Below are 105,186 nucleotides of genomic sequence, written 5' to 3' on the forward strand. Positions count from 1 at the left end.
GACCCCGCGGCGCCGCCTCGCCTCGCCGCCCGCCCGCCCTCCGACGCTTGGGGCTCCGCGCGGCGCCCACGTGACGCGAGCCGGCTCCCCACCCCCCACCCCGCCACGGCCCAGCACCCCGGCCCCGGCCCTCGGCACCGGGGATGCGGGATGCGGCCGGGCGCTGCGGGCCGCGTGGCCCAGCCAGCGACCAAAATGGCTGTTCGCGGCGCGCCCGGCGTCCGCCCTCGCCCACCCGCCCCGCCGGCCCCCGGCGCCCCGCGCACCCACAGCGGGCGTCTCGGAGCCCGCGGCCCGACGGCCCGACCCCTCCCCGCGGGAGCGCCCCGAGACCGCAGCGTGCGGGCCGCCGCCCCGGCCCCCCGGCCCCCGGGCCCCGCCGCCGCCGCCGCCCCGGCCCCCCGGCCCCCCGGTCCCCGGGCCGCGCCGGGCCGCTCGTACCTGGTCTGGCGCGGGCGGCGGCGCGGGCGGCGGAGCGGGCGGCGGAGCGAGGATGGAGCGGGCGGCGGAGGGGAGGCCGGGCCGCTGCCGTCTCTCTGGCTCCCTCTAGGCCGGCGCGACTCTATTTAACCGCGGCCGTCCCCGCGCGGACACGCCACATGGGCTGACAGCTTGGCTGCGCCGCCCAGGCCAATGAGCGTCGGGGCTGCGCCCCGGGACCCGGCGCGCCGCCGCCGATGGGGTGATGCCGCGCGCCGCCGAGCCGCTGGGACCCCGCGCGGGGGCGCGCAGCCGCGGGGAGCCGGGCGCTCGGGGGGCGCCGGGAGGGGCGCCTCGGCACCCGCCCCCACCCCCCCGCCCCCGGCTTCCGAGCCCCGCCCCGCGGGCCCCCGCGCGGAACCTCCGGAGGCGCACGCGCACGCGCCGGGACCCGAGCCCCGCGGCCGCCCCCCGCCCCCTCCCGGGGCCGCCCCCCGCCCCCTCCCGGGGCCGCCCCCCGCCCCCTCCCGGGGCCGCGGGGCCACGTGTGCGCGCCGCGCGGGGGAAGCTGGACAGGGATGTGCTTGGGTGCCACTCGGGGACCACGCTGGGGGCACGCAGGGGGACCGGCCGGACCCCCGGGAACACCGACCGAGCGGCCCGCGCTCTGGCCGCGCGGAACGGGGCTGGCGTGGGGCGGCGGGGGCGGGGCTCGCTCCGCCGCCGCGGCCAATCGGGGGCCGGGGGCGTGCGCACCGGCCCAATGGCGGCGCGCGAGTGGGCGTTGCTAGGCGATAGGGTGATGGGCCGGGCGGCGCGGCGGTCGTTGACCCCTGCCGAGGGCGCCCTGGGCGGGGTCACTGCCGGTCACCGCAGCGCGGCGCGGCGGGCCTCCCCAGTCCCGCGGGCCGGCGCGCGCGCCCCACGGCTCCCGGAGCCCGCGGGTGGGGCGTGCCACGGACACCGCTAGGCGTGGTTCGAACAAAGGCGCCCCGCTGGGCAGAGGCACTCGCGCGCGCACGTGGCCGCTTGCACCCGCGGGCGCGCACACGCCCGGCTGGAGGCTCCAGCCCTGCGTCTCCGCGCACTCCCCAGCTCACGTGCTTGTACAACTTACAGAAAGACCTAGGCTTCCAGACCAAAAGGAAACCCACCGCCTGTCTAGGGGACAGCTGACACTCCAAGAGGGCTGCCTCCCTCCCTAGTGGCCACACCCTACAGGACCCAGGCGCCGTATGGGCCCCCCAGCAGGTCCTTTGTGAGGCTATGCAGCTCGTGTCGGGCCCCAGGAGGGCCAGTGCCCAGCTTCCTCTCCACCGCCTCATTGTCTTGAAATCAATGCTGCGCTCCTCGGCGGTCCCTCCAGCTTTGCTTCCGGGAGTGCAGGGACTGTGCAGCAGGCCACTGGCCAGGGACGCTCAGGGACAGCACAGAACGGGACTGGCGGGGTGACACCAGTAGCCGCAGCTTCACTTGGCCACATGCCCCTGGATGCCCCATAGTGCTCACCAGCCCGATGAGGTCCTCGTGGTCCCTCCACGCCCTGATGCTTCCATCGTCCCTTTGCGTCTTGTCACTGGGGAGCTTCTAACTCCTGACAGTGGAAGGAAGCGCAGGCCAGGAAAAGATGGGAGAGTGCCCTGAGGTCCAACAGGCAAATTAATGTCCTGAACAACCTTCCCATGGGTTTTTCTTTCTCTTCCAAATTAAAAATTTTTCAGCTACCTTGTACCCTAGGCCAGGAGTCACTGGACCATGGTGCATCACACTCCCAACCTTGGGTGACTTGAACGGTCCCAGGCTCATTTCTTGCTGGTCAGTGGGGCTCTGCTCACTGCAGCCTGCAAGGGGCCAGATAATGGGGGCCCACCCCAGGCTGGGCCAACCTGAGATGGAGGGCCTGGGTTGGTACCTTCAAGGGAGGGCTCGGAGACTGGCTCATGGGCTCTTTTTTTTTTTTTTAAGATTTTATTTATTTACTTGACAGACAGAGATCACAAGTAGGCAGAGAGACAGGCAGAGAGAGGGGGAAGCAGGCTCCCCGCTGAGCAGAGAGCCCGATGTGGGGCTCGATCCCAGGACCCTGAGATCATGACCTGAGCCGAAGGCAGAGGCTTTAACCCACTGAGCCACCCAGGCACCCCGCTCATGGGCTCTTAAGTGCCTCTTCGGAAAGTCACAATGCATCTCCGCTCAGGTTTTCAGCTTAAGGAAGTCACACAGCCACGCCTCACTTCTAAGGACACACCAGAAACGGCAGAGCCCGCACCACCCCCCTCGGCAAGTCTTCCTCCAGGTTGCTTCCTGGCACAGCGGGGGGGGCCCCCCCCGCATGGCCTCTGCAGCTCCTGGAAGCACAGTGGGCCCAGGCCGAGTATTATCCTGTGGCAAGGACGTCCCCAGGCCCGTGTGCCGTCACATGGAGCTCAAGGGTGCGCGGGATGGGGCAGGAGCCATTGCAGACCACTGGAGCCTGGTCTGTGGTCTCTTGGCCCGACATCAGGGCGACGCGTGAGCTGCAGCACCACCCGTTCATGGTCTCTCCCTGCGATGTGCTTCCACAAGCGCCCCTGCACCTGGGAGCCAGGTGGGGAGAGCACGTCGTGCACATTCTACATGAGGTCAACGGAAGCCACAAAGGTGGCACGATGTGTGCCGGTCAGCCTTCCCCCAGCACTCTCCCATCCTCCCAGAGAAGCCGTCTGCCCGGTTCCGTGGGAGCCGCTGCCCAGAAAGGGAAAGCCTGCACGCGCAGAGAGCTCAGGCTGCTTGAGGGCACGACCGCACTCTGCCTCAGGCGTGGACAGACTGTCTCTGTTAGTGAGCGCTGCCGCGGGCACGGAATGGCCTGGCTCTGCCAACCAGGTGTGGACACCAGAGGAGCCAGAGGCTGAGGGCTCTGGGGGAGCACAGCAGGAAATTGGGGTCGTTCCCTGCAGAGCAAGTCCGCAAGTGCCAAGCATGTGTGGTTACAGTGTGTGAGACGTTTCTCAGGTAGGGAAGTGTGGGTGTGGTTTTGTGGTACTTGGAGCAAGGGGTTCAGTGTCCAGCCCCAGGCATCAGGCTGTTGGGAATGCCTCACTTCTGTCCTACGTGGGGAGCGGACGTAGAAGGCTCCAGACTGACCTGCTGTGTTGGCCTCACGGGGCCAAAGAGGTCTGGAAGTGCCACCCCCACATCACCAGGGGCCAGATGCCAGCAGCTAGGCCGTCCCTTCTTCCAGGAGGTCCCCACGCATGGCAGCACCCTGTGGGGAGATGCCTGTTTTGTGGACGGATATTCTGCTCCCAGTGTCCCCCAGCACCGCAGCAGGCTTACCAGCCACGCTGCCCTCCTGGCTTCCTCTCCCAGGTGAGGACTGCAGGGCTGAGCACGAGCATGGGAGGCACAGGCTTTTATGGCTCTGGGTCGGTCAATGGGGCCTCTGCTCCGGGGCCGTGGGCACACTCACACTCTCCTCGTGCACATGTGGGCACTCACACACACCCCCCACCCCGATGCGGGATGAAAGCACGGGCCCCACGTGCCAACACGGGACGGGAGGCTGGACGGCGGTTGCCATGAGGAAGGCCCGAGAAGTCAGTCCTTCAAATTGTAGTTACGGATCTTAGGGGGCTGCTGGCAGCCTTTAAGTTTTGAAGGGGGAGCTCTGGCGGGTCTGGCGGGGAGGGCCTTTGCCCGAGCTTCCATCTTCATCCCTTCGACGGTAAAGGCTGCCCGTGTCGCCACAGAGCTCGCGGCCGGGTGTCCACGGCTGTCGGCTGCTGGTTGCACAGTGCACTCTGCAGAAGGACAGCAAGAGAAAAGCCTGTCACAGCACGAAGGGAGGAAGGGGCAGGAAGCCTGGGCTCCCCGAGGACGAGCTAAGCGGCTGTGCCTCTCGCCCGCACAACCCAGAAACCCCATGCCTTGGCCCTCAGAGTAGAGCCCGTCAGGCCAGAGGTCCTCCCTGGGGGACGAGCTCCGCGGCTGCAGCTGTGCCTCGGGGGCCCGGCTCGGGGCGGATCTCTGGGACACACACGCCTGGGCCTGCTCCTCCACTGGGCGCTCTGGACACACCATCTCCTACTGTGACCATTTTGTAATGGGTCCCCCGGGCGGGTGCTGAGTTAATGGTTGACCCAAGGCAGGTCTCAGGCCGTCCCCAGCTGTCAGCCACCTTCTGCCTGCTGGCTGTGCTTGCCAGCCCCTCCAGCTGCCCAGCAGCCCTGATGTGTGCGTTCAGGCACAGGCCGAGGACCCAGGAGCCTGGCCCACGTGCCGCACGCGTGGGCCCACACTCAGGGGCAGCCTTTCCGTAGTGGCCACCGCGGCGTCTCTGGACTCGGGCACAGTAGGGGGCTTCCAGTTTCCAAGCTTCTCTCTACTTGGCAAGTTTTTAGAACTAGGACTATATTTCTTTTGTAAACAAAACAAAAAAGATGGTGGTGGGAAGCAGCTACAGCTGGAAAGTTCCCAGAGAGGTCAGAGTGGCTCTCCCTTGTGGGCTGGCCCAGCAGGGAGGGCCGGGGTCCCTGAAGTACCCCAGGAGGGTCCCGGCAGATGGGAAAGCTATCCCAGAGAGCACACGTGGGGCAAGGTGGGGCCCGGCACCAGCATCTCACACACGAGACACACGGGTGACACACACACCACACGTCTCGGAGCCAACTCCCCAGGGCCTGGACCCCACAGGGCAGTGTGCGGCACAGGTGGGGGACACCGTGTGGTGGCGACCCACCCGGGTGAGGTCTGAGAGCAGGCCGAGGGGACAGGAAAAGGCCTGTGCTCTGGAAAGCACACACAGGTGAGGCACACTGTGGGCTTGCTGGTAGTGTCCCCAGTGCTGGGAGGTGGAGGTCTGCCATGTGTACCCAGGTCCCTCGCCCTCACCTTGGGCCTCTTCTGTCCTCTCAAGTACCTGGAACTGGTCTGTTCCCTACAGGCTCCCTGGGGTCACACAGCCTTAGGCCCCCTTCCTGGGGCCAGGCCCCGTTCTCCTCCTAGTGCCTGGGCTCCAAGCACCGGGATCCTGGAGTGGGGCAAGGTTGGTCCCTGGATGTCCCTGTTCCTCTCTGCTTCCCGAGGCCATGGCTGTCTCCCTCATGGAGGAAAGGCCCGTGCCTTTGCTTCTCCAACTGCAGACCAGTTCCTTCCCCTGCACACGCCCACTCTCATCGGCCCCATCCCGACAGCTGATAATATCTGGGCCCGTCCTGGGCGCCTGGGGGGCTCAGTTGGTTGGGCGACTGCCTTCCGCTCAGGTCATGATCCTGGAGTCACAGGATCGAATCCCGCATCGGGCTCCCTGCTTGGTGGGGGGTCTGCTTCTCCGTCTGACCTGCCCTCTTCTCATGCTCTCTCTCAAATAAATAAATAAATAAATAAAATAAAAAAAATCTAGGCCCACCCTCTGCTCCAAAGGCAGTGGCCAGCGGGGAGGGGCAGAGTTGGGACCCTGACCCTACAATGTGAGGGACCAGCCCTTGCAGGGGTTCCACGGGCCTGGCCTGAGCTCCCCCTCGCCATCCACTGCCACTGGGGTTGGAGAGGCGGGGGGGAAAGTGGCGCTCTGGGAGGAGGAAGAGCCCAGGCCCCGAGGCCTTGTGCTTGGGGGGCCCGTGACGCGGACAGTGGGAACAAGGCCTCTGAAAGAAAACGGCGGAGGCAGCCATGTAGTCTTGGGGGTCTTTGTCACGCCCCTTCCCGCAGAGCCCTCCCTGAGGCGGCGAGGAGGCAGCCAGTTGCCCCAGGTGTGAAGCTGTTTGCCCTGTGGCCACAGCCCGAGACACGCCCTCCTCGCTCAGGCTGGTTTGTGGCAGGGGAGCCCCCTCCGCTCTGCCCTTCCCGGCCGCCCCTGCAGAGCCCAGCCGGGACCGCTCTGTCTGCACTGGGGCCTGCCTTGCCGGCTGCCGGTCCGGCCCCCCCCGGGCCCGGGGCCTCACAGCTAAGAACGTGAAAGCAGAAGCCTGTGTCTGTGCCGGCTCCCAGGGCTCTGGGAGTGCTCCGAGCTTCCCGGCTGCCTGGAGCTGCTGCTCAGCCCTCTCCTGACTTGGGGAGGCTGGCTGCTCTCCAGCCTGACTCTCCAGAGCCTTCCTTGGGGCCACGGGGGCAGCTCAGCTCTCAAGTCCTTGTTGCGGCCTTGGACACGAGGGACAAGGCCTCCTCAGGCTCACGGCAGCCTTGGCTGGTGTAGGCAGCCCTCCTGGCTCCCCTCCTTCCATCCTGGGTGCTGATAGGCCCTGCTTCCACTGAAGCCTCCCTCCTGCTTCTGTGGGAGCCCCTCATGCCGCAGGGTCCAGCCCTTCTCAAATGGATGAATTGTACCCCCACCTCGCCGTGCCCCTCATCCCAACCCCCGCAACTTTCCCTGTAAGCAGGCTCCATGCCCAGTGTGGAGCCCAACATGGGGCTTGAACTCATGGCCCCGAGGTCAAGACCTGAGCGATCAGGAGTCGGATGCGAAACCGACTGAGCCCCCAGACGCCCCCCAGCCCTCCTTTTGATACATTGTTATGAATTAGATCAGGTCAAACTCCCCAGAAGCTTCCAGGGCTTCCTACCATGGTGGGATGGAGCCCAGGCCTTCAGTAGACAATGCATCATGAGGGGTGGCCTCTCTCCTAAGCCCATGCCCCGAGTCTCCAGAAGCTGCCAGCTACTTCCCAGAGCCCCGAGTCTGCCCGGAGTGACCCTGCAGGGAGCTCCTGTCTGCCCTCGGTACAGAGGCTCTGGGTGGACACTCCTGGGCACGGCTGTACTCAGCAGGGGGAAGGCAGTGCATAGGAAACCCCAGATCCTTCAGGGCCCGTCAGGCTGCCCCTGGCCTGGGGCTGGAACCCTCTTGTTAATCACACTGGCATGCCTGCTCTGCCCCCTCCTCCCTGAGGTTAATACCCAATGCCAACCCTTAATCACTCCTTCCTACTATCATTTTCGGGGTGCCCCTCCCTAGATCTGAGTTTGCCCAGGCCTGTCTGCTGATGCCTCCCAGTGTGGCCCAGTGTGGTTCCTGTCCTGCGTCTCAGGAAGCGCCGCTGGGCAGCAGGGAGCATCCTGGGGCCCCAGGGAAGGGAATTTAGGGGACATACCCTGTGAAAGCAGCTAGCCCTCCCCTTGTCGGGGGCTGATTTGTCCGAGGCGGGCAGGCAGAACCCGGAGAGCGGCCCAGCCCTCCACATGGCCTCTGTTCCTTCTCTGGGCCCTGAGGCTGGGCAGCACAGGAAAGAGGAGCTGACAGAGGCCAGAGGTGGGGCGGGCGGGCCGCAGAGGTGTGGGTGCAGGGGTGGGGGTGGGGCCGGGACAGTGAGGACTGCAGGTCCGGGAAGGAGCAGAGAGTGATGGCCAGTCCATCAGCCCCGCAGACGCGGTGGCGGGAAGAAGTGCCTGGGCCCCAGAAGGGAAAGCGTGCAGTGGACAAGCCGGGGGTGCGGCCTGTCTGAATAGGACATCGGGACCCTGGGCCGAGGGCCTGGGGAGCATTCAGAGAGCCGTCCTGTGAGGCACAGGGAGCAGAGGGGGAGGGGTGGGCTCGCACCTGCCTCCTTTCCACAGATCTAAGCCCAAAAGCTGGCTAAACGGGGTGAGATTCACGAAGGACTAGTGTCCACACGGGACCATGGCGGGCACACCGCGGTCACAGCCGGCAGGCTCCCTGCCACCCGTGCTGGGGCCGTCCGGCCTCGTGCCCCCGGCCACACGCCGCAGTGAGCTGCTCTCTGCCCCTCTTGGCGGAGGCTGCTGCAGGGGACTGAGGTAATGCTCTCCTTTTTCTCGAAAACGTGGCCCCTTGAGAGGGCTGCCGCTGGCCACATGCCCACAAGCTGCCCACCTTGCTCAAGGCGCTGAGCCACTCTGGCCAGAGGCCTCCCCACACCAGACCCCAAAATGGCTCTCTGGAGGCCCGGTGAGGGCTGCATCCGGGCTGCTCTCGGGAGCCCCAGAAGCAGCGGCAAACGGACAGAACGCCCACAGGCCAACCGCCGAGGTGCCGGCGGAGTAGGGGTCCCCGCGCAGGCTCCCCTGGGTCCGGGGCCTGGCGGTCAGGCTCTGGGCCGTGGCGTGCGGCTCCGGTGCGGCTCCCTGTCTGGCCGCAGCTGCGTGGGAAGCAGCAAGGCCCGTGGTGGCTTCCCGGGGCGCTTCCCTCCGGAAGGGCTGGCCACGAGAGGACACGCGTCCTGTGTGCCGAGTCCTGACGCCGAGCCAGCAGGGCTCAGGGCACAGCTTTCTGCACGCATTCCTGTCTCATCCCCGCGCCGCGGTGTCCCCGTTCCCCTTCACCGCCCCCGACCCTCTCCAGGAGACCCAGGGGACGGTGGTTAACTTGGCTCCAAAGGGGGGTGGGCGCGATAGGCATCGATGTCCCCCTCCTCAGGAGGCCAAGCCAAACTGCACGGAGACGTGGGCCTCAGGGCCTGAACCACAGTGCCACGGCCGTGCTCCCGACTCAGCCTGGAAAGGGGCCCGGCCACCCTTGGGGGCTGGACTCCAGCTGAAAGGGGGCCTCGGCTGCCCGCAGGGTCCAGAGCGTCTCTCCGCCTCGTGCCCCAGCTCAGGAGGCTTCACGAAGCCCAGAAACCGACCTGACGGAGCCCCTGGCTGCCCCACGGGCCGCGCGGCCCACCTCCTCCCTGGCCTGACAGAATGTCAGCTAGGACACGTCGGCCTGCCTAGAAGGTCCTCCACCCACAGGAAGCCAGGGGCCGTGAGTGCGGCCCAGCTTCCAGCCCAGCGGCCCGTGGGCGGCTCTGCGAGGGCCCGGGTGGCGGGGGCGGGTGGAGGCACCACGGACAGGCCAGAAGACGGTAGGGCTGCGGGGATGGCAGACGGCGCTGGGCCCGCTGGGGGTGCCCAGCCCGGGGTCTCGGGCTCCCCGGCGATCCCTGCCCACGGTGGCCTGGAGACGGGGCCGCCTCAGTTCCGGCGCACTGGCTGCTCCCTGCACTGTCTGGCAGAGGCCCAGCCCTCAGGAGCCAGGTCTGCCCTCCTGCCTCTGAGGGCTGCAGTGCCGCTGGGGACGCTCAGGACAGACGCTTCCAGAAAAGGCTCCTGTACAGAAAGGGGGGGGCTGGCTCTAGGGCCTGTGGTCCCCACGTGGACACCAAGGCAGGGTCACTGTGCATGTCAGAGATAAAAGTTCACATCAGAAAATGCAACCGGGGGGGCACCTGGTGACGCAGTTGGCGGAGCCTCTGACTCTTGGTTTCAGCTCACTTTGTGGTCTCAGGGTCCTGGGATGGAGCCCTACATCGGGCTCCCTGCCGGGTGAGAAGCCTGCTTCTCCCTCCCTCTCTCCCCCTGCTTGTGTTCCCTCTCTCCCTGTTTCTCCCTGTCAAATAAATAGATAAAATATTTAAAAAAAAAAAAAGGAGAAAGAAAAAGAATTTATCTCAGTAATGCGAGGCCAGCTTCTTCTCAGAAAATCTACACATATTTACCACATCAATAAGTGAAAACGGAAAATGCAGAAAAAACTGATAAAGCTTAATACCTATTTGTGATGAAAACTCTCAATAAATCTGGGTTATAAAAGGAACTTTTAATTTGATGGAGGGTATATTTTTAGAACACAGCAATCATAAATATTTGGCAGAAAAACCAGCCTCATTGCCTTCAGGTTTGTGAGTGGATGAGATGCCCACCGTCCTGTGGCTGTAGGGTCCAGCCAACTCTACAAGGAAAGAGCGAGAAATCAGGAGTAGAAGGCTTGGAGGGGAAGGCGACAGTCGCCCTCTGAAAACGACCCCCTGATGTACTTAGGGAAGACGACTGCTGGCGTGGGTGCCGATGAGGAAGCCAACCCGGGACTCTGGGGAACTTCCCTCTAGAACAGCAACCGCCTGGGGGAGAGGATAAAATGTCAGAAGTAGGGAAATTGTGAACAGGACGGCCGCCTGCTTTGTGAGTGCATGGGTCCTCGTTACACAGTCGGAGGCTGGCGGGGGGCTGCGTGGTGGCCCTTCCCTAGGAGAGGTGAGTGAGTGTGACAGATCTGCAGCCTTCTCCAGATGTAAAATGACCCCATGAGACAAGAAGGCGGATGTCTCACCTGAAGCCGATGGAAACCCTGCCATTATACTTCAGGTGAGAGCGAGCGAAAAAACGCAAGTAAGTTTGTTCTATACCCGGTTTAAAGTCTTTTAAAGGGTAATGTCTTCACCTTTGCCGACCCGCAGGGGCTCCTGGGGCCCTTCCAAGAAGCCCGGGGGCCCCGCTGGGAGGACACAGGCTATGGTAATGACCTCCCCCAGGAGCTCCTAAATTCCACAGCGCAGAATAATTAAGAGAGCTGAGCAAATTGATAAGAATTACCAGGATCGGGCACCTGGGTGGCTCAGCGGGTTAAAGCCTCTGCCTTCGGCTCAGGTCATGATCCCAGGATCCTGGGTTCGAGCCCCACATCGGGCTCTCTGCTCGGCAGGGAGCCTGCTTCTCCCTCTCTCTCTGCCTGCCTCTCTGCCTACTTGTGATCTTTCTCTATCAAATAAATAAAATCTTTAAAAAAAAAAAAAGAATTACCAGGATCCTCGGAGGTCCCGCAGCGACCTGGAAGGGATGCAGGCGGTGTCTTCCTGACAGCAGGAGAGAGACCGAGCGCACGGAGCGGAACAGGGACGCCCACCAGGAGCCGTCACTGGATCGTCGCGGCTCCTTGCTGAGAAAATCGCTTCTATCCAGTTACAACTTACGGGCAATAAAATGCACCCATTGTTTTTTTAAAGATTTTATTTATTTATTTACAGAGAGCATGAGAGGAGAGAGGTCAGTGGGAGAAGCAGACTCCCCGTGGAGCTGGGAGCCCGATGCGGGAATCAGTCCCGGGACTCCAGGATCAGGACCTGAGCCGAAGGCAGTCGCCCAACTGAGCCACCCAGGCGCCCAATGCACCCATTTCTAACCATACATCTCAATGGCTTTTAGAAAACGTACGCCTTGATGCGTTTGGAACGTTGATCCCCTGCAGCCCCAAGCCAGCCCTGCCTTCTGCCACCACTGATCACACAGTCTCTTCTAGAGTTTCACGTCAATGGAACACAAGACACTAGGCACTTTCTGAAGTCTGGTTCTCCCAGAAACCGAAGAAATGTTTCCTGAGAACATTCCTGTTCTTATGAATGACCCGAGCTCCTTTACTTGCGGGTTAGTGTTCTGTTCTGCTCTGGGGGAGTGCGTGCCTCGTCCCCTACCTAGGCTCGAAGCAGCTATAAACATTCATGCTAAACTCTTCGGGTGCATCTTTTTTTTTTTTTTTTTTTTTTTTTTACTTATTTATCGGAGAGAGAGAGAGCGCACGGAGGGAGCAGCAGAGGGAGAGGGACAGGCAGACTGTGTGGAGCATGGCGGGGCCTGATGTAGGGCTCCATCCCAGCACCCCAAGACCGTGACGTGAGCCCAGATCAAGAGCCGACCGGGTCTAACCACCGACCCCCAGGTGGCCCTGCGTGGACGTTTCCCTTTCTCCTGCACAGTAGCCTTGAAACCAGAGGGCTGAGTTGTGCAGTGAGTACACGTTTAACTGAAGAAATTGCCGAACCGCTTCCCAAAGCAGCGGCGCCACATCACCCCCACCCCACCCCGGCCGCCGTGTGCGCACGCGTTCCCGCGGCTCCACTCCCGCCCGACCAACACGGTCTCGGTCGCGGAAGCGGGGGGCTGTCCCTGTTCTTCAGGTCTGCAGTGCCCTCGTGACATCACCCTCGAGCATCCGTCGTGCGCTTATTCTCCATTTAATGATCTTCTTTTGTAAAGAGTCTTTCCAAGTATTTTGGCTATTTTCTGTTGTGTGCATTTGTGTCTCATTCTTGACTTGGGAAGTTCCTTGTACGTTCTGGGTGCAAGTCCTCGACACGCCGTCCCAGCCTGTGGCTTACTTTCTCACGTCTTCACCGCGTCACTGGGAAAGCGGACTCTGCGTTGCCCACGGAGTCCAATCCATCAGTTTGTTTTTTTTTTTAATATTTTATTTATTTGAGACAGCCAGAGAGAGATCATAAGCAGAGAGGCAGGCAGAGAGCTGGGGGAGGGGGGTGAAGCAGGCTCCCCACTGAGCAGAGAGCCCGATGCAGGGCCCTGAGACCATGACCTGAGCTGAAGGCAGAGGCTTAACCCACTGAGCCACCCAGGCGCCCCTCATTGTTCCCCACTTTTATCTTTACTATTTTCTCCTACTATAAACCTAAACTTTGAATTTAGTTTGTTCCTATTTTTCTAAGATTTTATTTTTTTTTTAATTTTAGAGATGGGGTGGGGCACTCCGGTGGCTCAGTAGGTGGAGCCTCTGCCTTCAACTCAGGTCTTGACCTCAGGGTCCCGGGATGGAGCCCTGCATCAGGTTCCCTGCTCAGCGGGGAGCCTGCTTCTCCCTCTTCCTCTCCCTCTGCCACTACCCCTGCTTGTGCTCTCTCATTCTCTCTCTCTGTTAAATAAATAAATAAAATCTTTAAAAAAAGAGAGAGAGAGAAATGAGGAAGGGGCAGAGGGAGAGGGAGAGAGAAAATCTCAAGCACACAGTGTGGAGTCTGATATGGGGCTCAACCTCACCACCCCGAGATCATGACCTGAGCTGAAATCAAGAGTCGGTCGCTTTAACCAACAGAGCCACCCAGGGGCCCCTTATTTGTCTAGCTTTTTGAGGTGGGTCAGGTGGATGACTGAATTTAGAACAGTGTTTTTCTCTCATTTAAGTATTTGGACGCTTAAGTTTCCAAGTACTACTTTGTGATTTCTTCTTTAACCCATGAGCATTTTTTGTTGTTGTTATTTTCTGAGATACTTCTCTGTTCTTGATTTCCAATATAATATGTTTGCAGCCAGCAAATAACAGTACGTATGATTACCATCTTCTCAAATTTACCAAGACCAGTTTGATGGCCAACATGTGGTCTACCTTGTCAAATGTCCCATGTGCATCTGAAAAGAATGTGTGTTTGCTTCAGGTTACAGAGCCGCACACACGCCTGTCCGGCCGAGCTAGCTGACTGAGCTGCTGAAACCCTCTGACCCGCTGACTTCTCTGTCTCCTTGTTCTGCTGGTCACTGACAGAGAAATCCGCAAGGCCCCAAGTACAATGACGGATCCCTCTACATTTCCTTCCATTTCTGAGAGGGTTTTTTAAAAAAGATTTTATTTATTTATTTTAGAGAGAGAGAGAGCACAAGTCGGGGGGAAGGGCAGAGGGAGACGAGAGAGAATCTCAAGCGGACTCCGTGCCGAATGCAAAGCCTGACGTGGGGCTTGATCTCACGACCCCAAGATCACGACTTGAGCTGCATCAAGAGTTGGATGCTCAACTGACTGAGCCCCCCAGGTGGCCCTTCTTCTGAGAGTCGATAAACTCCATGCGTTTACCACGCTGGCATTAGGAGCATACACACTTGGGAAGGTTGTGTCCTCCTGATTAACTGACTTCTATGCCGTCACGAAATGTACCTCGTAATCTTAGTACTCCTCGTTGGGAAGTCCACCCTGCTGGACGTTAGGTAGCCGTCCAGCCTCCCTTGTCTCTGTCTCTGCACGTACAAGCGGGCTTCGTGTAGACAGCACACAGTCGAGACTAGCTTTCTGCTCCCAGTCGGCTTTGTAATGCAATATTTAGACCATTATGTTTAATATAATTGTCAACATGATTGGTTTTAATGTTTTAAATGTATCTTCTTGCTAAATTGCACTGCTGATTGTTTTCAGTCCTGTCGGTCCTTGTTCTTCTCTCCCTCTGTCTGAGGCTGCTCTTGGGTTGATGTTTTCACTCCATTTTGTCTATACTGCACTACTGGCTGTTCTTTGTCATTGGTTTTTAATGGCCGTTCTGTGGTTTACGACGTGCACTTTTAACTTACCTCATTCTGCTGTGACACGCTGCTGCACAATGTCACCTCCAGGAGCCTTGCAAGAGCGTGCTTCCCCTTCCCTGTCCCACCATGCCTGCCATCTCGTCACCGGTAGCATCTCGTCACCTTGTGACAGGTAGCACACACCTCTGACTTCCACATGTCTCACAAGCCCCATAAGACACTGTTAATACGTGCATTTTAAACAGTCAGTGAGCATTTGAAGAAAAATGTAAGCCTGTCCTCTTCATTTACCTGCAGACCCGCCATGTCTGCCTCTCCGGATTATTCTCTGTTGACCCCCGTTTCCATCCAGCATCATTTTCTTTCAGTCCGAAGAGCATCCTCTAACATTTCGTGTAGTGGGGGGTCAGTTGGTAGTGAATTCTGTCAGATTTGTTTATCTGTGAAAGCTTTTATTTTGCCTTAATTTTTGGAGGATATTTTTGCTAGATACAGAATTCCATTTTGACGGCTTTTCTTTCAGTATTTTAAACCCGATGAGCCTTTGTCTTCTGGCTTGCACAGTTTCTGAAGAGAAGTCTGCCATAATTATTTGTTCATCTCTATGTACTGTGTCCTTTGTTTTTCCTTTGACTGCTTTTTAGATTTTCTTCATCACTGATTTTCAGAAACTCAGCTGCAGTACTCCCTGGGTGGCACACATGTGTTTAGCCAGCTGCTGGGGTAGTTGAACCCAGATCTGTGAGAGAAGAGTTTGCATCAAATTTAGGGGGGAATCTGTTGTTTTTTTTTTTTTTTTTACAGAGAGTGAGCATGCAAGTGGGACAATCTCCAGCAGACTCTGTGCTCAGCGTGGAGCCTGATATGGGGCTCAATCTCATGACACCGAGATCATGACCCGAGCTGAAATCCAAGAGTCAGACGCTCAACCAACTGAGCCACCCAGGTGACCCTAGTCATTATTGCTTGAAATCGTTTGTCTCTTCCTTGTTCTCTCCCCTTCTGTTAGACTGATGGACTCTGGAAAGAGGCCGAGGCTTTTTCTCTCTTTGCGTCTCATTTAGGACAGATTCTCTTGCGATGACTTGGAACTTTCTGTTCTTCCTTCTACCATCTTTATTCTTGGGTTAATCCCATCTAGTGAGCTTTCCTTATCAAATATTATGGTTTCCACCTACAGAAGTTTTGTTTAGAACTTTTCATATTCTCGGTTCTTCTCATCATGTGAATGTTTTCCTTTAAGTATTTGAATGCAGTCGTTCCAGTTCTTTTTAATACCTTTGTCTGCTCAGTTATTTCTGGGTCTCTTCCGACCGGTGGATTTTCCTCTTGCATGTGGATCACATTGCCCGCTTCTTCACATGTCCTGTACGTTTTGATCGGGTGTTAGGCATTGTAACATTTCCTTGAAAAAATTTTTTTAGAGTGTTGGTTTTATTTTGGTGGGCATTTACGTTCCTTGACTGGTCATTTAGAAGATTTTTAACTTTTCTAGTCTAAGTCTACGTGGGGCTTCGCTCCAGAGGTCCCTAGGCCTACTGCTGATGTGTGACTTCTCTCGGTCTCCACTAAAGGGAGGTGACGACGGAGACTCATCCCTTGGACTGAGTATCTCCCTGCTCTGACAGCTCTGGAAATGGTTTGGCTTACAAGTTGTCTGTCTTTCCTTCCTCTTTTCGTATAGATAGCTATGTTACACGTCTATGGGCTAGTACGCAGGGAGGACTCAAAAAAATGCCTCTACAGGTTTCTGGAGCTCTCTTCTGTGTAGTATCCTCCTTTCTAGACTGTCCTGCGACTGCCAGCCCCCTCTGCCTTCCCAAACTCCAATTCCCATTTTTGCAACTCAGTAAGGCTGCTGAGTTCTGTTTGGCCTCCCTCGCTGTGTCTTCAGCCCAGAAATTGCCTTCAGGCAGAAAGTCAGGGGGATTCTGGAATTCACCTCATTTGTTTTCCTTTTTTCAAGGACCATGATCCTGCGCTGACTACTGCCTGATGCCTGAAAACAGCTGTTTCATATATTTTGTCCAACTTCCTAGCTGTTTACGGAGAGACATTAAAGTCTAGTCCATAGGATAGCCAGAAGACAAAGAGGGCATTAGCCATGCTGCGGCCCCAGAACACATGCTGCTGAAGAGTAAGCCGATTTGGCTATTTATTAAAGTATTTACTTTGGCATAGAAGTTCTTTCTACATAAACTTTCCCCCAAGTGGCATAACTGTTTCATCAAAACTCTTTCAAGAGAAGAGCTAACAAAGATCTACTTGACTGCCGCTTCTCGAAAAGTTTACAGGACACTCTGCACTTCTTAAAATGTCTCAGGTTGTAATCATTAGCCCAGGCAGGAAGCCGGTGCTGCTCGCCCAGCTCAGGACCCGGAGCTGCTCCCTCCTCTGACCAGAGCACTGGTTCTGGGATTTCTTTTGTTGTGATCACAACAGTGCCGATAGGTAGCGCACAGCAACCCGTAACAATTTCACTGGTGTGCCAGGTACTCCCATCCAGTCCTGCCTGAGAGTGGGAACAGGCGGAGCCAAGAGGGTGAAGGGTACTGGGCAGCAAGGGGGAAGACCCCTTGCCCCCTGGGGTCCCACGACCTAATAGTCAAAGTGCCGAAGAAGCTTCCTGGCTCTCAGGGCCAGCCCTTGCCCCCACGTGGCTCACGAGGTCTCTCTGTGGCAGTGGCCAGCGAGAACGCGTGCTGAGCCCGCCAGCGGGAGGTACTCCACCCATCAGCAGCTCATGCTCCCAAAGCCCGGCCAATGAGCCCTGACTGGGAATTGCCTCACAACACATTTCTGGTGCAAAGGCCAGCCCCCCTGGCTCTAGCTGGCCTCCTTTCCTGTGGCTTATGCTGCTGGTCTCTGAGTCGGGTCTCATAAGGTTCTCCTAGGTCTATCTGTCTCACAGATGCTCACATTCCAGTAAGGCTCTCAGACCCAAGGGGAGGTCCCTGGTTAGTGCCCAGGTATGAGGACTACACAGGAAGAAGAGACTGTATTGTTCCAGGTGCATTTACAATAGAATCACAAGACATTCTTTCAGGTCACCTAACCTGTGTCATTCTAACCTGCCTTATCACAAATCCGTATCACAAGCGGCCGTCACTCAAAACCAGTGCTGGGCCACATGAGAAAGAACCAGTGCTGGGTTTCATGAGAAAAACAAGAGCATCTCTGGGGAAGCCAGATGGTAATACCCTTGGTCTTAAGCAGACGTGGACGGGGTAACTCTAAGGTCCCATGTTCACTGTATGTTTTTATGACCTCAGACCAGGGCTGGGCTCGCAGAGCCACAGCTGAAGGAAGGTGCCTTCAGAGGAAGGTCCAGACCCTGCTCCTGAGCCGACGCAGCCTTCAGGGAGGGCACAGGACAGTCTCCACTCAAGAACACAGACACCAAGAAGGGGACAGATAAGATGAAGTCCTGGGGGCCCACTCAGCCCTTGTCAGAGGCAGGTGACATGCTGCAGGATGGACATAGGGACAAGCCCAGGAGGGCCTGGTGTGTTTGCCCTGTGATAACAAGCGGAAACATACCGGACTCTCCAGTAGAGAAGCCCAGTTTCCCAGCAGTCACCAGATTCCCCGGCTGGGAAGGAACCTTGCCAGAGGCTGGGCCTCGTGTGCGTGCGGTCCTGGCACAGCCCCCAGCCAGGGGGCCACACAGCATGAGGCGGGGCCGGCCCGGCTCAGGGGAGTGTGTACCTCACAAACCAGCGGTAGTTCGGCCCACACATTGTTCTGATTTTTTAAATTAGTTGCCAATACTCAAAAATGAAAACATGCTATATAAAAACAAGATTTCCTCAGCCCTGGTCTGAGGCCATTTTTCTCTTGAAAAATGGGATGATCTGGCGCGTTGCACCATCTGCCATTGAGGGTCAACCGCGGGACGGTGTCACGGGCTCGCTAGAGCCAGCCACCAGCCCGCCGCCACTGCCACCCGGAGGACCGCCCGGTGGTTAGCGCGGCCCCCTGAGGCCTGCACGCAGCCATCCATGCCTGGCGTCCACGGGCACTGTGGCGTGGTCTCTCCTCAGCCGGTGGGCTCAGGGTCCGGTGGGCTCAGGGTCCAGAGAGCAGCGGCTTGGACTCTGGTCCTGATCCCCTGACCGGGAGCTGGGAGACCTTAGGGGGTGACTTAGTGTCTGTGGGCCCAGGTCTGCTCACCCGAAGGCAGAGCCCCGGCCTCTGAGCTCCGGGAGCTGCTGAGAAAGGGACCCACTGCTGAGAGGCCTCCATGCGCGCTCGGGCTGCAAACACGAGGCGGCTAGCTCTGTTTTTCCGCGGATCCTCGGATCACTGGTGAGGAACCGCCTGGCAACGCGCTTATCTGATTGAGATGTCATCTCTGTAGAGAGCTCTGTTTGGAAACATTCTTACCACACAGCATTTAAAAATAATTTCGGATTAGAAGCCAGTTAGTAGCACCATGCATATAGCCTTTTCTTAACCTTTTATGCAACCTTTTTAGAGAGAAAAATGTTTAATTTCAGGAAACACTACTGTAATCTTCAAAAGAACAATAATTGAAAGAAAAGAAAATGACACCCACATTATATCCTTTGAAAGTTGTAACCCTTCTACCCCTCCTCATTTTGATCCCCCAGGAGATCCCCTTGGAGGCAGCAAGGGAGGGAGGGTGAGGGTCTCCATGCAGGGGAGCACTGGGTGCACAGAGAGACCTTTTCAGACCCCACACGAGAGCTCCCCCCCCACCAGCTACCATGGTGCAGCTCCAGCAGGACCCACCTGGAGTGGGCGGGGCCTCCCAGGCAGAGCCCGCCTCTGACTCTAGAGGAGGTGACCCCACAGCCACATTCCTCAGGTGCCCCTGGGCCATTATCTGTCTGACCTCTGGGACAGCCTTGGCCCTTCCCCCAGCCACCTGCCCTTGCTCCAGTCAGGCCTATCGCCTCTGGAGCTCCAGGAGTGCAGGGAGGACCAGGACTTGGACCCTCTGGCTAGGAGCTCCCTGGCCTTGGGCAGGCACTCAGAGTCCTGGGCCTTTGTTTCCTCACTTGAAAATGGGACAGCACTGGTCCTGCCGACGGTTTCCTCACGAACAGCCGCTGACCCCGTTCAGGTTACATTCATTTGTAAAAACAGATCTCTAGCCACCACCTTCCCAGAGCAGGGTCAGAGTCCCCTCCTTCTGGGTTCTGACTTTCACAGCTCACAACGAACATGCATTTTCTTACTCTGCGAGCTTCCGCAGTCACTTTTAGACACGGTGTGAAACCTAATGACCACAGCACCTGAAAGACAGCCTGCCTCACCCATAGTTTAAACCTGCAGATTAAAACCAATAATGAAATGTACTTTTCATCATCACATTGGCAAAATAGAAAATGCTTAATAAAAATCCAGAAGTGCTGGGGGCGCCTGGCTGGCACAGACCGTGAAGTCGCTCACTCTGGGTTTTGGCTCAGGCCCTGATCTTGGGGTCAAGTCCCACAAGGGGCTCTGTGCTCAGCTCCGTCTGCCTGAGATTCTCTCTCTCTCCCTCTCTCAAATAAATAAAACCTTAAAAAAAAAAAAAATCCACCATTATGGGAGTTAGGAAACACACTCGTACGCCCTGCAGCCATGAACACAAGCTGGGCCAACTTCCTGAGGGTGATTTGGAAATAGCTCCACAGAACTCAAACCACTCACACCTTTGACCCAGTGATTCAACTTGGAGATACCATCCTGACAACAGACTCCCACAGCCCCACACATACACAGTAGCACGGTCTTAGGAGAGAAGACCACAGGCCATTGAAACGTGCATGAATACAAAGCACTTAAAGCCTGTATTCAGCAGCGGATCACTGAACTACTGGGAGGTGTTAGCTCTGTTTGTCTGTACCAATACAGAGAGAGATGGCAAATGGGGGTTTAAAAAGCAAGCTGTCTGCTGCTGTATACGACTAAAAAGAAAAGGGGAGGCACGCACATTTGTAAATATTTGCTTCTGTGGCCACAGAGAGCAGGGCACACCTGAAGAGGAGCAGGGGACACCTGGAGAGGAGCAGGGGACTGGACAGTTGTGGTCTGGGGGACAGAGATGGGACTGGAGGCAGGCAGGGGACTGGTAGGGAGGGAGGGGGGAGAAGGGGACTAACTTCTCGCGGAAAACCCTCTGCACCATTTAAATTTATTTCTCAGCCATAAGGAAGTAGGTGTCCACCATAACTGGCTGAGGTCTGGAGCCCCCTTTGCCCCAGTGGGCGTTCTGCTTCCTGAGTGTCCACACACGTGGAAGGGACACTTGGGAGGCTGACTGCCCCAACCATCCCTGGGACGGACACACCAACCCAACGCTTCCCGGAAGTCCCAGGGCCCCGGCCTGCCCCTCCGAGCTGGGTCAGGCTTCCCAAGGCAGGTGCTGAGTTGCCAGTGGGGCCCGACAGCTGTGCTTTTCTGCTGCGGCCCTGGCTGAGTGCTACTGTCCTGCTCAACTGGGATGAATTACTCGTATGTGAACTTTGTCATCTTGCTTAAGAAAATCTCTCTCCAGTTAGATCATTTTTGAAGTGAAAAAGGGATTATTTTAGACATTTGTGATTTTTAAATCACATCTCAGGTTAACCTTCTGGTCTTTTGTGAAACCTCAGTTCCATTTCTGTATATCTTCAGGTTTGATTTTAAGTCATTTAAGTGTGCGGCCGGCACTGCTGGTGGAGGGCAGTCCCTTCTGCTCGGACTGGCCATTCCGGGCTGGCCTCTAGAAGGCCTGGTTCTTTCCCTGTGCGACCTCTTCCTCTTGAAAACACACTCATTTAGCTTCAAGGAAAACTAGCAACCAGCCGCTTCAAGGTGGAGAAAACAGCTTTATGAGATGTAGTACTTCCTCCCAGGAAGAGTCCACTGTCAAAACCTACTTTGTCGACAATGCTGGGCACTTGCTCTAATCATAGGCTCTTCCCGGGAATCCAGATCCCTGGGCTGCAGACTAAGGGCCTCCCTGGGTTCCATTCTTTCCAGTTATCTCCCTGCTCAACTTGATTGAGCACCGATTGTGTACCGGCTCACGCTGACCACGGGGTGTGCGTGTGTGTGTGTGTGTGTGTGTGTGTGAAGGATCAAGGCCGATGCCCCCAGCCCAGGTGCATGTAGCCCCAGCATGGGGGCTGGTGCTGGTAACCACCGCTAGCAGGGCTTGCAGGGAGGCAGGCAGGCACTTGCAAAGGAAGGTGGGGAGGAGGTGTCCACCAACGCAGGCCGGGGGGGCGGGGTGCCGAGGTTGCAGTCCCTAGGCCCTGCAGTGGGGTGAGAGGAGAGAGGGTAGGAAGGAGGTGTGGGTCGGGGTTGTCGGAAGTGGGGCTGGGCGGAGGGCTGGGATGGAGGGTCCTACCCTTCAGACAGGATGGAGGAGCGAGTGGCGCCCTGAGGCCCTGGACCCCAGGCAACTGTCTGGGCACAGGGGGTCGGGCTGGGGCTCAGGCCCCAGCCTCACATGGGGGTGCAGCAGGGATGGCCAGGCCTGCTGGGGGCAGGATGGGGGTGGCTCTGGTCCCGCCTAGAAACCAAGGAGCGTGTGTGTCCTTCCAGTGTAAGAACCACGTGCCCCCTGAGATATACCGTGAACTAAAGGTAATTCTTCACGTTTGAATGCAGATGTCCCACACCATCAAACTACTCACCACTCTGACTGCTCACGATTGCTACTCACCCTGCACTGAAAATGGGCAAGCGCGGAACTGCTTCCCCCAGTTTCTAGAATGGAGCCCCCAGCCTGCTTGTCTGGGGTCCGACTTCCAGCTTTCTACTCGACCATCAGTGCTTGGGGACACACGTTTCCCCTCCAGCAGAGTTCCTGTCTGCCTAAGACTGTCTTTGAGGAATCCAGTGAGGTCTTCAAAAGTACTCTTACACGACGTCGAGAATCATACAGGCAACTCGGTTATGCGTACTCGATACTCCGGTGTAAAGCTCTGTGGCTCATTAGACATCTAAACCTCATTAATTTCAACCTATTCCTCCCACCTCAGTTTTTCAAAGGGCAAACCAAAAGCCTACACTGAAATGTGTCTGCCTTTTCATTACGAAGCCCTGCTCACCAAGGACAACAGCAACCCACCCTCCCCTGCACAGACCGTGTTGAAGGCTCCTCCACACCAGCGTTCCCCAGCTTTCCCGCTGAGGACCCCAACACAGCTACTGGCTGCTGTCCTCAGGGTTTGAGAGAATGCCCTGATGAGGTGGAAGAGGGGTCGTCAGGAGCTCTGGAGAAGCATTTCCATTTGCGTTGAAGAGAAAGAGAAGCACAGCCAACCCCGTCATGGTCGGGGCTGCTGCAGCCCTTCTGGACCACCAGGAGGAGGGAGAAGCCCGGAGGAGCCGGCCCCAGGCTCACCTGCCTCTGGACCTAACGTGCAAATTGAGGGACTCCCCTGTGTGGGTCAGTGTGTTGGTCCCACCGCTGTGCCAGGCACGCCACGGGTCAGCAACGTGATCGAGCGCCCGCCACCCAGGCTGCCCCTGTCCTGGCTCCAGTGAGCACATGTAAGTTTCTGGGGGTGCCATGATGAGATAAAGTGTTTTAAGTCACTCCCATGACGCTGTCCCGTGACCTGTGCACAAGCATGGCAGGCTGCTGGGGGCGGGGCTGCACTCTTCCCCACGCAGGAGGGTCTCTGCTCTCACCTGTGGCAGCCCTGCTCACCACAGGTCTGACGCTGCTGGGCCGTCCCCTTCTACCTGCTTCCCGACTTGTCCAACAACCGTTTCACAACTGGGTTCTGCAAGCCTCCCATAGCCGTCTCCTCTCTGAGCCGTGGCTCTGGGTCACACTTAAATACAAGCAAGAAAGGAGATCTGACCGGAGCCTCCTTTCCCACCAGCAGACCTGCTCCCAGGACAGCTCTCCAGCGGTCTCTGGCACCTCTGCTGTCAGAGCTCAGACAGCTTCTGTTCTGGACTCTCCCGTGGGTGTTTGTGTAGCCTGGCCTCAGGCGGAGAGGGCAGATGGGCCTGCAGCCCACCCCCAAGTCCGCCTTGCCCTGGTGTGGGGTAGGGGATGGGGAGACAGGGGACCCACAGCTGTCGGCTGTGCCAGGAGAGACAAAGCCTCACACCTGCCCTTGGGGCCTTGTATCTTCTGCCGGGCCCCATGAAGCAGTGGCCCGTGCCCCGTCAGCTGAGTGCGCAGTTCCGGCCGCCCCTAACGCCCTTGCCTCTGTCCTGTCATCGAGAGAGGCCTGTCCCGTCCACCCCCAGCCCCGCATGGCCTCCGGCCCTCCTCTCCTGAGTCTGCCTCCCCTGCGAGACCTACCTGCCCCCCCCACCTCTGTGGCCTGCACACAGACAGGCTTCCTCCAGCGTGGTCCTCTCACAGGGCACGGCTCCGGGACAACTCCTCCACCCCGTCCTGGCCTCCAGCCACTCCCCCCGGGAAGCCTGGCATGACCCCACCACCGGCCCCCGCAGACCAGCCGTGACCCTGCAGTGACCTCCACCTCACCACAGTACGAGCTGCCTGACCTCCCCTGTCCTCCCCGCCACACGACCCACGCCCCCCGGTGACCACTCTCGCCGTCTTTAAGACCTTCCGTTGCAAAAGATGCCCAAATTTCACCAAGCACACATACATGTGTGGTTTCAAGAACAGAAATAAAATGTCCTAATGCATAAAGCAGACACTGGGGCGCCTGGCCGAGCCCCTGCTGGGGCGCTCAGCCCTTCATCTCCAGACGGAGAGTTCGACATCCGTGCTGGGTGCTGGGATTACTTAAAAAAAAAAGAAGAAGAAGAAGAAAGCAAACGGCTGTGCGCTGAGCTTACACAATACTGCTGCCCCGTTTTCCTAAGTAATGTTCGACTGGCGCGGCCACGGGCCTCACGGCCCATCGTCTGTGGCCCTCACAGAAAAGTCAGCCACCTGCTACTTCGGGTCCTTTTGTTTTCAGTGAGGGACAGGGGCGGGGGGCCGAGCTGCTCAGCTCTCATGTCTGTAAAGTCTTCGTTTCGCCCGGGGTTGGCGAAGGACGCGTCCCCTGGTGGGGGTTCCGGCCACAGCACGTGCGGATGGCCCAGGTGAGGCGTCGCCAGGCACCTGTGTCAGCTGCGAGCGGGTGGTGGCCGCCGCCGCCCCCACGTCCCCACGCTCCCGCGCTGTCCGGACACACCCCGTGCCCGGCTTTGCAGTCACTCACGCTGGGGTTTGCGAGGCTGCCCGGTGGCGGGGGGGACGAGGGCCGCGCGGCTTCGGCGGATCTTCCCGGGGCACCTTTGGCCCAGACTTGTTCTTCGGAGGCTCTGGCCGGCAGGTGTCACGTCACACCTGCTTACGCTGTCCTCGTGGCTCCTGACCCGCTTTCTTTCTCTTTCTCTTCCCATCGCTTTGTCTCAGAGTAATTTCTTCATATATGTCTGTGTCACCGACCTGTTCAACCCACCCGCCAAGATTTTACTTTGAATAATTACGTTTTTCTTTTCTTAAAGTTCCTGTTTGTTCTTTTCTTAAGCTTGCTTGGTCTTTCTTTATAATTCTTTGGTTCCTGAACGTGCTTTCTTGTGAGTCTCTTACTTGTTTGAATCTATGACACTCAGCCGGTCAGACCTTGTGTCTTCCAGGTTCGTGGAAGGTCTGCTCTGCCTGTCTCATTCCCGGTGCCTTGACCCCTGCGTGTGGGATCCCATTCTCAGCTGGAATCTGATTTGTGGGAATGCTTATGGCCCGGGACAAAGGGGGTCCCCTAAAGTAGCCTGTCTCCACTGCCACCCGGTCCTTGGGGGCTCCACCGGTTCAGAATCCTGAGAACTAAAATCCTCAGGCCACCCAGGCCTTGTAACTGGGAGCAACTCACATGAGAGCCACTCTCTCATGGTGACAAGTTGGAGGTGACAACCCTGCTGCCAGTGTCTGGGCGAGGGCCCTGGCCCCGCTCTGGGCAGGCGGGACACGGAGCTGTTTCTGACTCACCTTCCCACTGAGGGTGAGGAAGACCCTTCCCAGTCTCTGTCCTTGAGCCAGGATCGCCTGTCACACCCCCACCCGGGATGGGCGCTGAGTTTTGTCACTTGCTTTCTGAACACCGTGAGGCTACGACACCCAGTGCCAAGTTTGCCCAGTCTGACAAGGGCCCTGGGGTCGAAGCTGCTGGTGGCAATCAGCCCGCAGTCAGGGCCCCTCCTTCACGGGATCTCTGGCTTTAAGAATTCTTCACCTTCTTGCCACGTATGGGTGCCTTCAAGCATGACTGCGGCATGTTTTAAGAGCACACTCTGGGCTACGTATTTTGTTGTATGTAGGCTCCAGCCAACGTGGCGCTTGAACTCATGACCCCGCGACCAACAGTCGGCAGGGTCCACCTACGGAGCTGGCCAGGCGCCCTGACTGTGGCATTTCCTTCGGCAGGTTTGTGGGGCCGTGTGCAGAGGCAGTGTGAGTCCAGGCCTCTGCTGGGGCGCTGGGACACGGGGCTGAGCTTTGCGCTGAACTAGAGTGACTCAGACGCGAGGCAGAGGGAACACTCTCCTCGAATAAGGCCTGAGAAAGCTTCCCATTAAAACTCTCCTTTAAAATTCTTCTGGAAGAAGAAAAACATATCCAAAGGCTACTATGAGAGATTTGCAAAGTATGTAAGGATAAACCTAAACAAATTTAGTCAAATTTGGGCGCCTAGCTGGCTCAGTCAGTTAAGCATGTGGGTTCGGCTCAGGTCATGATCCTGGAGTCCCGGGATCGAGTCCCACATCGGGCTCCCTGCTCAGCGGGAAGTCTGCTTCTCCCGCTGACCTCTCTCCTCTCATGCTCTCTCTCTCTCATTCTCTCTGTCCCTCTCAAGTAAATGAATAAAATCTTTCAAAAAATAAAAATAAAAAAATAAAAGAAAGAACAAGAAGCACATGATACTCTCAATAGATGCTGAAAAAGCATTTGACAAAGTTCAGCATCCCTTCCTGATCCAAACTCTTCACAGTGTGGGGATAGAGGGCACATACCTCAATTCATCAAAGCCACCTATGAAAAACCGATAGCGAATATCATTCTCAATGGAGAAAAACTGAGAGCGTTTTCTCTAAGGTCAGGAACACGGCAGGGATGTCCACTATCGCCACTGCTATTCAACATCGTACTAGAAGTCCTAGCCTCAGAAATCAGACAACAAAAAGAAATTAAAGGCATCCAAATTGGCAAAGAAGAAGTCAAACTTTAGCTCTTTGAAGAAGATATGATACTCTATGTGGAAAACCCAAAAAACTCCACCCCCAAATTGCGAGAACTCATACAAGAATTCAGTAAAGGGTCAGGGTATAAAATCAATGCACAGAAATCAGTTCCATTTCTATACACCAACAGCAAGACAGAAGAAAGAGAAATTAAGGAGTCAATCCCATTTACATCTGTACCCAAAACTGTAAGATGCCCAGGAACAAACCTAACCAAAGACACAAAGAAGCTATACCCTGAAAACTACAGATCAATCATGAAAGAAACGGAGAAAGATACAAAGAAATGGAAAAACGTTCCATGCTCACGGGTTGGAAGAAGAAATATTGTGAAAATGTCTATGCTACCTAAAGCAATCTACACGTTTAATGCATTCCCTACCAAAACACCATCAACTTTTTCACAGAGCTGGAACAAATAATCCTAAAATTTATGTGGAACTGGAATAGACCCTGAATAGCCACAGGAATGTTGAAAAAGAAAACCAATGCTGGCGGCATCACAACTGCAGACTTTAAGCTTTGTTACAAAGCTGTTATCATCAAGACAGCCTGGTCCTGGGGCGCCTGGGTGGCTCAGTGGGTTAAAGCCTCTGCCTTCGGCTCAGGTCATGTCCTCAGGGTCCTGGGATCGAGCCCCGCATCGGACTCTCTGCTCAGCGGGGAGCCTGCTTCCTCCTCTCCCTGCCTGCCTTTCTGCCTGCTTGTGATCTCTCTCTCCTTCAAATAAATAAATAAAATCTTAAGAAAAAAAAAAAAAGACAGCCTGTTACTGGCACAAAAACACAGATCAATGGACAAAATAGAAAACCCAGATATGGACCCTCACCCCTATAGTCAACTAATCTTCGACAAAGCAGGAAAGAATGTCCAATGGAAAAAAGTCTCTTCAACAGATGGTGTTGGGAAAACTGGACAGCCACATGCAGAAGAATGAAACTGGACCATTTCCTTACACCACACATGAAAACAGACTCAAATGGATGAAGGACCTCAGTGTGAGACAGGAAGCCGTCCAGATCTAGAGGAGAACACAGGCGCGACCTCCGTGACCTTGGCAGCAGTAGCTTCCTGCTACACGTGTCCCCAAAGGCAGGGGAAGCAAGGGTGAAAGTGAACTCCTGGGACTTCATCAAGATCAAACACTTCTGCACAGCAAAGGAAACAGTGGACAAAACCAAAAGACAACCAACAGAATGGGAGAAGATAATCGCAAAAGTCTTATCAGATAAAGGGCTAGTATCCAAAATCTATAAAGAACTTATCAAACTCAACACCCAAAGAACAAATAATCCAACCAAGAAATGGGCAGAAGACATGAACAGACATTTCTGCAAAGAAGACATCCAGATGGCCAACAGACACATGAAAAAGTGCTCCACCTCACTCGGCATCAGGGAAATACAGATGAAAACCACAATGAGATCCCACCTCACGCCAGTCAGAATGGCTAAAATTAACACGTCAGGAAACGACAGATGCTGGCGAGGATGCGTAGAGAGGGGAGCCTCCTGCACCGTTGGTGGGAACGCAAGCTGGGGCGGCCACTCTGGAAAGCAGCATGGAGGTTCCTCAGAAAGTTGAAAATAGAGCTGCCCTACGACCCAGCAATCGCACTACTGGGTATTTACCCCAAAGATACAGATGCAGGGATCCGAAGGGGCACCTGCACCCCAATGTTCATAGCAGCCACGTCCACAGCAGCCGAACTATGGGGAGAGCCCAGATGTCCATCGACAGGTGAATGGATACAGAAGATGTGGTGTATATACACAACGGAACATATGTAGCCATCAGAAAACGAAATCTTGCTATTTGCAATGATATGGACAGAACTAGAGGGTGTTATGCTGAGCGAAGTCAGTCAGTCAGAGAAAGACAGTTATCATATGATCTTACTGATACGAAGAATTTGAGAAACAAGACAGAGCAGCAAAGGGGAAGGGAAGGAAAAACAAAACAAGACAAAATTGGGGGAGACAAACTGTAAGAGACCCTTAGCCACAGGAAACAGACCGAGGGTGGCTGGAGGGCCGGGGCTGGGGGGCCGGGGGCACTGGGTGACGGGCACTGAGGAGGACACGGGATGCGATGAGCACCGGGAGTTGTGAGCAACCGACGCGTCACTGACCTTAGTCCCTGAAACTAACAGTTCACTGTGTGTTAATTAATTGAATTTAAAAATGAAAATGTTTAAAAAAAATTTTTTTTAAAGTCAAATAAGAACCTGGGGGGTGTTGGGGTGGTGAGATCTGTAATTCATGTTTTAGAAAAGGCCTAATTTCCATCATAAAAGATGAGCTCCCACAAATCAGTAAGACAAAGACAGCAAACTCCATGTACAAAGGGGCAGGGACCTGAAGGCGAGGAGAAGAAGTGAGGACTCGGGAAGGGCCACCACCTCCCAACCCCAGCGGCTGCAGACACTGCCAGAGCCCCGCTGGACGGCGGCTTCCGGAACCGACAAAGCACGGCCCCGCCCCGCGGGCTGCAAGGCCCTTCACTTTAACACGACACGTGTGACAAAAGATTGGAAATAACCCACAAAGTCCACAGCAAGGACAACGGTCACACAGGTTGAGGCACATCGACCCAACGGAGCGTGCTGTGTGGGGCCAGAGCCAGAGCGGGGACGCTCTGTGCACACGGATCCCCGAGGGGCTCCGCACAGGCTGCCCTCCCTCTGCCTTCTTGCCACAAGGGGGGCGGCACGCAGCTCCCCGAGAGGTGGGCCCTCTAGGTGAATCCTTTGGACATCGAGAGCACCAGGCGGGACTAGGGCAAGGACAGAGCGGTGCTCGCGAGGCCCACTGGCACAGAGAGTGCCGGTCTCCCAGGTGGATGCAACAGCTCCCCGGGGAGGGGACCCCCGCGGATGGGCCCAGGGGTGACGTGGCCGGAGCGCCTGCACAGGAGCCCGCACAGGCAGAAAGAATGCCATGTGTCTGTCTGCGTGTCAGCCTGATAGTGGTCATCCAGCCCCGCCAGGCAGCAGCGGGGACAGCACATCTCACCTCTGTTCTGACCTCCGGCCAGACGGTCGTGGCTCAAGTTCTGCCTTCCTGCTTCTCTCTGAGACCCTGAGAGCAGGGTCCCCAGTGGGGACTGAAATTCCCTTCGAGCTGGAAGGACTGAGCCAGCGGGATGCCCGTGACTGATCCCATGACAGGGACTGACCTGGCCGTCACGGCCGCCTGCCCGCACTCATGGACCTTTGTCCCATGTGGTCCCTACGTAAACTGGGACGTGTTTCCTGCACTTGGAGGGTTCTAAACGCTGGTCCGCTGGCCTCCCAGGAACGGTGTCCCTGAAATAATCTTTCTCATGTCACCGCTGCCGTCTCTCTGCCTGTGGCTTCTGTCAGCGGCCAGGGGCCAAGCCTGGCCTGTTGAGGACCCTGGAGCCCTGCCCCAGCCTACCTGGTGCCAAGTCGTCCTGGGACGTGAGGCCAGAGGGGCTGGATCCCAGGTCCAGTAACTTCCACGTGTCCTGGAGGGGACTGCTGGCCACCAAGGAGGAGCTCCCAGCCGGGCACCTACTCTCCGTGGGGCATTCGTGAGCAGGGCGCGGCTTTGGGGACCGGTTTTCTTTGTGCCAACTGCATCTGCAAGTCGCCGCAGACATTCGGTGCTGCTGCAAGGGAAGTAAACAAAGACAGAATGACCCCAGAGCCGGCTCTCCCTGCCCCTGGAGTCAGCGACAAGACTGTTGGCCAGGCTGGGCAGAGGCTTCAGGGACTGTCGCGCAGAGGCCCTGGGGACAGGCCCATGCTCCCAAGCCCACTGGCTGGCCAGTGCGGGACCACTGGGATTCCTACGGACCCTGGAAGGACAAAGCAGTCTGGTCTCCATGGAACGATGCCCCAGAGCCCACCTCTCTGGCTGCGCCAAGGCCCCCCCAGCATCCGTGCCACCCACCCCCCCGCGCCCCGGGTGCGCCCCTCTGCGGAGGCATGAGAGCCAACTCCCTCCATCCTAAGAGGACCGTCTGGGGTGGCCACAGCAGCAGCCCCCTGCTAGGACCCCAGGCGCTCTGCTGCCCGCAGCTGGTTCCCGTGCTGAGACGGGGTGTGGTGTCCCCAGCACCTGTGGCCCAGCGTACCTGCCCTGACCTTGTCACTGCTCCCGCGGCCTGGCCCTGCGGAGGCTGGCTTCTCCCGGCTGTCTGGGCCCGGCGGGGCTGCACCCTCCCTGAGCGCTCAGAGACACGGGTGTTGCTGGTGTTCTCAGAGCCCTGCCGTGGAAATGCAAACAGAAGGAATCCGGTGTCGGTGACAGCTGATGGGCTGTGTTACCAAGGCCTCCCCCGAGATGAGGAAGGACTCCCTGTGTCAGGGACTCGCTCAGGTCAGTGGCAGCTGGGAAAGGAGGGGCATGGTCACGTCCACCTGCCAGGATGAACAGCGTCCCCAAGTACCCCTTCCGGCCTTCAGGAGACCAAGCGCCCCGACATCACACAGACCGCTTTCCCGCGGCCTGACCCCTGTGCCCCTCAGTCTGCTGGCAGGGCCCTCCCACCCTCCGCCCACCGAGCCGTCGAGGGGAACTGTAAGGAGTCTTAGGAGGCACTGAACAGAAACCTGGAAGAAAACGGAGGAATTAAAAGGAGCCGCACTAGGGCAGATGCTGAGCAGCGGGCCACTCGTGCGGGAGCCGGCCAGACCCCCAGCCTCTTCCCGGAGCCCCGGAGGACATTCAGGCCCACAGCGCCGCTCTTCTCTGCTCTAGTGGGATTAATATTTGAATTGGACTGAGTAATGCATGCGCGTCTTTGGTTTTAACGAGCCGGCTCTGATGATGAACGGGCTTTTCGTGTTTGTTGAGCGACTCCCTGGGCTTCTTCCTCCGTGGTTTCTTTTCTTTTTCTAAACATTTATTGAGAGAAAGTGAGAGTGAGCACGGGTGGGGGGGGCAGAGGCAGAGAGAGAGAATCTCACCCCCCACTGAGTAGGGAACCCGACACGACACTACACGACACGGGGCTCGATCCTGGGACCTGAGGTCACGACCTGAGCCGTGATTGAGAGTCAGACACTTAACCGACGGCGCCTCATAGGCGCCCTTCTTCCGTGGTTTCCGATCATATCCGCTGCTTATTTATCTACTGGTTCAGAGAGTGGGCCTCAGGGAGTCGTCCTCTCCCAAGTTGTAAGAAAGGAGTCATCTCACTGGGGTAGTGCAGACGTGAATTCTGTGGTCTGGAGGGGTTAATAGAGTGTAAGACGGTACTTAATGTACCAGAAGGAAGTGGAGGTCCAGGGAGCAACGTGCACGTTTTACTGTGACAGAGAACAGGCATATCTATGCGACACCTTGGGAGATTTTCTTCCAACATGAGTTTAGAATTTTAATCGATGCAGGTTGGAAAGTCACGAACTGCTGGTACTTCAGTGCTTCATAGCAAGTCCCACAAGCGGTGAAGGGTCCCCCAGGACAGGGGGCCGTGCGGGGGATGGGGTCCTCTGGTGGAAGTAGCCATGGTCTTTGGCCCCTTTTCTGTGGCCGGCCCTGCCCAGGTTCTCAGGCCGGCGTCGCCTCGTCGGGCAGACCACTGCCGTTGTGCAGGCCTCTCCTGCAGACCCATTTCGGGCACTGTCCACGCTGTCCCTGCCATTCGTGCTGTCCCTGCTGTCCCGTGACTGAGACGTTGCCCTTTGCCAAGGACTTGTGTCGCGGCCCAGTGGAAGGCCCCCGACCCCCAGCCCCGTGAGGTGTGTGCCTGACGGACGTGTTGGATGGGCAGCTCGGGTCTCGCCAAGCCCAAGCCACTGTTTGCCTCCCCCCGGCCCAGCAGCCGGGTTCCTGCCTGCTCTCACATTCCAAAGCCATCCCACAGCGAACCCTGACTTCAGCTGTCTCCAGATGTGACACTTCTCCCGGCTGGCCGCCCAGCCCTCGTGCCCGGGCCCCCAGGTCAACGTAGAACCTGAACACAGCTACCTTGCTCGGGCCACCTTGGGGCTCACGCCAGCCCACGGTGGAACGGGCCATCTGTCTCCCAGCTGCTACTTCACTGCCAAGGAACGGAAAAGGCAAAGCCACACACTGGAGACTACCTTGGTAGAGCACGGGCAGGTAAGGTTAGTCTCAAGACTTTAGGAAACTCCCCTATCCTTCCAGGAAACCGAACGTTGGCAAATGACACACTACACACAGCGCCAAGACACGTGCTTGCTACCGCCATCAGCTCACGACAGGCAGGAGCTCCTCGTCGTGCGGAACGGCTTGTGAGGAGCGGACACTGAAGGCAGCAACGCCTGGCCTGCACACACAGGTGGCTGGCACGCCGGAGGCCGTGACCTCTGTGGAAGGACAGTGGCATCCCGCCAGCCGGGCCCCAGGTCGTGGTCATCGGGCTAGAGTCAGAAGCATGAGCAGATGGAACGCAGCATCTGTTCTGGGTAAGAACTCAGTAGAGCAGTAGGAGAAAGAACTTCTAACTGACGAAGGGTCTGTCTGAGGTCGAGCTGCATGAAATTGCTGATATTTAACCACTTTTGACTCACAGAGACGGCCATTTCGTAGGATTCAACTTAATACCCAAGTCAATAGCAAACTTTCTACGTGAATGTAAAATGCAAAAAGCATTTGGGGCGCCTCGCGGGCCCAGCTGGTGGAACACATGACTCTTCATCTCGGGACGGAGTTTGAGCCCCACGTTGCATGTAGAGATTGATTAAAAAAATAAAATTGTTACCAAAAAAAAAAAAAATGCAAAAGAGCATTCCATAAAACAGGACAAAGGTGCGGATGGCCCTATTCCCTGTGATGCATGGGAATCCCGGACAGCAGCATGAGACAGGACTGCGAGGGGGGGGAGCCACACCCTCACCACAGATGCTCTCCATCCGCACAGAGAACCCAGGAAAACGGCTGCCACACGTGTTAGCGCCGATCCGTTCTGCAGAGTTGCCAGATACAAAACATTTCATAAAAGCCAACTATGGGGGCACCTGAGTGGCTCAGTGGGTTGAGCATCTGCCTTTGGCTCAGGTCATGATCTCAGTGTCCTGGGTTCGAGTCCTGCATTGGGCTCTCTGCTCAGCCGGGAGCCTGCTTCTCCCGTGCTTGTGCGCTCTCGCTCTCTCTCTCCCTCTCTGACAAATAAATAAAAACTCTTTAAAAAAAAAAAAAAGCCAACTCTGCTCCTAAGCACCCGCAATAGCTAGAAAAGGTTAGTTTAAAGAGAGCCTCGAGACGAACAAACGGGTACAGTCATCACACAGAATGCCTCCCGGAGGGAAGAAGGGAGCATTCCAGCCGCGGGAAGACGTGAGGCAGCTCACGTGCGCGTTCCCTGGAGAAAGAAGGCCACGGAGCGCAGGATCCCAACCCCAGGACGTTCTGGAAACAGCAGAGCTGGGGGCAGCAGGATCAGTGGGTACCAAGGACAGAGCTGGGACGGGGGAAGGATGAGCAGAGCACAGAGAATTGTCGGACGGCGAGACTGCTCCGTAGGAGACCGCGATGGTGGACACACGTCATTACACACGTGTGCAAACCCACAGAACGCACAGCGGCGAGAGCGAGCCGTGACGTACGCCACGGGCTCCGCGTGACGATGGCGTGTCCGCGCGGGCTCGTCAGCTGTGACAGACACACCATCTGTGGGACGCTGACATGTGTGTGCCAGAGCACTTGCGTAACAATGTTTACAGCAAAAAACACCCTGACTGTCCCCTGAGAGAAGAACGGATGAGCCACTGTTGTATTTACTCAACAAAAAGAACGTATACAGACCAGTATGTAGACCTGGGCTTGGCAAGCCACACCTGGCAGAGGCCAAATCCCCACCTTTGTCCAGCCCATGAGCTAAAAATAGTTTTTATGTTTTTAAATAGTTGAAAAAAATCTGTTTCATGACAGGAAGATTACATGAAAACAAACTTTCAGAGTCTATTGGGCTCTCGTGGGGCGCACCGAGGCCCGTCTTCTCACGTACCACCTGCACCACAGCTGGTCTAGCAACAAAGTCGTGCACATGTTCATGTATCTATGTGTGTCATCCAACCACCCATCCGTCCGTCCATCGTCCATCCACCCACCCATCACCTATCCATCTATCTAAAATGTAGGGGAGGCAGAGAGAGGGAAGAAAGAGAATGGCATAGCAAATGTAGTGATCAGTTAACAACTAACTGGTAAGTCTAGGTGAAGAGTATAGTGCTATTTTTGCAACTCTGTGTAAATTTGAAATTATTTCAAAATAAAAAATGAATTTGAAAAAGACATAAGCAAGAGTTTAAATGTTTAACAGATGATTAAAGAAAAATCCATTCAAAACCAGTGAGAAAGGGGCGGCTGGGTGCCTCAGTGGGTTAAGCCTCTTCCTTCGGCTCAGGTCATGATCTCAGGGTCCTGGGATCGAGCCCCGCATCGGGCTCTCTGCACAGTGGGGAGCCTGCTTCCTCCTCTCTCTCTGCCTGCCTCTCTGCCTACTTGTGATCTCTCTCTTTCTCTGTTGAATAAATAAATAAAATCTTGAAAAAAAAAAAACCAGTGAGAAAAAGGATAATTACTTAAGGGCACTATGACAGTGAAACAGAAAAGCTAGAAAAAATGGGTAGATATTTACCTAAACTTGAAACAGAGAAAAAACACAGTGAAATAAATCGTGAAAGTAGACTGACAAGGGTTCACCATATTAAAAAAAGTTACCGGTGGATTAAGAAAACAAAGAAAGGATAAGGCAGGTAACTCTGGGAAAAGTTATAATGGACAAGTAGCAGTTCCTTCACTGATAAGGAACTCAAGAGAACTAACAAGTACAAACACAATAGAACAATTAGCAAAGCATGTGTATAAATAACCCACAAAAGAGGAAATGTATATGGCCAATAAATAGATTACAGGCTTTAATACCACCAAAGAAACAAGAAAATTCTAAAAGATGAAATTTTTTTAACTCACCATATTGGTAAAGATTTGAAAAATAGGGGACGCCTGGGGGGCTCAGTCAGTTGGGCGTCTGCCTTCCGCTCAGGTCATGGTCCTAAGGTCCTGGGGTCGAGCCCCGTGTCCGGCTCCCTGCCCAGTGGGGCGCCTGTTTCTCCCTCTGCCTCTGGGTGTGTGTGTGCGCTCACTGTTCTCTCAAATAAATAAATAAAATCTTTAAAAAAAAGGAAAAATAATGCCCAGATGGGTAAGGCTACGGTAAAACATACATATGATGTAATTGGTAATTTTATGTTTGCTATTTACTTAGGTCATTTTAAAATCAGCAGGAGTGGTGCCTGAGTGGCTCGGCTGGTTAAGTGTCCGACTTCTGGTCTCAACTCTTGGGTTCAGCTCGGGTCACGATCTCAGAGTTGGGAGACAGCCCCACGGCGGCTCTGCGTTCAGCAGGGAGTCTGCCAGAGATTCCCTCTCCCCCTCCCTCGGCCCCTTCTCTAAAATAAATAAACAAGTATTTAAAACGGAAACAGGAGGAGACGCACTGAGATGTTACTGGTAGCGACACTTGGGTGTGAACATCAGAGGCCTTTGCAGCTGTGCTCACTGGGTTTTCCATGTCAGTAATGAAATTCCACGCTCAGGTGACCCGTAAACAGGTACTAAAGGGACACTTCTTAGATAAAGGAGGATTACCTGAGCTGCAAAACGGGGCTGCAGTTGTCCCAAAGGGGCCTCGCAGCTGACGCTCCGGTTCTGGACCTCGGCGCCGGGCAGGGGGTGATGAGGTGCTTCCCCTAGAAACAAGGGGAGGAGAAGGATTTGCTTCTTTTTGGTGTTTTTGTTTGGTTGCTTGGTTTTCATGGAAGCCCTATGTGGGCCTTGAACTCACCACCCTGAGGTCAGGACCTCGTGCTCCAGCGACCGAGACGAGGCGCCCACGGGGTTTGCTCTCCGAGTGTCCGTCACTCTGGCCCCCCCGTGGCCGCACAAGCACTCGGCGGGCGCGGCTCGGCCGGCCCCGCTCCGGGCACGTCTGTCTGGCGGGGTGCGGGTGGGGCGGCCGGGAGCCGGGCGGCCGCGGGTCAGGGGCCGGGGACACCCTGGAGACGCGCGAGGAGCCTCCGCGGCGCGTCCGGACCTGGCAGGGTTCCCGGCGGCCGGCGCGCGGCGTGCGGGCTCGGGCGCCTCCGGGTCTCGGAATCCAGGCCCGGCGCGTGGCGGGGCCGACTGCCGCCGGGGGAGCGCTCGCAGCGAGCGTGCGGGGGCGCCGGCGAGGCCGCGGGCGACCTGGAACGACGCTGCGGGGTGCGGGGTGCGCGGCCAAAGCAGAATCGCCGACGGCCGACGGGACGCCCGCGCTGGGACCCCCAGTGCTCGGTGCGCATCTGTCCGGGACACAAAAGGACGCGGGGCCGGGTGTGGAAATGAGTTTCCTTCCTCCGTCCGCGCCGCGGGGCTGGGGACCAGCAGCAAGAGGCCGCCGCGGCTGCGGAGAAGTTCTGCTTTGACCAAAGAGAACAGCGCGCGCAGGGAGGCTCGACGGGGCGGCCGCGGGCTGCGCGGACAAGGTCAGGGCGCCCCACGGTCGGCTCGGCAGCGGCGGGCCCGAGCTCGCGGGCCCGCGCCCTCCCCTCCGTCCTCTCGCCCGCGGCGTCACCGCACAGCGGAGGAAGGTCCCTCCGAGGGACGCGGGCGCAGACCTCCGTCGCGGCGCGCGCTGTCGCCGCCGTTTCGCCGCCGGGAGCCTCTCGCCGCGCGTCGTGGGCAGACGTCGCCACCGGCGGGAGCGGCCGCCAACACCGGCGGGTGCGTGCGGTTTGCTCCCGTCCGCGGCTTCAGGCGCCCGCGGGGGTCACGGGCCGCCCCGCCCCGCTCCGAGGCAGGATCTCCGGGGCTCCCGTCGGGAAGCACGTGGACTCCTCGGACCAGAACCGAACTCACGCGGGCCCAGAGTTCGGCCCTGGGGACGCGTGTACACGGTCGCAGGCTCGGCCCCACCCGCTCCCGCCCTCCGCGGCCGCGTCTGACCCCTGGGCGGCCTCTGCTCCGACACCCGAAGGGCAGCGCTCCTAAGCGGCCTCGTGTCTCCCCGGGCCTTCCGGACGCCGACGCTCGGGCCAGAGCCGGCGGCGCGTCCCCGGGAGCGGCAGGGAGCCGCGGCCGGGCGGGTCAGGGCGCGGCGCGAGTCGGGGACGACGCCGGAGGCCGCGGACCCGGCTGGGGGACGACCCTCCGCAGTCGCGCTCTCCGAGGCCTCGTGGGACGGTGGCCCTGCCCAGCCGCAGCCTCCAGCTGCCAGTGGAGCGGCTCCCGCTCGGACAAGGTCCGACGAGCTGGGTCCGTCTCACTGCAGCCGGGCGGCGCGGGGGGTGGGGGGCCTCAGGTCCCGCCCGGGGTCCCTCCCCCGCGGGGAGCTGCTGTCCCCGCTGCCCCCGCTGCCCGCCCGCTCTGCCTCGCGCACATCCAAGCTTTAGCAGCAAGTGACACCGGCGTCGCGGCCGGGTCCCAGGCAGAGCAGCGGGCAGCGCGCCCTCCGCTCCTGCCCAGCTCGAACCGCCCCTGGGCCTTTTCGGGGCAAAGGACGAGACCGTCACCAAGTGCACTGACGGGGGAACCGCCCTGGAGGTGGCATGTGAGCCGGCTGACTGTGACCCGCTGCGCGGCCGGGAAGGTTTCGGGCCACGTCTCGCTGACCGTCCCCTCCTCACGGTAACTCGGTAACTCGACGCGCTCAACCCTCGAAGGACTGACGCGCGACAGCTTTTGCCCTAGCAGTGTCTGGGATCATCTGAAATTTTTGGGTCTTTGGTTTATGGCCATGTGACAACGGAAAGCTGATTTTAAACCAAAACTTCCAGTTTGTAGGAAAACAATAGCCCTCTATGTCTTAAAAAAAAACTTGCTAAGGAGTGTTTGAAAACTGTCTACAGGTTCCAATTCAGCCTATTTTCTGGGTACTCCATGAATTTAATCTTGAACACCCACTGTCAGCATTGGAGTCTGCGACATTCATAATAGCATCTTCCAGAATAAACATCTGCAACTGAATTCAGTGGCAACGATTCAAATTAGTCTCAAATTAGGTAGACTAGATATTTATGTTCTACCTTGTATCAGTTAGTGGCCCACTGATTCTCATAAGAATAATATTGGTTTTATTGATGCTGGTTTAGAATTGTAGCTGTTCTTTGTTTCTTTCAGGTTGAAAAGCATAATAAGTTCAAAGGTTTTCGTTTGGTGTTGTCTTAATTTTTTTTATTTTAAAGATTTTATTTATTTATCTATTTGACAGAGAGAGAGAGAGAACACAAGCAGGAGGAGGGTCAGACAGAGAGGGAGAAGCAGGCCTCCCACAGAGCAGGGAGCCCGATGTGGGGCTCGATCCTGGGACTCCGGGATCATGACCTGAGCCAAAGGCAGATGCTTAACGACTGAGTCCCCCCCAGGCGCCCCAGTCTCCATCTGTAATTCAGTTTCTTTATTCCGGATAAATCTGTGTACCAGCTTTTCCTTGGAACTGGCTATAACATCTGACTGGTCCCCTCACTATCTAGTGAACAGAAGCAAACCCTAAACCTTTGCCCATTTTCATAGCTATTTGAGCCATATTTTACCTTTCTGGAAACGACCCTTTTAAACACCTGATTAAAAATACCGACAAGTGTTACTGGACATCAGAAAGGACGGCGCACAGTGTGAAGCAGGCTGAGCCGCACCTCTGCGGGCACTTCACACCAAGTGGCAGCGCAGGAAGAAGGGAAGGGGAACCAGCAGAAACGCAGGAGCCGCACCAAGATTTCAATACAAAATCATGGATCTTGGCAGTTCAAGTGGACAAACACACATAAATTTAGAAAAAAATGTAAGTATGTATGATAAGACTGCTTAACAGAACAGATTCAAAAGTAAAACTCAACACATGTTTAAAAATAACTAAAAAATTCTAAAACTCTCCTACTCAGGTGAACTAGAAAACCCAGTGCATAACGGCAGACTGTCTGGAAGCTATAATCGCACCAACAATCCTGCCCCTCCAGATCCCCAAGGCCCAGCCACAGCAGCCCTCAGATGCAGACGCGATCACTAAACAAGAATAAGGTAACTGTTAAAGAAATCGGGGAAAGATAAAAAACCAATGAAAGAAATGAACAAACACAATATGTAACCTCCTTATAAAGATACAGGAATCCATCCACTGGCTCCCAGCATTTCCTTTGGGGAACCCCAGGGAGGCAGGAGAGGAGGGGGGAGGGAGGGATGGAGGGAGGGAGGGGCTTCCAGCAGGTCTGATGAGATCTCCAGAAGAGGTCAGAAACAAACCAGACGAAGAGTCTTTAAAGAAACGATGGCTGAGAATTTCAAAGAATGGGAAGGACAACCAACCAAGATCTCGTAAGTCTTAAGTTTTAAGATTTTAAGATAAGTCTTAAGATTTCAGAAAACCAACCAATTCCTGAGCAGGTAAAACTAAGGCAAACTGATCTAGTCCAGACACCAGCCAGTAACACAGGAGAAAGGCAGCCAGAGAGAAAAGGGAGGCCCTCCCCAAGGACAGGGCTCTGACTGAGGGCCAATTTCTCTGAGGACACTGGGACTTTTGCTTTAAAAAAGGCTGTAAGAAAATGCCAGGTTCTTGTTCCAGCCAAACCATCATTCTAGAAAGTGGTCACGGTACAATCATTTTTGACAAGCATGTGCGCTGCCCCTGTGCCACGGTCACGTGGGAGACACTGGCGTCCAAGAGCCAGCCCGGCACGAGTCTCAGTCAGGCAGGACACACAACATGACTGAAAACCACTGCTTCCACAGGGGGATAGTGTTACAACAGGATTTTAGATGCATGTGTAATAATGAATAATAAACACGAATAGTGATTTTAGTATTCATACACACATGCCTAGTGAGTAGTGGTGGGTTAGCAGGCTAACTAAAGCTAGGTCCCTAATCTGTTTTTTTTGTTTTTTTACCAAATAATTTTTTTCTTAAGATTTTATTTGAGAGTGAGAGAGCATGATGCGGAGGGAGGGGCAGAGGGAGAGGCAGGCTCCCAGATGAGCAGGGAGCCCAGTGCGGGTCTCGATCCGGGACCCTGGCCGATGCTTCACCGACTAAGCCACCCAGACGCCCCCCGCCAGTCATTTCTTCATGAACAAAAACTTCATCAGGAAAATGACACGATAAGGAGACATGAAAGGCTCTGTGCTCCCTGATTCCAACTGTGCGACCCCGGGAGAAAGGCAGAACAGAGACAGTGAAAGGGTCAGTGGCCCCCAGGGAGGGGAGGGACACGCAGGCAGAGCACAGAGGGTTTCTGTAAAATTCCTCTGCACGATGCCACCCACAGTCCTGTGGCGGGTATGTGTGGTGACACGCCTGTCCCAACCTGTATGATGTCCAGCACCAAGAGGACCCCAGATGTCAGCGTGGACTCGGGTGCCGATGGCATGTCAGGAGGTTCATGGCCTGCGACCACGGAGGCCCTGTGGTGGGATGCTGACTGCGGGAGGCAGTTCTGAACCTAAAACTGCTCTGAAACGCCGAGTCTTCGCAGCAGTGCTAGATGCTGAGACCCTCGGAAAGAACCTCTGGAGGCCTCACCCAAGATCCAAAGGGTGTGGGCGGCGGGGGTTTCCGGGAGCAGCAGGGTTGGCAGGACGGCGGGAGGGGACAGGCCCCACGGCGGGTGCTGTGCCTGTCTCCGCCTCAGCGGTGAGGGGTGAGCCCTCAGGACGGCCGCCCCACGGCCGTGGGCCCCCCTACACCAGGCTGCTGGAGCGGGCGAGGGCCAATGCAGCCTGACCACAGGCCCACACGCCGTCGGCAAAGCCCCAGGCCTGCCTGACCGGGAGCCTGACCCCGGGTGGGACGGGCACGTGGGGTGAAGTCTGGGCAGCCAGAGCTGAGGCCAGAGAAGGGGCTGGGGCGCCCGCTCCCTGTGAGGATGGGGGGCCCTCCCCAGAAGCAGCTGGGGGCGGATGCACCCTGGGGCGGGTGCCGGGCGGGGCTGGGCCCGCTGAGGGGGCTGAGAAGCACCTGGAAACACATCCAGACGGACGGAGCCTCCTGGCGCCACCTCGGCTGGGCCGTCTGGCGTTATTCGTTGTCAGATGATGATAAGATATTTGTGTCACAGTTGGGTTATAAGGCGGATGTATTCACGAACCAGATAAATGGTCTTTGTGGAAAAAAAAGGCAGACAGACCAGTCTTGCCAAAAGCCTTTGCATCGGGTCTAAGCACTTCCACGGAGAGTAGAAATCCCACCACCAGCACGCTTCTGGGGGAAGATGGCCTTCCGCAAAGGGAACAGATGAAGAGTGTGTGGTGTATTTGCAAACTGCAGATATCAAGGAAGTCTGGGAGAGAACTCCCTAAATCTCATTCACGATTTTCCTCTGCAAACCACCGACTGAAATTGCTACGTGTCCCCGCGGCCCCCCGCGTCCGCACAGTCACACACATGCGTGTGCACGCCCCTTCAGCATGTCTGCTACGTGTCCCCACGGCGCCCCCGCCTGTGCACAGTCACACACGCACGTGCGCGCCCCTTTGGCGTGTCTGCTATGCAAACACACTAGTGTGCAAGCTTCCTTCGCGGACTGCTGCGTCCACGTTGTGTGTGCACAGGAGGGTCCACAGGCCAGAGGTCCACACACTGTTGCGGGCTCAGGAGAAAATGATACAGAAAATGAGAGTAAGAGTTAGGGGCTGTGGTGGTCACCTGGAACTGCTACCTTTTTCCTGTGGCTGCTGAAGTACCATCCATAATGGACTGGGATTTAATGGGGAAAAACAGCTCTGACAGGTCTGAGGCCAAGCGGAGGCAGCCCCCTCTGGACTCCAGTGCCCAAGCACAAACGTTTGGGCCGGTCCTGATGACTTTCTCATGGTAACAAAATGCTGCTAAGAACAGCCTTGAGGGGCGCCTGGGGGGCTCAGTTGGTCCAGCCGCTGCCTTCAGCTCAGGTCATGATCCCAGGGTCCTGGGATGGAGTCCCGCATGTGGTTCCTTGCTCAGCGGGAAGCCTGCTTCTCCCTCTCCTGCTCCCCCTGCTTGTCTCTCTCTCTCTCTCTGACAAATAAATAAAATCTTTAAAAAATAAAAACAACCACCTTGAACATACATCTATTCCACATCAGTGGACAATCTTTTAGGTCAGTATCTAAGAGAAGCATTGCTGATTCAAAGGGTACCGACATTGTAAAACTTGACAGGGAGAGCCAAACTGCTTTCGCCAGCGTCCCTGCTCTCCTCCACACTGCGGGCGACTTCTCCTGCTGAGATTCAAACTCAATACTGACTTAATTGGCCTCTGTAGGCTCCTGAGGAGGCTGCGTGTTTCCCGCACCCTCATGGGCCCTGTGGATTTCTCCCGGGCCCCACACATGATCTGGACACACCTGCTGCAGTGTCGATCCCCTCCACCTGCCGGCGCGTCATGAACACTTCCCCCAGCCTGCCATTTCTCTTCATCCTTGTTTACAATGTCTTTTCCTTAGAGACTTTAAAAATGTAACATCCTGGGGCGCCTGGGTGGCTCAGTGGGTTAAAGCCTCTGCCTTCAGCTCAGGTCATAATCCCAGGTCCTGGGATCGAGCCCCGCATTGGGCTCTCTGCTCAGCCGGAAGCCTGCTTCTCCCTCTCTCTCTGCCTGCTTCTCTGCCTACTTGTGATCTCTATCAAATAAATAAATAAAATCTTAAAAAAATATATAACATCCTGTTTGCTGATCTTTGACTTCCACTGCCTGGGGGTGTTTTAATTTTGAACCTTATTTAGGGAAGCCTTTCTCTATGCTTGGGGTTGTTGCAAAGATGAACTGAGGTAATGTGTGCACAGCTGATGGGGGAAAGGCAGTTTGGACTGACTCCCAAACCACTGCTCATATGAAGGTCTTAGAAAATGAGGAGAGATAGCCACCGTGGGAGACAGTGCTATGGGCCACTATGTTCCACTCACGTTACCGGCTGCAGACTACGAATAGTTTCCTGGAATGGAAGTGACTAAAAGTGATCCAACAAGAGGCAGAAAATCCACACAAACAAATCACTGTAGAAAAAAATGAGACAACAGTAAAAGTCTGCCATTAACGAAGTCACCAAGTATGGAAAATTCTTTGGCTGAGGTCTGCCCAACCTTCAGAGGAGGCTGCAAACGTGGTCATAGGGATCCGTAGCTTTCTCTGACACCGTGAGGCAGGAAGTGTGCAGGCCTGACAAGAAAGGCAGTGACTTTAGCCAGATTTGAGGCCCAGAGATGCAGAAACTGCAGAGGGCAGGAGGCATCTGCATGTAGCAGCAGCTCCTCAGCTGGATGGAAGGACGACAGACGGACAGACGGATGAACAGGTGGGTGGATGGGTGGGTTTGTGGATGGATAAACAGATGTGTGGGGCCGCGTATGTATGTGTGTATGGATGGACAGGTGGGTGGGTAGGTGGATGGTGGATGGTGGATGGATGGGGGATGGGTGGGTGGGTGGGTGGGTAGATGAGGGGGGGGTGGTGGATGGATGGGGGTGGGGGGGGGGGGGGTGGTGGATGGATGGGGGATGGATGGGTGGGTGTTGAGTGACTCACTGAAGTACTTGGCCATAAGGCCAGGCTGGCTACAAGTGACCACAATGAGGAGGAAAGACAAGTTCATTAAATGTCGGAGCAGAAGGAGAGAGAGGCATGGTTCCAATCAGAGAAAAGTTCTCGGGCCTTGGGGCCATCAGAGAGGGCACCCTGCCGGTGGTATAGCACGGCAAGGAGGCCGAGGTCAAGAGCAGCAACATTCAGATGTGGAAGGTGTTGCTGGTTTGAGGACAGGAGAACAGAATGGAGATCTGGAGAATGGAGAAGAAACAGAGCCACAAATGCCAAAGCTGCTGGGGTCACCGACTGAATGACAGATGTGAGGGAGGAGGGTAAGGGCAGATGGCACAGCCTTCCAAAGAAACAAGGTTTTTAGTGAACTTGGCAGAAGATGGTCTAGAAGTGTGTCTGACAAACAAGCAATCAGCCTTCCTCTTCGGCTGGTGACCTGGCAGGGGACGGGGACGGCTTTCACTGAGCAGGTATCGAGGCACACTGCCAGTCCTTGTCAGGGCTGTGGGCGAACGACACCGCGGCCACTGCTGTGCGTGCTGCCAACAGCTGGGGGTCCACCAAGCCGTCCCCCTTACTCTTCCTTCTTCCAGAGGTGGGATCTTAGAAGGACAAAGCCTCTGAAACAGCCTCTCCTCCATTACCCTACATGGCAGAGTGGATAGCCCGCTGGGGTCTCCAAGAGCAATCTGAGCTAACTTTACCCATTAGGTCTGGTTTGCTCCACCCCTTGGGTCCCTGGGCCCACAGCAGACCCTCAGCAAGACAGCCGAACACACGCGTCCAATGCAGATTTCCTCAGTGATCGGCACCCTCCCTCCCATAGACACGGCACGCCCTGCCGCTCCGCGAAGTTCTCCCGCGTTCCACTTCCCACTCACTGGATAATTCTACTGGTCATATTCAGGCCAAAACACTAACATAACGAGAACTACTATTATTATCCACGTAGCTGAGCCATGGGAAGTCCTGAGGGTGAAGCACAAGGCCTGGCCTCCCCCTCCCTTCCCTTGTGTTGGGTTGTTAGGGATTAGGACGCGCCCAGGGAAGCTAAGACCATAGTTGACAGAGGAAGCATTTTTTTGCTGATACTTCCTTTGTGGTGCCCTGGGCTTTACTTCTAAAGCTGAGCGGTTGGTGGGTCTGCAGCCCTCCAGCCTCCCCTCCGCTTCTAGACAATGGACAGGAGAGAGGGAATGGCCTGTCTCCCATTGACCGTGGGTGGAACCCCAAGTCCCTCATCTCTGATCATCACACAATCTCAAGGCTCTTGCTGGAAAAGCACAGAGAGGCAGAAGCCATGTAAGGCGAGGGGGTACAGTGTGAGGAACGGGGTGCCACAGGGCAGCGAGGACTGCTGGTGAACATGGTCTGAGAGTGGCGTGGCCAGGGGCTTGCTCTTGGTGCTGAGAGTGTTCGCTCTGGGCAAGGCTACTCCCGGCTGGCTGCACTGACGACCATGCAGCCGTCCCGTGAAGCACATCAGCTGGCCCACCAACACTGCTGCCTCTGGTCCTCTGGCAACAGGGGACCTTGGCTTTGTTCTGGGAGCTGGGTGCCTGCTCTCCACGCATGACTCTACGCCAACCCTTCCAAGGACCCGCTGGGAGGAAGGTGCAGCTCAGCTAAATCGGGACCTTTTCCCTTCCATCTCTCCCCGCAGGGAACGACAGTGTGACTACTTCTCATCAATTGGGAATCTATTATTTCCTTCTTGGCTTATCAAGAGAGGGTGTCCTGTAAGTTCCTGGCTTGTGGAGTGTGATTATAAACGACCGCTGCTGCAGTGAACCCGTGCTGACCACAGCACTGGCAGAGACGCGTCAGTCTGAGCGCCGCCTGCACGCAGCAAATGAAGCCCTGGGCTTCTGCGTCCTCGGTGGCAGCCGGGGCCAGGGCTGTAGGGCTGGACGAGGACATGCCTCTTTCTAGTCTGGCTGTCTTTCTTCGGAGCCAGGGCCCTGAGACACCTCGGGGCAGCTGGGCAGCCACTGCCGGCGGTCTCAGGCCGCGTCCCAGTGGACCCATGGCGGCCATCAGCGACAAGTCCGGGCAGGGGCAGCTGAGAGCACGGTGGCTGTGGCTGCCCCCCCCCACAATGCAGCCCAGAAAGGCCACGGCTGTCCACACAGTATTGTCCCACAGATGCTGCCCGAGGCTCGGGTTCATGGACAAATGCCCCCCCCGCCCCGCCGCCACAGGATGAAGCTCTGCTCTGTGCCTGTGACCCCTGACCCTGGCTTCCCTCCACAAGAGCAGCCACTGTTCTCCCTCCCGCCTGCCAGGGAAGTCAGGCCAGATGCCCCCACAGGGCAACACAGCTTCTCTCCTCCCTCCTCTCAGGCCCCTCCCCTACCCCTTCTAGGGGAGTAGCCCACAAGAAAGGCCTTCTGGGAGGGCCCCCGTCCCCCCGGCCCCCACTGCCTGGCAGCGCAGGCCACGGCGCCCAAACTCACCCAGGGCACGATGGCCGAGCTCTGCACGGAGCCTGTTCCCCATCTCCAGGAGCTGTTCTTTCTCCAGGCAGAGGCGGAGGATTTTTCGGGTGGCCTCCTTTAGTTTCCTCTGGAGTCGGGGCACAGACAAGGCCTGTGGGGGCTGTGGCCCCTGGTCCTCAGTCGCTCTGGGTCTTTGGTCTGTGGGGCTCTGGGAACAAAGCCGCAGGCAGACGGCCCGTAAGACGAGCTGCCCAGGGGGAGAGGCATGAGTGGGTGGGGGGCAGAGCCTGCACCACCGGGGGACAGAGGGATAAGGAGCAGTGGGCTCTGCCAGCAAGACGGGGACCTCACATCACGGATAACTCCTCTACAGTGGGGTGAATGAAGGCCACGAGCCCCTGGGCCAGGCCTACGTCTGGTCCCCTGCAGCCCCCACCAAGCCTGTGTCTTTCTAGCGAGGACGGCGAGGAACCGGCTGGAACCCATGTCGAGTCTCTGAGGGGTCCCAGGGATGCATGAGGGCTGCCTGTCTGACTGGGTCCCCTGCGGGACACCAGGTTACGGGCTGGGTACACAGGTCACAGGTACCGGGTCACATGGTGCAGAAGGGGCTGGCAGAGGCCGGACAGAGCCTGGGGCCGGTGCCTGCCTTCCCCATTTCTCTCGTGCCTGGACTGTGCAGCAGGGTCCCTGTGCCGGGCCACCACACAGTCCCCGGACGGACACCACTCACCGGGACGGTGTTTGGAACGAGGCAGCCGTGGGGAGGAAGAGAAAGGAGAAGACAAATGCATGTGTGCCGGACAGAGGCCCAGGAAAAGCCAGCCTCCAGGGCCCCAAGGGACGCAGGTGGCCTCTTTCGCTGCCCATGAAAAGCTGCCCTGGTCCATCTTGGCCACACAAGCTGCAGCCAGAATAGGAACCGGCCCAGAGTCCCTGGAACAGACCAGCACGTTCTGTCCTGGCCCCATTTCCTGGTGCGCCTTCCCAGGGCTGGTAGACGCCCGCACACGTGGTGGCCACTGTCCTCCAGGTGGCTGGAGCCGTGTGGCTCACATGGGCGCCTCTAACACAGGCTGCAGGCCAGCCGGGCAGGAGGACGGGAGGGGAGGCAGCAGAGGAGAGTGGGAGATGGCTCTGCGCCCACACCCTGACCCCTGACAGAGCGCGGGCCCGCCTGTGCTCTCCTGAGGACCCGGGATGTGACTAGGATCTTCGGGTCCATGGAGGGGCTGGGACAGAGCTCAGGAGGGAGGAGAGAGGCGAGTGGGGACACGATGTTGGGAGTCTCCGGTGCCACTTTAAGTGAGGAACGATACTGAGCACCCCAAAACACGGGAGACAGGCAAGAGAAAGCTCGCTTTTGAGAGCTGACCCAGCTCACCAGGCAGCCCCCCACGCTGGCCCCGTCAGCCCTCGCCTGCTCAGGGGCTGCTCCCAGAATCCTGGCCAGGGGAAGGGGTCCTCGTGAGGGAGGGGTCCGCTCCCAAGGGCGGTGGTAACTGCGCTCCACAGAGGCTGACGGCAGAACATGCCCCAACGTGGGGGCGCAGAGGGGGCCTGCCAGGGCTGCAGCGGCTCTCGTGGGGACATCAGGGATCCCTGTCCTTCTGCAGGTTCCAGGGTGCAGGCACAACCGGTGAACACTGCCCCCCAGTGGAGCCGGAGTGTCCCTCCCGCTGTGCTCAAGGGACAGGGAGGAGCTGTGGACAGGACGAGGGGAGAACCGCAGATCTCAGTCAATCCTCCGGGCTGGGAGGTCACTGGGGACACGACAGACGCTGGTCCGGCAGTGGCCTCTGCTGCCCACTGGGAAGGGGCTCTGAGTCCCGCATGGGCCCCTTTTCTGGGCTGGGCGGTGGGGGACCGGCCTCCACCTGGGGGAACGCCAGACTCGCATGGGAGCGCCAGGATGGTGCCACCGTACACCAGTCCCTCTGCCTCACGGCCACCAGCCCCACGTGCCATGCACGCTTCCTCCTGAGCCGCGGACGGGAAGCTGGAGACATCGTGCTCGTTGACACCTCAGTGCCTCAGTCCGTACTTCCGAACACGGATCTTCTCTTGGTGACCACAGTCACGCAAACCAGAAATCCACGACAGACACAACACTATGACCCAGCTCACAGGCCACACGCATACCTCGCCCACTGTGCAATCGTGTCCTACAGGTACAGCGGAGGACCCCACAGGACATCTGCCTCCCACGTCCCTGCAGGCTCCGATGGGCACACGCTCCGCGGCGCGGGCCCGTTTTATCACATCCCTCGCGGCTGGAGTCGGCAGTGAGGCCGTGAACCCCGCTCCCCGGCGCGGCTGGCTTGGAAGCCCAGGACGTCTTTCTGGCCCAGCATCCGTGCGAGGAGCATGTACCTCAGTGGAGCGGTGTCCGCAGGCTGCACCCTGGGAAGCTGCTCTCTTCCCAACCCTGAGCCGCCCCCCTGCTCCGTGGGAGACACTGAGTCCCAGCCCTGTTCCTCCTCCGTGAGTCAGGATGGCTTCTGGGCGCATGGGCCTGCCATGTCTGCAGACACGGTTCTGGCCAGGGACCAGCCCTCCTCCTTCCTCCCTCTCCCGGTCGGCGTGGGCCCGGGAGTCCCACTGCTCGTGTGGCCGGTGCCTGGGGCCCTTCGGTGCCCGTGTCCTTCTGTCCTGTCTCCATATGTCCACGGGGGAGCCAAGCACCCTGCTTCCTCTCAGCAGAGCAAGAAATGCAGAAACTTGTGTCTCAGCACTGGTGACGTTCAAGGATCCCGGGCCGCCAAGGTGCTGGCCTTCCTGCGGTCAGCCTGGATCGGGCATAGTGACCTGCCACTGGATTTCCTGTGCCTCAGGTCCCCCCCAGGTCACAGTTGCTTCAGCTCCAGCCCATCCGTCACAGAATTAAACATCTTGATTTCAAATCCTGCCGATGCACCTGATTCCCTCTTGCCAGGCGAGCGGGATCTGTGAGCCAGGCTGGGAAGAGAACCCCTGGTGCCACCGACCGCCAGGCTGGGCACGGGTAGCACCTGGAATGAACGCTGGGAACGGGGTGAGGCAGACATGCTGCCCGCCTCCCTGTGACTCAGTGGTCCCACGGCCTCGAGCTCAGGACAGCGGGAGTCCTGGTGCAGGGCCGGGGCTCTGGCTCTCCAGGCCGCGTCCACTTAAGGGCGGTGCAGGCAATTCTGGGTCCCGCCTCCCGGTGACCCCTGAAGGCCTCCCCTCTGCGGCCGTCCTTGACCCATCCATCCGTCTGTCCGTCCCAGGGCCTGTCTGGACCCTCTTGCTGTTCCTGAGCCAGAGAGGAGTGGGCGTCCCCTCCCCTCCGGTCCTTCGGGGCCGGCCGTCGTCCTAGAGCCGGGTCCCCCTTGTGCCGCTCAGCTCCGCCTTCCACACCTGCTGCCAGAGTGCTCCCCATGCCGCCCAGATGCCACGGTACAGTCGCAGCTGCAGGTCGCCACGGGGAACTCAAGTCACGGCAGGTCACCATGAGTAACGCAGGTCACTGTAAGTCACCATGAGTAACCCAGGTCACTGCAGGTCACCACAGGTAACGCAGGTCACTGTAAGTCACCATGAGTAACCCAGGTCACTGCAGGTCACCACAGGTAATTCACCACAGGTAGCACAGGTCACTGCATGTCGCCACAGGTAACGCAGGTCACTGTAGGTGCCACAGGTCACCAAAGATAATCACAGGTGGCCCAGGTCACCACAGGTAACCGACAGAGTAAGAAGCGCACCCTTGACAGCATTTCCATCACAGGCGTCGGTAAGAAGAGAAGCGGCCCGTGCGTCAGATCCGTGGGGACGGCAGCTGTGGACTCTCTGCACAGCTCAGAACCATGGCTTGGACCAGCCGTGGAGCCTGCTGGACACCAGGTGCGGAGGGCCAGGGCCAGGACGGGAGCCCCACTGTCACGAGTGCAGAGGCGGCGGCTCAAACCCTCTGAAAACCCGCACAAGGGTCCTCTCGAAGGAGAAGCCCAATTCTGCATTCAGTTCGAGGGCCCTCCTAGCAGGAGGACTCCCTTTTAAAGGAAACAGAACAGCCTCTTCATACGTGTGGTTTTCCCATGCTGGACTTATTATTATTACTTTTTAAGATTTATTTCTTTATTTTGGGGGGAGGGGCAGAGAGAGAGACTCTCAGGCAGAGGCCCACTGAGCGCAGAGCCTGACGCGGGGCTCCATGTCACGACTGTGAAACTGTGACCTGAGCTGACACCAAGGGTCAGACGCTTCACTGACTGGGCCACACAGTGACGCGGACTTCAAGGGGCAGGGTCCTAGGGCCTGGAGGCCACGGACCAGGCCTGCCCAGGAAAGCCAGCCGCGGGGGAAGCCCGGGACGGCTCCACAGACGGCCACGCGGGGACTTCTGCAGCAGGCCCCGGAGAGGACCACAGCAGTGGTGGGAGTGATCAGCACAGGGCACCTACCTCCCTCCCGAGGGCCACCTCGTCCAAGGTGGGCAACAGCGGCCTGTTCCCGAGGTGCTCCTCAAGCTCAAACACCTGCTTCCGCAGCTCCGAGACCTGCTGGCACCCCTGGTCCACCTCACGGGGAAGCTCGTGCGGGACGGTGTCCACGTCCAGGGGTCGCTGCAGCACCTGGGAGGCCATTTTAGGGGCAATGTTAGGCCGGAGGGCGGGGGGTGGGGAGGGCAGGCGCACTCATCCGTGCTGCAGAACGGTGACAAAGGACGCGCCTGTCAGGCTCCCGCTTTTGGCTTGATGCAGCTGTTCTGCACGCAGCGCATTCACCACAGGTAGCACAGGTCACTGCATGTCGCCACAGGTAACGCAGGTCACTGTAGGTGCCACAGGTCACCAAAGATAATCACAGGTGGCCCAGGTCACCACAGGTAACCGACAGAGTAAGAAGCGCACCCTTGACAGCATTTCCATCACAGGCGTCGGTAAGAAGAGAAGCGGCCCGTGCGTCAGATCCGTGGGGACGGCAGCTGTGGACTCTCTGCACAGCTCAGAACCATGGCTTGGACCAGCCGTGGAGCCTGCTGGACACCAGGTGCGGAGGGCCAGGGCCAGGACGGGAGCCCCACTGTCACGAGTGCAGAGGCGGCGGCTCAAACCCTCTGAAAACCCGCACAAGGGTCCTCTCGAAGGAGAAGCCCAATTCTGCATTCAGTTCGAGGGCCCTCCTAGCAGGAGGACTCCCTTTTAAAGGAAACAGAACAGCCTCTTCATACGTGTGGTTTTCCCATGCTGGACTTATTATTATTACTTTTTAAGATTTATTTCTTTATTTTGGGGGGGAGGGGCAGAGAGAGAGACTCTCAGGCAGAGGCCCACTGAGCGCAGAGCCTGACGCGGGGCTCCATGTCACGACTGTGAAACTGTGACCTGAGCTGACACCAAGGGTCAGACGCTTCACTGACTGGGCCACACAGTGACGCGGACTTCAAGGGGCAGGGTCCTAGGGCCTGGAGGCCACGGACCAGGCCTGCCCAGGAAAGCCAGCCGCGGGGGAAGCCCGGGACGGCTCCACAGACGGCCACGCGGGGACTTCTGCAGCAGGCCCCGGAGAGGACCACAGCAGTGGTGGGAGTGATCAGCACAGGGCACCTACCTCCCTCCCGAGGGCCACCTCGTCCAAGGTGGGCAACAGCGGCCTGTTCCCGAGGTGCTCCTCAAGCTCAAACACCTGCTTCCGCAGCTCCGAGACCTGCTGGCACCCCTGGTCCACCTCACGGGGAAGCTCGTGCGGGACGGTGTCCACGTCCAGGGGTCGCTGCAGCACCTGGGAGGCCATTTTAGGGGCAATGTTAGGCCGGAGGGCGGGGGGTGGGGAGGGCAGGCGCACTCATCCGTGCTGCAGAACGGTGACAAAGGACGCGCCTGTCAGGCTCCCGCTTTTGGCTTGATGCAGCTGTTCTGCACGCAGCGCACCCCGCCCGCCCCTGCAGCATGCCCTGCAGGGCCTGTGGCAGGGCCTGCACTGGACCCAAGGCTGTCCGGGGAGCATCCAGGCCTGAAGCCCACTGCTCCGGAGCCCAGTTCCGGCGGAAACCAGCAAGTGTAGAAAACACTGGTGACCAGGAGGGGGCAATCCAGGGCTTGGGACGGGAGCTGGAGCGGTGGGAGGGGCGAGGCGGCGGCTTCGGAGGAGCTCACTGACAAGCCAGAGAGAGCCCGAGCTCGGAAGGCAGAGGGTGGAGGAGGACGGAGGGTCAGGAGGGCAAGTCCCAGGGGCAGGGGGCCTTGGTCGTGCAGGGTCGGCCGTGAGATCCCCAGAGCAGGCCCCAGGCCAGAGCTCCAGGGCCACCCCTCACTCTGGACATCTGCCTCCTGCTGATGGAAGGAAGGAAAGAGGAGGCAACAGAATGAAAGGTGCCCCTCTAGACTCACTTCCATTTTATTCCCAGGAAGAGGAAATATGTTCCTTTTCCAGGAAGTCCTACAGTGAATCGCTGGTGAATATTTTATTCTTTGAATTTGTCACATACACACCAAAAAGGTGACCACTTGCTCAAGAGATACTGTTAAATAACAAACAAAAACACATCTTGAGGCGAACATTTCTCCCCGTGATAGTCATAGCAGCTATGGTCATCAAGAGACAATTAAGAGCTTGTACTTAAATGTTCACTTCCCGTTTGTAAAGCGCGTGCGTGATGTCCCCGCGGCGGGCAGACTGGGAAGCAGCAAGGCTGAGTGCCCTGAGCCTTCCCCCGCGCCGCGAGCAGACAGGAGCCGCGAGCTCCCCTCCGTCCCGCCCGGCAGCACAAGGCGGCAGCCACCCCCTCCAGCGGCCAGGAGGCTCGGACACGCCGCGCCCAGCGGCCAGTTCTGTTTCATGGAAGACGCAGGGCACACAGGGCAGTGGGATTTGTGTTATTTATGGACTTAAAAGGACATGTGAGAACTTCTTGTTTCCTCGTGAAGAACATTTCTGTGCAAAAGGCAACAGGACGGGATGACACCAAAATTACAAGCAGTTAAAAAAAAAATAGGCAAAACAGGGACGCCTGGGTGGCTCAGACATTGAGCGTCCGCCTTCAGCTCAGTCATGGTCCCAGGGCCCTGGGATCGAGCCCCGTGTCGAGCTCCCTGCTCCACGGGGAGTCTGCTTCTCTCTCCCTCAGCCTGCTGCTCCCCGGGCTTGTGCTCTCTCTCTCTGTCTCTCTCTCTCTCTCAAAAAAGGAATAAAATCTTTTAAAAAATAAACAAAAAAATTTTAAAAATATAAATAAACTGGAAATCATAAAAACTAAAAACATTTGTGCTTTGAAGCACATTATCAAGAAAGTGAAAAGAGGAGCCTTAGCATGGGAGAAAAACTCTGCAAACTGTGCATCTGATAAAGGACTAATATCCAGATTACGTAAAGAACTCTTAGAACCCAACAACAGAGAGACAAACAATGCAGCTACAAATGGCAGAGGATCGGAATTGACACTTTCTCAAAGAAGACACACGAACGGCCAGTGAGCGCACGAGAGAATGTGCCACACGGTTCGCCGTTGGGGCAGACGCAAACCACAGCCATGGCAGCCGCCGCATCGCACCCACTGCACTGGCCACAGTTAAAAAAGAAACTAGGTCACGTGGGTCAGGACGTGGGCTGTGGGGATCCTCACGCACGGCTGGGGGGACGGAAAACGGGGCAGTCGCATGAGCAAACGGCTGGGTGGTTCTTCGGAGAGTGAACCGCAGACTCACCACATGACCCAGCACGCCCGCTCCCGCATGTGTGCCCAGAGCCACAGCGAGCAGGGACGGGCATTGAGGTCCGGAGCCCACGTTCGCAGCAGCATTATTCACAGTTGCCAAGAGGAGGGGACACCCGAGTGTCCATCGGAACCCACACATGTGGGGAACACAACGGGCTATTCCTCAGGTCTCCGAAGGTGCCAAGGATGACGGACGGACCTTGAGGACATGGCGCTGAGGGAAACGAGCGGGTCGGCAAACGGCAGCCGCTGTAGGACCCCGGTCCCGGGAGAGGCACCCAGCCCGCCGGCAGGACGCAGGTCCCCAGTGCAGCCCTGCCATCTCGTGCCCGGCGGAGGGGTCCCAGGGGAGGGGTGTGGGGCTGGTGCTGAAGGGGGACGGTTTCTGTTCAGGTGATGGAAAAGTTCTGGGACTAACAGACAGCGGTGACACAGTGTTGCCAACGGACTTAATGTCGCTGAACATACGCTTGAAAATTATAAGCTTCATGTTTGTATATTTTACCACAATGAAAAAACACTACAAAAGAGAAATGGTGAATTTGCAGCAATAAAGCGTGGGTTGTGACCCAGGCCGCACGTGTAATGGGGAGAGCGCGCGCCCTGAGAAGCAGCGGGCATCGGCCCAGGGCTTGACTGTGGTCCGACCCCGCACAGGCTGCTGAGGCGTGTGGACACGCTCCCACCACGCCCCGCGCCCAGACCAGCCCCGGAGTGTCATGAGCACACGGCCGGCATCATGCTCTGGGCCGCAGCCGCCCAGAGCGGCGGAGACGGCAGGCCCTGTGCTGCGGCACGGCGGCCCCTGCTCCAGACTCACTTCCCAGGCCTTCCCGGGTGCCGTCACATGACCCCACATGACCCCACAATAACCCCTTCTTGGAGGGAAACTGAGGCGCGAAGAGGTCAAGGGGTCCAGCCAGGAGAGCTGCCCGGCCCACGTGTCAAGGGGAAGCCATACCTTCTGCCTGTGTCGGGCCACCAGGCGGTTCACGACACGTGCCCTGTTTCGGAGCCTCCCGAGCGCTAGCCCAACGGGGGCACCTTTGGCCGGCACAGCTCCTCCTGCAGAAAGAGGGAGTCTGTCAGGCTCAGGTCTCCTGAAGCCCCGGAGAAGGTTCCAGTCAGCTGCCCTATCTGGGGAGTCGAGCCTGTGCTGTCCAGGGCAGAGGGCCCTGCTTCCCTGCCCTCCCCGAGGGATGTCCGCTGATCCTGCATGTCCACCGGGAGGTCTAGTTCTAGAGCTGAGTGGAAGGGCCAGGTCCCCACCAGCACTGAGGGCCATGGGGCATGAAATCTCATCCTCGTGCCAAGAAAGCAGCATCTCTGCGGGAAGACAGTGCAGCCTTGCCGTCTGGTCCCGGGGGAGGCCGGTCAGTACCAGCTGCCCCCTCACTTGGGCATTAGGGAAACATTCCTAAACCATAGGTCAAGGAAGGAATCAGTACAGGTTAGAAGTTATTTTGACCTGAATTATCATTAATAAACCGCTTATCCAAACTTCCGTAAAACAGGGCAGCCTGCTGGCTCAGGCAATGGAGCGAGTGGCTCCTGATCCTGGGCTCATGAGTCTGAGCCCCACGCTGGGGGTAGAGATTACTTAAAAATAAATACTTTTTTAAAAAAATTAAGGGGCGCTTGGGTGGCTCAGTCACTTGAGCGTCCAACTCCTGATCTACGCTCAGGTCATGATCTCAGGGTCATGAGCTCGAGTCCTGCTTTGGGCTCTGAGCTGAGCGCGGAGCCGGCTTCTCTCCCTCTGCCCCTCCCCATGTTTGTGTGCACATGTGTGCTCACTCTCAAATGACTCAAGAAATCTTTTAAGAAATTAAGTAAACGTGGGGACCCGGGTGGCTCAGTGGGTTGGGCCTCTGCCTTCGGCTTAGGTCATGATCTCAGGGTCCTGGGATCGAGCCCCGTATTGGACTCTCTGCTCGGCGGGGGCCCTGTTTCCCCCCCCCCACCGCCTGCTTGTGATCTCTCTCTTTCTGTCAAATAAATAAATAAAAAAAAAAAAAAGAAATTTAGTAAACGGGGTACCTGGGTGGCTCAGTCATTAAGCATCTGCCTTCAGCTCAGTCATGATCCCAGGGTCCTGGGATTGAGGGGCTCCCTGCTCAGTAGGGAGCCTGCTTCTCCTCCTGCTTCTCCTTCTGCTCTTGTGCTCTCTCCCTCTCTCTCTCTCAAATAAGTAAGTTAAAAATAAAATAAAATTCATAGGACGATACTATGAGTAATTTTTGAAAATTCAGATGAAATGGACAATTTCCTAGTAAAATATAATATCAAAAAGTGACACAAAAAAGAAAACGTGGATCATCCTTTACTGTGAGAAAGAGTGAATTAATACTTTAAAGCCTTCTCACGAGGAAAATCCTAAACCCAAAAGGGCTCAGAATTGAATTCTATTAGCTGGCTCACGAAAAATTAACATAAGTCTAACACAAAGTTTTTCAGAAAACAGAGAAATAGGGAACATCTCCCAACACATCTGAGGCCAGACTTGTGGTCCTAAAACTTGACAATGGGCATCATGAGAAAGAAAGGGTACAGGCCAAAGCCCCTCACAAACATAAACGTACTAATTCTTGGGAACACATCAGTAAAAGAGTGAATCACGTGTGGAGATTATCCCACAGACGTAAAGCTGGTGTTAACATTCAGAAGCCAAGCGCGCTTGCTGCTCCCAACAAGACGGCGCGTGTGTGCCCATCCCTCTCCTTCGGCGCAGCTCAAGCCTCAAGCGACTGTGAGGGGAGGCCCAGCAGACGGGGGCCAGGGGCTCCGGGGACACTCCGCGCTGGGCTCCATGTCTTTTTTCTTCCTGTATTTCCTGGCTTTGATCCTGAAGCAGCCACAACCCAGAAAGGCCAGGGAGCTTAGACCAAGAAAGGCCAGGCCTGCTCCCTGCAGTGGAAGGGCCTGGAAAGAAAGGCAGAGGCTCCCGTGCACCAGCCATGTGGACCCTCCCGGGAAGAGCATGTGGTGAGGGTTCAGGGGGGTGGGGCAGAGAAAGGAATTCCTTAACTCTGTGCACTAAGTCCCTGCGGGGGCCCCCGTGGAAACCAGGCAGTGTGGATACAGCCAATGTGTTGCGAGCTGAGCTCTGCAAGGCGGGGAAAGCGCCAGGACTAGTGGCCTCGGGCAGAGCGGGACAGCATCATCGCAAAGGCTCTGGTGACCAAGCGGCCTTTCAGATGCAGCCCGAGAGACAGGCTAGGACATGGATGTGCGTCGTGCCCCGGCAAGAGCAGAAGAGGGGTCAGGCTTTCAGAGCACCTGCTTGGTACACGCCTGTCATAGTCCAGGGCCACTCATCGCACCGACAACCAGGACAATCCCAACTGACGGGACAGATGTCAGAACCACGTGGAACAGGGAATCAGTACACAGAGTTAAGGGATTCCACCACGAGGAACAGGGAACAAGGGATTTAAAACAAGCTGATACACTCTTAAAACAATGGAAAAAAAGTTTCAGCAGAGGAATAAAAGAGAAAGAAAAACCAGATGCAATCTTAGAACTGACACCGAAATAAAAGTGCCCCCAAAGGGCTCCAGAGCAGCTCGGAGGGGACCCCGGGCCTGCGAGCTGGAAGATAGACAGAGAAATCACCCATCTGAGACACAGAGGAAACAGATGGACAAAAGTCCCAGAGCCACAGGGACCTGCGGGAGAACAAGCCGGCGCTTCTGTCATCAGATCCCGAAGGGAAAAGAGCAGGGAGTAGAGGAACATGTGCCCAAGTCACGGTTGAAAACCCCCCCAACCTGGCAAAGACAAGAACCTCCGGATTCAGCGCCAAACGGGCCAGCCTAGACACACCACCATCGGTTTCCACCCCGAGCGACAGACGCGGCATGGGGCTGGTCGGGGACGGGGCTCAGAGGGCCGGGCCCTCTCGGCGGGACGCGGCACCACGGCTGTGAGGGCTGGGAGCTCCTCCTCTCACGCCAGCAGGAAACTCCCTTCTCAGACGACGGGAAGCCAGAAGACTCAGCAGCAGCAGACCTGGATGACATGGAACCTGGAACATGGGCCTCAGGAGGGACACGTGCCAAGGGCATGAACCTCCCAGTCCGCACGAACCTCCCAGCCTCTGGCTTTCCTCCCGAGTGTTTCAGGTCACACGGGACAGCTCCAAGCAGGGCCGAGAACACTGCCTGCCGTGGCTCCCCACGTGGGAGAGGTGGGTTTTGTGCTGCGGGGCCTGACCTCCGCCTTCCGCTGGAGGCTGTGCCGCAGGGACGGGAGCTGGCCGTGGTCCTGCAGCCACGGACCCGAGCTGCGCGGGTGACCCATGAGCAAAAGTCACCAAGGGACAGAGAGCAGGAAGGAAGCCGCTGCTCACGCCCCACACTAGGGCCAGGGTGGCCGGTGGACACGTGTCGGTCAGAGACGTCGGCAATGTAGGCTTCAGAAACTGACCCACCTGTGTGCTGCCTGCGAGAGTTGCCTCGAGTGGGGGAGAGGCAGGTCAGAAGGGGAAAGGGACCTGAAGACGTGACAAGCAGACGCTCACCAGGGGGAGGCCGGGCTAGTGACCAACAGCACACGGAACGGACCCCGGGGCAGGGAGAAAGGACCATTCCAGGACCACCGAAGGGTCTGATCCCATCACAACCACGGCAATCCTACACGTCCAATGACAAGGCTTCAAAACACACTAAGGAAAATTGACAGAATCACGGTAAAAAACGAAGATCAGCCTTACAACAGGAAGAGAAAGGAACTTCCTTGCTCTGACCCTGTTCCCCTCAAATCCTTACAAAATATTTAGGAGAAATGCTGAAAATTTTTCTTTGGGATCAGGAAGAAAGCCAGCTGTTATCAACATCATACTGGGGATGCCAGCCAGGAAAAGCAATATAAGAAAAAGAAATAAAAGAGACCAGCTCTGGGGAGCCAGCCAGCTCCCGAGCGGAGACTGGACGACCTGGAGGAAGAGCCCTGCTCCCTCCCTTCTCCTCCCGTAAACCCTCGAGCTGCCTGGCCTGCGTCCATCCCCCTAGTCCCCCCAGGTGGGCCCTGCACCAGGCCAGCACCCCAGCCCGGCTGGTGTGAGAGCAGGGGTGGGGCAGGGAGGCGCCCATACAGAGTGGTGAACGGGAGCAAACACCTAGAGAATGGCCTGACCCGGGGACTCCTGGGGGTCAGGACAGGGGACCTGCAGTCTGTGGTCACTCCTGACCTGTGCATTTGCATTTTGTGACTTTCCGTAGGGTTTATATTTCAATTAAAACAAAGGCAGTGTTACTGGGGCAGAGCGTGCGACAGGACGGGACAAGGACTCTTACCGGGGACATCAGCCGAGGTGTGGACGCTGGGTTGAAAGTCAGTGTAAGAGGAGGACGTCTTTGAAGGATCGAACATGTCTTCTAGTTGTTCTTCCAAGGCTTTAAATTTATGCTTTAGATTTCGTATTTCTGTTTCAAGGACCGTAACGTGATCTGCCCCAAAAGACCCAGGAAACACACAGACACGCACATTTACACGTCCCTCCACCATCGCCAAAGCAGAGGCCCACTCAGGCTGGTGCTGTCTGTCTCCCAGTGCACCCCCACAATGGCCCCCAGCCTGGGTGCTCACTGAGGAGGGCCCCACAGCCCAGCAGACCCTCAGCGTCCCTGCCATGAGCCTTCATGCGCGGTAGCACAGCGTGTCCCGCCACTGGTGGAGCTGTGCCCTCCGCTCACAGCCACTCCTGGGCTTTCTAACACACGTGGGGCACAGCCCACCTTGGCTACAGCACAGGATGCCCTGAGGAGAGGCCTGGTGCCCTCAGCCCTGACGCCTGCCCCTCGAACACGGTGCCCAACCAGCTCCCTGTGCCAGCGGAGTCCCGGCTATAAGTGCCAAGTACACAGCCTTCACCTTCCTCTTCCCCTTTCCCAATGAAACGTCGTTATCGCACACAGAAGCACTGACGGAAGATGCTCTCGTCAGCGGAAACGCTGCTGTCGTTCTCGGACGTCCTACTCTAAAGCGGACGGTTGTTTGTAAGACTCCGAGTGCAGCCCATCTTGGACCCAGTGGAGACCCGTGTCCCCTGCCCTCCCCTCCCCTCTCCTCCTGCTGCCCTCGTGCTTGCTCACCAGGCGCCTCAGCTGCTGCCTCTGGGCTTGGACGGGGCTGCTCTGTGTCGGAGGCCCGAACCCCCGACGGGGCAGGAGGAGGAACGTGGTCACTCAGAGTCTCCATTTCTTTCCTCATCTCCGCGATGGCCCTTCGTAAGCTTCTGTTCTGCTCCTGGAGCCTCTGCACCTCATTGGACGGAAAACTTGCCCTTGTTTCCTCTTCCCGATGCCCGAGGAGCACCTGGCACAAGGGGCAGAGAACACTTACAGCAGCCGAAGGAACCGCGGCTCGTGCCGTCCAGGCCGCTGCGGGCCCCCGCCTCCTGCCGCGGCTGCACTCCCGGCCGTGGGGACCCTCCGCCTCAGCGGACGGTGCGGACCCTCCAGTCGTCGCAACAACGGGACTGCTGCTGGCCAAAGGCAGTTTTTCCCGACAAGTCTGGGGACTCCTTCTTCTCAGTCCCAAAGCTGCCCTGTACCCGCTGGGCGACCGGCGTGGAAAAACCAGCCAGAGCGTGCCTGCGAGGAGGCAGACGGCGCGGGGCCGTCGCCCGCTGCAAAGGCTGCTCGCGGGTGTGGGACGGTGCTTCGCCGTACAGGACAGTCTGGCGGCTCCTCAAAGGGGCACACGCGGAGCTGCCACCCGACCCGCGACTCCCCAAAGACACACGTCCACCCAACACCTCGTGCGTGTGTGTTCACGGCGCTTCTCCCAGGAGCTGAACGTGCCAACACGATTGTCCCCCGGGGGATGGAGTGACAAAGAACGTGACACAATGAAGCAGCACCAGCCACAAAAGGGAACGAGGCCCTGACACACGCCGGCACAGGCCGAACCGCGAGGACGCGGCTGTGCCCACGACCACGCTCCAGGGCTAAAGGAAAACAGGCCCAGAGCAGGAAGAGAAACGGACGATGACTCGAGAAGGACCGAACGGCATCTGCAGAGATGAGAAACACACTGTTTGAAATAAGAAATTCCCCGAGAGGACGACGGGAGCGCAGCCCGGACGCGGCAGGAGGACGGACCGGTGAGCACGAGCACACGGCCGCCCACGGCTTGCCCGGTCCTGCGGCACGCGGCCGCCCGAGCGAAGGAGAGCTACTGCCAAGTGCACGGCCGGGCGGCCTTAGGACAGCAGGTGTGAACGCTCAGCAGCCGCGGGGAAGAGAAGGGCCACAACCATTTACATCGTGAACCGAAGAATCACAGTGACGGAGACACGCATGTCACAGAGGTAGAAAAAGGACTCAAGGTTATACGGCACAACCTGACCTCTGTGAAAATGACACGCGCACGGTGACACGTACAAGACCCGCAGGAGAGGCAACGGAGCATCGCAGCGCAGTGCCTGGAAGGTCCCAGCAGGGGGACTCCATGTCCTCGGCCACCGTGCCGCCCGGCCCCGGCCGATGCCCTGCCAAGAGGACGCATCACACAGACGAAGGAACAGATGCTCGAGTTAGTGAGGTCCGACCCAGCCACCGCACTGTCTCCATGTGGCCCCCACGTGCTCAACCTGCCCCCGCGCCAGGCTCTGGCCACTCATTCATTTCCCACAAAAGCATCAGGGAAGCTGCAAGGGCCAGTCTGCTCCAGGCCAAACGGGAGCCGCGCGAGGTTGGAGCTGGGCCCGTCTGCTTCCGGAGGCCAGCCCGGCGCACCGACATCACTGCACACTTGCTGTGGCCGCACATCACCGCTTCCAGAAGGAAGCTCTTTTCCTACTGAACACAGACCCCAGCTTCCCCTCCCAGTCACAGCCCCGTTGGCTCCGCTCCACACCAGCTCTGCCTTCTGGCCCCGACTCCCCTGCCCCACTCCTCGCCGTGGACCCAGCAGACAGGAAGGGTGGCCCGTTTCCCTGCAAACCCCCAACCTCCCTGTCCCGTGCCCGTCGGAACATCTCCCACAAAACCTCACAGCTGCTCCTGCAGACCCCACAGGAGAATGGGGGACCTGCCGCCAGCCTGGCCCTGCCCAGAGGCTCTATCTGCCGCCTCCAGGGCCGGGACCACCCTCGCAGGGTCTTGGCTTCCTCGTCTGTAGGACGGAATGGTAGCCCAGGCTGCTCCGGGAGCCCCAATCTCGTCTGTGACTTGGCATGGCACAGGCTGTGTGTTCCCCTGTACCCTGTACTGGGATGGCCCGCACGGTGGAGCCCAGGACCGTCCCCGCTGGGGGACTGATGTGGTTCCTGCTCAGGCTCCGTGCCCGTTCACTTGGTACCAGTGGAAGACGCCGCCACACCCCAAGATGCAGCCCCTCGGCTCAGCAGGGATGGCGCCGGCTCGCCTCCCTCTCCACCGCCTGCCGACACACCCCCCTGCTGCTCCCACCCCGTGTTTGCCGTGGCCTCCCCTGCTCTAGTCAGGCGGTCACACTGTGAACCTGCTAACGTCACGACGCCCCAAAGCAGGCAGTCCCACAGCAGACCGGCCGCGTCTGCCAGACATGCTCACAGCATCCTCCCACCCCCAGGCCTGGCTCTAAGCACACACCTCCGACCACGGGGCACGCCGGCTTGTGCCTGCAGACGGCCTTGTGGTGTGGCCCGCTATGCCCACTCGCTTGGCTCCAGGCCCCCTGCACGGACTCAGAGACGTGCGCGTTCAGGGACCGGAGTGGAGTGTTTTCTCAGCGTGGCTGGAGGGACACGAGCAACTTCGTGTGGCTTTCAGGTCAGCTCGCAGACGCTCCGCTTCCCACCTGCTTCAGACACTAACCACAGGGGAAGCGCCGGCCCCGGAGGGCACAGCCAGAGGCTGCGGGGGCCGCCATCCCCTCTGCAACAAGCGTGAACCCCCGCCAGCGAGGACGGGCCCCCAGCAGCCTGGCTGACGGGGATGCCGGGGCGAGCCGGCCCGCAGCTGCGGCGCTCGTGCCTGTGCGCAGCCCCCACCAGGCTGATGTCAGACGGTAGGGAAGAGGCTGCGTTGCTGGAAAGACCCGCTACCTGAACAGCTGGGTGAGTGACTTTTCCTAGAGGGACAGAGGTCAGAGTCCTGACACACGGGCCCTGGAAGCAGGAGGTCAGTGTCCAACAGACCCCCTGGCTCTGCCCTGGAAGCCGCCTCCCCTGCTGGCTTCCCACAGGGGCCTTGTGGGGAGACACGCGGTGGGCTGGGGCTTCCCGTGTGGCTGGCTGTGGGTGATGTGCCTCAGGCTGGAAGCAGACGCTCCCTCGGGGACTCTGGCTGGAACCCTTCCCGCCTCCTCCAGCCTCTAGCGAGGACCCGCCCTCCTCGGCATCCCTCGGTCTGGGGCCACGTCACTCCCGTGTCTGCCTCCGTCCGCACCTGGCCTTCTCCCTGCGTCCCTGCCTTCTACATGCTGTGCTTTTCATAAAGACGCCGGTCACACTGGATCAGGACCCACCCTGCTCCGAGTGACCTCCTCTGAGCTGGTCACATCCACCAAGACCCTATTTCCAAGTAAGGTCACACCCTGAAGAGCTGGCCGTTCGGACCGGAACCTGTCCCTTCGGGGCCAGCATTCAGCCCACGGGCCTCTCACGGTCGCTGTCAGGCTCTGGGCGGCTATCCGTCAGCGAGGACATCTTTGTGCAGAGGACACGGCCACGGCTCTATGTCGGTGTCTCAGACACCATGTGTGGAGACACGTGCCTCTGGGATAAATTCTAGGCCCTTAGTTCAGTCCTTCCTGAGAGCCACAGGCTTTAGTTCCAAGAGGGCCGCTGGCTGCCCCCGGGGCTCTCCTTCCGGTCGTGGGATGGCAAACCACATCCTCCAAGGCCAGCACCAACGCTGACGACACTACCGGGACAGGAAGCATTCCTCACAGCTTTCCAAGCGAGGAAGCGACCCGGCTCTGCGGCCAGTAATATAGCCGTATCACAGAGGGACACTGGTGCGTGTCCCTGCCACCCGCCGGGCCCTCCCTGTGAGCCTTCCTGCTGCCTTGCACAGCCAAAGTTGAAGGAGCCCCCACGCTCATGGACCATGTCCTCCTTGAGGCTGTCCAGACAGGCGCCAGGTCAGTGTCCTCGGTGCTGACGATTCTCATGAACGACCAAGAGAAGGTCATCAATTGTCAGCTCTGGATCTGAGCTGGGACGTAAAACTCCTGACGGAAGCAGCGGAGGTCCTGGGTTGCACACACAGGCTGGGACAAGTTAGGAACGTGTACATGTGTTTTAGTGAGCTCTACACCCAACGTGTAGACGGGGCTCAAACTCACGACCCCAAGATCAAAAGTTACATGCTTTACAGACTGAGTGTGCCGGGCGCCCCAAATTACAAATATCTTAACACTGCTTAGGAGCTGACCTATGGACACGTGGCCACGGCGTCGTCTTGGAGGAAACCTTGCCCACCTGGGTCCCTATGACGAGCCAGGAGTCTGAGCAGCTGCTGCCTTTGGGGTGGGGACGGGGACCAACGGGAAGGAGCATGGGGACCTTTCCGGCGTGACGGAAATGCTCTGTTTCTTGTTGAAGGGCTGGGTCCCACGGGCACATTCACGGCAAACACACTGACCTGTGTGCACTGAAGATCTGTGTGCTTCACCGTGTGTCACACAGGAGCCATTCACAGGCCTGGGGAGTCTTCTGCCTGCCCCTCCTGCTCTCGCTCCCCCGGCCTCACGCTGCCCCTGCCCCTCTGGCCGCGGACCTCGGAGCCCAGCCCGCTCCTTCCAAAGTGTTCCAAAGGGTCCCCGCGTCTTGGGCCACAGCACTGGCCTCAGCATCGGAGGACCCAAGGGCCAGGACACCAAGTCCTTGGGCAGGCCTGGTGCAGGGAGGTACCCAGGCCATCCCTGCAGATGGGATCACGGCACACAGCGACCCCCCACGACAGCTCCACAGAGAAGGCCATGGCAGCAACGTTAACACTACCCGTCTGTATGGCAGAATGTTGGAATGTGGGGTTTTTTGAGATTTCGAGAACTAAAGATGTGCAGCAGTGTCTGGGCGCAGGGTCCCCTCAGCTCCTTCAGGCGCCAGGTTGGCCTCATGGCACCGACAGACACTGGCTGAGAAGACCGACCTCCCGCTGGGGTCTGTGTGGCCCTATTCTCCCACGGCCACCACTGAGGGAAGGCTCAAGGAGCAGGCTGCTGTGTTCCTGGGAGGGCTCCGGGAGGACGGCGGTGGCACTGACCTGCACCTCCTTCTCGGGAAGGAGGCCGCGTGTCCTCAAAGCCTGCACGGCCTGGTCTCTCTCCAGCGTCAAGGCCTTGAGCACCCCCTCCTGGTCACGCAGTGTCCGCTCCGTCTCCTGGAGCTTGGCAGCCGCCTGGGGAGACATGTGGGACTCAGGGCCTGCTGGGAGGGTGACAAGACAGCAGCCGACTCTCACGTCCTCCCCCGGGGAGCAGACAGCAGGCGCACGGGCGAGCAGCCCCCGGGCCCAGGACCACGCGGCGCACGGCCGGCTGAGGGCCGCCCCAGACTCAGGTGTGGCCCTCCCAGCACACAGGAGCCAGGGACCCTCCCCGCACCAGTGACGGGCACAGCTCGCACAGTAAGAGCCAAGAGGCCCTCAAAGGCTGTGGCAGGACAGGGACGCCTTCGGCTGCTCTAATCATCGTTACACGGCACGCTGCTTGGTGACGCTCGGCATCTCCCAATCCCAACGACAATGTGGAGACAGCCCAGAGCCCTCGTCCAGGAGCCACAGGGCGCTCCCAGGCCCTCCCAGCGCACGACGACACCCGACAAGCCCAGGAACGCAGACCTGATCCCGCGCCTCGCTCAGGGCCCGAATCAGGTCCTCGGCCTTGCAGTAGTGGTCCCTCTCCACGGCGTCACAGCGCTGCCGCCAGTCCAGCTCCAGCTGCGCCTTCTCGCGCTCCAGGCCCCGCTCCCTCTCCTCGGCTGTGGACAGCTGCTGCTTGTACCTCAGGGACAGGACAAGCACGGAGGTTAGTGTCTTGCACATGAAGCAAAGGTGGCAGGCGGGGGTAGGGCGCCACACACTGCGGTCGGGCCCCCTCCAGGCTGGCCCATTCCCAGCCACTTGCGGACACACAGCCTGCCAGGGGTGGGGGCGCACAGCCGGGAGGGGTCCCTGCAGCGTGGACACGGAGGGCAGGCTTGGGTTCAGACAGGAGCAGCCAGCGAGGACCCCAGCTCTGAGGAGGCACCACGAAGACCAAACGCAAGAAACACAAGAACCCGTCTGGAAGAAGAGGAGAAAGAAAGCCGACACACTTGGGGGCAAGAAGGAGGAGTGGTTCCAGCAGAGAAATGTGAGAAGGTTTCCGAGTGACCACCGGAGAGCTTGGAGCCGCCGGGACAGAGAGAGCCTCCAGGGCTCAGAGGGCCGACGCCCATCTCAGAGCAGGTCCAGGGAGATCAGATCCGAGCAAGCAAAGGAGAAAACCCAGCGCAACCCGGGGAGACACATGCCCTCGGACGAGACGGGCTCGCCAAGCACTCATCCGGGGAGCCTTATGGAGGCGCACGCATAGACGCCGCGCACAGCGCTGGCCCAGGATAAAAAGCCTCAGGGGAGACAGAGTGTGTGCCAGACGGGTCCCAGGCCTCTCGTCGGCCGCGTGGGGGCAACGCATGGTGGTGGCTCTGGACGGCCTCCCCCCAAGGGTGGCCGGGGTATGCACGATGGGATGGGCGTGCCCCTGACCAGATGAGGCCACGCAAGGCCCCGCCTTGCCCACAGGAGGGAGTTCCCCACCACCCGAGAAGCCACAGTGTCAGGCCCTGCAGACACCTCTGGGGCTCATGGCCACTGGGAAGGCCCCCCACCAGCCTGAAGGGGCCTGGAAGGAAGGGGCGGCCTGGCTGATGTTGTGGCCCCAGCCTCATGAGACCCTGTGCTGGGGACACAGCTGAGCCGAGCCAGACTCCTGACCACAGACACAGAGACAGTAAGTGGGTGTTGTTCATGCCACTAAGTTAGCAGTGATTTGTTCCAGAGCAACAATAAAGTAACACACGACGGGTTCCAAATCCGGCGGAAGGGGCTCCTGGGTCACTCAGTCAGGTGTCTGCCCTCGGCTCAGGTCATGATCCCAGGGTCCTGGGATCGAGCCCCAAGTCAGGCTCCCTGCTCAGCGGGGACCCTGCTTCTCCCTCTGCCACGACTCCCCCTGCTTGTGCCCTTGCTGTCTCTCTCTGTCAAACACATAAATAAAATATTTTTAAAAACCCAGGGGAAAGCAATTTGGAATTTGGGATTCTAAACCCAGCAAAATCAGCACTGACACAAGAAGGCAGAGATGGGACATCCTCAGACACAAAAGCTCAGAGCAGCGGGACAGGGCTTCGCAAACGTGGTGAAAGCCCACTTGTTTATTTCTTTAGAAGATTTATTTATTTTTGAGAGAGAGAAACACAAGCCGGTGAAGGGGCAGAGGGAGAGAGAGAATCTCAGCAGACTCCCCGCTGAGCACAGGGCCTGATGTGGGGCTGGATCCCATGACCCTGAGATCACCACCTGAGCGGAAACCAAGAGTCGGACGCTCAACCGACTGAGCCCCAGGGGCCACCGGGTTGTTTGTTTTTAAATGTGCACTGACGGCCGTAGCTCTGTAGAATGGCAGGAAACGCCACAGTGCTGTCCCGTCACCACGAAGTCCCGGAATGCCTGTGCTCCCTGCACGCGGGTCCCGTGGGGCAGGAGGAGACACAGAACGTGTTCTCTGTCCACAGCAGAAGTGAATTAAAACCAGTAACAGAAAGATATCTGGAAATCTCACAATGACGGGAAACCCAGCAACACATTTCTCAACAGCCGCTGACCGAGGAAGAATCACAAGGAAAATTACGAAGTATTTTTAACTGAATCATACCAAAATTGGTGGACGGCAGCGAAGTAGTGTTCAGAAGGACACGCCCAGCACGAAATGCTTACGTTTCTCAGACAGGCAGAGCCAAGGCCCCGCCGTCGTCAGCCGTGAAAAGAACGTCCAACGAGCGCCAAGCGAAGCAGAAGGGGTAAAGCTGAGAGGGTAAGAGCCCAGAGAACGGCGCGGAAGCTCTCTGAAAAGATCCGTAGAATCGACAGATCTCCAGCGAGACTGACCCAGAACAGCAGAGACGGCAGCGACCGGCTGTGCGCACAGCGGGGAGACAAACCCCAGGAGCGATCCCGGGCCCAGGAAGCCAGCAACGACACGGGCAAACCCCCCAAAAGACTCAAAGTCGCAAACTGACACAGAAACACAGAAAACCTGCTGCAAGCCCGCGGAGAAGCCGGAGGCGAGGTGCCCCCAGATGGCACGTGGAGGGGGGGAGGCTGTGGGGCTGGGGTGCGAGGAGGGGGTGCCAGCCGGCCAGGGCCAGGTCTCAGGTCTCTGCTGCGGGGGCAGCAGAGCAGGCACATGCCGGTCAAGACTCACCGACCGTACGGTGGAAACAAGTGCGTCTCATTACATCTCAGTGACTCAAGAAAGCAAGTGTGCTCTTGGCTCAAGCATTCACTCCACCTGGTGACAGCAGCAGCCGCCCCGGAGACCAGAAGCAGCGACTGTCCCCACAGGACCGAGCAGCAGGAACACTGCCGTGTGCCTGCGACAGACCCAAGCCCACTCCCACGGCAGGGCCTTCTCTGGCCACCCTCCGTCACCCCATCCCCTCGCCCCCCTCTCACGACCCGACGTTCCTCTTCTTCCTGTTTCCTGTCTTTCTCCCTCAGTGGGCTATGAGGCCAGGGCCTGGATTCGGTTCCCTTTTGTACCCCTAGTGCCAGAATGGCACCGGGCCCAAAGGAGGCACGCAGTGGGAAGACCCCTTGGGGAAGCTGTGGGGACAGTCACCTTCCAATGTCCTGCTGACATCTGGCCAGATGTGCCTTGAGTTCCACTGCCTCTGCCTGCAGTGACTGAATCTGGAGGTCCTTGGAGATCATCTCCTTGGACAGCTCAGCGATCTGGGCATCCCAGCCGGATCTTAGAGCCAACATGTCTTCCCGAAGTCTGCACAAAGAAGGGAGGCCGCATGAATGCAGGTGTGGCGCTCGCTCGAGCTTTCTTTTCCACGGTGCCCCCAACGCGCATACCCCCGCACGTGCACGCCGCCCTCGAGGAAGCCTGCACACCAGCATCTCCCCGTCAGGGTGGGGCCTTCTTCACCCAGACGAGGAAACGGTCCTACCCGAGCAGAAGCACCCCCCCCCCCATCCCGCCGACCCAGCTGCCCGCTGAACTCCTACGACACGCTAAGTCCACATCAGCCGTGCAGGGCACACGTGAGCCACGGGGTGGTGTCGCTGGGCTCACCTGTGCCACGCCTCGCACAGCCCTCTAGGTCGGGACACACGTTTGCAAGTTCAACAGTGACATGAGCTTGTACAGAAACCCCTCCTCCACCTGGCAGAATTCCCAAAACTTGGATAATATCCCCAGAATAAAAACCCTAGAGAAGACACCTAGAGCTGCTGCCCAGGGAAGTGCTGACGGCACTGGAGGCCCCTGGGGTTCACTCCGTCTGCAGCCCAGTCATCAAGGAAGAGGCACTGGGCCACCCCCTCCGGAGGAAAGCAAGCCTGGGGGGCAAGCGTCCAGTCTCGGAGGCCTGCTTGCCTGAGGCGTCACAGGCGTCTCAGAGGACGAGGAAGATCCGTCAACACAGAGTTCCAGCTTGACTCTTAGCCACCGGAAAAAGACCATTTTTCTTCATATGCTTTCAACAAATTATTTCTAGTACGATGCATACAAACTCACCCTGACCTTGTACCTGCTCTAATGTCAGGAAGGGCTACACAAGCGGGGCGCCTGGGTGGCTCAGTGGGTTGAGACTCTGCCTTCGGCTCAGGTCATAGTCTCAGGGTCCTGGGATCGAGCCCCGCATCGGGCTCTCTGCTCAGCGGGGAGCTGCTTCCTCCTCTCCCTCTGCCTGCCTCTCTGCCTGCTTGTGATCTCTGTCTCAAACAAAAAAATAAAACCTTAAAAACAATAAAATAAAATAAAATAAAATAAAGGAAGGGCTGCATGAAGTTGGAAGCTTCAGTACACACCCAGGTAAGACGGCACACAGGCACAGGAGCTGGTCTGAAGTGAGATGTAGCTTCAAAATTTAGCGCCCCAAAATGCAAAATATCTCCATATTCATTTTTTTCAGGCAAAAATTACTAGTTCTTATTCTGATTACTTGTTATTGATGCAACATGTGATTGGGTTAAACAGTCCCCTCTCTTTTTGTGTCGTAACTGTGGACACTGCAAAGTGGCCCCACCCGTGGGGCCAGTCATGACTATGTTGCAGGTGATACGGTGACGGAGAACACAGGCGGGCTCTCACAAAGCTTCTCGGGGCCACGGCCGCTCTACTGTGGCACTCACGACCCACTGCCCTCAGGAAAATTATCACAAATACGCCCAAAGAAATAGATCAAAATATGGGGTGTTTTTGTCACTGGTTTTCAAACAACATATGTCTCAGTAGGAGAAGACACAGACTGTCCCGGGCACGGTGGCCCCAGGCAGCACCCAGGTCCCAGGCCACTCGGAGCACCAGTGAGGAACACAAGGACAGACACGTCAAAAGGTAAGAGCAGGTGGAAGGAGGCCGGCCCCGGGCCTCAGGTGAGGAAGTGCTGTAGATGCTGCTGGCAGCCGCGAGAAGGACCCACACAGAGCCTCGCAGCCCGTGCGCCCATCAGACTGTCACTTCTGCGTCTCCAACTGCTGCTCCTTGTGTTGAACAGGTCGAACACCACCGTGCGTCCAATCTAAGGAAAGCTTCCTGAAGGAGCGCCAGCTTCCTGGTGCTGCACGGTTGTAAGAACCATCTTACCCTGACAGAGACGTAACAGGGCAGAGCACCCTCCCTAGAACGCAGCCCGGCTCATTCCCCAAACGGATAGGAAAAGCCAGTTGCTAGGCATGGTGAACACTGGCCAATGGCCGATTTAGCTGGCTTGATCAGACAGTTTCTGTAAACACGGCTTCTCCAAGTATCGCCTCCTCACTGGTGGCCGGGAGACGAGTCCGATCCCCAGTTCTGTTCCCAGAGGTTCTACGCGCCGCCTGCGTGTACACCGTGTGCAGGGCAGAAAGCACATCCGCTTACAGCCATGCCAGGCTGAGACGCTGGGAAGAAAATTCCGGTTAAGAAGATACCAGTGGAGGGGCACCTGGGTGGCTCAGTGGGTTAAAGGCTCTGCCTTCGGCTCAGGTCATGATCCCGGGGTCCTGGGATTGAGCCCCGCATCGGGCTCTCTGCTCAGCAGGGAGCCTGCTTCCTCCTCTCTCTCTGCCTGCCTCTCTGCCTGCTTGTGATCTCTGTCTGTCAAATAAATAAGTAAAATCTTTAAGAAGAAGAAGAAGAAACCAGTGGACTACTACGCAGCCATCAACCCCCCCGAAATCCTGCCTTTTGCAAAGACACAGATGGAACTAGAGGCTGTTAAGCTGAGCGAAGTCAGTCAGTCAGAGAAAGACAGTTATCATATGATCTTACTGATACGAGGAATTTGAGAAACAAGACAGAGCAGCAAAGTGGAAAGGAAGGAAAAACAAAATAAGACGAAATCAGGGGGAGACAAACTGTAAGAGACCCTTAGCCACAGGAAACAGACCGAGGGTGGCTGGGGGTTTGGGGGCACTGGGTGACGGGCACTAAGGAGGACACAGGATGTGATGAGCACCAGGTGTTATGAACAACCGACGCGTCACTGACCTCTGTCCCTGAAACTAATAGTTCACTCTGTTAATTAATTGAATTTAAATAGAAAAATAAAGTTAAAAAAAAAAGAAACCAGTTGATGGAGAAATTGGAATCCTTGTGCTAAACAGTGCATTCGCTGTGAAAACCAGTCTGGCAGCTCCTCAAAAAGTTAACCATAGGGGTACCCGGGGGGGTTCTGTCAGTTGAACCTCTGCCTTCGGCTCAGATCCTGGTCTCAGGGTCCTGGGATCGAGCCCCACATCGGGGTCCCTGCTCAGCGGACAGCCTGCTTCTCCCTCTGCCTCTGCTCCTCCTGCTTTACTCTCACGGTCTTGGACAAATAAATAAAATCTTAAAAAAAAGTCAAACGCAGATTTACCATACGATCCAGCAATCCACCTTCCAGGTGTTCCCCCCCCGCACCCCCACGCTCGTGGCAACACTGTTCACAACAGCCACGAGGTGGAAGCAACCCAAGTGTCCACGGACAGATGAATGGGTACGGACAGTGTGGTCCAGCCAGGCAGCCAGGGAAAGGAAGGATGCCCTGTCACCTGCCCCAGCACCGGTGGACCCAGGAGGTGCGACAGCCAGTGGAATATGCCAGTCGCCACAGGACAGACACTGCAGGATCCAACCCAGACGAGGGACCGAGAATCATCAACGTCCTGGAGACACAGCGTGGACGGTGGGTCCCAGGAGGTGGGGGAGGGGAACGGGAAGGGACATTTGGTGGCCGTACAATGCAGCCAACCGTGCACTTTAAATGGCCAAGATGGTAAATGTCACACGATGCACATTGTACCACAATCGCATACGTCCGCACACATGTACACATGGCGCGGCCTGAAGACGAGACGAGGAGAAGGCGGCCGAAGGAGAAGGACCAGAGACCGAACCCTCCCGGGCCGCGGCGGGCGCCATCAGCCACCGGGCCCTCCCGCGCGCGCTCACCTGTCCAGGGCGGCGTCCTTCTCCCTCAGCGCGTCCCCCTGCCTCCACTCGGCCCGGCGCAGCTGCAGCTCGAGGGCCTCACAGCGGGCCTGCACCTCCCGGGCCCGGGCCTCCAGGGCCTGCAGCTGCTCCGCGTGGGCGCCCTTCACAGCCACCAGCGCCGCGTCCCTCTCCCTGGCCAGACGGTCCAGCTCGTCGTGCCTGGAACACAGGCAGGTGTCACAGCGGCGCATGGCCCCGCTCAGTCCCCAGACCACACATGCCTCTCCTGTGCTCAGGGGCTGCTGTCCTGGGACCTGAGCCGTGGCGCGTCCCGCCCGGCCACCGCGGCAGTGGCCACTGGAGTGCGCGCTGGCACTGCTCAGGCAAACGCTGGCTGAAGGGCTCTTAGAGGCCGGGTCCCTGGGCAACTCTGGAGCTGACGCCCCCAGAAGACAGACGGCAGCGACAGGGGCTCTGGTCAAGCAGTGCCACCAATGCCCCCACCAGCTTTCCTACTGACCCTGAAAGCAGAGCGCAGCTCAGCAGCCGTCTGTCACCCAGAACCCTAAGGCTGTCCCTGTGACTGGGGACCGCAGGACACTGGCTGCTTTTCTTTTTTTTTTTCAAGATTTTATTCATTTATTACAGACAGAGATAATGCAAGCACAGGGGAGCTGGAGAGGGAGAAGCAGGTTCTCCACTGAGCAGGGAGCCTGGCGTGAGGCTCGATCCCAGGACCCCGGTCTCATGACCTGAGCCGAAGGCAGACGCTTAACGACTGAGCCCCCCAGGCGCCCCTTCCATTAGCATTTTTCAGTGAGATGGTGAAGCCTTATTCAACGAGGTCACGTTAACATACTTCTCACTCTAGTTACAATCAGGCTTCACCTTACCCATGTTGCGATCTGCTCCGTGTTTTCTACCCTCCGTCAGCAAACACATGAACGCGCGCTGGCGTCCAGCAGCACAGGCCTTTCCCTCGTGGAACCGGGAGACGTCCCATCGCGACGGCTGGGGAAGGAGCAGACTCACTTTCGAGCTGCACTGCGCGGCCGCTATTCAGTGGCCGACACAGACGCCGGGCTGGGAAGCTGCCCTCCGTCACTGGGGTCCACTGGTGCCACGCGCGTCACTGCACCGTCGCACAGCGCGGTCCGACGCGAAGCATCTGGATGCGCTCTAACGTGTCACGTGTATTAGCACCAAACTGTCCTAACCTAGAGCACTTGGGTACGTTTTACAAGGTGTGCTCTGTGATTCCCAGTGTTTTGACAATTCCTCTCCAAACATGTGCAGACCCGGGGGGCCCGAGATGGAGTGAGAGGCTCTCACAGAGCGCCCTGAGTGGCTAACCGTCTCCCAGCGAGGACGGGCTCTCCCGCACAACCTCCTCAACACTGTCCCTAAACGGAAACTGAATCCAAGATCCCGAGGTTTTAGGGAGAAATGGTAAAGCTTGTGACAAAATTAAAAGCATCTTACTGTATACACATCATGCTAGCAAATGTGTTCTCTGAGTCACAACCTTCCAGTTTCCCCGCTTCTCAGGACGAGGGGTTCCCAAGCTAAGTAGAAGGGCACCAGGTGTACGTAGTTACAGAGTAAGTCTCAGAAAAGCCTCTGATGCAAACTTCAGGAAACAGCGAACATGACTGATCTGCCGACGGAGCCAGGCACCAGCAGCTCTCTGCTCTCACCAGCGGCCAGCAGACATGTGACCTAGTCACGCTGGGGGGCAAGGCCAGCAGGTGGCTCCTGGCACAGAACTGGAAGGTGTTCAAAGCCCAGGGGATGCTGCCAGAGAGTCCCCCAGCTGTGACGAGGTGGGCAGCCACACTCAGGGGCTTGCAAACTGATGTGGGGACCCTCTCCCTTCCGTCGGGGGAGCATTCCTAAGGAGACTTACACTTAATCACTGAATTTTATAGTGTGGTATATTGTTTTGTAAAGTATGTGCAAATAATTATCAGAATACCTTCACTTAGAAACCTTTTAGAGGGGGCGCCTAGGTGGCTCAGTGGGTTAAAGCCTCTGCCTTTGGCTCGGGTCATGATCCCAGGGTTCTGGGATCAAGCCCCGCATCGGGCTCCCTGCTCCGTGGGGAACCTGCCTCCCCCTCTCTCTGCCTGCCTCTGCCTACTTGTGATCTCTGTTAAATGAATAAATAAAATCTTTGAAAAAAAAAAAAAAAGAAACCTTTTAGAAGACTTAAAGCTTTGTGACCCTAGCAAGTTTCATTGTTTTTAGTTTATATAAACATAGGTATTGTTATGTATACATACACACATGTATAGAGAAGACTGATTTCAAATTTCTTTTTTTTTTTTTTAAGATTTTTTATTTATTTGACAGAGACATAGCGAGAGAAGGAACACAAACAGGGGGAGTGGGAGAGGGAGAAGCAGGCTTCTAGTGGAGCAGGGAGCCCGACATGGGCCTCGACCCCAGGACTCTGGGATCATGACCTGAGCCGAAGGCAGACACCCCACCACTGAGCCACCCAGGCGCCCTGATTTCATATTTCCTAAGCATAAAAAATACATTATGGGGCGCCTGGGTGGCTTAGTCAGTTGAACGCCTGCCTTCAGCTCAGATCATGGTCCTGGGGTCCTGGGATCGAACCCCACATTGACCTCTGTGCTCGGTGGGGAGCTGCTGCCTGCTTGGCCGCTCCCCTGCTTGTGCTCTTTCTTGGCTCTCTCAAATGAATGTATAAAATCTTTAAAAAGAAAAAAAGAAAAGAAAAATACCTACTCATTTCACTACGCCATGACAATCAGATTCCTGATTTTGGCTCAGTTCATGACCCCAGGTCCAGCCATCAGGGAGCCTGCTTGAAATTTTCTCCCTCTGCCCCTCCCCCTCATATGTGCATGCTTACTCGCTCTCTAAAATAAATCAATCTTTTAAAAAAGAGTGACCAGTTTTACTTCTTTTCTTTTCTTTCTTTTTTTTTGTTTTTTTGTTTTTAAGAGATTTTAAAGTAATCTCCGCACCGAATGTGGGGCTTAAACTCACAACCCCGAGAACCAGAGTCATGTGCTCCAACGGAGCCAGCCAGACAGCCCTGAGCAGTTTTGCTTCCAAATGTCAGTATTTACAATGTGCTAAAACAGTGCTCATCTGCTACTACTTCAGTTCATGGCTGTGTCGGTGGCACGTGGCTCTTGATCTTGGGTTCGTGAATTCAAGCCCCACGTGGGATGCAAACATTACTTAAATAAATGAACTTAAAAGGAAAAAGGCTCTAGCTGTGGGCATGACGAGGAACGCTGTCTGTCGCCACCGGCCCGTGTGGGTCTGAGCTGGACCACATCATGCTGTGTCCGTGGCGCCCGCGTGTCCCTGGCAGGGGCACAAACACCACGTCCGCCCCCGCTCCCGCAAGCCAGCCTGGCTGAGGCGAGCACGGGCCAATGGCGTCTGCACAGTGGCCCAGAAGGCAGCTCCCAGCTCTGGCCTGACTACGGGTGAAAAGGCCGTAGACAGTCTGTAAAGTTCTTCTCCTCAGGGTGCGCACACCACACAAACATCACAGCCAGAAAACCCAGAAATGCCCCAGACAGCCCACACTCCACCACCCTCCACCGTTCCCGGGACCACGCAGCCTCACAGCCACACCTGTGCTTACCTACAGCCTCGTGCTTTCCAGAAAAGGAAGTGGGCGACTTCTGTGGCAGGTGGAACGGTGCACACTGCCCACCCCCTACCCCGGGGCTCTCAGGGGCCCACCTAACCCCAGGCCAGGGCTGCTCCCAAGGGCACGCGCTCCCACATGCCCGCCCTCCCCCAGGAGTGTGCCTTGTGCCCTCACTTAGCCCCCTTCATCCTGCGGGCCTTGCACGCCTCAGCCCGAACGGGCCACCACGGGCTCTCTCAGGGTCCCCGCCTGGGGGGTGCCGTTCCAGCTACAGGCTGGGCGTCCCGACACCGCAGTGCAGGGCGTGCGGCCGGTCCTGAGGGATGAGCTGAGCATCTCTGCAGGAAGGGGGGGTTCTGGAGAAGGTACAGCCAGGAGAGCAGGAACGCTTTGCCAGGATAATGTAGAAATGAAAGGCGACTAACACCAAAGTAACCTTTGTTGCTACGGTCTGAAACTAATGAACTGATTCATAAAACTGTGTTTTTTTTTTTTTTTTTTTTTCAAAACGGCTCATGCCTGCGCTGAGACTCGGGGAGGGGCGGAGGGAGTCCCAAGCAGGCTCCATGCCCAGCGCCAGCCTGATGTGGGGCTCGATCTCACGACCCCAAGATCATGACCTCGGACGAAATCAAGAGTCACATGCTTAACTGACGGGACCAGCCGGGCACCCCCTGGTTAATAAAGCGTTTATGTTTCAAAGTCTCAAAACACCAGGGTGCCCACTGGCTCAGTTAGTGGAGGGTGCACCTCTAGGTCTCAGGGTCCTGACTTAAAGCTCCACGTTGGGTGTAGAGATTACTTAAAAATAAAACCTTGGGAAAATCTTTAAATAAAAAGTTTTTTAAAGACTAAAAAGCCTAACTACACGCAGAAAATCCTAAACAGAGCATGGAAGCAGACCCAAAGCAGGGAGTTCAAAGGCCAGACGGCCTGTGGCTGGTGGGAGCCTCGGCCTGGCCCTAACCCCTCGCGGCCAGGCTGGGGGCCAGGAGCACTCACTTCCTCCTGGCCACCTCCTCTTCTTTCTTCCTGGAGAGCTGCACACAGTTCAGTCTGTCCTCTAAGTCCTTTATCCTAAAAAGGAGGAAGTGTCACTGGGAAAAGCAGACGAGGGCCCCCCCAAGCCGGCCGACCGGCGGAAGCCCCCGGCTCGAGCAGACAGGGGCAGGCAGGCGCAGCTGCGCACCGGGCATCCTTGGCGGCGGCCACGTCCCTGAGCTCCCGGTCCCTGCGCTGCAGCTCGTCCTCCAGCCCCGCGCCGGCGGCCTCCGCGCTCCGCAGCGACTCCGTGGCCTGGGCGGCTGCCTCCTTCACAGCCACCAGCTCCTCGTTCAACACTTTCACCTTCAAGAGATGAAGAATTCAGGAAGAGGCTGGGCCTGGAACCGAGCGGTGAGGAAGAAACAACACACAGCCGCGTACCGCAGGCGTGGCACGACAGCGGCTCGGTTCTCAAACAAGCTTTCTGGGCTCAGGCTCCGCGGCCGCAAACTGCGGTCCCCGTAAGGGCTGCCGTGCCCTCATCGCTGGTGCGTGGCATCTGCCCTGCCCTCCAGGGCAGCAGTGCAGGGGTCTGGCCCGGCAGGCAGAGGGAGGTGGGGCAGGGCCCATCCCACTGTGGAGCTCAGGACATGGCCCTGCGGTCCCACTGGCCCTCTCCCCACCGGCTCTCACAGGTCCCCAAGGCCTCCTGAAGGTCACTGCAGGGTTCCTCCAGGAGTGCAGTCAGGTGCACTGATGCACGGGGCCAGACGGGGACTGAAAAGATGTGGAGCACTGGTGTCCCTGCCAGGACGTGAGGGCGGGCTGGGAGCTGCCCGGTCCGCGCCAGTCACGGGAACCGGCCAGCGTTCCTGGGCCCTCTGGCTGGCCCAGCACTGCCCTGGGACTGTAGCATTGTGGGGAGGCCGGAGGCCTGTGGGAGGGGTCCTCCCTGACCGAGGGGGCGGGGTTGCTCCTACGGACACCTGCTGGGTGCGAAGCAGCTGCAACCCTGGGGGTGGGGAGGTGGGGCGGTGCCAGGCCAGGAGTCCTCCCCTGCTTCCCCGCACAGCCTCCCACTTCCTCAAAGCTGGCCCTGTGTCCGCACTAAAGTTCAGACGTGCACGCTGCTCACTGCGGCCGGGTGCACAGGCTGCACAAAGGCCCTGACCACCTGCCTGGCCTCCTCCGCTGTCAGTGGGGGACGAGCAGCACCTCCCCAGAGGCACGTTCCCAGTGCTCACAGAGGACACACCAGAGACAGGCTATCTGGATGGGGATGGGGGGCACTTTATCCTGGGAGGGGGGGCCCCTTCCCCAAGGCCGGGGAAACCAGAGCCTGGCACCAGCCCTCCTCTCCCTCAGGAGAAGGGCCATGTAGCAGGCACCACGGTGGGCATAACCCGACCCCAGTACAGCAAGGGAGGCCTCTGTGTGAAGCCCGCCTTCCTGCGGCCCAGCAGCGGCACAGGATGTCTGGGGAGGGAGTGGTCATCGACCAAAGGCCGTCCCCCACCTTGAGCTCATGAGTCAAGACCACGCTGCTCATGCTGTCTGCCTGTAGGCGGAACCCCCGCTCCCGCTTCTGCAGTTCCGACTTGAATTCCAGCAGCAGCTCCTGAAACAGAAGGGGCTGGCGGTGAGAGGAGGCCATCAGCCCCAGCAGAGAAGCTCCCACAACGAGGACCCAGTGAGCAGGCCCGAAGCTGGCAGGACGCCGAGGTCCCTGGAGGCAGAGGTGCCACACGAGTCATGTCCGTGTAAACCTCCAGGGGCTCCTGCAGTGTCCGAGCACCTCAAGGGATTGCCCCCGGGCTGCGAGGAGTATCTGCTGGGCATCCACGGAGCCGCCGGGCCTGTCCGCTGGGCACACACAGATGAGGACCTGCTGGGGACCCGCGACAGAGGCCCCTGGGCCTGCTCACCCTGCCCACGCGTGGGAGCTTTCCGGCTGATTCCGGCCTGTTCCAGTTGGGTGTCCAGGCCACACCATGGCTCCCCGCCCATCTCCCCGCCATCTCCCTGCCAGAAGCCCCATCCCACTCCTCCCAGGATGCTGACCACGGCTCGGAGAGCAGGCAGTCTCCAGAGTTTCACCCCCAGGCTGAATCTACACACCCAGTATGTCATCATGACCATGAGAGCACTCAGCGTGCACCCCCCGGGGAACAGGGACCACAGCCCATACCTGACCGCCCCCGGTTTCTCCTGGAGTTTGGGTTGTCCTCCGACCTCCCCCCCACCTCTCTCTTTTCGGTTATCCTGGGCCCTCATATCCCTTCGCACCATCCACGTGGGCAGCGTGACCCTCTCTCCTGGGGTGCGGCCCCTCCAGGGGCGTCGGCCTCCTCACTGTGGCCTGGATTCTCCCCGGACCACCGCCCAGCAGACCCTCCAGCCGTGCTTCACCCCCCCCCCCCCATGAGCTCCCTGCGCTGCCTGTTCTCTGTGGCTTCTTCCAGGTGAGAGGAGCCTCTGCCGCCCCCCACGCCCCACGCGGCCTCACCGGGGGTCTGGAAGCTCAGCTCTGGCCTGGCCCCGACCCTCTGGCTCCTGCAGGGCACTCTGGGACTCTGAGGCTGGGGCTACTCAACCCTGGGTACGCCAGGGAGTCTGCTCGGCTCAGGCCCCCATCTCCGCTCCCATCACCTGGTTCCCACTGTTCTGAACTCCAAAGGGAACGGAGGCAGCTGAGGGCTGAGCCCTTGGCCACTGGCCAGGCTGCAGAGCACGCTCCAGTAACTTCCGGGAGAGGCCCGCTAAGCCTGGTCTCTGCAGGTGCTCCCCCTCCCCCGGTGTGTGTGGACCCGAGGGCCCTGCGCTCACGCCTCACGGCCGTCTGCTATTCTCCCCTCCCGTGAGTTCCCGGGAGGTCTCTGCAACATCTCCCAGTACCGCTCCAGCCTCTGCCAGCCTTTCGCTCTGACGTCCCCACCCTGAGAAGTGACCAGGCCATTTCCTCCACAGTCGACCCCTTCCTGGTTTCCACTGCATGTTTCTAGAACGCGATTGCTGAACTGAACATCCTGATTTATCCTCCACGTCTCTTAAATTTCTCCTAGATGTTCTTTCTTATCTACATTCTGAATTTGTTTCTTTAAATATACTTTTAATTGTCCAAATTCTTCCTTGTTTTGTGACCAGCCCATCCTCCTAGCACCCCGTTCTTGGGTTATGGAGGCAGCACTCATCTCTGGAGGCCACAGGAAGACCCCGCGACGCCCCCGAAAGCCTGCAACCCACGGCAGCACGAGGTGAGGCTGGCCCTGCCCCCACCCCAGTGCAGACAGGCTCGAGTTCCCACCCGTGGCGAGAGCAGGGGGTCACGGGCTCGCCAGCTCGCCTGCGACGGCTAGACCGGCGCGGACACCGGAGGCCAGCGTGGGCACACCTGCCACCTTGCCCCAGAAATGGACACACAGCTGGGGTCTCAGGGTCACCGACCCGGGGTTCATCAGCCTTTCCGGGCTGTTTTCCCTTAACTCCTGGCTTCTTTCCTACACAGCCGGCGATTCTCAAATGTCTGTCCTGCCTCAGCTGCTATTCGAGAACCCGGCAAGAAAACGCTCGCTGGAACGTCACCAAATTAAATCACCTGCTGTTCCTACGATCCCGCTGAGGAAAGGAAAAGGCTGGGCCCAGGACGGAAGATCGCCTAACACACGAGCGCAAGGACCTGTTTCCGGAGCCACCGGCACTCTTCCACACCAGTACCATGAAGACAGACCATCCACCTTGTGAGAAGGGCAGAGAAAGTGAACGGACACTTCCCCCCAAAAAATATCTTAATGGCCAATGAGCACATGAAAAGATGCTTACGAGGGCGCCTGGGTGGCTCAGTGGGTTAAGCCTCTGCTTTCAGCTCAGGTCATGATCTCGGGGTCCTGGGATCGAGCCCCGCATCGGGCTCTCTGCTCAGCGGGGAGCCTGCTTCCCCCCTCCTCTCTCTGCCTGCAGCTCTGCCTACTTGTGATCTCTGTCAAATAAATAAATAAAATCTAAAAAAAATTTAAAAAAATATTTGTTAAATGAATGAAGAAATCCATCGTCCCATTTCTCTGTCAGTGGCTTCTACCGATACAGAAGAAAGCTTCCCTTAACCCCACAGCCTACAACTCACAGGTACGCTAAGACCCAAACGGACGACTCTGTTCTCATCACCTTAAATTTCATTTTTCAAGAAAAAAGTCACTATAACCATTGAATCAAGTCTCCTTCTGACAAGTCCATCATGGACACCAGAGCTTCAGAAACAAGAGACAGGAAACCAGCCCAAGGAGAGCAGGAAGTCGGGGAGCACGCGGGAGCCTCGCTCAGGCACTGTAAGAGCAAGACGCGGGCAGCGGAGCTCAAGCAAGGGCAGGCTGGGCCCCGAGAACCAGCGTGGGCTCACCCTGCTCCAGAGCCGTGCCGGACAAGTGCCACGCATGTTTCCAGCAGCCACTTCGAGTAGACCAGCAAAGCCGGAGAGTCTCTGTCCTCCCAGAGGCAGGGCTACCACGAAAAGCAACGTCCCCCATGGCTGTGAGGGGCTCCTCAACGGATGCAGGGGCTCAAAGCTGGAACCAGCCCGAGTCACAGCAGAGACTGAGTGTGGACAGCCTGGGAAGCCCCAATGGCCTGGCCCAGCCACCCCAATTCCCCGGAGGTCACTGCTGCCTCTGAGGGTCACTGAGACCCTGGTTGCCCGGGGCCCTTCTGACGTTCCTGCAGGAGTGACCCCGGTGCTGCCTGAGGAAAGCTCAGTGCTACCCAGCAAGCCACAAGGATCCGGTGGTCACCCTGCTGCTCGGACCCCACTTAGTGCCTGCCAACTGGGGCTGTTCCCAAAAGGCCAAGCTGCCCATAACGGACGGGACTCATTAGTTCTGGAAAAGTCTGAAGTCCCCTGCAGATTTCAGGAGCTGTCAGGGTGCTCTGAGCAGTGGCAGCAACCCAAGAATGAATGTGGGGCTTCCCGAGGGGAAGGAAAGGGCTGTCTGTGGGGCCTCGGCCTCCTCGCCTGTGGTCAGAGGACAGTCATGTCCCTGGGGTCTTTCAACCCTGACCTGCACAAGGCCTCTCAGGAGACACGGTTCTGTCTCAGGGGCTGACACGGCACCACGGGGCAGCAGGCCAGGCGGCCGGGCCCCAGTCCACCGGCAGGACAGGTCTGTCCATAATTGCTGCCCCAGCACCTGGAGCAGAGCCAGCACGGCCAGGCACACCATCCGATCTGCCCCATGGCACAGTCACCAAGAGACAGGGAACAAGCCCGGGGTTCGGTGCTGTGAGAACAGGCAGAAACAGGACACAGCACAGGCTGACTTGCGGATGAGTCCTTCCCCCCGTGTCGTGAGCAGGAGTCTAAAACTATGATGGGAGGAACCGGGAAAGGGTTCAGGAGCCCCCCAGAAGGTGCCACTCCGGCACACGGGCTGTTCTGAGCTGAAGGCGCTTGAGATCCCGCAGGCTCCAGAGAAACTGTCCTGTTCTTAACCACAGAACGATCTAAACTGGGCGTGTTTCCCAGAATAAGGGTCGTTAGTGGAGACAAACGTTTTCTGAGTGGCCCATCTGTGTGGTGGAGCAAACATCTTTTTCTCTTCTACACACACACACACGTCTAGATACGTGTATGTTTTTTAAGTAATGTCTATGTCCGGCATGGGGCTCGAACTCATGACCCTAAGACCAAGAGTTCCACGCTCTACCGACGGAGCCAGCAGTGCACTCCGGGCAGAACCAACATCCTCCTGCCCCACGCTGGCTCTCCTCACTGCCCCGAGGGGCCTGCCTTCCCTCTCAAGTGCCCGCCCCCGCCCCTTCTCCGCGGTTCCGACTGACATACAGACCTCACTCTGCCCGACTCTGGCGTTTCCACAGGTGGACTCCCCAAACACGCACCTAGTACATCTGATGTTCTCCCGCTCGCCCGCCTCACAGCGATCCGACTCTAAGCCCAGCTAGAAGGACCTCCGAGGGGATGCGCTCTTGCTCCCCGACAACGGCGACGCGGGGCCAGGGTAACAGCGGCTCAGAGCCTACACACTGGGCGCCCAATTCCGTCTCTGCCATTTCCTGAGGGCATCTCGGGCACGTCACCTCATGCCCCTGGGCTCGGCCCCATCTGGGAAATTCGCATCAACACTGTGTCTCTGCTGTGAACGGCACAGGGAGCTCCCCAGAGGCAGTTTCCACAAACGCTGTGGCTGCTACGGAGGACGCAAGGTCGTCACGCGCTCGAAGGAGCCAAGGGGGCCCTGTCGCCCTGACCCCGCACTCACACGGCTCCCCCACACATGGACTTGGCCACAGATGTGAGCGGTACCCTTCGACCACTCCCCGCACGCCCACATCCGTCACAAGTGCAGGCCGAGTCTCAGGGTCCGGGGGCCTCTGGCGACAGGTTAGGCACTGCCTGCAGGCCGACACGTCTACACAGACACCCAGGACAGCTCTTTTCTACAGTAAGTAACTCAAATTTTCATTTTCAATACTTTCTCCTGAAATAAATAAGGTAGAAAACATGGACCCCTTGTGAGGAGAGAGAACATTGAGGGAGTTTCTAGAGACGGAGGTTTAGACGCCCACTGTCTCCCTCCAGGCCACCCCAGAATGGACACCTGCTCCAGCAGCTCAACTGTGATCCCAGGGACACCGCACAGTTAACAAGAAGGCCGTCTTCTCCTCAACAACTCGGTTTCCAAGTGGCGGGCAGGGCGGGCACCTGAGGGGGCGACGCCAGAGCGTCCTACCTGCCTCTGCAGAGCTAGCTCGCCGTCGAGCTCCGCGAGCTTTCTCTCCAGCTGCCGGTTCAGGCTTTCGTACTGTTGCCGCTGCTGGTGCGTCTCGCCGCTCTTCTCACTGCGCAAGCAGGGCGGTATGAAGACGAGTCAGATGCGTCTGCGGGACGGGCCCTCGGGAGGCTCCAGTGGGACCTGCGTGCTACGTCACACAGGCGACTGTCTGCCGAGGAGCCTGAAATGGGGTCCAGAGTCTCCCAAGGTAATTCCCAAAGTGCCCAGGACACCAGCCCAAGTCACGGGTCACACTGAGAGCAGGAAGGTCCCCACCCAAACGGGAAAAGGCAGTCAGCACATGCTAACACCAAGACGCAGACACTGAGCTTTTCCAACCAGGGTTTTAAAGCAGCCGTTATGTAAAACTTTGGTGCACTCCTAAATAAAAAAAATTAGAAACTCTCGGCAAAGGAAAACTTACAAAGAATCAAACGGAAATTGAGAACTAGGAAGTACGACAACCAGACATAAGCCTCACCAGGGTGAGCCCAAGAGCAGGACGAACATGTCAACGTGACAGACCCAAGAGTCCGTGAACCTGAAGCCAGAGCAACAGAAACAGCCCCAGCGAGTGACAGAAACAACTGAAAACCAGGAGCAGGGCCTCAGGGAGCCGTGGGACAGTCACAGAAGCCGAACGCTCATGCCACTGAGCCCCAGCACGGGAGGAAAGAGAGGAGCGCTGATGCGTACTTGAAGAAGTAGCAGTTGGAAAGGTCTCAGATTAGGGAAAAGTAGAAAGGGGGGCAAATGACGTGAGAAGACACTTGATAAGAATGATGTAGAGCCCTTTAAGGTCTCTCCAACACAGCTGTGAGGACGAAAACCAGTATCCCACGAGGGCAAGCTGGCCCACATGCCCCAGCACTGCGAGCACCTGCTTCGGACCCGCCACGTGCATCTCAGCGGGGGGCGGGGGGTGAACAGTGGAGCTGGGGAGCGGCCAGGATGCCAACACCCCTCCTGTGGGGGAAGGTCATGGAGCCCCGTCCCTGCTCCAGGCGACGCTGACCTTAGCTCAGCTCTGTACCGTCTTCCCTGCGCCCTGGGAGGGTGGCATGGGGGGTGAATGCCGCCAGCCACACTGCTCCCAGAAGCCACAGGCTGCCCGGCATGGGACCGGCGCCGTGAAGAGCTCGGGCTTCCAGGCTTCCTGAGGACGGTGGCACCCGGGACCCGGGAGCTGGGCCTGCACGCTCTTACAGGCCAGGCCGGCGGGGCGGAGGCTCAGAGCCGGGCTGGTCCCGCGCCCACCCGACCACTCCAGCGCGTGCCCGGCCCGCCACAGGAAGGCTCCAGCCACAGAGCGGCACCACGCCAGCAGGCCCCGCAAACCCAGAACGGGGCCGGGTAGCCATTCAGAAGGATGTGGCAGGGGCACCTGTGTGGTCAGTGGGTTAAAGCCTCTGCCTTCGGCTCAGGTCATGATCTCAGGGTCCTGGGATCGAGCCCCGCATCGGGCTCTCTGCTCAGCAGGGGGCCTGCTGCCCTCTCTCTCTGCCTGCCTCACTGCCTGCTTGTGACCTCTGTCTGTCAAATAAATAAATAAAATCTTTAAAAAAAAAAAAAGAAGAAGAAGAAGGATGTGGCACAACAGTGCAGGGCGCGAAGAAAAGCCGCCCCCGTGGATGGCAACTGCCCCAGCTGCTGTCGGCCGCGTCTACGTAGGCACAAAAGTGAGCCCTCCGGGGAGAACCCAACACACCCCTCAGCAGCTTCTCCCTTCACCGGGCCGCCCTCAGGAAACAGTGTCGTCCACAGGAACACCGTGGCCGGCGACACCTCCCACCGGCGCTTCGAAGTGCACCTTGACAACATGAAACCTCAGGATCCTGCTCTAAGTGCAGGACGCCCCCCGCCGCTCCGACGTCTGCACTCACACGCGCTCACACGCACAGACGCACAGACACGCTCACGCACGTGCACACGCACAGCAGAGGGACCCACCCCGACAGTTAACGTGACATCATGAACACACACGCGGAGATCGGGGCGAGGACAGCAGGACAGTTTAAATGAAGCCCATGTTCTCTCTCATCACCGGGGAGGGCGCGTGTGACACGAGGGCAGCCGTCCCGTCGGGGGACCCAACAGGACCCTCGGACCCGAGCCTCAGGCTCTTCGCGGGCCTGCCTCACCAGAGCGCCCTGAGCTTGGGGACGAACAGCTGTTTTGCATGATTCGAACAGCCGTGGGCTCGGGTGTCTTCGTGGAAATGCTACGGGTTCGGACTTCGTGGAGAAAAGCCCCGCCGTGGGAGCCCCTCCCTGCGCCCCCACCGCCCCGGCCGCCCTGCCTCACCTGTGCGCGCGCTGCAGCTCCCGCCGGTGCTCCTGCAGCTCCCGCCGGTGCTCCTGCAGCAGGTCCTCCCGCCACCGGGCCTCTCGGGCCAGCGCCTGCCGCAGCCGGGCCACCTCCACCCTGAGCTCGCTCACCTCCACCCGCTGTGCCTCCTCCAGCCCCTGGGCCCGGCTGAAGGCCGCGTCGTAGCGCTCCAGCTCGCGGTCCCGCTCCTCCAGCACCCGCAGGTTGTGGACGAAGTCCTCCCGCAGGCTCCGCAGCTCCCCCTGCGCCTGGTGCAGCTGGCTGTGCGCCTCCTGCAGCGCTCGCCGCTCCTCCTCCTTGCGGGCCAGCAGCGGGCTCAGGGCCTGCTCCGTGGGCGGCAGCATCGGCGCGGCTGCAGCAGGGGAAGGTGGGCGGCGGGCCCGCAGTTGGAGGCTCTGGCTGTCCTTCTGCAACACCCGCCCCAGGTCTCCGTCCTCAGCACTGCTGTCACCAAGGGGGGCACCCTCTGTCTGGTCACACGTTCTGAGGGCCGCAGGGGGCCCCCAGGGCGAGACCTTGAGGGCTCTGTTTAGCCTGTCCTCACCCAGCAGCAGAGGAAGGAAAGACAGGAAACCGCGGGCTCACCGACAAGAGCTGGGTCCTTCAGAACAGGCTCCCGAACGGATGAGGAAACGTGGCCGCGAAGGATGCGAGCGAGTGCTGGAGCCCGCCAGCCTCCGAGAGCCGCCGGCCCGACGCGGCACCCGCCTCGGCGTCCAGGAGATTCAGCACTCACGAGCCGCTTCCTTGCCTCTTGATCTCCAATCCACCGCGGACTGATACTTTCCTAAAACAGCAAAAATAGAGTAGTAAAGGAAAGTGAAATCAGAATACAAACATAGACAGTACACAAGCCCAATTTCTAAATTATTTGACTCAACAGCATAAAACTACTTTGTCAAACTGCTAACAAGCGTCTGAACGCTCCCTGCTCCTACGTGTCTGCCAAGGGTGGGCCGCGGGAGTGTGCACGGGGGCGGCAAGCAAAGGCGGCCAGGTACGCCAGAGACCCGTGGCCTGGGCACGTCCCCTCACCTGGCAGACAAGGGGTGGCTTCTGACACATAAAACCATGTGGTGCTCCGGGCCCTGACCTACGCAAACAGGCCCAAGGCCACACGGCAAGCCCAGACGGCAGGCAGGCTGGGCCCAAGGGCCACGGTCATCCTGGGGGCAGACGCTCCAGGGGCAGCCACAGCGCTTCTCTGAGAGCCCCGTCCCAGAAGGGGGGGGCATATGAGTCGGGCATCCGGCAGGCACATTTGGATATCACCGTCATCCCAAAGAATCTAAAATGTCTGATTCACGTGAAGTGGGTCTTTTGTAAGAAGAAGAAATCCCAGGTCACCAGGGTGGCTCAGTCATTGAGCGGCCAACTGTTGCTTTCAGCTGCGATCATGATCTCAGGGTCGTGGGATCAGGCTCCACAGTCAGCCAGGGGTGGCTTCCCTCTCCCTCTGCCCCCACCACGTGCGCAAGCTCTCGCTCTCTCCAAATACATGAATCTGAGGGAGGAGGAGGAGGAGGAGAGAAAAAGAAGGAAAATTCCCACCACCTCACGTCATCCTGACTCACTTCTTCGTTTGTGGTTGGGACCGGGGGAGACCAGTGGGCGGGACTCGAGAGCCCTGCAGGGACACTCTGAAACGGGGTCACAGAAGTGCAGCGGAGCCGCTCCTGAGGGGACCCCCACAGCAGCCACCTTGTCAGCAAACAGCAAATACAGACAGAGACTCAGAAACCAGAGCAAGAGGAACTCAGGGCTCCTGCTTTGGCGTTCTTCACGCTAACTCGAGAACTCTCCAGTAAGCGGCCACACTCTGAACCGGCCGTACGACGTCTTGAGGGACGTGAAGTGTCGTTTCACTCCTGAAGTTACTGATGAAAACCACCAACAAAAGATCATCTATATACTGAAATCCATTACTGCGACACTTTGGTGATAAAGTCAGAAACCGAAACCAACAGTACGCGCAGGTGCGGGCGGTGTGCTGTGAGGGCAGGTCCCCGCGGACGCCACGTGGGACTCCGGCCCGATGAGTGGAGTTTGCTAGTCACCCTCACTACAGGTTTTTTAAAAAACCAAAGGAAAGGGGGGGGAAATACAAAGTAAAAGAGAAATTGTCAAAAAGGCCTGGGCTGGTATTTGGAGAATCCCAAAACACTGTCAGGAGCCCCGAAACAATGATGAGCATTTCAGAGGATGTGCGCTGTGCGCCGAGCTGCCCAGGAACGGAGGACACGCGGCAGCTCTGAGCTCAGCAGAACAGCGCTCAGACCGGGGGCAGAGGGCACACCTGGGGGGCTCAGTCCGCTCCGTGTCTGCCTTCGGCTCGGGTCATGATCCCGGGGTCCCGGAATCAAGCCCCGAGTTGGGCTCCGGCTCCTGACCTCTCCCTCTTCCCCTCCCCCACCCGTGCTCTCTAAATAAATAATCTCAGAACACGGCTACAGTAGAAGAGGAAAACATCGTGTGACAGAAATCAGGGTCGGGCAATGGAGGCCACGTAACCGCCGCCCTCAGGCAGCGCATCCCGCCAGAGGCTGGAGGCCGGAGCGCTGGGAACAGGCCGGAGCGCAGTGGCCAGCATCTTCGTAAAGAAAAGGCAAGGCGATCTGTCAGGTGGAGCCAGTATTTTCTTGGCATCGGCCATCGACCCGAATGAACTCCGTAGGCGGGGCAACCTCTACAAGAGTAAGGAGTCCCGCAGCACAGGGCCTGGCCGACTCCTGCTGCAAAGGCAGCTGGTAATTCCTCAGGGCTCTGTGGGCCATAGGGCCTGTCCCAGCTCTGCAGCTCCGCACAGAAGCAGCCACAGAGCGTGGAAGACGCAGGCTGGGTCTGGCCCACGGGCCTGCTTTGCCGAGCGCTCCAGCTCTGCGCAGGGGCACTGCCACAGGTACCATGCGGCAGCCTCCAGCGCTGGCCGGCCCAGGCCCTCAGGGCTCACTTCTAGCCTAGCCGGTCTGGGGCTGACTGGGCGCTGGAAAGGAGCAGCAGAGCGCGGAGGAACAACGGCGCCAAGACCTAGAGCAAGAGGCTGAAGCAGAGGAGGGTCTGCAGAGGCTGTGGGGACCGCAGGACCTTGCCACATGCGATATAACGAGAAACACAGCGTGGCCTTCGTTCTCAGTTCCTGGCACACGGCTCATAAAACCCTCACGACCCTACGGGGCAGCTTTTGTTCCATTCAGTGTTTGTTCCCAGGTTCTGAAATAACTTCAGGTGAGAGGGTATCTTCTGTCTTTCATAACAAACCTGTCAACACACTTGAGTTTATGAGGCGACTGTGGAAAGGCCCAGAAAACCGTGGGATGGAGCTGGCTGCCAGGGGAACCGACGCTGGGATGACAGGGTTTCCTTTCCTGCTCCCCCGCCAGCTTCCCCCGGGAGGCAGACTCGATCACCAGCGGCCAGTGGTTCCATCAGTCATGCTTATGTGCTGACGCCTCCACAGAAATCCCTGGCCAAAGGGTTCAGAGAGCTTCTGGGTTGGTGAACATACTGGGGGAGCCCGAGACAGCACGGAAGCTCTGCACCTCTGCACCCGTCGCCCTGGGCATCTCCTCCGTCCGGCTGTTCCTGAGTTATAGCCTTCCATGATGAACTGGTCATCTAGAAAGCGGAATGTTCTGGGAGCCCATGGAGTGGGTCGTGGGACCTCTAATGTCTGGTGGGTTGTCAGCAGCACAGGTGACAACCCAGACTTGCCACTGGCATCCGGGTGGGGCCAGTCTTGAGGGGCTTCCCCCAGCAATGCATCGGAATCCAGTTCCACCGCAGACGGTGCCTGGCGGAGGGAAAGCCGCGTGCCGCCCGAGGCAGAGCAGAGCGGAGTGTGCCCACAGAGGGAGGGAGGCCTGGGAAGCAGGGGCCCGCTCGCTGGGGGCAGCAGAGCTCCGGCGGCCTGACCGCCACGTCCTCCCCAGGGCCGGCCCTGCCCAGGGGCAGCCCCAGGTCCCCTCCCTGCAGGGGTCTGCAGAGAGGCTGTGCTCCTCCGCGGCCGGCTGCCGCCAGAGCCAAGGAGCCTAGAACCAGGCTGCAGCCCTAACCCTGCGGGCCTCTCGGCCTCGGCCGGCACACCGCGTCCCCCCACTCCGCCGTGACACACCCTGCCAGGCACCTGCTTGCCATCCTGAGTTGCACACCGCCTGAGCCCAGCACCCCACGCTTCTGCCCCCAGTTTCCCTGGCTCCTTCAAAGGCAGCCCTCTCTCCAGCTCCCAAGCCACACGCGCGGGGTGAGCCTTGCCTCCCAGCTGCCTCTCAGCCCCGCACCTCAGCCGCCATCATCCCTGAGCTGCGGGGAGTCACCACGAGGGCCCCGAGCTGTGCGCTCACTCGAACACCACCGAAGGGGCCTTCTAGGAAGGGAAAAAAAGCCTAACTCCCCAGGGCTTCCCATTTGGGGACACGTGCAGCCATCGCACGCCCTGGAGCTTGCCACCTGCGGCCGTGGGCAGGGTGGTGTCAGGCCTCCAGGCGGCTCCATCATGGGAACAGGGCACCCCGTTTGCTTCCTCCCAATGCAAAACACCCAAGCACCCCACACTGCAGTCGCCAGCCCTCACCCCTCCAGATCCACGACGACTGAAACTTCAGACGCGTTAGTGGATGGATGAATCGCAGAAAAACGAGAGACGTTTACTTCTGGAAGCGTTTATTCAATGAGAAAGGGCGCCCTCGGCCTCAGGTCCAGTCAGTGACTTGTCTCCCCCAAGCAGACAGCTGAGATGCACGGAGGTCACTCAGGCTCTGTTCTGAGCCCAGGCCCCAGCACACAGACGGTGATGACAAATGTTTGGCCCGCGCAGGAGCAAAGCCCTGCAAAGGCCACATTGCCGTTAGCAGAAAGCAGCAAAACACCCCCACGGACACGGCGAGCTTCCTAGAACCCTCCTCCGCTCCTCCAGCGAGAATTTATTCCACGGTTACCAGGCGCGAGGGGCTGGGTGGCCTCCTCTGCAGGCGGGCAGGTAAGGCCCCTGCACCCGTGCGCCACCACCCTGGGACGAGACGGAAGCACAAAAGAAAACGGGCAGAGGAGGCAACTCCGCATACCAGCAGAGAGACTGGGCCCTGGGCTGCCCGGGGCAGAGGCCAGGGAACCCTCCACCCACTGGCACAGAGCACGAAGGGGCCCTGCTTGGCCTTCAGGAGCCTTACAGGCCCTGCCTGGGCCACGGTCTCTGCACCAGCTGCAGGGCTCCCGGGACCACTGAGAACCCGGGACAACGGCAGGCCAGGCAGGCCGCCCAGCCCAGCAAAAGCCCGGGGGTGGAACCGGCGACCTCCACGGCTGGGGCTTTGCCCACACTATCTGAGTATCTACTAGCTGCCCAAAACCCCCAAGGTGCACGCACCCCACTACCAGCCAGCGGGGGAGCTGTGCGCGTGGCCCAGGAGCTCCGGGGCAGGCCCAGTTTGGTCAACAAAACCTGGCGCTCGCACAGGCCACCCACATGCCTGTGCCCACTCGCAGGGGATGACTCGGGACTAAAGCAAACACACACCACCACATGAGGCCCCCGCTACTGCGACCTCTGGTGACTCAGACTGTCGCCCGAAGCGCCCATGAGTCATCACCACGGTCCTTCGCAGAGAACACACCGACGTCTGCCAGGTCTACGGGCCCCCCCTCCTCCGGGGACCGCTCACGAGCGCCCTGTCCTGTGCCAGGCACCCTGCCACCAGCTTCGCCTCGTGAAGGCTCTGGTCACACCGCTACCCACAGGGGTACTCCCGTAATCCAGAGAGCCGACCACGGGATACCATGTCTGTACGGTGTCTGGACATGGCTCTGGCCATTCTCAAGGTAAAGTTCAACCTGTTTGGGACAGTATTCGGGGAGTCCCGGGACAGCTCCCTCCTAGGGAGCGAGCAGCTTAGATGGTGCAGTACCCACTGGTAACCGCCCTGCAACGGCGCACACCCCTTCCCTCATCACAGAGCATCCTGTGCCCTGCTGCTGGGTGATCTCACCAAAGGATGAGCCTAAAAGCCCCGAGGCTGACAATAATCGGCTTTAAACGTCACAGAGTCAGATGGACCCAACAGGTCGGCCAGCGGATGTCCCCAGCAAGGGTCCAGTTTTCAGGAGGGATGGCGTGAAGCTTCTGGGGAAACTACAGACATCCCACTGAGGGGAGAGACGCACCGTTACCCTGGCTTTGTGCATGGCGTTCCCAGTGTTCTAGGGGACCGGGGGGTCAGCAGGGGATGGAGCAGGGCCATGCGAGGCCACACCATCACTCTGACTTCTGTGTGTGTGAAACACGGAGCTTTCTAACCCTTATTTCAGACCTAGCGCCTGGAAATCGCCAGGGTCAGGAAGATGGAAAGAACGCCTCGTGAAAGCCAAGGTCTCCCCTGCACGGAAGGCTGCAGCCCCCATTTGGATGTAGGCAGCAGCGGCCCCGTCTGGAAGATGACCTCAGGCAGCAACACACACAAAAGCATCCCAGGGGCCGCCAGGAGTGTGGAACGGCTTGGGGCTCGCTCACCCGAGCCTCGCCAGCGGCCTGCAGCGGGTGCACGACGGGAGGGGCAGCCTTGTCGCAGGCAAGGTGGGGGCAACACCTGGGTCTTGGCGCGCCTCGCACAGAGCGCAGGGTGAGAGAGGCTCAGAAGCGGGCACTTCCCGACAGTGGGAGACGCCGACGAGTCCTAGCAAATTCGGGGGGAGCCAGAGGTGGCCAGAGCCGCCGGGGGAGCCCATGCCAGGTGTTCTGACAGCTGGCGCCACGGTTAGGAGGACAGAGCTCGAGACAAAGGTAAGTCCCAGGGAACCACAAAGAACCACATGGGAGGTGCGGAGCTTCCCAAGCACAGGGGCTCTGCAGGGGGCATGGCGTGTCCTGGAGCTGTGCCCAGCCTTCCTGCGCGGTCTAGATGCTGGACGAACAGGGAAGGAGTAGGACAGGGTGTTTCTGTCCCATGGGTTAATCTTACCACTCACCCAGGGAACCAGACCATCAGAGTAAAACCCATCAGAGATGAGCCTGCAAGTTACCCGATGGGCAAATATGACACTAGAATTATTCGCACTGCGGGGCTGAGCAGATTTGGGGCAATTTGTTTTACAATAAACATCTGATGAGTACTTAACTGGGAAAGCGTTGCTCGAATGACCGCGTTACAGCATAAGCACTTACAGCCACTACAGCTTACACAAGGGAACGTCTGTGCAGGGGAAAGCTGGTCACTAGACGCTTACGAACAGGACGACTGGGCACGCTGGCTGAGCAAAGAGCTGTCCAAAGCAGGGTTCCCGTTCACCTCCTTCCTGAGGACTGCGGCCCCGGCTGCGTTAGGCTCTGGACTCGGCCACTAGTAAGATGAGCCCCGCCACTCCTAACGTGGAAGAACCCAAACGGACCTCATTAAGGAGTGTTCCCTCATCGCTCTATAAACACAGGTAGTGAGTTTAATTTGCAAGACGTTTTTGTGGAACTTGAAGGAAAGTGCAGAGGTGGCTCATCTCTGGTTCTGCACCCAAGCTGGGACGCAGCGTGGGCTATCTGAGCTGAACTCCACACATGGCCTCTTCCGGCACATCCAGGGCATGAAAATCATGGGCCTGTGACCACAAGCCTTTCTTCCCATGCTTCACTGACTGCCAAAAATAGTCCCACAACCATCTGCAAAATCGGAAATAAGAGACAGGAGCCAAAATGGATCTTAATTCCACCCGTGGCACTTGCTGGGGTCGGGGGCACCACTAGAGTGGGGGGGTGGGGTGGGAAGTGCTCTGTTGTTGGCACGTACATCTGCCAAATCTCCTTGCCAACAATAACAGAAAACAAGTAAAAACTGAGTAAATGAGAAATAAAGTGGAAGGGAAGTTGAATCAGCTTACAGTTAAAAGCTGTTGACGTTTCTGTTGTTTATTTACATATTTAAGTGCTCTCCACACCCAGCGTGGTGCTCAAACTCATGACCCTGGGATCAGGAGCAGTGTTCCCCGCGCTGAGCCGGCCGGCAGCCCGGGGAGCCACTGGCTTTCAGAACAACACGGTTCACAAACCGAAACTCCAAATCCATAAGGGCTCACAATGAGAGATGAAGAGAAAAAAGCGAACCTAACTTCACGACAAAAGATTAACATACATGAAAAAACCCGCGTACGTGCACCAAAATAACTTGGTAAAAACATATTTGGACTCTATCTTCTAAGGATAAAAACAAAACAACTGCATGCAAATACTACATTCTAGCTAACGTGGTTTTCACAGAAGTACGGATTGGCGATTCCGAAATTCCCCCGTGTGTAGTCCAGGATTGAGCATGTAAGTAAACACAGTGACAACAGGAACCAGATTTAAAGAGGAAAAAGAACATAGAACGAACCTTGGGGTAGCTGACTGGAGATAGCAATATAAACTCACAGCTTTTATTTTTTATTTATTTATTTTTTTAAAGTCATGTAGTGCCGCAAGGCCTTTCTTCTTTCTTTTCTTTTTTTTTTTTTAAAGATTTTACTTTATTTGACAGAGAGACACAGAGAGAGATGGAACACAGGCAGGGGGAGTGGGAGAGGGAGAAGCAGGCTTCCCGCTGAGCAGGGAGCCAGATGCGGGGCTCAATCCCAGGACCAGGGATCATGACCTGAGCCAAAGGCAGACGCTTAACGACGGAGCCCCCCCGGCGCCCCCAAACTCACAGCTTTAATATATACACAGATCTACACATACAGAAACAGATGCGGATGGGTCTGATTTCCTGGCTTTGCCCACCGAGAAGGCCACAAAGCAAGGCCACCGCAGTCAGCACACCCACAGCCTGATGCTGGTTTCCAAACGCGCCTTTCAGAACGAGGAGGAGCCAGAGCCCCTCACAGAAGTGGCCGATTCAGGCCAGGACCAGGGAAGCTGGAGATGGGCCTGAACATCCGGTAGTGCTGAGACATGTTGGGGGACGCGCTGAAAGTACACAGAAGCCCACTGGACGGGGTGCCCAAAGCCCACATCTGGAGAGTCAGCAACACAATACAGCAATGGATTACAACAAATGGAATAAAAACAAAATAAAAACATCTATACAACACGAAGAGACAAATGGGGAGAAGGGAAGGTTTCTGGGGCACCCAGCTGGCTCAGTCGGCAGAGCAGGTGACTCCTGATCTCTGGGTGCTGAGCCCATGCTGGAAGCGGACTCTACTTAAAGAAAACTGTGGGGCAGAAGGTTCCTCTTACAGTAGGATTCCAACCAATGTGTACAAAGAATAATGGAAATAGAAAGTCTTTATTTGGTAAATAGGACTAATAATTGTCTCAGAAAACACCTGTGATAGAAGTGCGGTTATATGACCTCCCTGCAAGGTGAACTACTTGCGAACAGAAAAATGGTAAGGATTTTGTAACGGAGACACAGCTAAACCACTTACCCAAGTGTCCCCCGTCATGGGACAAGCTGGCATCACGTGCCTCTGGAGAACAGCGTGATGTCACTCTTGAGGTTTCCTTATTAAAAATGCCTAACTTGGGGCACCTGGGTGGCTCAGTGGGTTAAAGCCTCTGCCTTCGGCTCAGGTCATGATCCTGGCGTCCTGGGATCGAGCCCCGCATTGGGCTCTCTGCTCAGCGGGGAGCCTGCTTCCTCCTCTGTCTCTGCCTACTTGTGATCTCTGTCTGTCAAATAAATAAATAAAAATCTTAAAAACAAAAAAAAAACAGATTTCTTAAAAAAAAAAAAAAAAAAAAAAGCCTAACTTGGGAGAGGTGCCCCGCTAGCTCAGTGCAGGTGTGGGTTCCAGCCCCAACTGGGGGTAGAGTCGACTTAAAAACCTTTTAAGAAATGCATAACCTGAGGGGCACCTGGGTGGCTCGGGTTAAGCCTCTGCCTTCCCCTCAGGTCATGGTCTCAGGGTCCTGGGATCGAGCCCTACATCGGGCTCTCTGCTCTGCAGGGAACCTGCTTCCTCCTCTCTCTCTGCCTGCCGCTCTGCCTGCTTGTGATCTCTGCCTGTCGAATGAATGAATGAATGAATGAATGAATGAAAGAAATGCATAACCTGAAACGAGTCATGAGGAAACATCAGACAAATCCAAATTGAGGGGCATCGTACAAAACAGCTAATTCGCACAAAGTCCAAGGAGCACCGTGGGACCGATCCAGATGCGAGAAGAGTGGGGAACCACGCAGGTCCCGCATTGGACGCGCGGGGACCGCGGCGGACATGAGCCCGGGCTCCGTGGAGGCGCTCAGGTCCTCGGCTTGCTAACCGGCCGGTGGGAGGAGAAGGAGTGAGCGCGTGCGGGAGCGGCAGAAGCCACCATCCCTGCTCCACCTCTGCAACCTGCGCACAAGTCTCCGATAACCGAAGACAAGACAAACCCACAACAAACCACTGGACCAGACCACGGGGCTGGAATCGGTCCACGCGGACGGCGGGGCTGGGGCTGCCCACCTGCTACCAGGGCCGCGGGCGCCCGCACCTGGGGACACCTGCGGGGGGGAAGGGGGAGGAGAGAGGAAGGGGTGACCCGCACGGGGGGGGGGGGGGGGGGGCCCGCGCGAGGGGGGGGGGGAGGGGGGGGGGGGTGACCCGCACGGGGGGGGGAGAAGGTGGGGGGAGACACCCGCCCCAGGGGAGGCGCCCCCACCTGGAGGCCGGACCCATCCGGCCCGAAGCACGGCGCCGCCAGCCCGGGTCCGCCGGGACCCCCAAGAAGAGAGAAGAAGCCAGTTAAGGGGGCCCGAGACGGGGCAGTGAGGACACCCCCGCTCCACGCCAGCCCCCGCCGCCGCCCCCAGCGCCCAGCGCTCGCAGCTCACCGCGCACGCCAGCGGGGAGCGGCCTCCGGGCCCGCCGCGTTGCCATAGTGACCGGAGTCCGGCCGCCGAGGTCCGGGCGCGCTCAGGGCCGCGCTCTGCTGCCACCGGCCGGAAACGCGAGCTCCAGCGCAGGGTTCCGGCCTCTTCTCACCCGCCCCGCGCGCAGGCGCCAACGGGCGAACCGAGGGTCCCCGCGCCCAGCAGCGCCGGGAGAGGAGGACCGGCGGAGCTCGTGGCGGGCCGGAGCGTAGGCGACCGAGGCTCCCCAGCGCCCCTCCCCGAGCGCAGCCGGCGCGCGGCCGTCGTTGCTGCCCCGATGGGCCGGGGCTGGGGTCCGCTGGAGGAGGGCGAGCCCCCACGCCCCCAGCATCCCGCTCGGGACGGGACGCGCAGCCTCGCGGGGGACGCGCGGTGGGGGGGGGGGGGGCTGGAGCAGAGAAGCGGGGGCCGCGCGTGCACCCGGACCCGGTGCGCCCTTCTGTCCGCCGTCGTGGTCACCGGGCCGGCCCCTCCGTGGCCAGCCCGGCTCCCCGACCCGAGGGGACCCGCGGCCCGCAGGGAGGCCGGGCACTGGCCGCGTCGGCCCGGTCCCCACGCCCGCCCTGTCGCGACGGGTTGGAAAGGTTCTGCCCTCGGAGGCAGCTCCCGGGCGGAGGCCGGGGGTCATTAAGGATCGAGCAGATCAATAGTTCAAGCCTCATGAAAAATGGAGGATTTCACATCCCGCACAGAAACCAAGTGACCGTAGCGGGGCCGGCCTGGAGGCGCTGGAGAGGGTCGCCAGTAACCTTTAACCTACCTGCACCCCGCGGCCCGGGGCCCCTTGCTGCCTCCAGACCAGGCTGACCCGCAGTCCCAGGGCCGGGGCTCAAATCCCAGCCCAGTCCTGTCTTCCGTCTTTGCAGGACTGTCTGCCTCTCCACGCCCCGGGGAACACGCTCCCTTCCCGGCTGCTTGGAGGGTCAGAAACCACGCTGAACTGCTCAGGTCCTGGCTCAGCCCCTGAAGGGGCCCCAGGTGTGTCTGGGTAGACAAAGGGGTATAGGGGACCTGCCTGTTTCAAGGAGAACAAGAGCTAACCACAAGCTCCGTTCTTGCCATCCTAGGCCCCCAACCCTCATCTGTAGTGACCCCAACACTAAGCCCTCCCCAGGCCTGAACACATGATAACCCCAAGGCACAGCATGGCCTTGCTTCTCGTGGGTAGGGCCAGCTCCTACCGCCCTTTGGTGGGACACACTTCCCTGCCCCTTCAGGACCCCAGCGACCCCAGAACTTCTGACCTTCTCACCAGAATCCCAGGTAAGGCTTCTGGGGCCCCAGGTCCCGAAAGGGGCTGTACTCGCCTCCCCCTGCATGTGACACAGCCAGCGGGATGGCGGAGGCTGGAGTGGGCCCATCCAAGAGACTCTTCCCATGTGGCCAGTCCCCACACCCACCCCCCAAGGTCTGCGAGGCAGCCTCCCCAGTCTCCTTATCCATGCCCCATGCCCAGTAGCCCAGTACACGCCTATGGGGAGATGAAGGGACATCCTGGCCACCAGAGTCAGGCCTGCAGAGCTCTTCTGAAGTCTCCGGCCCGTCTGCCGGTGCCCCTCTCAGCAGTGCCCACCCCTGCCTCAGGCCCCTCATTGCCTCATCCCTTACTTATCTAACCAGCATTTACTAACCACCTAGCCAGAGCCCACCCACCCTCCCCTGTCCTCCAAGGGCTCCAGCCTCCTAGGCCCACCAAGGATAACATTGGCACACGGCGACCTCTGCAGAGGTCCACAGCGACATGGCAACCCCCGGTGAGGCCAGCATCGGCACACGCGGTGACCCCTGCTTTCGCTGGGCCCCTAGCACTGAAGCCCAGACTGCGTCTCAACACTGGGAGGCAGGCTGACTCCACGGTCGGGTGTCGTAGGCCAGGAAGAGCTGTGGCTCAAAGGGCTGGGTTTGGGCTGTGGCTCCAGGATCCTGGGGTACAGCCTGACTTGGTGGCCAGAGTGGCCCCTGGGTGGACAGCCTGGCCTGGAACTATACTCCCTCCCAGGACAGTGTCCCAGGGAGATGCAGGGAGCACCAGGGGGTGCCCAAGGAGTCCCCATCCTGACGGCCCAGGACTCCTGGTCCTTCTTCCTATGCTGGCCTCGGAGCTGACCTCATTTTGGGATGTCCCTTGCCTGCCTCCCATGGGGTCCCACCCGCACAGCAATCAGGGGTGGGACTGGTGTGGGCACAAACCTGCATAGCATTGAGCAAGTCACTTCCTTCTGGGATTAGGAAATGCCCTGCCCTGTACCCCTCACCATGTTTGGTCCACAGCGACTTCCCCATTTGCATGCAGGGCCTGGGGGCAGGGAGCCCTGGGCTGCCACCGGTTGCAGGAGCCTCTTCTTGGAAGGATGCCTCCAGACGGGGTGGGCGACACCCCGATGGGAGGGGGGGTTAGTGGGAGATGTCCTCTAACCCCCAGTGTGTCCAGCTGCTGGACAGCCAGCAACATGGTCCCTGCCCCCCCCAAGACCAAGGAGTGCTCTGTGAACCTGAACCAGGCAGTAGGCTGGGGCAGGGGAGGGGCCCTCACGGCCCCAAACCGGGAAGGGACTCCAGGGGCAGGATAGTGCTCCCAGAGGGACAAAGGGACCAGAGGGCCCTATGTAGTTGTTTCCCAGAGGTCAAAGCCCAGAGGCAGACACAGCTGTCAGATGTCGCCCCCAGGGCTCGTGTGAAAGGGCCATGCTGCCCAACAGGTGGGCACCAAGAGGGGCGTGCCCCGCCAGGCCAGCCCCCAGGGCTGTCTTGACCAGGGGGTTGGCGTCCACCTTCCTTTGCTGTCCTGATTACTACACAGACAGCAGCCTGTGGGGTGATGCCCGGGGTTGGGGGACCCCATGGGACTGGCGGGTTCATATTGTTAATCCTGGAGACTATAAGGTTCACATCTCTGGGCTTGGAGATGATGGAAGCCAAGAGGCTTGTGTGGGCCACACACAGCTGGGACAGGACCCGGCCCCTCCACGCCCAGGGGGAACCCACCTGAGGGCTGGCATCCCTGCGTGTGGCATGGGACTGTGCACCTGCTGTCAGAGTCCCCGACCGCCTCCCACTCCTCTCCCAGCCCCCCAAGTGGTTCTGCCTAGCTCTCAGTGCTGACTCACCAAGGAGGGGGGACTGCGGTTGGAGCAGGAAGGTGGGGCAAAGCCTTCCCCTCCCCGCAGGCTGGAGGAGCGCTCATGCTTGGCACACAGCCCAGCCCCACTGTCTCAGCCCCAGGCCAAGGCCTGGCTGCCGCCCTCCTGCCCTCCACTCTGGCCTGCAGAAGACTGGGTACCTGTCCTTCACCCGGTGTCACTCTTCACGGTACCTCCATGTCCTCTGTCCCCTGGGCCCGGAATGCTCCACACTGAGATTAGGGGGACTCGCAGGGGCTGTGACGTCAGGTCAGCCGAGCTTGATCCTGGACAGCAGGATCAAGGAACAAGGTGGGCTCGCACCCGTGCTGCACTCAGCAGGGACACGGAGCCCAGCTGAGTATAGGGTCAGGTACTCGGTGTTGGGGCTCCATCAGCCAGGCCATCAGGCAGCCCTCCTGGGCGGATGAGACATGAGTGGTGGCTGAGGCAGAGAGGGCGGAGGCCCAGCCAGGACGCCGGACCATAGGGGTGGGTGGTTTGGGGGGAGGTTCCCTTCGGCCACTGCGTGGGCAGAGACTGGACCAGGGAGGGACAGGGCTGGTGGCTCCACTGGTTTGTGGGGGCGCTATCTCCCACGTGTCCCTCCCTTACCTGCATTCACGGAGCACCCGCTCTGTTCCAGGCACTGTTCCAGGCACTGGGGTAGGCGGAGGCTCTACCAGCCTTGGCGGGCCGTGGCCCGGGCAGCAGAAGCCCAGCATTTGCTCGGGTCTGCCTGTCAGCACAAAGGAGAGAGAGGGACCCAGGGGGAAGCCTGACGTGCGGAGGGCATCAGCGGGGTCAAGCAGGGTCACAGACGGAGTTCTGCCCAAGCCGAGAGGTGTGGGGTCCCGGGGAGCCTGAGCTCCAGTGCTTCTCGGGGTCGCAAGCACGAGGAGGGTCTTGCGGGCCCTGAGAGTGGACAAGGCCACACCCTAGCTGGCATGGAAGAGCAGAGGTTGGAGGCAGGGGGACCCTCAGAGCTGCAGGGGGAGAGCCAGGCAGAGGACCCCCGCGGGCTGGGGCCTGAGAAGTGGCCACCGCATTTGGGGGTCGGGGTTGGGGGGCCTGACAAGGAGCAGGGGGCAGCGTGCCTTTCCCAGGGGCCCCCTGCCGGCGCGAGACTCTGTGCGCAGTCAGGCTCAGCCAACTGGTCGGGATGGCCGAGCCTCACCTGAAGGACAGGTACAGCTGTAGGCGTGGCTTGGCCACCCTTGGGCCAAGCACAGGCCATGGGGGCAGCCCACTGCCAGCAGAGGTCCTGGAGCCCCCAGTTTCTGCTGGGACTCTGCGTCCCTCAGGCAGCTAGGATGTGCAGGGCCAGGCCGGGGTAGGGGATGGGCCCCCAGCCCCTGCCCGCCACAGGTGGTGTCTGAAGACCCTCCTGGATGTCCCACTGCTCCTTAGCAACAGCTCCCTCCGCCAGGGTGGTGGTGGGCGGAGGGGGCAAACAGTTGCAGGCAAGGGAGAAGGGTCACGTTCCATAGCCACTGCCTCTGGGTCTGGGGCACAGGGAGGAAGGCCAAGACCTCAGGCAGCAGAGGAGCTGTCTACTGGTACCTGAACTGGGGAGCCTGCAGGAGCAGGGACCACAGGGACCAAGGCAGGGGGACCTGGAGGGCCCAGGTCCAGGAGGACCCTGTGGGAGGAGAGAGGCCAGCAAGCACCAGTCCCAACCTAATTTGTGCCCCTCCCAAACCTGCTCCAGTCCCACCCCCCAGGGCCCTACAGTTTGGGAAGAATGGAGTCCCACAGCGCCTGTGGCGTCCATGAGGTGGAGGGCAGGAGTAGTGGAGCGAGGGGAGGAAAAGCATATGTGGGGCTGGACCAGGGCCTGGGGGACAGCAGGTGGGGCAGAGGAGCCTGCATGCTTGGGGCTGCTTCCTGTCCAGCCTCCAGGCCAAAAGGCTGAACTGTGGGGATGGGGCGGGGGTGGGGGGGGGAAGCCGGGGCAAGAGGGAGGAACTTTTATACCTCCAAGAGCAGTCAGGGGGCTTCACCGCACCCACTTCCCAGACAGGAGACCGGTCCGGAGAGGTGCCGGGGTTGAAATCAGCCAGGCTGCTCAGGCTCTGCTTTCTGCTGCTTCCTTTTCCCCAACTGGAGCAGAGTCTGGGGCACACCTGCCCAGGGATCCAACGGACCCGGGGCTGTGAATGCTCTGGCCGCAGTGCTGACCCCCACCCCAGACACCCTCAGCCTCCAGACACCGCCACCCACAGACACCCTCAGCCTCCCCCAGGCACCCCAACCCCCAGACACTCCCAACTCCAGATACCTACCTCCAATCTCCCTCCAAACACCCCCAATGCCCCAGAAACTCCCAGTCTCCCCCAGATACGCCCAGTGCAGACACCCCCAACCCCCACCCCTGCAACAGACACCACCCAACCCCCATGCCCAACACCTGCCCTGGGTGGGGACTGCAGGTGAGTCACGCCAGGCTGGGCTGGGGTCCGGCCTCTGCAGCCTATTTCCGCCTCTGTTCACAGACTGGGCTGGCCAAGCGGTTAATGTGTTTATTTTTCTGGGAGCCTGAACACATCCCAGGTAAAGGCCCTGGGGAGAGGGAAGGGGTGGGAGGAAAGTGGTTAGAAAGCCCTGGTCTTAGGCCAGCTGCCCTGCTGGGCAAGGGTCCCCCCCCCCGCCCCCCACCCCGCCTCATCTGCAAAGGTGGCCTCTCCACCCTGGAGTGGGGGAGGGTGCGGCTGCAGGGAGTGGGGACCCGCTGTGCGGCCAGGCCATCAGCTCCCCGAGGAGCAGCCCAGGTGTCTGTCACGCGGTTTGGCTTTCTTCACCTGCCCTGGTCCTGTCCGTTCGGCGGGTGGCATGGCCTGGAGTCCAGTGGTGGGTTCGCAGGACTTGAGAATGGCTTCATCAGCAGCCTGGTGCCCCAGATCTGGCCCCAAGCAGGAGCGGGAGACCAGTCCTTCACCCTCCCTGTGGCCACTGCCCTCCAAAGCCTCTCTAGGTGTCCAGGGTCATTTCTGGAGATCAAGGCAGAGCCTGGCACCTGTGTCTGGATGCACAGGGAAAATGGAGATGGGACCAGCAGCAGACACACTGAGCAGACAGCCCTCCTCTGAGTCCATCTCCAGACAGCAGCTCAAGAAAGGCGGAGTGTGTCCCCTGGGAGCTGCAGCTGGCTGGGCAGGACTGGGGACAGCCCTGGAGGCCCCTCTGAGCACGCTGCAGGGCGTGATAGGATCCGAAGCGGTGCCTTGCAACAATGCAAGGAACTGGGAGCCTGGGAGCCAGGGAGAAGGGGGAGGTAGGGTCAGGGCCAGGTCAGGTCATCAGGGAGTGCCCCTCACCTCGTACACAGGGCCATTCTGTGGAGTCACCCCCTCGCCAGGATGGACCTCCCTTGGTCCTCCGCTCCCTTCTGTTCAGAAAGGGGCAGCCTGGGCTGTGGGGCCAGCCCAGGGCCACTGTCAGGGAACAGGCATCGGAGCCAGGTCTGGGGTGGGTGCCCTTGGCCTTCTCTGTCCCTCCCAGAGAATTGCAGCCAGTATCGCCTGCAGAGCACACGGCACCGTGGGGCTCTGTGCAGGATGGAGTCTGGCCACCCGAGACCCTCCCAGTGCTGGGCAACTCTGTTGGGGCTCCTGCCCCCCCACCGCAGGGCTGGTCCCCATGAAGCCCTGGGGAAAGACTTCCCAGGTTGTCAGCACTGCTTCCCATGGAGAACCATCTCTCCCACACATATCATTCTGCCAGCATCCCCCCCAGTTGAAGCCCCCTGCCCTGGAATGCTCTGCTGGGGGCAGGGGACAGGAAAGCCGGTGTCTGATCAGCCTGCCCTCTGTGCCTCAGCTCCGAGGGTCCGGGAGGACAGGCAGTCTGGCCCCAGGACACACACCCAAGGAAGACCATGCCTGCGGGGCTCTGAGCCTGGGAGACCGTCTCCTCTGTTCTCAGGGCTCCTGCAGAACCAGGTGTCCCCGGCTGACCGCCTCCAACTCTCCTAGCTGGACCCCCAAGGCCCCTTCCCTCCTAGGAGCGCAAGTGCTGAATCCCAGGTACTCGCTCTGATCACTGGGGGAGGTGGGCGTCCTCCCAGGTCTCGGAGCTCAGAGAAGACTGAGCCATGGGCTGAGGGAAGCTGGGAGAGAGCAGGAAGACCCCAGCCATCCCCAGCTGTCTTTCCCTGTTGGCCCCTCTGTGCTCTTCAGTCTTGGGTTGGGGCAGGGATGGGGTCGGGGCTGAAGGCTGCACAGCTTCTACCCAAGAGGTATCTGCAGTCTTCAGGGTGGGGTGCACTAGCCCCCAAGTTCCAAGAAGACGGGGAGGCATCTGGGTGGTGGCAAGAGGGACTCTGAGCTGGGCAGGGTGTGTGTCTCAGTAATCTGTGGCAGGGGAGCACGGCGGCCCACACTCCAGGGGCTGGAAGTACCATCCCAGGTGGGGGGGCTCCTTTCTGCAGCTGCGCCCTGCCCCACGAGGCCTCGCCACCCCCTCGGATACCCTCCCACATGAGGGTACCCCCGCCTCCAGCCTGTGGGTTGCACAGCTGCTGGTGTAGGCAAACGGGGGTAGTCCCTGAGGCTGGGCTGGACTGTGGGATCCTGAGGGCACTGGCTTCCCCTACGTGCTCCTCCAGACACTCAGGATCCAGGCCTGCATCCAGGAGCCCGAGGACCCGCGCTGGAGGCCTGGGCTCTGCTCACCTTCTCACGGACGCGTGCTTCCACAGCCGTTTCTTCAGCAGTTTGGAATGAGGGAGGTGGAGCTGGGAGCCACAAGCAGGGGTGGGCACCCGCCCAGCCTCTGTGAGTGCCAGGGCTCTTTTCACAGGGGACACGTGGGGTGTGGTTTCTCAGCACCCCAAAGGGAATGCAGAAGGTCTTGGTGGACGTGGCATCTCAGAAGGGGTAGTCGGGTGGTGGACCCAGCCAGGAGGCCCACGCTGTCCTGCGAACTGCCCGTTACCTGGGAGCCGGTGACCCTCACTC

General features: G+C 58.5%; 1 protein-coding gene across 3 annotated transcripts; it reads right to left on the bottom strand.

The window, feature by feature from the left end:
• Positions 1–2,553: 2,553 nt before the first annotated feature.
• Positions 2,554–97,092, bottom strand: LOC111160295 (coiled-coil domain containing 57). 3 transcript variants are annotated; one of them, XM_022523251.1, is made up of 20 exons: positions 97,071–97,092; positions 86,881–87,082; positions 86,272–86,647; positions 83,926–84,034; positions 78,705–78,806; positions 77,394–77,551; positions 77,207–77,281; positions 72,583–72,783; positions 68,779–68,937; positions 65,736–65,898; positions 65,160–65,294; positions 60,054–60,276; positions 59,256–59,408; positions 54,920–55,023; positions 51,855–52,025; positions 46,296–46,485; positions 35,943–36,043; positions 30,457–30,588; positions 29,775–29,988; positions 2,554–4,202 (listed from the first exon to the last, which is right to left on the bottom strand). In XM_022523251.1, exons 3-20 carry the CDS (start codon positions 86,637–86,639, stop codon positions 4,000–4,002), a joined length of 2,961 nt encoding a protein of 986 aa, XP_022378959.1. In that variant the 5' UTR covers positions 86,640–86,647; positions 86,881–87,082; positions 97,071–97,092; the 3' UTR covers positions 2,554–3,999. The 3 variants fall into 3 exon arrangements, with proteins under 3 accessions (XP_022378959.1, XP_022378960.1, XP_022378961.1); XM_022523252.1 differs by lacking the exon at positions 68,779–68,937; XM_022523253.1 differs by lacking the exons at positions 83,926–84,034; positions 86,272–86,647; positions 86,881–87,082; positions 97,071–97,092 and adding exons at positions 80,784–80,922; positions 81,008–81,033.
• Positions 97,093–105,186: the final 8,094 nt, after the last annotated feature.

This window comes from Enhydra lutris, unplaced genomic scaffold (assembly GCF_002288905.1).
Source record: "Enhydra lutris kenyoni isolate GAN:26980312 unplaced genomic scaffold, ASM228890v2 scaffoldscaffold75, whole genome shotgun sequence".
NCBI lineage: Eukaryota > Metazoa > Chordata > Mammalia > Carnivora > Mustelidae > Enhydra > Enhydra lutris.

What these genes read in the sequence shown, in the direction of transcription:
- LOC111160295 (XM_022523251.1), bottom strand. Translation starts at nt 86,639, where the DNA reads ATGCTGCCGCCCACGGAGCAGGCCCTGAGCCCGCTGCTGGCCCGCAAG. An exon ending in AGGTGGCCCTCGGGAGGGAG is followed by an intron (nt 46,486 to 51,854) that starts GTAGGTGCCCTG and finishes CTTTGTTCCCAG; the next exon opens with AGCCCCACAGACCAAAGACC. An exon ending in GCTCGGCCATCGTGCCCTGG is followed by an intron (nt 36,044 to 46,295) that starts GTGAGTTTGGGC and finishes CCTTGTTTCTAG; the next exon opens with GGGAAGCACCTCATCACCCC.